Raw genomic sequence first — 102,207 nt, forward strand, 5'->3', positions numbered from 1 at the left:
CCCATGAGTTCTCCCATATCGCCCATGCATCCACCGCCGGCACCCCACCTGAATTCCCCTTCGCCAATGGGCTCGTCCCACCCGCACCACCACATGACTTCTCCATCTCCCATAACGCCGGCCTCGGTCCACCCAGCAATGGCTTCGCCCACAGCGATGGGGGGTACTACGATGCCTCATCAGCCGTACCCAAACGCCTTGCCCCCCCACGTTATAACTACTACCAACATCCCGGGCCTGCTGGAGTCTATCACCATCCAGCTAACTACTACTGGTAATGAGATGAACGAGTTATCGCTCTCGGGCCAATCTCAACACCAGCACGAGCAACACCAGCACGAGCAACACAATCAACAACAACAGTTGCAACAACAGCAACAACAGAATCATCATCATCACCAGCAGCAATCTCAGGATGTTTTACCCGGTTTCGGGACCTTTAGCAACCATCAAAGGCCCCTTCCGAGCTTCACTCAGTTCAACGTAGCCGGGTTTTTGATCGGCCAAAATCAAGCGCAGGCCGTTAACGTGGGGGGGCTGAATTCGGAGGAGAACGTCTCTCCTCAAGATCGATCGTTCGAATCGCCCGAATCGAACTTCGTCCCGTATAGAACTTCGACGCCTCGATACGAATCGTTGGCCAACATGGACCCGCAAGCGGTCGAAATGCAACCGAACACGGACGGCATGATCATCAAACAGTACCAATTTCAAACCCATCATCATTTGCCGCCGCACTCGATTCACCAGTCCAGCCGGGACCACCACGAGGCGAACAACAATCTGCCCAGCAATAATTCGATGATTCAAGGGAAGGAGGAGTTGAATCCGAACGTGGGCAGACAATTCGAGAAGAGTTCGTACAAATCGAAGAGCGGAACCGTGATCACCAAGGAACATCAGGTGACCAGTACGAACACCGGTTCGCACTACATTTCCCAGGACGGCTTTCACAAGTGCATCGAATGCGACAAGGTATTCAACAAGGCTTGCTACCTGACGCAACACAACAAGAGCTTCCACTCTGGCGACAAGCCGTTCAAATGCAATCAGTGTGGTAAGAGGTTCCCCCTCGAGTACCTGCACGCGGAGCACCTGCAGAAGCACGCCGGTGACAAGCCATACAAGTGCGAGATATGCCCCAAGCAGTTCAACCACAAAACTGACCTTAGGCGGCACTTGTGCCTCCACACCGGCGAAAAGCCGTACGCCTGTGATAATTGCGGCAAGGGATTCATCAGGAAGGACCACATGATGAAGCACCTCGAGACGCACAAAAAGAAAAACAATAACCACAACGTCCATCTTAGGGCGTGATTCGAGAGGAGTTCGAGCATCGTGGACGGAAGGGAACGACGGTGGACCCCGTTATCCGACCATCTTCGCCTCCGTGTTCGTCGTCGTCGTCGTCGTCGTCGTCGTCGTCGTAGTCGTAGTCGTCTTCGTCTTCGTTGTCGTCGTCGTCGTCGTCGTCGCCGCCGCTATCAATCGGAAAAAAAGAAAGGTGAGATCGGTTCCACAATCGTGTGTGATACAGCGAGATCGTTCCATCGTTGCGATTTCTCCATCGATCCTTCCATCGTGTTTAAATTCGATCGGAGACTCGACCCGGGACTCGAGTGCACATCCGTTCGATCGTGATCAAATTTTCTAATTTATCCTTATCGATCTTTTCGAGATCCATCTTTCCATTCTTTTTTTCTTTTTCTTTTTTTTCTTTCTTTTTCTTCTCCCGGGTAACGACCAAACAATCGTACATACTCGCGTGTTATTTGATTCGACGAGAGAAACAAGATCCGTTCGTGCCGTTGTTCCTCAACGTGTTGGTTAGTTTTTTTTTTTCCCCCCCTTCTTTTCTTTTTATCTTTTATTAATATCTTGTCGTTCGTACAGATAATGATATTGTCGGGTATAAGATAAGATCTCGCCGAGTCTTTTCATCAACGAGTGACAACGGTACTCGTCGAAAGGATATTGATTTTTCTTTTGCTCAACGATGTATTGATATTTATTTCATCTCGAATCGATATTTACCACGTTTCAACGCGATATATGGTATAACGGATTCGTACGAAACATAGATCGCGAAATTTTCATTCGCGTTTTTGCAACATCGAGATCGATTGAAAAAGATATCTGAAATTTAAAGAAAAAGAAAAAGAAAAAGAAAAGCATGGAGCGTTGCGATACACGGAGTCGATCGTGAAATGATCGGCGAGAGATCTGTTCTCTCACCGATTGCTCGACTCGGTGGATCGCTGCGCTTCCACCGAGTCTGACAAAATGGAGTCCGGTAAACATGTTCTCGAACCCACGATTCACTCGAGAAAATCGAATAATCGAGCGCTCTCGAATGATAATAATTTCGAAAGTGAAAAAAAAGAAAAAAAAAAAGAAGAAGAAGAAAAAAAAAGCAAAAAAAAAAATAGAAAAGAAACGCGCAATGGAGATTTCTGATGCGCCGTCGAACCTTCGAAGCTTATCAATTGTACAAAATATGTTAAATGTATAGTCGTATAATTAATCTATAATTATTAATTATTATCACTGTAATTATTGAATATCGTTTAGAAAGTGATTACAAAACTTATACATAATACTCGTATTTTATAGCGTATTATATTAGTATACTTTTATCGAGGGAGAGAAAAAAAATAAAATGATTGATAGATACGATATTCGCGAAAAGACGCGGCGATGAAAAACGTAAGCATATTTCACGAGTCCACCGTGAAAATCGTTCACCGATCGATATTTCTATTTTATCTATTTAATCGTTGTTAATAAGGATTTGCAATCCTTTTTACAAGAAATTTCTTTGTTTAGCTGAAAAGCGATCCAGAGAATGTAAAAGATTTTTTGTTTATCATTCTATGAGAAATCTCTGTGTTTAATTCTGCTTCTCGATGCATTCTTTTTTTTTTCCCCTCTGTTTTTTAACATTCCTTTATATTTTCGCATACATTCCAATTTGACGACGTGAACAACCGTCACTGGGGATTCGTTTTCGCGACACCATCGCGTCTTTTCAATTTTTCTAAAACGTTAAGATTAAACAATAAGTTTCAAATTGTACGTTGCCCGGAATGAATCTTGCTCGTGTCGTTTCGTTACAATGAGATGTAAATTGTTTTACTTGCAATTTTTACTAGATATTTTTGAATAATATTCGAACGAATTTTTTCGTTGTGTGTATATAAATTATAATAATATATATATTATTATAATACACGATATATATATATATATATTATTATACACCATATGCACGCACATATATATATATATATATATATATACGTATTATTTATAATATATATTATATATTGTATGTATTTTATATATTTATATATGAATATATATTATTTATAATATATCTCGCGAACAAAAGAGATATCCTCGTTGTTTTCTTTTTTTTTTTTTTTTTTTTCTTCGCAAAATTTAATAACAGAATAGCAAGATTTCTACGAATGACTCGACCACGGTATTTCGTGTTTCTTCGATTATTAAATCGTGGCAAAATTTTGTGGAGCGTGCCGCCTCTAATTGCGCGGTACCCGTCGCATACGATCAATTAATGCTCGATTAATTGCTCGTGAAGCGCAAAACGAGCCAATCACCGAGGATAGGATCGAGTCTCTCCTCTCTCGCGACACGAGCGAATTTCCCTTCGAGCTACGCACAGCTCGTTACACTTACACGTACACGTCACACAGATCATACATACGCATATCACGTGTGTATATTTACAATATATATATATATATGTATATATATACACGTACGACGAATAAATGACGACCTCGCCTCGTAACGAAATTTACGTCGTGTTTACGCGTAATTATTTCTGTTGATCATCGCTTAATCGATCGCCGGATCCGATCTTAGGCAACTCTAATAGTTGATCGTACACCGTTACGTATTTAAATTTCGTTGTCCTGTTCCCGATTGTTGTTGTTACGAGAACGATATTATTACATTTTCTATTTCCTTTTTCTCTCGCGTTTCTCTAGATCGTTGATAGAATCATTTCGTTCCACGATAATTTGTTTCTTCCCCCTGAAAACTGATCTATCTCGTTATTCGTATATATAGGACCAGGTCCGATAATTACGTGCGTTTTATTATTATTATTATTATTATTCGAAGATCAATTAGAAGGATCGAATAGAGAAATCGATATTTTCGTATATCAGTTGAATATTTGAGAATTTCGTAGCGTTTAAGTATACAGTATTATTTTATTATTGTTGTTACTTTAATTCGTCAGAATTTCGAGTATTCTCGCGTCGATTGTATTCGCGCAGTATACGATTTATTCCGTGTAGAAATTAAATTTTGTTCGCTCGGAGACTCGATCGCTGTCATATAATACACGTACATAATACACGTACACAGAATACGTATCATAAATATACACGTATGACGTCCTTTCGCCAATTTTCGTTTTTGTAGTTATCTCGTATCTTTAATGAAAAAGAAAAGAAAAAGAAAAAAAAAAATTGACGAGAAGAAATAATAAAGTGGAAGCGAGAGAAAAAAAAAAAGACGATAAATTATATAGCACTCTTGCCATTTTTACTACGTAATATGACACCCAGAACAGACTACCTCAGAGTTCAGGAATTTAACGATGAATGAAAGAAAGAAAGAAAGAAAAGATGAAAGAGCCAATGCAATAATAATAATGTTATTAAAGAAATGAAATGTAGCTGAGCGCGCCATCCGTGCGGGCGGAACGACGTACTACTTCTTACCTTTCTCTCACGTTTTTCACGTTGAATTTAAAATAAATAATTTCCAATTGGTTATTAAATTAATAATAGTAAATTAATAGAAAATTCGTGATTTATTACAATAATTATATATATATATATATATATTTTTTTTTTCATCCGTTTCTCGAATTGGCCAGTATAATAATATGTATATAACAACGACGGAACAAATTGCAGAAGAATCTCTCTTTCTTCTTTACTTTTGCCGCAAAGTTCCTCGAGTCGCCCGCCGGTCGTATGAGCGTGTTAATAGAGCATTATACATATAGATTCTAATATAAACGAGATAAAGGGGAGAGAGAAGAGAGATAGGGGCAAAAAAGTGGGAGACGATTACGAAGGGGAAGATTTGTAGAGATCGATGTACGTTTTTAGAGACATATCAAACAGTATTACTGTACACTCAGTTTTATTATAAATATAAAGTTGAAAGAAAAGGGAGAAGGGAGAATGGGAAGGGAGGAATGAAGTCGAGAGAGATGGGATACGATGAGAACGCGTTGGTGAAATTATTAGATCGTCAATGATCGAGTTTTATTACTATACATATTTCCGATGTCATATCATTGTCCCCGTATATATTCGTATTGCGAATGTGTTTCAGCGAAATGATAATTAATTAAATAAATACGTTTAAATACAGGCGTGATATAAAGGATAAGAGAGATTAACGACGAGGAATAAGAAAGATGAAATAATTTTCCAATTTTCGTTTTTTTCCTTTTTTTTTTTTTTTTTGTCTAAATAAGAAGCGATGAAGAGAAAGAATAAAATAAATCGCGTAACGAAATCTAACATAATGGGCATTTATGAATAAAATACGAATATAATATGACGATTTTTTGAGGCGACGACGAAATGGTGAAGTAAATTTTTGTAAATTTGTTTTCAAATGAAACGCGTTTCTCTTTTCTTTTTATTATTATTATTATTATTATTATTATTATATTATTATTATTAATATTATATTACTATTATTATTAATATTATATTACTATTATTATTATTATTATTATTATTATTATTATTATTATTATTATTATTATTATTATTATTGAAAAACAATGCGCATCGTTTGTATTTTACGTTCGATCCGCGAATTTAGGTACGTTTTTTAAACATATTTGTAATTGTAAAATAATTGTTCCGGCACGCAAAGTGCAAAATTATTATATCTATATTATATATAAATATATATATATATATATGCACACATATATATATATAAATATTATATATATATATGTGTGTGTATATACATATACATACAGTACCAAAATGTCGTTGGTTGTGCCAAAAAAAAAAAAAAAAAAAAATGGAAAAAAGGAAGAAAGACGAAATGTAGATCCTTGTGTGCTTCCCCTCACGTGTGATTCTAATTTTGCGGGCATTTCACTGAAGAAGAAGAAGAAGAAGAAGAAGAGAAAAAAAAAGACAAATTAAAGAAAGGAAAGAAAATTTAAAAAAAAAAAAAGAAAGAGTTATATGAAGTAATAAAGAAAAAAAAAAAGAGAGAAAAAAAGAAGATTATAAATAGGAATTCACCAGCGAGAATGGGAGCGCGTGTAAGTGATGAACAGCGGGAAAGATATAGCAGGATGCGTGTGCGTGCGTGAGAGACGATGATCAAATGAAAGAGAGGAAACGGAGTATAGAGAAAGGAAGAAAGGGAAAGCGAAAAGAATTCTCTTATCCGATATAATAACCAGGCATTTCCGTACATACCTATTCCTCGTTTTGTGCCATAATAAACGTACTTCAATAAAAATTGTAAGCGGTTAAAATAGCGGTGAAAGAAAAAAAAAGGAGAAAGAAAGAGAGAAGAATGTTGCGTACGGGTACTGTGTATTAACGCGTGTATACGTGTGTGTACTCGTGTGTCTTGCTCGCTCGTATGCAAAGTGTACGTATATAAAAGAGAGAAAGGGAGAGAGAGAGAGAGAGAGATAAAGAGTGAGTGAGCGAGCGAGCGAGCGAGCGAGGTTTTTAACGCTCTATACATATATATATATATACATATATATATATATATATATACATACATATGTATGTATAGAAATATTACGGTAACGTGCGATGGATAGAGCGAGAAAGAGAGAGGAAAAACCGAGAATGGGAATAATCGTGCGACGATGCATGGCCGTTCGAAAAGGATTGCGAGCAAAAAGTACGACGTGAAAGCGAAAATATCGAGGCATAGGATAGTAGTAGGTGTACGACGCGCCTCGAACGTGTGACGGAACGCGATTTCTGTTCCTCCTTTTTTTTTCTTTTATTTTCTACACGCTTTTCTTTCTCCTATTTTGCGATAACAACCAATGTCTAAGACGTAAGACAAGAATATAGTTAGACAGAAATGTTAGGAAAATAAAATACAGAGATAGAAAGAGAGAGAAAGAGAGAGCGAGAGAGCGAACATGTGAAAACGAAGAAAAATATAATATTAACGACTTGTATTATTTTATACGCGTTTAATTTTGTTTTTATAAATATATTTTATTTCTGAACATACACGCACAAGATTCTTTATTTTTTTTTAATCTCGTTTCATCAATTTCCATTATCCTGATTTTTCTTTTTTTTTTTTTTTTTCTACTCGTCGTTCTCGACGAGCGGACCGTTTTTTTTCGGTACCGAAATTCGCGCTCGCGTAAGGATCAATCGATTTTGCGTCCACGTTCGCGATGGTCTTTGCGCGATGTCTATCCTCGATTCTGTTATCGGTCAATTTTCGTTAATGGTAGAGAGTTGCACGGGCGTGCGTGATTCCGCGAAATATACCGTTCACGCATCATCACTCTGTTTCGCCCGCGCGTCCACGCCCCCAACCCCCTCGTGTAATATTCCTCCCCCGACCTGCCAGCCTCTCGTCGCGCACTGGCAACCTTGGGCATTCTGTAATTTAGTAAATTGTTGCGGACTCGGCGCAAGGAAACGCTCGATTCGCGAACGCCTGCTCGAGATATCCTCCTTCCATCGATCGAGGGCATCGAGGGCCACGATTTTACCAAATTTCGCTTCTTCCAATTCCCTCGAGGCTTCTCCTTTCGAGGGAAGAATCGAAAGAGAGGAGGGGCATATCCGCGCACAGCACACATAGCTCAACTTTGGATTTCAACACCGGTCGAAAATGTGGAGAGGGCGAGCGAGATCGCGAATCGAAAGTTACGCGGATCTGCTACGAGATCGATCACGATACAATGCCAGCGATTCGATTTCGATTGGGCGTGTTCCTGTTCCATGTTCTTCGTGTGGACGAATGGGATTTTAATCGAAAGGTGTCGTATCGATCGAAAATTTGTTCCGCGTTGTACGTGGCGAGTCCCATCATTGTTAGATTTAGGCAACATCTACCTGATGACGAAGCAATATATCGAATGCGATCTATCTACGATTTATTAAGATGGCGGGGATGAAAGTGAGAGCGAGCGAGTGAACGAGAGAGAGAGAGAGAGAGAGAGAGAGAGAGAGAGAGAAGGAAAAAGAGTACGGCGAAAGGAAGGATGGAGGGAAGGAAGGGAAGGAAGTTTTTTTTAATAGGTGAAGGAATAGGCTCGGAAAGGAAGATAAATCGGAAATAAAAAAAAAAAAAATGATGTTAGGTGTAGTCCACTATATTGTACTATGCGTCTTCTAGCTAAATTTTTATGTTTTCTAATTCGTTGTGAACGAATGTTTTTTTGGTATAAATATATAAATAAATGAATCTATGATGAATGAATGAAAAACAAAAAAAAAATATATATATATATATATTATATATATATTTAAATTTTAGGATAATTTTAATTGTAAGTGGTAAGCTGATCAACGAGCTGCGTGGCGGCCGCGATTTATTATCTCGCGCCCACGTATCGATTTTACTCGGTTACCTTTTCAACGTTGGCGCGCAATCGATCAGACAATCGAGATCATACATACATACGTATCCAGAGAAATGCATTTTCAAACTTGTACGCCAGCTTCTCCGATCATCGGCGCGTCAAGCACGAATCTAACATTCACTTTCGTTTTATCGATTTACAAAAATTACCGATATTTAGAAAAGAAGAAAGGACAAACGTCGCGTCCTCGCGACATAGAGATCTCAATTTCGAGGCGAGATATTTTACACGCACGATAATCGGAGTTTCGCGTGGAATTAATGAAACGTAGAAAGCGATGCGATGCTACGACACCGATAAGATATATACATAATAGCTCGTTAAACGGAGAACATCACCGAAACCCATCCAATCCCGATTCAAAAAAGAAATCGGTCCGTGTGCATGGGAGAGAGAGAGAGAGAGAGAGAGAGAGAGAGAGAGAGAGAGAGAGAGAGAGAGTAAAAAAAAAAAGAAAAAAAGAAATTTTAAAAAATAGGCGAAACGAAGTGCTTACCCCGATTCTACCGTCGGTTTATTTATATAATACGTATAATTGTCGTTCCAGTAAGGAGCTCACTGCCGCCACGAAAGAAGGGAAATAATAATAAACGATGATACAGAGGAAACGATAGAAAAGAACGAAAAAAAAAAAAAAAAAAAAAAACGATCGACTTATGTAGGCGCGCGTAAAGATTCGTACACAGACATTTTATTATTTCTGTGTACGCGTCCGATACCGTGTTATTTACGTATTCGACGAATGCCATACACAAGTACCTCATGATACAAAACACATGTACAAATGTTCATACGTTTTCAAAATATTAGCTAATTAATAAATAATAATTAATATCCAGACTAGGATTATCTCGCTTTCTTCATTATTCGAATCTTCTATCTATCTATCTATCTATCTATCGTCCTATCCTGTTTATTCCGTCAAGATATTTGTTCTCTAAACGTATATATAATCACAAGAGATAAAGATTAAAATTCGTTTCAGAGAGAGTGAGAGAGAATTGAAAATTGGTCAGAATAAAATTGATGGAAGGATCGCGAGTTCCAAAGACATTCGTTCTAAAATCGTGTCCGCGTGAGAAAATAATTTCCCCCGACAAATTACGGGAAACGGCAATCTCCGCGATTTAATACGGAAACTTTATTCATTGTGCGGTAAGTAGTAGGATATGTGCTCCCCCCCACACAGGCTAGCTACATACACGGCCGATTGTTCTCGTGGAGAAGGATGGTAGAAGCGACGGTGGTAAGTACGTAATTTACACGAACGAGATCGAGAACGCACCTGTTCTTACGTATCTCTCCAACTCTTTCCACTCCTTTTTTCTTGCTCTCTCTCTCTCTCTCTCTCTCTCTCTCTCTCTCTCTCTCTCTCTCTCCGCGACACATGGAAAATCGCGATCGTTTTCAGCCCTCCCTTATTACCTGCAAATTGCATAATCACACATAATCGTGGACGATAAAGGAATCTCGTTCGTTTTCCCGTAATGCGCGTAACTCTCTCGATGGAAAAAAAAAAAAAAGAAAAAAGAAAGGAGGAAAGAAAAAAGAAGGAGAGGAGCGAGGAGTAGGGGGGAGGGGGAGAGAAAAAGAAGAGAAAAAAAGAAGGAATAAGTTTCTCCCCTCTCGCATCCTGTGATAAATAGCAAGATTACGAGTCTACGTGTCGGCCAATGAACGATGCCCTCGGTCCGTGGACCATATGTTCCTCCAAGGTTGTGAGACCCTCGACCTGAACTTGGGCCACGCTTCGCGCGCCTAACCCCCGACTCGGCCTTTAACAATTCGCCTGATTATCCGGTGAAATATATAAAACACATTTTTCACGCGGAACGAGATTAAAAGGTGAAATGGCGAAAGATTGCCGTTCATATTTCAGTATCATTCACGGGAATGTTGCATACATTTGTGTTTATTAACCCGGCGACGCAACGTGGACGAAGAGAGAGAGAGAGGGGGATAACGATTATGAAAGAATACGAGCATTGTGCGAGGCCGCGCCGCGTAATTTTATTACGGTGTTTCAAGCTCGCGGCGATCCACCCCTTTGCCACGACTACCACGAGAAGGGGAAATTCACCAAGGTTCCGTGTACCGGTGAGTTATTTTTAAATTACCGCCTTGCGCGCGACCAAAGGGGATAAAATCTTCGTTGGATGGATTAACGAAGTGGTACGATATATCGCGTGCGAATTTCACAGCTAATTTTTCCTAATAAAACAAACATCGTAAACGTTGTTTCTTTCGCGCTACATTTCTCCGAGAAATGTCCGACATCGATGACATTCGATTCTATTTTTGGAACGAAGATGAGGCGATAGATAAAAGGACAAATGAACGATGCTAATTCGAAAATATGGAATCAACTATGGGCGAAAGATATCGATTGGAAACGAGTGGTGGATTCGTATCCTCGTTGATGCGTATCCCAGGATTTTTCCCACAGCGAAGACAGCTGTCGTAATGAGTTGCATCCTCACGTCTGTTTTCCTCGCCATCCTCGCTTCTATCTACCCATTCAGCTTCCTCCGCGCGGTCGCTGCATTTTTTTCAGAACACGATGCATATACCCTCACGTGACAATGCACCTTCTCCCTTCTTCCTTTATCTCGAAAGAGGCAAGCAAGAGGGACGAAATTTGAGAAACGAGCCGTAGGAAGGCATAAATCGTCCCGATAACGAAGATAATAGGTAGCTCGATCGGCACCCGCGATTTCAACCGTGGAATCGCTCGCTACCCGCGACCCTCTCCTTCTAACTCGAACCGACTTCTTTTGTCCGTGGAAGAATAGAAATACTCCTGTAATACCTGATCGCCCGATCCACGAGCTTTCTCCGGTAATTTCGTGTAGCGCAAACGCTTCCATCCTTTTTTTTTTTTTTTTTTTTAACAAAACGCGAAGATAGCTTCGAAAAGCTCGAGGACGAGTTTCTCCAAGGATTGGATTATCCGAAAAGATGAGACGTTCGTTCAAAGTTATTCGCTTCCAGCATTTTAAGAAGGTCGTTTTAAAATTTTGACGATTTCAAAAAATACTCGTCGATCGTCGACGTGGTGGACCGTGGAACATCGAGAAAGTTTTCGATGAATCACCGAGCGATTATAAGTTGACCCAAGGTTGAGGTAGGTCCCGCACAAAGAAACTTTCGACGCGAACAACTTAGCGAAATTCTCCGCCGATACTTACGGAGCAAAGACGAAATTAAGGTTACCCCTGCTGCTGTTATTGTATCCCGTCTTCGATCCGATCGCCTTATGCCATCCTCATCTCGAGACGACTTATGACGAGAGGAAAGGAAACTTCCTTTGCCTTCGTTTGCCCACGATTCTTTCCGAAAATTCGATCGATAAATCTGTCACGCGTTCATTTTTTTTTTTTTTTTTTTTTTTCCCCTTAAATAATCGTGCAGCCAAGAAACAACCGCCTCGACGAAAGGTGTTCCAGAATTCGAACGTTTTATTTACATTTACAAATTTATCGCGCTTTAAATCCAGATAAAAAACTTTTTATATCGCTTTTTCTCGCTATTTACACGGAAATTTATTGCAGTTCAAACACAATAAAATTCCTATTACGATCTCACCTCGCTTGGTTATCTATGATATAAGCGAACCAATTTTACGTTCCAGTCATTTGTTCGACACAATTTCGTTTATTATCGAAGGAAAGAAAATATTGGCGTTATATGCATATGCGTGCGTCAAAATGGAATCCCAGTCGGAACGATCAGGATTAAAACGGTAGACGCGATGTGTGAATGGAATACACCGAGAAACTCTCCGTCAATAAATCGTCATCTCGGAGAATAAATGAGAACGTCGAAAAAAAATTCCTTCGAAAGGAGAAGGAGGAGGAGGAGGAGGAGATGAATTTTTCCACTCGAAAACCTCGCGATTCCAAACACCTCGCGAGAAATTTATCTGCTCTATGCGGCCAAGGTCGAGGAACTCTGCCGCAAGAAAAGGCAACGACGATCGATCGCGCCTTATCACGCCGAGCGTATTTATTATCACCGTTACTTAATCTTATCTCGAGGCGGGGCTAGGCCGATCGCTCGTAAATCATTCCGTTTTTCGTGATTCGTCATCGTTCCATTCTACGTGGAACGGATACCAACGACGTGGTGCACATGTCGCTCTCGATTTCCCGGCGAGGCTGGGAAAGCCTTTCCAATTTCCACGGCTGGCCGTGAGTCAGATGGCCGGCCCGTGAAAGGATTTTTAGCGGCCGTTTGCGTAACGCTTACACAGTACAAATAATACAGCGATTATCGTTCGATTGTTCGTGGAGAGAAGGCCGGTGAAAGCGGTGGAGAAAGTTGGAGATAAGTGGCCGTTTGTAACGTTTCGTCGGCCGCTTTTGATTTCTTCGGGATCCTCGGCCGAGGATCGCCGAGTTTACAAGGTCATCGGTCGAGCGATAGAAATACGATTTTCTTAAATACGATTTTCACGTTTTCTTTCTGTACACGTTTTCTACAGAAGAATCGACGATATTTGAAAAACCGTTCTCTTCGCGTTCTATTCAGTTTTTGCAGCGAATGTGGAATTTTATCGATGAAATCATTGAACATTAAAATGCACTACTTCGATAAAAATATTGAATTTTTATTTGATCCAAGTATAATTAACGAAGCGATAATTACGACATAATTTGTTATTCATAAAATTTAACAAAAAATTAATCTTTGGAATATATTGTTGAATTAATTATAAATTTATCCTTGGGTTTATGAATGAAACATTAATTGCGCAATTGCGTGTATTAACGAACGAATTAAATATAATTGGATCCGATCGAATACGTAATTGTAAAATCGATCCAAACGTAAAATTACGAAATGTAGGTAGAAAAAACTTTTCGACAAACGATATTCAATCCGATAATTTTAGAAAACACACACGACTCGTCGTTACTATAAATATACTCGTGTAGTTACGTCATGCGTTCCTCGGCATATATCAAACCAATCGTTCGTTTCTCGTAATCAATTATTGATACGTATACGTATAAAACTTTCTAAAATCGCGATTTAACACGAGAAACGATGAAAATCCTTTTACGTCGATTCGAATTGCGGACGATTCGTTGGTCGATCGGCTCGAAAAATTTAAAAAGCAAATCTCATTAACAATCTTTACTCGATTCTTGTCGAGGAACCGCGCTCTGCAAAGAAATGGCGCGAGATCGCAGCGAGTTTCGCAAGGTCCTTGAACAATGCGGGTGCATCGCCGTGGTCCCGCAGAGAGATTGGGAGAGAGCGATGGTCGCGCTGTTCGTGAGCAAACAAAGTCTCGGCCGTGGACGTCGGCGTCTGTGCACATAGACGCCGAATACGAAGGGCCCAAGCCGGTAGTAGCATCTGCCTGTCCGCGTAGCTCCGTAGTTTGCGCTTCCCAGGCTCCATCGGATGCACCTGGTCCTCTCCCTGGTGCCGGTGCATTTGCCTTCTCCCCACCCCTCCTCACGCCGAACAGGGACATGCTCTCGTGAACCTGAATAGCGCGATCCTGCTACGGCCCTGCTAGCCGGCTCAATGCCGACCAGCCGAGTTCTACAGGCCCTGCCCATCCAAATTTATCTGCTCGCTCGTCAACCAAATGCTTCCACGTTTTGTCCATCAAATGGAATGGCAACCAACCGATCGAACATTCCAAGGATTTCGATGATCGATCGAATTTCCTTGGAGAACCGTTTAATGGTTTCTTATTTTTTTTTTTTTTTTCTCTCATCTAGAAACTATTTGCCAAGGGATGGAACAACGTAGAGGAGAAAATTATCAGATGAGCGAATTTTTTTTTTTCCCCCCCCTTTGTTTAAATCGTAAAGATTTATTCCCGATAGCAGAGGAGTAGCCTGTTTCATGGAAGTTTCGAAACGTTTCATTTTCGAAGGAGAAAATGCGAGATATTGTACAAGTACGCGCGGCTGGGCAACACATGGTCGAAAAATGTTAGCGTCGCGAGTTCCTCGAATTCTGACTTTAATGAGCGTTCTTTTGGCAAGAACGGAAGCCGACGAAACACGAGATGTCGAAATTTCACAATGACGTAACGTAAAACGTACTTTCAAAAAAAATCTAGTCGTATTTCAACCTTACACTCTCCTTTGCTGCTTAAAATCTCTAGATTAAACGTTTACGTGATCGATAACGATATTAAATAATACGTAATAATAAAAGGAGAAAAGGTTGGCGAAGATCGATTAGATCCACGATGAGTTGTGAGCGTGTCACTCGGTTACCCCGAAGGATCCAACAAAAGAGGGAGAGAAATCACCCCGGATCGTCAGATTTATTTAATACAGCGGCGAGTGGAGGTGGCGTGTGGGGTGGCACAGCGGTGCAAGTGTTGGGGCTCGGGATGGCTGCAACCTGTTGAGTCAGACAATATCGCGTTTTTACTAATGCCACATTGCCGTCCCAGCCCGAGAACTCGAGCGGGTGGCTACATTTTTCCCGTTCCCCGAAACGAAATCGTTATTATCATCGAGATTATTAAATCTCGAATCCTTGCATTTTCTCCCACCCGTCCTATACCGAGATAGATCGCGGTGGGACGAAAATCGAGAATTTCACAGCGCGACTCTTTCGCAAATCGTCTCCCTCGAGGGCGTCACCGAGATGCTCTCTCTCTCGAACGAGGTCGAACCGCCCTCAAACAATTCTTTTTTCTTCTTCTTGTCTCTTGCTCGCGCAAATACGACATCGGTGTCGTTACGAAAGCGGCGTGCCATGTGTAATCCACAAGACCTGACGAGAGCGAAAATCCCAATCAGCTGCTCGCCAGATCCTCGAGCAAACAAGGGATACCTTCGACAATGGAATTGTGTGTCGGTCGTGCGTGTGCGCGTTGTACATCGTTGTAATGCGACACACGTGTGTTCTTCCCCGTATGGTACACACATCTCTTATTTTTCGCGCGGTTTCCGGAAATAATTATCTTCCTAGAATTAACATTTTTTTTTTTTTATTCTCTTTTCTTTTCGTTTCGTTTCTTTTCTTTTCCATCTCCGTATCTTCGTATCTTTTCTCACGTAAAGCAAACACCGAACGTTGCATTTTTCGATATACCCTTATTTTTAAAATTCGTTACAGTTTTCGATAATCGATAACGGTTTTTCCCTACTTTATTAGAACCCTCTAAAGCGTCTATTATTGCCCGAAGACGAAGAATCTAGAATTCAACGACAATAAATTTTATATATAAACCCTTTCCTGTAAAAATCTTACAAGATTACACGTTAAAAAGCCTATTCGTTTCACCCTTTTCTCGAGAGCACAAATCGTGCGAAAAAGAGGGCCATTTACCGCAAAGCTTGCTCTCTTTTCCACGAAAATTTACCCTATCGATCCTCGCGACCCTCGCCGATTTAACCTTGATATTGCGCACCTATCGCTTCTCTCCCTTAAGAAGGGTTTCAACCCTTTCCTAGATTGATCGACACCAAGGATCGAAACCCTCTCGATATTTCACGTGTTCCTTTTCCACGATAATTCGCCTTCTAACGAAATCATTATTATACGTATCAAAAGGTAGTGGAAATTTCCCTCTTTCAACCGAAATCTCGGATCTCGTGACACAGTTTTCATTGAGAAACGGGGAGGGGAAATAATAACGATCGTTGTCGCAATAAATTTTATCGCAATTTTTTTTAATTATCGAAAAAATTAACGCAATAATAACTCTTGGATTTCTCCACGGAAGATAAAGAAAAAAGAAGAAAAAAAAAATCGTGCGTTTCTCCCTTAATATCCCCCATCCCTCTCGTCCCCCTCGTCACAAATAGGTGGGTACACAGAGAAGCGGGAGAATCGTTTTTCCTCTCCTTTAGGAAATCCAACTCTTGCCTACGTCTGCCAACGAGTTCCCACGGAATCCTTTCTAGCGTTTTCACGTTAAAATACGTTTCGAGCGTGATGTGTCGCGCGCGCACACGTGTTCCCGGTGCAGGGGCCTGGTTAAAGGAATCCGTTTCAACGGGAAGCCACGGAAAAAAGGCTTGCACGCATTGTGACGATAGGGGTTGGACAAGAGGAGATCCATTTTGCGGGCAAATCTTGACGGACGTGGAAACGGCGGGTTCGTGTTTGACGATTCCTGTTTCCACATCAATTTCCAAAGGGTTTCTGGAAAAACATGGGATACGTTGATCGCGATGATCGTTGCCTTCTTATCCTCCGTGTGCGATGCTGTTGAACGTATTTTGTGACTATAGAAATATGAATTGAAATATTGCAATTGAATTTCTCGATAATTATTTTTAAGGATGATTAAAATTCGATTCTTTTCTTACGTTCATTCGGCGTGTACGTAAAACGAAACGCGTTATATTTTCAGACGATCTCATCGCGATATTAAAGCGAATTCTTATTTAGGACATGTACGAGTAATTTGTAAGTCGATCAAGATTCTTCGAGAGACTTCCTGGATAAGATACGATCATCACAAGTTTTTATATAGTAATGAAACGTTATTTTGTCAAATTGCTTTTGTAAAATTTATTTCTCGCATCTGCTGCTTCTATTTAATTTTTATTTCTTTCGTAATCTTATACATCTCTCGTATATTTTCTCGGTTACATTTTTCCTTCTATACATTCTATTCGTGTTTCCATAAGAACGCGAACTGGACATTCGTGGAACGTTAAATTCCGTCAACGAATTTTTTTCGTTCTCATTGTAAAAGCTGGGAGCAAAGCGACAAAGGTAAATCTCGCCGCCCTCGAAAATTTAAGGTGACAGTTGCTGCGGCATACGGTGTTCGCAACCCCCTGAAATCATCGAACCGGAAGGGGGTGTCTCCAAGGGCGGAGGCAGGACGCAAGTGCACAGAATCCCGAGGTCAGGTCCTCGGGATTCCTCATTCATAAACGCACTTCATGCTTCTTCCTCCTCTCTTCTGTCCCTTTTGCCGATCTATGGACAGGATATCCTCCGTTCGCTTGAATCGATGACCTACATCCCACGAAAATGCTCTCTTCTATTTTCCTTTCTCATGGGAACGAGGAACAACTTAATCGAAATTTCTTTTTGATCGATGCTCTTTATTGCTTGACTTAACAGATCCGGGAAACTTTTCATTTATCAATCAAATATTTTTAAACGATTGTGCTTCGCACTTTCGAAAATATTAGATATGTAACATCGATATTAATATTATGTGCTTAATGCTTAAATATTGAAATATTTTTATGCGTTTACAGGTGTTTTCAAAACCTGAATATTTGAAACAAGAAATACAATACAACAGTTTGATTATTGCCTTTTTATCATTCATAATTTACGTAATAATACAATCATTTTTAAAAATCAATTGATACACGAACGAATCAACGTTAAAAAGAACCATATTTTTATTATCAAATTATATTTGAATATATATATTAAATATTAAACATCTTTACATTCAATAGAATTGTAAAACAATTTTCAAAATCTATTTTACACTTTGTAATCCGATTCAAATATACCGCGTGAAAGAATGAGAGGTTACGTGAACATGGCCGCGAAAGCGAGGCGTGAACGTAGCTGTGTAACGAGATCGAGAAAATTCAGTTGGATAATGCGTAATAAGTGTTGACGAGTGACGAGTGGTGTTTATTAAATATTTCACGCCTATATATTAAAGATATTTTCGTTGGAAAGTTTCTGTTCGAATAACCTACAGAACGATGTCAACATTTGCGAACGAGAAACAAATTTAACCGCGTCGCGTCTTTCCACGGACGATAATAAATTGAACGAAGGATGACGCAATTCGCGTCGTACGGTCGAGAGGAGAAGAACGCTTATGGCGAACGCGTCGCGATACAAAGTGTCCATCGACATGACTGGTGCAGTGGCCGTGGTTTATCGACAAGCTGTCGGTCCAACCCCAAGACAACGTCGAAAGTGCAAACCTCCTTTCCGTTCCACGTGGCCTGACGAACTTGTTCTACGCGGTAATACGGGTGAGTAGAAGTTTTGTTCTCAAGTTTGCACGTCGACATCGATAATATCGTTCGATGTTCCATGGCGTCGTATCATATCGTCCATGGTGTGTTATTTATTTGACGCGAGCCACTAGATTAACAATCGAATCGAGTAATTATACGTTTAATCCAAAAAAGTTTTATACCGTAAGAAAGATTTTATTTATAAATTCTCGTATAAATGTATTTCACGAGTTGATTCTGTTTATACAAATCGAACGTTCGAGACAGCTGTCTTCGACAAACAAAATTTTATCTCGGTGGCGATCAAATAAAATGCAAAATATATTTGTTTACTCCGTATACTCGTATCCTACAAAATGCAACTAAAAATTTGAAAGAATAAACATAATAATCTATGTATAAGACTATGTTTGTTCTCGAACGTTTTATTCTTTATTACGAATTATATGCTACGTATTATACGTATTATTATTCTAACGGTATATAATGGTATATATAACGGAACTTGCCATGAAAAGTGCATTTTCGCAAACATTTGAACAAATATAATATTATATAATAATCCGAAATAAACATGTCAAGTTCAGCCAGATGCGTATTACGGTATTATCAGATATACTATTCGGCTTGTCTTTGTTCTCGAATGGAACGAGAGAAAATATTTCGAAACGATACAATATAAATTTTTTACTTTTTTTAACTGTATTTACATAAACTTAATTGCGCAGCATTTTTGAAGAAAAATCAGGTAAGAAAAAAATCGTTGGTAAATTATTTTTCGATAACAAAATTCATATTTACTCGTTTACATTCTGAAATATATATATCCACGTTTAATTATATCTCGTACCATCGATATCACATTGCATATATCGATTATAATTTTTCTTACTTTGGAATGGAATGAAACAAAAAATGTAAAATATTAGTTAATAATATTTAAATTCAATCAACGAGAAAATTTACGCAAACGTGTGCGTTTCTAGCAGATTGTGCACCGTCTTCGTTTTTTATCCGTTCATGCATGAAAAATTTATCTTACGAGCAGTCGATTCTACTCTTTCCGTCAAAGGGATAGTATCGCGACAGCTTTCTCGTTTATTCTCGTCGATTAACCGACGCTGTTCTCGTAACGCGCCATGATCCGCGGAATATTTGGGACGTCGTTGCTTATCGACAAGCTGTCTATCCGACACGACCGACCAGAAGCAAGGAAGTCGTTCCAATTGATCAACGTTAACGGAAGGAAGGTCCGAGGTTTATGTTAAGGAGGCGAACCGATCTCGTTCAAGCTCACCGACCCAAAGGAGGCGCATACACCGTACGGGCGTGTGTGACGACTAACGTCGACCGACCTTTTTGTCATCGTGCTTCTGGTCGCGTGCCGGACCGGAATTCGTCTCTGTTGCACCACCAGACCTTCCCCCTTTTTTCCTGCAACAAGATGGACAGGTCGAACCTGCGTGCAAAGGAGGGTCAATCGTGGATTAACCTGGTTACCAACCAAGCTGGGGACAATGAAGGAAATGACGACAGGTACAGGTGTTTTCTGGGTTTTTGTAAAAACCATTTGGACGCGGACCTGTCAAGCGGATGGCATTCATTCTTTTTTTTTTTTTTTTTTTTTTAAATAATTCGTACTTATTATAATATTTCACGATATACATTTTTGAAACTGTGTATGACCGGAAACATTTTGCATTCGAATCAAGAATATTCGGGCAATTTATTCCCATCAATGGAACGAAACGAACGATAATCTTCGGATAGATATGTTAAACTTCTTCCATCCACATTTTTTCTTTATATTTTCATCCACTTTATCACTCGATAAATCGTTGAACGGACGAAAGAGAAAATAAAGTGGGAGAATCAATCATTTCGATCGAGGCGAGCTCCGCGTATTCTCGCAGGTGTCGCGCGAAATTGCGAGGCAGGAAGAATTTCCAGGTGCAAACAGACGTTTCTATTTAATTCGAGAAATAACATTCCGAGTGTACGCTCGGTCATCGACAATATCTAAATTACAAGTGTAATTTCTAAGAGATAACGATCTCAACCTCGTTAACCACTCTTGGTAATTGCTCCCGCTTGTCTCCTTTTTCAGCCTAAACCATCGAGAGTAAACCTCGATCTTGTACACGTAGCTTCTCTCGCGAATATTCATCGGATTATTAAGGAAGAAAAAGAGAAGGGGGAGGGGGGAAAGGAGGATTGAGGATCGGGGTAAACAGAAGGAGAATCGTTAACCGTTTTTTTTTTTTTTTTTTTTTTTTTTTTTATTATTCTTTTATTTTCTTCGGCTTCGCTTCGCCATTTTCATCGCCATTCTTCGTTTCCGGGAAATCGTTCGAACTTTTCGTGAAAAGTTGGCGTTATTATATGCTGTGCCGGCATAAAATTTACGAGCGCCTGGTAAAATCAGTTTTATTGGCGTGCTTCTCGAAAATTCTTGGGCAATAAAGCAATTAAAATCCCTGCAACCCCCTCTCTGCCGCGTTTATGCCTTTGTATTGTGCACTTACTTACCGGAAAAATGACGAGGACGCAATTGAACATTCACTACACAGAGATGGGCCTGGAGAGGATTGTAAAAGTACACGAATCGATGACCGTAACTGTTTTGGTTTACCTAACGGAACATTATACGACTAATTGTCATAAGATGATTTATTAAATATTCTTCCTTTGAATGGGAATAAAGTAACATTCGAACAAATTTGTTTAGAAAGTTTGTCAAAGGGACGAGGACGAGGCTTAAGATGATTTATCGAAGACTGATTTACCAAAATTGTAAGGTATGACTAAATTTTCATTATCGGAGACACTGGAATTTTAGAAGATTAGTAATTTGTAAGAAAGTATCGAGTTTAGAATTTTTATTGTTGTTGTTACGATTTGAATAGGATAACAATAAATTAAATGTCGATGAGAGTACATTTGAACCTGTCTCCTTTCAAGCTGTAAGATAAATCAAAAGACAATTACGTTTGAAAATTTCGTTGGGATGAGTAATCGCGTTGACGAATGCGATGAGTAATTCGTTGCAGGTCATTATATCGTATCATCGGGCAACGTATAAAATTTAAAATAACACACTCCCCTGGAGACGGAAGGAATAATCCGAAAAGAGCAGGCGTATATTTCATTCGAACGGAATGAAAAACCGGTCGTTACCGATTTTCGTGGCATAAAAAGGGAATCTTTAATCCCGGCTCTGCGACCGATTTATTTTCATCAGGAAATCGTATCGTCTCGTATCGTCGCGAAATACGAATAAGGGAGGGAAACGTTACGCTAACAAACGTTAATTCGTGCCCTCACGGTCGACGTATCGAATTATTGTGGCTTTCAAGAGATTCCCCCTCCCCTCTCCCCCCGTGCCCCGTACACTTAGGCCAATCGTGAATCAAATCGCATTAGCCTCGCAGATGCATATTCATGGGAAACGTATGGCAGATTACACAGGTTTCGTTGCACCCCGCCTATCGAAGAAGGGTGTTTTGCATCCCTCGAAAAGGGGTTCCGAGCATATTTATCCGAGGCGAAACGACGTCGTAAACGCTCACGATATTCGTTACTTTCGACCTTCCTCCTCTTTGTTCATCCCGTCTTACGATTTTCACGTTCGCGCCTCTCTCTCTCTCTCTCTCTCTCTCTCGTTCATCCATTCGCCGTACTTTGTCATCGTTCGCGTTCCAACGGATGGAATTCGATCGACTTGCGAGCCCCTCGAGCGTTCCACAAGCGACGAGACCGACAAGCTTTTTCGTTTCTTCTGTGATGGGACGGTAACGGTTTCATGGGATTCTCGTGTTTCGTACGAAATTTGACAACGCGATAATCGAGTGTTATCACCCGAATCGAAGCTACGAAGGGAGGAATGTTTGGAATGATCTCGAGGAAGGAAGCGTTGCTTTCGTAATTGGATCGTTTATAAGCGGTTTCCTTCGATCCCTAACTTTTCCATAATTTTTATAACCCGTGTTCGCAAATAGTCGAGAATTCAATCACGAGATCCGGTTGAAAAAAGTCGAATCGTCTCGAAGGAGACGAAAAGAATCTCGCGGGAGAGGGAATGGAGCGGAGGGAATAAAAGGGACGGAGGGGGTCGGATGATTATCCGAAGTTCATCGGTCCTCTTCACGAACTCGTGAGCCTGCTAAGCCACGCATTAGAAACATCGAGGCGGAGTTATTCAGGTCGTGCGACTCGTTTTCTCTTGGTTCGCGCGCGCCGATTTCTCCTCCAGCGCACGCGTGCGTGTATTCAGGAGCTGTAGGTGTTTGTAGCCGGGTGTACACGTGTGCGAGCGCCTCGTCTGATCGTGAATGCCGGCCGAGGATTATAGGGTGCGAGTGTGACGAGTTCCTCGAGGACTATCCTCCTCCTCCTCCTCCTCCTTCTTCTTCCTCCTCGCGCATCCAGTCCTTACGACCGTCGGTTACGCGAACATTGTGTCACCGATGGGATTATCCCTGCTCCCTTTTTCCGGGATGGGGACGTGTTACACGAAGGTCGGCCGCGCGAATCGTTCAGGAAGAGGTTAAAGATCCTGGCAGTTAACGATCGATCGATTTTTTCTTTTTTTTTTTTTTTTCTATATATTCTGACAGGAATCGAGATGATATCGAGATTCGAGAAGAGAATCTTCTCGTGTATTATACTTTACGAATTACGTCGAAGAGAATTTTTTTCTGCTAGGGCATAATATTCGAGGAATAACGCGAATCCATAAGGGGTGAAAAGAAGAAAAAAAAAGAAGAAGAAGAAGAAGAAGAAGAAGAAGGAAAATTTTACGGGGATAGACCGAGTGGAATCTTTGAACAGCGCCTGAAATAATATTTCCGCTAAAACAATAAAGATTTGGAAGGGCCGTACGAACAATGGACACGGCCGTCTACCTGCGGGATTTTCGTGAGGATTTCTCGCGTCCGAAACGAGGCACGAGCTTTCAGGGAAACGGTAATGCGATTAGTCGTGGAGCTGCAAAGTGAGGTGTGCCAGACAACCATTTGTTCTTCGACATAATTGTTAATTCCCTGCGAATGTTATTTGTTCGCTCGAAGGGGAGAGGGGGAAGAGTTTTCGATGTTTTACAGCCAGGGTATTAATGTCATTTGTTGGATTAAGTCCAGCCGATCGATCGGACGTTTGGGAGTAAACCGCTTTCCCGGTTATCCCGCCCCGTTAATTACGTGTCTCGGATACAATGTATACGAGATTATCGCTCGCGAAATTGGTGTCTCTCGACAATCCCTTTGGGAAAAAACGTTTCAATATTTTCGATACTCTCTCTGTCGATAGAACGGAAGTAATTGATACTTTCCTCGAGATTCGAACGTTCGGAATCGAATCGAAACGTCCGTAGAACGTTACGAATTTCGTTCGTAAATTTTGAATAGAAGCCAATAGGTCGCGCGTATTCGAAGTCATATCGGGAACGGAATATTTCGTTGCGTCGGAGTGTGACTCGAACCGAAGAGGGTTTTTTTTTTCTTTTTTTTTTTTAAAAATTCCGTGCACGTGGTCGAGATTGGTGTTGGGTGAAGGGCGTTCGGAGAAACGCGAGCTCATGGCTGGCGACGGACGATCTAGGATAAACTAGCGAAAAAGGGAACGACCTCCCGCGGCGCGTGGAACAATGGTGCAGAGGTTGGCCGGTGGATCGAAGATCTTGAAGTATTTACGATGTCGAGCCCGGACGACTCGAGCGCGACACGAGATTATCGATGCTTCGAGCCGAAAGTGAAGATCGGGTGGAGCGCGAGAGAAATCGCGGTGGTTGAAAACGAAGTGACGCGGAGAAAACGGTTAAAAATGGAGTTGGAACTTGGAGATTGAATTTCCGCCGCGGGCGGAAAGATTAATAGTTGGATAGTCGGTTGGCAAATTTTCTCTCTCGAGGAATTTAGAATTATATATCGCCGTTGGAGAATTTATTAAAGAGGAGCGACAAGTTGGACGAGAAATAGATAGAAATTTTCGCACGGAGGAATAGACGGCGAAAAAGATCTACGTGGAAATAAGGATTGGTCGTCAAGGAGAAACGTGGTGAGGATTTAGCGGGGAATTAACGGTGTTGGAAGAGGGGAGAGGTTGAAAGAAACGCTTATGTACAAAGAAGAATCTCTCTCTGGGATACTAATGAAGCCAGCCCTTAATGAATCCATACCACCGGGTTCTTGAAGATTTCGAGATAACGGTGATGGATACTCTCGCGCCAGGAACTCTTGCACAAACGGAGATTACCTTCCTCCCGCCAGGACTTTCTCCGCTGTCGGCGTGTTGGGACAGTGTCGCTTTGAGAGGAGCCTCGAGGATTCTCGAGGAAACTTTGCGCGCATCTTTTTGCATACCGAAGCACGCGTCGATAGATTTACGACGGACTCTGGTCCGGCAATTATCACTTGTCACGAATTAACCGGGGGGGAAATCTCTCCCGTAGCGAGAACAGATCTCTTCTTTCCCGGCGAAACAATTTGACCCCTAATTAAGTCACGAGCTTTGAACAATCAGGGAACAAAAGAACTCGAGGATGGTTAATTATTTCGCGTATTGACTCGTTCCGCATGAAACTTTGCCGAATTACGCGAATTTTTAGACCCCGAAACGTGACCGTTTTATTATCGCGAGCGAAGGCCGCGTAATGAAGTTTCCAAGGGTATTCCTGAACGAGAGGGGGGGGGGGGGAAAGAAAAATAATTACGATACGAATGCGGGGAAACAAGCTCGTCAAGATCTCGTTTACGAAGTGTTCGTTGCAAAGAGTATTTCAAGTTTAGAAAAAAAAAAAAGAAAAAAAAAGTAGACTTTTTTCCGACTCGAGTGAGAAACAACAATCTCACTTAACTTACTTAAACGATCGTCCTTTTTATCGCTCCCCTTTTTCCCCGAAATTAAAAGTAAGGAAACGGCGGTTAAGAATAGGCGAGCACCGGTTTAATCGATCGAGGTATACGAATCGATACGAAGAGGGGAGATTCGTGTAAATTGGATGACGCGGTTCGTACGAAAGGCGAATTCGGTTCCAATTACGCGATCGAGGACGATCGACGTGGAACGATCGACGACCGGGGATGAACGTCAAACGAGGAGAGGAGAGGAGAAGTCTACCGGCGCAACTCTTGCCATCCGCCTCGCCGACCGTCTCTCTGTTATTTGCCGAGCTATCATCGGGAGAAGTTTCGCGGAGGCAGCCCTCTTCTCCGCCTGGCTATACGAGATTGCTAGCCTTCCGCGCGGCGTAATTACCAAAAATCAAGCAAAACGACCGAAAAGCCATCACCGTGCTTCGACGCTGTTTCTGCAATTTTGGCGCGGGGCCATTGACACGCACGCGGGGCCTCTCTTCGCCCGTTTGTCTTCCAGGCGCTCCTCCTCCTCCTCCTCCCCCCCTCCCTCTCTCTCTTTCTGTCTCTTGCTCGTACGCTGTCTCGATTCCTCCACGGAGATCCCGAGCGGAAAATACGTGGGAAGGAAAGGAATTCTCGGTGGTTGGATTCGTTCGTTCACTCCGTTAACCTGTTGACTGGCGAAATTCTTTCGTATACGGAATTTATAAATTGGCACGGAGGAGTGTCAGTTTCGATTATAGATTACGTTTTAATGGGTTAACTCGAATTGCAGTTTCATCCGTGACGTTTTTTTCTTTTTTTTTTTGGATAAAAATCGTATCGGTGCGCAAATATTCGCACGTATTTGGAAATTCTCGTCTCGTAAGAATTTTTCGAAAAATTGGACGGAGCTGTTCGATCGGAATCGTCGTGTTACCGTCCGGCTGGCAAAAATTCGCCACAGCTCGGTAGAGATGGTGGCCATTCTCGAATCCGAAAGAAATTACCCTGTCACCCTGCGAAGCGCCATAAATCGGCTGGAAGGAGCCAATTAAGCGGGAGAACGAGTCGGGGGGGAACAGGTCTCGCGGAAGGCGAAAGTGAGGCTCGCGCGATCGCCGAGCGGCGGAGAAAAACGCGCGGCAGAGTAAACAACGGAAAAGTGGAATGGCCCGAGACAAAGAGGAAGGCGCGAGCGTGCCCCCCCCTCCTCCCCTCCTTGGTCCAGCCACAAAGCGGTGCAACATGGACAAAGAAGAGGTTCGCTACGGAAATGTACGTGTATATACATATACATGTACATAATATATATATATATATATATATATATATATATATATACTTGTTTCTTTTGGGCGCGAAAGATGGAGAAAGATAGGTGAGCAGCAGCTATGCAAGTGTTGTCGTGGAAGGAAGGAAGGAGGGAGAGAAAGAGGAAGGAAGACAAAAAGCAAAAGGGAGAGAAAGAAGCGGAAAGAGCGCGAAGGAAGAAGAGGAACGACAACGGTTTTCATCGTTGAAAAAGGTTTCGGCTTAGCCTTTTGCCACCCCCTCCTGACCTCGGTGCAGCCCTTCTCCGGCAAATTTTCTAACGTTTGCCACCCGCTGCGTCCCTTCTTGCTTCACGGACAATGCTTGTCCGACCGTTCACCACGACAATCGCACGGGAATCGTGACGGTTTTACCGTCGCTGGAAATCCATGCCGAATCTACCGGCTGCATTCATCCGGCTACGTTTTCCTCTATCTGCCTTTTCGCATCTCTCTCTGCAACCAGAGGGTGCGCTTTCACGGACAACCGCGTGTACTTCTTCTCTTTCGCCTCTGCTCGTTTCGTGTTGCCAAGACATTTTTTTTTTCTTTTTTTTTTCTTTTCTTCTTCTTCCGGAGGAATTTTCAAACGAGAAAAGCGAAAACTTTCTCATCTCTAAACTCGAACGAATAGCCGTAATCCATTTTTGCTTGATTCGAGGTTGGAGCCGAATTGGGCAGCGTACACCGTTCTCGTTTCAAAAATCGCTACGAGCAACTCCTCGGGGTCCGTGCGTCGTTCGTAAATATTAATTCGAATCCTGACCATATTCGGCGGGACACAAAACGCGAATCCTCCGCGTTTCCCCATCGGAATTGACTCCGTTACACGAAAGCACGTTTGTGGGGGTAGGTGGTGGCAAACAAATCCCGGGATCGTGGCACTCTTGGGACACTGTCCCCTATTCTCGTCCGTATACGCGACGATTCCGGTCCCCTTGATTTTATCCCTTTTTCCTTTTTTTTTTTTTTTTCCCCTCCTCTCTTTCCTCCGGAATACTACAAGCCTCGTTGATCCTGGACACGGTATAAATAATTCTTCGAACGAGATCACCGATGAATCACCTTGAAAGGAATTTCGTCGTGACAGCGTCGAAATAAACTTGAAATTTGCCAGTACTCGTAATTTTCCTTCCACCTTATTTTGTTCTTTTCTTTTTTCTTCTTTATAGAATGATATTCGTCGTATCGACAAGTTCGTACGATCGATCGATCGGATCGATGTTGAAAATCATTAATGACTTTTAACTAGTACATATATAATAACGCAGCGGTGATAATGCGAAAGGAAGCATCTCCTGGTGGCGAGATAAGGTAATAAGAATAAATCACGTGGCTGCGGAGAGTGGTGGTTGGTAATCGCGATTTCGGGAAAACCGCAATTGCGGCCAGTTTTCCCCGCAATAAAAGCGAAACGGGAGAGCGAAAGGGAAAACTGGAAGAGAGAGAGAGAGAGAGAGAGAGAGAATAAGCAGAAGGAAGAGTAGCGATGAGGTGCACGCGTTGGTCGAAGAGAAGTGTTGTGCGAGAGTGGCAGAGAGCACAATGCACACGGGCCTATACACGCGTAGTGAAAAAAGAACGGGGAGGGTTGGTCGAGGGATGGGTAAAGGTGGCAGTCGCCATTTTTCTTGGCCGAGAGCAGAAATATGTGTGCACGGTCGCAATTAGTTGCGCCCCACGAAAAAGGAGAAGGTCGAATCGCCGGCGGACGAGCAGGAAGCCGCTGTTAATCTTTGCGCCTCGTAATGGTGGCAAGTAACGCCTCTCCACGCGGGAAAAGTGCACTTACTTGCACCGCTTCCGCGGCTCTGTTCACCTAAAAAATTTCGGACGCTCGTATCAGGCTCAGACGATTAATCCTGCCCGCTCTCCTTTTCTCCATTTTCGATTCGAGCCCTGTTTAAATCCCGAGAATTTACGGATCAATCCAACGGAAGCTTGGATTCGATGCGTTTCATCCACGTTATTCGTCAAAAAATTTGTCCGGTTTCGATCGTAGGAAAATAATGGATGCTGATTTCGGAAAGGTCGCAGCGGAGAATGGAAAATCTGGATCGGAACTCGATGAACTGAACTCTAATCCCTGCCTCTACCACCTGAACAAACACCGGTCACCGTGGTTCTCCTTTGTCAAAGAAGAGTAATGATTCGATGGAATTTCTCTTTGGTCGTGGCGTAAAACTAACTAATTCGAGAGAAAGCGAAGAAACTCGAGGAGGGCGGGAAAAAGTAATCGCGCACCTTGGACGCATCGACGCCCGTTAAATTCGTGCCAAAATTAATCGTCCATCTTGGATGAATTTTTCGAAACGAATCGACGATTTGAGAATTTCGTCGAACCGATAGGAAACACGCTATTTATATTCGACGAGAGTTTTCGAAAATGTAAATTCGGAGCGGAGCGACGCTTTCGTAGATTGGAGTAGCTCGCCGAGTTATTCGACGTAGAGGAAGAGTCCAGGCTTCGAAGGCGGACGTAGCGTGTGGCTATCGATCACCGGTCCACCCCTGTGGGCGATGGTCTCTCCTCCTAGCAAATTCTCTCTTCGTCTCTCGTTCTTCTTCCTCCCTCTCGCCTCTTAACACCGACCTCCTCCTCTCTCTCTCTCTCCCTCTCCCTCTTTCTCTCTCTTATCCTCATCCCCTCGAGTTACACCGAATTTACCTAACATAGGCGCGGTAGATCGCCCCTCTTCCTCTTGTTCCTCTGTCCGTCTCGCCTCGATGCTCGTCTCTTCCGTTCTCTGCCCTTCTCTGCTTCGCTCCCCTGGTGCCAACGTCTCCATAGCCCTGGACCCTTTGAGAGCTCTCCTCGAGGAGGCCTAGAGAGAGGCCTGGGTACGAGGGAATAAAGAGAGAGAGAGAGAGAGAGGGAGAGAGGGAGCTTGTTATGGACGTGATGGACCCTTGGCTCGTCGTACATCTGGGCAAGTAGAGCGGGTAGAAAGGGGGGAGAGAAGCTTTTAGAGCTTGGAATATTCACGAGGCCGTGGCTTGGACAAGCGAAACACATCTCTCGATATCTGCTCCTTCTTTCGTCGTCACGCCCTGAAATCAAATCGGCCGAAGACACGGCCAACTTGATTCCTGGCGTCCCCGAATCGTTCCCGTTCCGTGGACGCGTATAATGGAACCCGATGATAGACCGCCGGAATCTATCGGAAGCGACGAAATATTGTTTCTGGTCGTTCAACCTTGGCGAGGATAGTCGACGGCCAGTTTGGCGAGGGGCACGTCAGGGTTGGGAGGATGCGTAGATGATTATAGCTTTACCCTAGGCCGGCTTTCGTTTGTCCGTGCTGGATCGAGTCTGGATCGAATTCGATACGATCTCCTTACCGTTTAGAGTTATCGATAATCGTCCACGCTAAATTTAAAAAACGAACTTCTTCTTCTTTTAGGTTTCGATCAACGGAGGTAAAAACGAAAGTGTACAATTACCCACGATTTTATATCGTTACATAATTAGGAGGATACATAGGAAATACTGGTACTGTAGGAAGCACAATTTATTTCGAATTTCGATGAATTCTTAATTCATAATTCGCCGCGAGATTTAAAGGACGCGCGTTTAATTATAATTGCGAGATCACCGTTAAACTTCACAACTTGTACAGTTGTGCCTCGTCCGATCGAATGTTTGAATTTGGAGGAGGAAGGGGGAAGGCAGAATTTGCGCGGACGCCTTTTGATTTCGTATTCAGGGTACGTTGTCCTCCATGGCGCGGAGCACATCGCCTACCAGCAGGAATAGCAAGGTCCTGGAAGGACTTCCTCGGCAATCAGCGATGGTCCGACGTCGGTGTTTGTCTTCGCGCGTGATTGGCGCCTTGCTTTGCCGCTTCTGTTTGGTCCAACGTTAAGGTGCCGTCGTTTCGCTCTACGCGACTGTTTATTGACATTTAACTTCGGTAACGAGCGTACGCAGAGAGCTGACATCGTTACGAGATTGCTCGGGGAACGCTCGCTCGAGACATTTCTACCACCGTTATTCGATCTTCGAGGAAAAAAGAAACGCGTTTATATATACGAATCGCACAAATATCTAAACTCGAAAAAACTCAGCAGTCTTACGATCGATTCGAGCGAAATCGTCGTCACGTTCCCAAGATTCGAAAGCGATTTGGAGAGCGATAATTTCTTCGTGGTTTCCTCATTGCTTTGGATTTTACAACTTTTTCGATTCACGACTTGGACCTCGTCGTACGTGGAACACGCATCACACGATAAATAGTCGAGCGAATCGCGAAGAACTCTTTATACCACGGTTTCGAAAAATTGGATGGAATTCGTTCGAAACGAATTCAGAAGAATTTTTGTTTGCCATCTCTCGCGTGTTGCGAGTCCGCATTTTATCCACGAGTGTGTTTGCCTGCGTGCGATACGACGAGGTCCTGTAGGAATTCACTGGGCGGGCGTAAATTCTCTGCCTTCCTCACCCCTGCCCATCCGCTCTCTGCCTGCTCCCCTTGGATCGACTCTAAAGTCCACCCCCTTAGCTGCCCACCCCATATCTCTCGCTCTTTTTCCTCCGTCTCTGCCCTTCTCTTCCTCTGCTCTCCACGTTTTCTCTGACCATCGTCGCTGCCGCCTCCAGCGACAACATTCTGCAGCCGGACAAGGGTGGCCGCCACCCCTTCGAGAGAACGGACGCGCGGAGGACAGTGACGCTCAAGCTCGAGTAACCGATCGTTCTCCCGCGGATAAGGAACGTTTCTTTTTTTATCGTCCACTCCTCTTTTCCTTTTTTTTGCCGCGTTACCCTGCACGCGACATTACTTCGGCTTTATCGCTTTTAATCGGTCGGCGAGCGGGGAGAAAGCCACGAGGTTGTTGTGTGGCGGCGGTTGTGCGTGCGCGGGTCGAAGAAACCTCGCCTCGGAGGGATTGCTTTCACGGGGAACTGGGTGGAAGTGTTACGCGGCTATCTTCCTCCGTGTTTCCTAATCGATATATATATATATATATATATATACACGCGAATAAGCTAAGTTATTAATTTTTTACGTCGAGGAGGGTGGAATTTATGGGTGGATGGCGTGGAATAAAGGAATATTACTTTGAAATTTAACGCGAGGTGGGAACGTAATATCTCTAAAGATAGAGGATGTTGCGTATCATTGCGAACGAACGAGAATTCGAATCTCTCGTCGCTCGATAACTGTCGTTCGAGAAATAGGTACGAATGATAAGCGAGGGATAAATATCTTCTCGCAAAATTATATAGGAGAAATATTTATTTTCAATATTCATTTCTATTTCAATTTCCCCGCGTTCTTTTCGCTTCGAGGAAAGATCGGGAAAATTAGAATCTTGATAGTAATAAACGGAGGACGGTAATCTCGTCGTCTTATCGGTGGTGCTTACGGATTCCACGCGCGTACGCGCGGAGAACATCCTGAACCCGTGGTAAGTGGCGTATGGAGATATCCAAAGGGGGTTGGAAAGCTCGAATGGTTTGCGAGGGTGGTTGTGAAGGGTGGTAGTGTGTCAGAGAAGGGTGAAGCAGGTGGATGGATACGGCGGTGGTGAAGGAGGACGGAAGACGACGCGGAAAAACTGGAAGGAAGGGGGGAGGGAGGGAGGGGGGGAGGAGGAAGAAAAGAGGGTCGAGCGAGAGGAGGAAGTAGAAAAGGATCGGAGTCAGGGAAGATAAAAGCAAAGAGTGAGAGTGAAGGACGGGAAAGAGGGAGGGAAAAGGAGGGTAAATTAGATGGGGTTGAGAAACGTGGACTTGGAAGATGCTTCTCCATCCCCTCCTCCCCCTGTTTTCACTCGCCTCTATTCTCTCGATGCTTTTCCTTTTTCTCCCGTCATATATTCAAAATACGTCGATATCGCGAGGGATTTTTCGAGTCGTGAAAAAAGAAAAGGAAAAACGCGCAAACAAAAGTCGTTGGAACAAATTTCCAAGAAAAATCTCTTGAAAATTAACTCTCGTTTTCGATACGATTCTTCTCGAAAGAGATCAGAGATTTCCAATCAGCGTCGATGACGATCTAAAAATCTTCCAAACGATAGATGCTCTCTCTCTCTCTCTCTTTCTCTTTTTTCTCCCTCTCTCGTTATATCTGGTTGGAAGGAAGGAATGGGCAGCATTGGTTTCGAAGGACGCCTCTGCTCGCGGGCTAATTCCACGGTTGAGCGACAGCCGGCTAATTTTTGCTCGGGGCCAATTCCGGCCGCGTCCTTGGTCGCGTTGTTGGCCGCTTTAATAATGCAGCGCGTCACTGTGTCAGTGTGCCAATCCCTCCCCTCCGCCCGTTCGTGACAACTGACAGCGCCTTTCCGCTTTGCAAGATTTTTATTTGGGGGGCGCGGCGCGATATTATTCCGGCCGGCTCCGTTACTCATTTTCATCGACGAAACGGTGGCCTGTGGAACGCGAGGGGAAGGGGAGGGGGGAGGGAGCGTCATTCAGAGGCCTCTCGCCACCCCGTGAATTATTCCTAAGGTGACTTTGGCCTGCACCCACGTCTACTCGCTTTATCGCGCCGACGTTGGCGATTTTTAATTGCTTCGCCCATTTTGAAATCCTCGCGAAACGAATCGTGGAAACGTGCTCGTCGTTTTCTTCCAGTGTATATTATTTCTTTCTTTTTTTTTTTTTTTTTTTTTTTTTTTCCGCTTCTAAATTTTTCCCAACAATTTGGGAAATTGGTGATTTAAGAAATGTAGGGGTAGAGGTAAAATTACGGATTTTTTTTAAACGCGCCAAGTTAATTGTTGGCGGGGCACGTAAATTAAATCTTTTATAATATTTTTTTCTCTTTCTTTCTTTTGTAGCGACTAACGTATTATAATAGAGCCGCAATTAACACGCTATCCCTTCCCCCGCTATGCCTTCCTAGCTGCGAAAATTCTGAATTTATTTATCTCACGACTAAGCTCCGAAGTAAGACAGGCTCAGCGGTCCGTTGTTTGGTCAAGACAAAGGAAACGTTCATTAAGAAAACGCCATTAGGAGTGAACTTCTTTGTCCTTGTCCTCCTCTTCTTCTCCTTCTAGTTCTTTATCTTTCGTTCCCCGTTCGTTCGACTATTCTCCGAGCTAATCTGTCAGATGAAAACGAAAATGCCTCCATACTAATTAAACGAAATTCTACAGTGATTCCCCGCCAAGATATATCGCGCTCTCCTACTCGTCCTTTTTCCTAACCAACCTTTCCTCCTCCTCCTCTTCTTCGATCCGACCTTTCTTTCTCTTCCCAACCGTGAAAATCATTACCGGCCAATCGTCGAAAATAATGGAAATATTCCGAGGAGGAGGAAGCGTTGCGGAAAACGCGGATAAAGAGACGCGAAGGAGGTTGTTGCACGATCCGTCTCGAGGATGGAGGAAGGATCCTCCGCAGATATTCGCGTTCGAAGAAGAAAGCGAGTTGCCGCGGCAAACTCGATCGAGCCATAATTTACAACGTGGACGTACCGGCCGGAACGTTATCGCGCGATTCTGATCACCGACTTCGACCCCGCGATACAAAAAACCGTTCCGAGATCTCGTCGAGCCGAGTAATGAGGGCCTATCGAAAGCGAACGGAGCAAAGACGCGAGATTCGTTGCGCGTGTTTTCTGATCACTTTAGTTAGTCAGCGGCCGTGGTTTTCGAGCCGAGAGAGAGAGAGAGATGTTAATGGAATCGATTCGATCGTTTAGCTTGAGAAACTTATACGGAGAGTTATGCGATATTTTCTTCTCACCCACGCGAAATAAAGAGTAAAAATCAATTGCCAAACTCGATTTGAACGGCAACAAGCCCCGGTGGAAAGTCGGTGTTGACGGGTTTGAAACTCGCGTCCCTCTCGTTGTTTGTCGCCTCCCTTCGAACTCCCTTCTCTCCTTTCTCGATATCAAAAATCGCTTGGAAACGCTCGCTTCGATTTTCGCTTCGCCGGCAAACTTGCAAAACTTTGCCTGTCACGCTGTGTTTGTCGTGTTCCCCGAGCAGAAATTTAGAGATCATTCGTTAGCGTTCAGCGTTCTCCCCTCTGTGTGTTGTTGTTGTTGTTCGGTGATCGATCATCCGTCCATCCGACGGACGGAAGAGAGAGAGGGGAAGAATGGAGGACAGGTGAGAGTTTCCTCCTCGCCGTTTCTACCTGGACCGTCGTTTCTACCTCTTTGGAGCAAGTGCACGAGCCAGCCGCGTTTTTCGAAAAACTATTTGGCGAAAACCCCGACGTGGTAATGTTCCCAGCGGGAGATACTCTCTCTCTCTCTTCTTCGCTGTTTCGGGGAGTAGAAGCGAGAAGAAACGGACCACGCCTCTTTCCCTCTTTAACAGATCTCGCTCCAAGATACCCCGACCTGGTTAAATTCATTTTCAGGGGACGACCTCGCGTAATTAACGTCTTCTTCCATTTGTCTTCTCTCTCCGCTCGTAGTTGGATACGTTGAGAGGAAAACAGCTTTCCAACAGTTCGCTGCGATTCCTTCGGAATCAATTTTCTTTTTTTCGACCTTTCGTTCGATCTTTCTGCAATCGTTGAATCGTTTATTTCATATTTTCATAGGGTTTACGTTTTCATCCTGAACCCTCGAATCCTTTGTTAGAAGATAAAAGTAGTTCGCCGATCGATCGGCATTCTTTCGTTTCATCGGCAATTTCGATTATGTTCGTGTGACGTTCGTTAATTACAGGGATAAAATAAATCATCCCTTTTTTTTTTTTTTCGAACAAAGGAATCGTAGTAAAACTCGTAGTAAAACGTTGAGTGACACGGATTCTTAGAATCGACAAAGTTTCGAACCGAAATAGTAATAAGAATGAATGAAAGGAGGGGAAATAATTTGCCGTTCGTGCGCGAAATCGCGAAACAACTTTGGATCGTGTTTTTTTAATATAATTACAGACCGAATGAAACTCATATTCGAGGTAAAAGGCCGACGGTGTTTCGTTATTTATCGACGGGCAACGTGTCGTCCGACAGCACGGTGTAATTAACGTTCCAGACTAATTCGGCTCCCATTGTCGGAGCGAGGCAGCGTCGGCCAAAGATAGATAATTTCCGTGTTTTGTTGTGCCTTTTTTTTCTTCTTCTTCGTCTTTTTTTTCAACCGTCTATGGGGGTGGAGCACCGTGGACTGACGTTGACTGACGTTCAACAGACGTTTCCCATTATTTTGAATAGTAGAAAATCGACGAATCTTGGGAGCAACACGTCGCCGATGAATACACACCGCCGCTTCCACGAAACGTTTCCAGTCTGTGAAACGTAAGACTCTCGTCATTGTGCGCTAATATTTTCTCGGAAATTCGTAAGGAGAGATCGAATGAAATGATCCGAGAAAGAGGCACGGAACTTCGAATCGAGAATAAGAAGATCTCTCTCTCTCTCTCTCTCTCGTTGTATTATTTTAAATCGTATACGAGATATTTTCGGGACGAAAAATTTATCGAGATGGATAACGATTTAACATTCAATTGGGATGGATGAAAAGAGCCAAAAATATTCGAGCACCTCGTTTCGTCGAGACACCTTGCTTAAAATGTCCTTCTGTCCTTAACGACAGCCGAATTTCTTTTGAGAGAGTCAGAGTGGCAAAGAAAGAAAATCAAGGCTGCCATTTATTTTTCAGTAGTGTTTGACCAACAGTTCGCAATCTCGAGAGCGAATCTAGCAGGACACCGTCGCCGACTCCGGCTCTTTCGTCCCGTTTCGTGGGTCGTGTAGAAGAGAAGCAGAAGCGGGTGAATTGGCCCGCTTCTTTTTCACCCCTTCGGCCCCTGCCAACACCGACGCCCTCTTTTTTTCCCTCAAAATAAACTCGAAGCCGCGCTTCCGTCTACGCTGGAACAGGACTCTCTACGCGGTACATATATTTCTTCTATTGTCTAGCCCCGGAGTTTCCTATTGTTTCTAGAAATTTATCGCTTCACGGGAAGTTTGGCCACGCAGAAGCGGGTGCTTTCATCTTGAGCTAACGACCGAAGGAGAGAGAGAGAGAGAGAGAGAGTGTGTGTGCGCGCGCGCGAATGTATTGGACGATGAAGAGGGGAAGAGATATAGATTCAAAGCGGAGGCGATAATTAGTACTTCTACGAAATTATTTATGCCTGAAATAAATCAAGGGAAAGCTTAATTGCTTCCCTCTTTGCGCGTTCTCTCTCTCTCTCTCTCTCTCTCTCTCTCTCTCTCTCTCTCTCTCTCTCCTTCTACCTCGCCCCTTTTCTTTTCGTTTCTTTGTTCTCGCCTTTTTTTTCTTCTTCTTCTTTTCCCCAATACCCTCAATTTAAAGTTCGAAAAATTTATCGAATTATCTTGCTTCTCGTTCTTTCTTTCAATTTCTTTCGGCAGTCAAGCTGGAGAGAAATTTTTTTAATCAGAAACTCGAATTAATGGTAAATAATTCGTCGTAGATTCTTGTTTCATTCCTCTTCACACGAGAATAATGAAACGAAGGAAAAGAAGAAGAAGAAGAAGAAGAAGAAGAAAAATGTTCTCGCATCAATCGTAAAAATTCATCGAAAGGAAGAGGAAGAAGATATAATAGGAGAGGGGTGGAGGAACGGTCAATTTACGTTGCACGTTGGAACGATTTTATTCCGAAAACCGTACGGAAGATCAGGGTTTCTCGTGGCCCGGTCCATTCGTGGAGGAGCAGTGACGGAAGAGAATTTGAAAAGCGTTCGCCGTGGGTCGAGGAGCGGGGATTGGGGGGCGGGGGAGGGTGGAGAGCGGATAAGAAGCCGTGGAAGCTTAGAACGTGGAACGCCGTGGGGCGGCGGGGAGAGAGGATCGAAGGCTTTGGCAACAGGTTTCACCCCCGTGGAAAGCCGCCATCTTTCGGTTCGTACGTGCTTTTCGAAAAACGTTCGCTTTTCTACCGAGAAGAGGAACGTCGTAAGGCCTCGCTCTTTTTCTCCTTCCCCCTCCCCTTACCTCCCCTCCATTCCTCCTCTTTTCCTCTCCTCACGTCTCACCCGTCTTTTTCTCGTACCCGTTCCTTATTCTTCTCTCCCTTTCTCTCCTTCTTCTTCTTCCTCTCCCTCTTCTCTTGGTCTCTCTGTCTCTCTCTCACTCTCCCTCTCTCCCTCTCTCCCTCCTTGGCTCCGCGTGGATGAACGAGAAGAGGATTCGTTTCTGTGTTTTGCGGGAAACCGGTTTCTTTCCTACGTTAAATTACAAGACGGCTCTTCAACTTTTCTTCCCCGGGGCTCGTTATTTCTCCTTCTTCCGAAGTTTATAGGAGGCAACGTTTTATTTACATTGTAGCCGGGTTACTTCGAAATCGAAAGTCGTCGGTGGAAACAGGATCGTAAACACGCGCGCGCGAGCGCGCGCTTCTTTTTTAATATTATCGTTTCGACATTTCTTACTGAAATGTAATTGTCTTATTTCTCACCCCCTTCGTTCATTCCCTCTCGGAATGGAATGAAAGGGATAAGCGCGCGAGACGCAGCTTTTTCTTTTTTCTTCTTCTTCTTCTTCTTCTTTCTTCTTCTTCTTCTTCTTCTTCTTCTTCTTCCTCTTTTTTTTTATTCCCCATTTCGATGGATAATACGCCGTGGAGGGATTTCACGGGGCACCGCGACGGAGGAATGTAGCGTTTCGAGGGGCGAGAACGATCGTCGAATCGTTTAAGGAACGATTTAAAGAATTCCGCCTCGTTCGTTCCCCGATATCGTTTTCGAATGTGGAAAAAAGCAAAACGGACGATCTTATTATCGACGATATAATAACGAACTGGTCAAAATCTTGTGTAGAGGGGGGAGAGGGAGGATCGTTATCGGCTCTATCTTCTTTCTTCAATTAACGAAAATTGAGAAAGTGTGAAATCCGGACGGATAACATTAAACGGCAAAAGAGATAACGATTTTCTTCTTTCTTCTCTTTCTTTCTTTTTGCCGTCCAGTAATGCTTTTACCAAGCGAGAAGACCACCCGGTCCCGCTCTTTTTTTTTTTTTTTTCTCTTTTCGCAGCCAGCAGGATAAGCACCCCTTTAAAGCGAATTTTCGGAAAAACCGAAAGAAGAGAGAGAGAGGCAGAAGGGAAGGAAGGGAGCGCGAGGGAGAAGGATGGCGAAAAGTGAATCGATGCCGACATTATGGAAGCCTCGGTTACAAGATCGTAACTCAGCCACTTTAGAGTTTCTCGGTTCGTGGCACGCCATTAGGCGTCCTCTTCAGAAAAATAAATCTTCCCTTCTAGGAATTCCACGTAGACTCGAGGAAACCTAGGTCCGGGGCCTAGGCGAGTCGACACCCCCGCGTCGAGGAAAATGGACTCGTCTGTGGTGGGGGTGGCCACTGCTATCCCCTCCTCCTCGCATTTTTCCCTCGATACACCGCTTGTGGCCTTGCACGCCCCTGAAATCGTTCGGAACGCCGTTCATCAACGCGTGTTCGAGAATTCGAATTTCTCGAGACGAAGAAAAGAATCAATGTTCAGAAGAAACGTTTCGAGCAAAATTCCGCGAAACGACGCGAAGGAAATGGCGAAGAAAACAAACGCGTGGATGAAACGCGATCCGGATGGAGAGGAGCGGAAAGAAAAAAAAAGAAAGAAAAGAATTGGGATCCGGGTGCGTGGCTGTCATCGAAAGATATCCCGTCACGATTGCGAGTCACGAGGAGAGAGGAGAAGGAATCCGCGTTTTAAAAGGAGAGATGAGCGGAGCCGATACGAACGAATGAAGAAAAGCGGTGGTGGTGGTGGTGGTTGTGAATCGTGGTCCTCCGTTTGGACCGTTTCCGCGAGGAGGAGAATTCGAACGGACGTCCCGACAAAACCTCTCCTCTCTCCATCTCTCTTCGCTTTTCGTAATGGAAAATTTGAAAAATAGCCTGCTCCCCTCTCACCGTTTAGAACTTGTGTGCAGGTTCGCCGCTCGTTTCACCTTGGACGGTGTGTTGTATCGTGTTGGAGCGAATTTTCGAGCGATCCACGCGAGGCCTCGTCGTACCGGTGAATGGACGTGGCGGCGGAGCTCGCACAATCGACGCATTGTAGCGTGTTGCTGGGAGAAAAGAGAGAGAGAGAGAGAGAGAGAGAGAGAGCTCGATGCATCTACGGGAATAATATTTACTTCCGGCCGCCGCACACATCCGCTCGGTTTGCCTCGCAAACGCTTCCCTCTCGAATCCGGGTAACTCGAAACCTGACGATTTTTCCTTCCTCGTTTCGCGACGGGGTGTCCCAGGAAGGCGGTGAAGGTGGTGAAGAGGAAAAAGAAGAAAAAAAGAAATTGTTGCTCTCGCATCATCGACGTGGCCACCTTCGATGAGGAACCGAATAAGGGAGAAGAAATTACACGTTACGCGTTTAATCGAATTGGAAGAATCGAAAGGGTAGCGACATGTGCCGCAAATTACGGCGGCGATCAGAGTTCCTTTTCCTTTCATTCTTTCTTTTTCTCGAACGAACCCTTTTCCTCGAAACCTGTGCGCGGCAACGTCGACGAGGGGGGAGGGGTGCCCGCCAATTGTCGGCTTTTCTTTTGTGGTTCGACAAACCGACGTCCGTTTCGTTGGGGAAAACGCGAATCGAATTCGAACCGTAATTTAGAGTTGAAATTTAATCGCGATGCCGGAGGAGACTTGAACGATGGCGCAGGCGATGAAAGAACTCGGCCGTTCCTCCCGACTCGAATCTCGTCGGTGGTACGCGATTCGACCATTTCGAAATTTATTATTTCTCTTCTTTCGATAAAATCCGTGAGATTTATCCAACGTTTTGCTTCTTCTAGAGGAGAGAGACAGACAAGAGAGAGAGAGAGAGAGAGAGAGAGAGAGAGAGAGAGAGAGAAGAAATAATCGTTTCACGGAATGCGTAGAAACGTTGGCGAACGTTTTCACGAGAAGTGGATATCGATTTCGCAACGGTAGGATAATTAGGCGACCTTGATCGAAGGGGGGAGGGGTAGAGGAAGGAAGGAGGAGGGAGAAGAAAAGGAGAAACGAAGATACGTTTTCACAGTAAGGCTCATTTACCGTTGGCCTGTTGCAAAAAGCATTGATGATCCCTCGAGGCACAAGGAGCAATGATAGAGAGCAACGGATAAGTGCAATCCGAGTTGCAAAACGTTGCGGTGCATGAAGAGGCATTACCAACCGCTCGCAAATTACTACGCGGGGGGGTAATCATAATGCGATCGTAATGCAACGTCGATGACTTGATCTCGAGCGTGAGCCCGAATCTCCGTTGCGAGATAAACCGTGACCATTACGCGAAATTAACGATTATCGAAGGTTGATTCGCAATTATCGTTCGCGGTAATACGAATAAATTTTTCGAGTCGACGATGGATGGATGAATGGATGGATGGGACGCCAATGGGAATTTGAACGAGGAAATAAGCGAGATTCGCGTATTAGGATTATTTCCTCGCATCTAAATCCGAAACAACCGTGTACAACGAAACACTCGTGGATACTTTTATCGATCGAGTCGAGGAATTTCGCGATATCGCGATATTTTTATACGGATAAAGAATAACGCGTGTTCTTTCTTAGGCAATAAGTTTCTTAGAAATTAGTACTCGCAATTTATCTTCCACGGTTTCTACTCCGAGTTTTCTTTTTTTCTTGGAAATTTGTACAGCCACGAAAACTGGATGGTTTCGGGAAGCATGGAAAATAACAATGGCCGGGAAGCTCGAGGAGAACATAAATTGTAGTCACCACGTGTTGTTTGTGGGCGAACGTTTTCAGGATGGTTAGTAAGGCTGGCCGAAGCGAGGAAAAGGAGACGAAAGATCTCGTGGAAGGAAACGAGAGGGCGAAAGAATTGAAAGAAAGAAGCGGAGACCTTGGAAGGCCCGCGTGCACCTATACAAACAGGCCCTGCTGAAAAGCAAATATTTTGTTGTGATGCAAGAATTCACAACATTAATAGAGGGCCCTCGCGGTGCAGGCCCGATTACACCGTACAGGAAATGAACTTTTTTTTTCGCGCGTTTCTTTCCAATAATATCGATAGCGATAGATTGAAAGAAAAAAAAAAAATAAATAAATTCAATTCTTACCAGACGAATCTTCCACCACGAATCGTTGATTTCTTCTAATTCTATTCTATAAAGAAATAGAAAAAAAAATTTACAGATTTGAAATATTCTTTTTACTTATTTTTTTCTTTTTTCTTTTTTACGTTCGACCGTTTCGTGTTCGAACGTGTTTGATCATTCTGCTCGATGGAACGAAACGCCTCAAATTCTTGCAGCATTATGCCAGAAACGACGACAATGGAGAGGATTGTTGCAGCGCTTGCAACATTCAACAATAGGTCAACTATCCTAGTCACCCGCGACGAGGCGCCAGAATTCGGTTCGAAATCGTTCAACGTTCCTCGTTGAATGTTCCTTGGAAAATTGTACCTTTCAGGTAGCTAGGAAAAACGATAAATTTCTTCTCCAGCCTTTCTTAAATTTTTTCCTCTTCGTGGAGGAACGTGCAGCAAGAAGACTTAACTTTCTTTGGAAATTTTTCAAGGAAATACGCGCCGATAATTTCCCCGTTTGGCTTCCCCGTGTAATAATAGTTTTCCGGGGAATGGTGAAAGATGACAAAGCTCGATAGAGGTTAATCAGCCAAGGAATACAGGTACGAACAGGTTTCCGAATATTCATTAGACGGTCCAACTGATTTGAAGGCGATTTAATTAGGGGGCCTCCGTAGGTTTAATTAATTTAGTCGATGCCTCGACCACGATTAAACCTGCATCGCATGTTTCGTAACACGCGTTTCCAAACGATTTGATCTGCAATGTTTTGACGCAATTCTAATTTTCGACCTTCTCTTTCTTCTTCTTCTTCTTCTTCTTAGCAATAATTTTTCACCCGACGTCGATGTTTTTGAATTGGAAAGGTAATCGCGGGTTATCACTAATCAAACGTTAAACGAATAGAAATAAATAACCCAATATCCAGCATTAGTGAAAACGGTTTCCTCGCGTCGGTCCCAACAACACGACGGTCGAAAAACTTTTTTCTAACGAGTCGCGTCCACGTCTTAATTAAATAAAACAATAGAAGATAATCTAGCATGTACGTTCCAAAAGGTTCGCGAGAGAGATATAATAATCAAGCACAACAAACTAAAATAACGTTTCAACGAGCGTATCAAATTTTGATCGAAGATAGAATCGGAATGTCATCGACTGGATTCCTCGAAAGCAATCGAACGGAAAGAGGGAGACAGAGGAGGGAGAAAAGAGAAAAAGAGGAGAAACGCGCGACGTGATAAAGAAAAAAAAGAAAACGCGATAAATTTCTCTCATCCCGAAAGCTCGGTTAACACCGCACGATGATGAAGGAGGGAAAAAAAAGAGAGAAAGAGAGAAAAAAGAAGGTGGAAAGTGGAAAAGCGAATTATTCCGTGGTATCGCGGAACGCGTGGAGGAGCAGCCTCGCTAATTTCCCCGGCAGCTGTTAATTAAATAAAACGGTGGAGAATAGCGGGCGCGTAGCAAAGCGGAGACTAACTTGCCGAAATGATTCTGTTCCCATGGGGAAGCCGGCTCGTTTAACAAAGCAGGACTTATTCGGTTTACTGCATGCGTAGTAAATGCACCGGGGGTGCCGGTGCAACCTGTTGCGGGCACCGGTGTAAAGATGTCGTAAATGCGCGGTAATAACGCGAAATACGCGTGGTGGAGTGTCGTTAGCAGTTTGGAGCACGCCGTGCTACAGCCTCGCCGACCTACACACATTTTTATCCCGCCGTTTTACAGGCGTCACGTTCGGGCGTCGATTACGCTTATTACGAATTGCCACGAATCTCTCCAGCCCCAATGGAGTTATCCACAAACGCTCTTCTTATTTTTTTCCTTCTCTTCTTTTTCTCTCTCTCTTTCTCTCTCTCTCTTTGTCCTCGCTCGCGCGTACAGATTGATCATCATCGAAATGACATACACCGAAAAATACGTCGTATTTTTTTCTTTTTTTTTGTGTGTGTGTGTGTGCGTGTATTTCTTGTAAAAATTCGTGTAGCCGCGGCAAGATTTTAATCGCTCGCTCGACTGACTCGGTGAGATCGGAACCCCGAGTGGAACGTGAGAAGACCCCGTGAAACTACACGCTCGCGTTCCGAAAATTCGTCGTGGGATATTCCCAGTCGGAGAGGCCCGTCGAGATTTCGACCGACAATTAAGACGCATCTGTGACGATTGTTCCATAAAAGATCCCTCAGATAATCCCCCCTCCTTTCGTTTAATTTAAACGCAACAGATAAATTTATTTATACTTTTACGACGATGTATTTGAGAGAAGCAAAAAAGCGAAAGCGTACGCATCTGCGTGTGCGTAGAAATAATTCGAGATAGGATTGGAGGTTTAATTAGTCTCGCGAAACGATCAGCATGTTTTCCACGATAGTTGAATTCCGCTCCGAGACACGCTTCTCCCATTCCTCTCGTTTCCGCTCGTCTTCGATCGACAAACGTTTTAAAAATTAACCGATATTAACGCGCGCACGAGAGACGATTTCCTTCTTTCTTTTCTTCTTCTTTTTCTTCTTCTTCTTCTTCTTCTTTCACGAGTCATAAAGTAAAATTTAAGGCTTGGATAAAAGCCGAGACAGGAATAATGGAGCGTCACCATAGGCTGGTGGCCTCGGAAACAAGCCGGTCGATGGTGGAAGTTGATCGAGGCGGTGATCAATGTACGAATTGTTGTCAATTCTGTGAATAGGCGCGTGAGGGAGGAGGGAGAGAGGTGTACGCTCGAGGAAAAAGATGAAGCAAACGAGGCAGAAGAAGATTTTTTGAAGATAAAACTGTGGGGGAGTAACAAGGGGAACAAGGGAAGAAAAATAAAAAGAGGAAGAAAAGAATAAGAGGAGGGGGAGAGAGGGAGAGAGAGAGATCTGAAAAGGGTGCCGCGTGCACGCGGAGAACGCATTATATATGCGATCAAAGAGGGCAAGAGACGCGAGTACACGAGAACATGTGGGACAATGGCTGTCACCTCATTCACGTCAAGTGAGCTCGAGGACTACCAACTTCAGCCCCGTCGTTCGTAGTAGGCAGAAGAAGAAGAAGAAGAAGAAGAAGAAGAAGAAGAAGAAGAAGAAGAAGAAGAAGAAGAAGAACCTGGCCACGGATCAAATTGCATCTCGATTCGTGCATCGACTTTTCTTTTTTTAACGCTCGCCTCGTCTTCTTTCTTCTTCTTCCTCTCCTTCGTTCCTCCTTTTCGGCCATCCTCTTTCTCTCTAATCGTGCCCTCCTCTCCCTTCCCCTTCCCTCTACACACTGTACTCGAGGCATCGCGAGAAGATCCGGTCAGCCGTAGAAATGAAACGGGTTCCGCGCGAGAGGAAGCAAAAGATTGCGCCGGGGGCGTCGAGTCGATTCCGTGGCGATTTCGCGCGGAGGTTGCATCTTCGTTTCCGGTAGAACGGGCATGATCGAGGCAGGATCGAGGCAGGATCACGACGTCCCTTGGCGAGAACGATCAAGTTGGAGGCGATAGCGAGAAAACGTGGCTCGCATAAACGATCCACGCTCGATACACGGAAAATTAGGAATTACGGGGAATCGGGAGGGATGTTGTACGGTTAGATTGAATACGGTTAGAGTCCATTCTTGCTTTCGAATCTTTAATACTCGTAATAATTGTCGATGATTGTTATTAAGTTTGTATCGAAGTCGTTGGATACGTTTCAAAAATGATTCGGATCGATCGAAACACGCGATGTATGTATGCATTAACGTGCATATGTTTGTTTGATTTTTTTTGGGGGGAGGGGAAGGGATATAAAAAGAAAAAGATGAAACACGTTCGTGGATACGTTTGCAACGCGCGTTGTAATATAATACCGCGAGAAAATTAATTTCTTGTCGTGCATAGCAGTTTAGAAGCGCAATTAGAAGGAATACATTTCCATGATCGTGATCGCAGAATCGATTAAGCGGATGATCCGTTATCGGGAAAGGAGTGTGTCAGTCATCTTGATGCGGTCAATAAATATGCAAAGCGAGGGTTAATTTAAAACCTAGGTACGCTGCCGCGTGTTACGGTATGATTAACGACGCAATAAAACTCAATTTATCCAAATTTAGGGGTAAAGAGAAGGTTCATCCTCTCTATCCCATCTATATAATTTCTCGTTCCCGCAAACCACGATGCAAATTGACAAAATTGTAAAACGGGTTTGACATGGTAGTATCCATTCGTTTCTAAACTAAACTAATTCGCTCAAGATTTTCGATTTTAATGGCGATTTATCGCGGTGGTATCTTTGAAAATATTGGGGGATAAAACGAAAAAGGAAAAAATTGAAGGAAGGAATTTGAACGCGATCGACGAGAACGAAAGAAATCTCGCGGCTGCATTAGATTTCGATTATCCGTTGGTCAAGCTCGTCCACCTTGCACTTTTTCTTCTTCTGCGGGCCACGACGCCGCGAGTCGGAACACGTTCCTGGAACGCCTATTCATCGTGCCGGATTTTTCAACGGTCCAAAAGCAAACAAGAACGCGAATCCCCTCAATCAGTCCCGATTCAGATTTCCAGTTCCAGGCGGCGGCGGCCTTCTTGCTTTTCCATCTTGCTTATTTCTAAACGGCTCGATCCTTGATAAAGACATCGTGGTGGTGCGATTTAAACGAATGTACGAGTGAATCGAGAATCCTCTTCTCTTTGATTTTAAAATTCATCGTCGAAGAAATTTGAGAATTTTTAAATGCATATATAAAACGCGATAAATCGAGCGATAAAACAAAATTCGATCGAGATAAAATTGACTTTCGACGAAAGTATGGAGAATTATCCGATGATCCGGTGCAAAAGTTATTTCGTGGGGATAATTGTTCGTAGACGGAGGAATGTGAAAGCTCGTTTTAACCCCTTGACTTATACTGCCATCTTCAGCGCAAGCGTCCCAACTAACGCTTCAAAACTTTCACGGAGTAACGAATTTTTATTTTCTCTCTCTCTCTCTCTCTCTCTCTCTCTCTCGAAACATCGTGTTTAATGTCGTGTTCGTAATTTCTACAAAAAAAAAAAAAAAAAAAAAAAAAGAAAGAGAGATAGAAGCGAGTGTACGCGTAACAGCGTATAAAATTAGATTGCGAGCATGGAAAGTTGAGATGGAAGATGTTCAACATTTAACTCGATGTAGGCGAGATAAAATTAACATTTGATCAAGAAGCGTATTCGTTTTTAACTTTACTTTACTTTGTTAATTCCTCGCTTTTCCAACAACCGGTAATTAAACATCTGTCCATGAATTTATTTTCTGAGAAGATATTTTCATTTCGATCAATTTTCAATTATTCTTTGAGAGCGATTCTTTCTCGTTTCTTCCAATCTTCGTATATAAAATGGCGACTCGCGAAAGGAACATGGAAAGAAATTTTCACGCGAGGAGAAGAGAAGAGAAGAGAAGAGAAGCGGAGGTGGCGTCCGCCGAATTCCATCGGATCTCAGCTGCGATCGGTAACTCTCTGTATAACGTCATATACCGCGTGGCGCAAAAAAGGAAGCGCACAAGCGACGAAAACTGGTTTCGCTCTCTGAGTCACCGTCTATAATGACGAGCCTCCTGAAACTCGCAGCAGATTCACTCGTTGGTCTTCGAAAAGTTTTCGTAGTGGATTAGAAGGGCCGTCGTGGTGGATGGTGAGCAAGAAGGAGACAGTAGAAAAGAAGACGCGGGGAAACACGGCTAATAAACGCGGCCACGTTTTCTGTCTTTAACCCGTCGAACCTTGTCAGCTTGTCCGACCGATATACGTATATTTCAATATCGAAACCATCTCCGCCGATTTTTTTCTTCCTCTTCTCTCTCTTTCTCTCTCTCTCTCTCTCTTCTTCTCTCCCGATGAGATCAGAGAACGAGTATGTGGGAATATCGTGACACTGCTCCTTCCATTTGCCTCCTCTTGTTACAAAATGTTTCGTCCGTAGAGTAAAGTTGTGTTATACCGTGATATAATTCGAATAAATTATAGATAATAAAATAAGACTCGCACGAGGCAGCGTATGCACGAAACCATCCTGATAATTATACGTTCGATCAACGATACTTTTAACTGCACACAATTTTTTAAGATTTTAATATCGAAAGAAGGTAGTAAAGATACCTTTCTTATACCGGGTATTATATCATTATTATTATCTTATCCCAAGGATAGTCCCGCAAACGTCCTCCCCTTATTATTACCAAAACGAAGCTTGAAAAAACTAGCTTTCACATTTCAGCTTCGAACAAACCGTGGCGCGCACAATTCGTTTCAATGCGCCCATTGACGTTTATTCAACAAATTCTCCTCTCTTAGAAGAAGGATATCTCCTCGCCCCGAAGGACGAGCTTCCTCCAATGTATCTCGAACAGAGGGTGTACAAGATCCTTGAAAATCACGATCTCGATTAGCCGAACGGGGAAATTGCCGCGAGAAATTTCTATTCGGGTGGAGAATATTCATTTGGTGAAAGGAGAGGGGGGGGGAGGGGGGTAACGGTGAATCATGGCGATGTCAGATCAGGCGGACCGGTAACTGGATACTGGATACGAGAATTCGTTCGAATTACTCTGGGAAATGAGCGACTCGTCGAATGGAGAGGATCTTTCCACGAAGCCAGTTCGAATTTCGTGTCTATTGGCCGAGCGCGTTCAACCGCCTTCCGATCCGTCGACTTTTCTTTTATAAAGCGTTCACCATTCTCTGAATGGCGCCCGTTATGCCTCGGATCACGGGTCCCACATCCCGTGCGAGTCCCGCGGACCGAAAGGTCCCGTTATCCCTTTCCACATCATCCCTTTCTTCGTCCCTTTCCACCCCTCCTCCGACATTCCTCCACCGTTCTCGAAAGATCTCGATGCTCTCTTCTTCCCCGATGGATTACCGGCGAGCCAATTTAAATAAACCGTGCCGTGGGGGGAAAGTATGTGGAGGATATATAAGATTCGATTTTAAAGATTTCGAGTTGGTGGCAATAGTTGGTGCGGTCGATGCTTTGCATAGAGAATGTTCTGAGAAAAATAATGGTAAAAGGAAAAAAAATTTCTCCGTCTTATTTATTTTTTTTTTTGGGAGGGGGGGAGGAGAAAATCCGGTTCAATTCTCGTTGGATATCTTTGAAAGGATCTCGATTTATGTATTAATTTTACGATTGTAAACGCGTGTTCCGAGCCGAGCTGTGGAACCTATAAAATTAAGCGCAAGATCGTTTAAAAGCCTGTACACGGCCATTACTACAAACTTTCAGTTGAAATAACGTCGCGGTCTCATTAATGGGATTGCGACTAATTGAAAGGAAAACCAGTTTTAGATTTCAGATCGTCGTTTTAATCACGATTCGGGCTACGTTCAAGTATCGTGTTCCATTCCTCTTTGCCCCGAGCCTTGTCAAAAATAATTTTCGTTTAAATTAATAAATATTAATAAAGGTACGTGTACCTTTTCCTTTACGTTCCTTGACGCGAATCAATTACGATCGATCCTTGAATAAAAAAAGAAAATAAAATAAAATAAAGGGAATAAAATAAACCGCTTTTTATCAAAAACACAGCTACCGCTATTAACTTGAACGTTGGAGCACGCAAACTCGAAACGAAATTTCATATTCAAATAGATTCAAAGTATCGTCGATTATTCATCGTCGAGGATCCGTCGATCGATCGTGGTCGTCGAACGTTGTCGCGTGATCGAAGAAACCTTCCTCCTTCTCCTCCTCCTCGGCCCACCTACGATTTATCCAAGGAAGAAAGGAAGGAAGGAAGGAAGGAATATATTCAGAAGGATAGCTAGCACGCCGCGAGGTTGGCCATGCGATAATTTCATTTTCGAGACGTGGTCGGAGGGGCCGGATATTAGAAAACCGCCTAAGCAGGGACATTAAGGGTACGATGCACCCGAGAGAAAATTATCGATAATGGGTCGCTCGTTTTCTCTCATTCGTTACATGTTATCGTGAGGATAATAACAGTACCGTGGTTGGTAATAGCAATAGCAGGACGTCAGGATGTTTACCTTATCCTTGGAACTGGCTTCGCAACGGATATACCATTTCGATGGTATAGCAACAATTAATACGCGTACCCTTGTCGTTACGTTGTTACCGAATATTAATCATTGTTATTCTCACTTGCTTCGTAAACCCGTGCACGTCACTTACCTTGTCACGGGTTAATAATAACGAAATATTGGCCGACACGCGTAATTTCAACGTTCAGCAGAAGATGCATCATCGGCGTGGATGGTCGTTAGAAACTTGGACTCGAAACGATACGTGTATCGACGCGCGGATTTCTTCCGTTCCGCGTGTGCGTTGTTACGGGGGAAAGGAATGCCTCGATTAGAAGTTTCTCTCCTCTCTTTCTTTCGCGTGTCCACGGACAATTGCGCTCCCCTGTTAATTATTATCATTATACACGGTTAGAAATATTTAAGGAATATCGGAATAATGGATAATGGATCCGCAACTTTCCTCCGCAATTTTGATCACGATCACGAACCGTGAACCAGAAGAAATTCATCGAACGAATTCACGTCGAATTTTTACGGAGAATGTAAAAAAGAATGTGGGGAGAGGAACGAGTTGACTTTTCAAAAAACGCCGCACGCTAGAATAATCATCGTTTCGGTGTTATACTCCGAACCTTTTTAAATTCGATCTTATCTCGTCCATCGTGAAAGATAGAGACGAGAGAGAGAGAGAGAGAGATGTTTTCCCGAGAAATCGTGCGAAAGTTTAACCGGCTATGGCATAAACACGTCGTTACGGATTACAAGGAGGAACCGATTTCACGAGTATATCCTGCCTAATCGTGGGGTGTTGCTCGTGATTCATGAATAAAATATACGGGCACCGGCCACTCGAGTACGAGTATCCGGGCTAAGTGCCCTTCTAGGAGAACACTATTAACCGATACATCATAAACTGTCGTTTATGGCGTCATCGGCGCATTATTCACGAGAGAGAGAGAGAGAGAGAGCAACGGAGGCCAAGACAATGGCACGATACTTAACAGGTGTAATGAATCGCTTTAATGAATCCTTCGTTGCGATATTTATGAAGGAAAACGTGAGGTGTATAACGATAACGATAACGATGAGACACGACGTATGGAAAATTAACGATCATAAACTTGGAAATTGTTAATTTAATGGGAGGAACAGTGGACGATCTTGGACGACAGCGTTAACACTCGCGAGCGTTATTTCAATGACAACTGTATTAAGAAACTATCGATTACGATGCGACTCGGTTGTTTCGATTCGATGTTTCGCAAACATTTATACAAGAGAGGAGATGGCAGATTGGGATGCATAAGTGTCCGGTTTACGATGTTGCGAGGAGGAAAACGTTGTTACCGTAATGACCGTAATATTATGACACCGAGGTATGGCGAGATCGTGTTTATCGTGGGATCTGCAGTTGTACACTGTTAAACGAGCGAGCACAATCTCGCCAACGATCGTGGTGTGCGTGGTGTATACGGACGACGATCGCGATTAAATCGCGCACAATGTAAACCGTTTTAGATCACTTTTTCTCTCGGTGATTAAAAGTAATCAGAAGCTTCGTCGTGACGATAGAATTTTCTCTCTCTTCCTCTCTCCGTCCTCCGAACCAGTCCATTATCCCGATCTTTTTATCTCATTTTCCTTCTTTCCCTTCCCACTTTCTCCCCTATCTGTTTTTTCTCCTCTTTTTTTTTTTTTCTTTTCCTTTATCTGTTTCAGGAATTTGCTCGTCGAGCGAATCTAATCTATCCGTCGACGCGTGTTTGCATAGATAAACTTGCTTAGATAATCGTTTCATTATCGTTGCTTATCCGTCGATAGGCAACCTCGTTCGTTTACCAACCGAATTATCCCGACCACCATTGCGCGTTACTTTTCACACTTTCATAATTTTACCGAGTATTCGATAATTAAACGTCGTCGGGCAGAAAAAGGAAAGCAGATCTCGTAGAAGCGGATAAAAGGAATAACGAAAGAAAAAAGGGATAGAAGGGGTACCTCGGGCAAAGTGGCGAGTTGCACACCTGTGCGCCGCATCACGATTTTCGCGTGCAAAAATCCCTCCCTCGTCCCTGTGGGTCGAAGCTGCGGCGAAGGAGAAGAGGAGGCCCGTCGCCCCGTGGCACGTGGCTGCGGCCACGTATTTCAATAATAGCAGGAATTAAAGTCGAGTGGGGCTGGTGTTGGTGGGGGAGGAGGAGGGAGGGTTCGTTTGGCCGACCACCCGTTTCGTTTTCTTCCATCCTACCCTTTTTCCCGTCTTCGTCTCGTCGAGCCGCATCCCCCTCCTTTCTTCCCTCTCCCTTTCCTTCCTCCTCCTCCTCTTCTTCTTCCTCCTCTTCTTCCGGGACACAATCGGATTCTCTAACGCGTGCCCATCGCGACACGCTTTTACCTCGCTTTCTTGCGGACATCAGCCATCGTCCCTCCTCCTCCTTTCAGCCCCCTGCCATCACGGGGGATCCAGGTAACAGTGTTCGTGCTTCCTCCATCCTGATTATGCCACGGACGATCTCGAACACGATGGTTAAACCGCCACCTACCCCGTTTCCTTGCTTTGCTTTCAGGTAGCCGTGAGATTTTTATTGCGACAGGTTCACCCATTGATCCACGACCGTTCCTCTTTTCTCTCTCTCTCTTCCTTTTCTCGGTGGGATCGTTTTTCATTCATCCCACCCTTCTTTTTTCCCCTCTTTTTTTTCTTTTTCTTTTTTTTTCTTCTTTTTTTTTTTTTTTTTTTTTCGTTTCCCGAGATTAGTCGTCGTCCGTGTCAGGGGACGGACGTCATACGAGGGAATCGCGTTCCCTCGACGACTTTATTCCTCACCCCGGCCGCGACTCCCGTCCAACTTTCTTGTTCGACCCGAAACGGAGCAAGTTTATCGCAACAGGTTGCATCGGTCTATCGACCCTGGTAATTCGAACTCCAATCCGAGAGCAATAACGCGAAACTCGGATCACCCCCCCCCAAACCTTTGTTCTGGACACGGTCGAGTTAATGCGAAATTCGGATCGAAACGGCCGGGATCTTTCGTGTCTCGTCAAATACGAACGACAATTTCGTATATTTTGGAAACGAATCGGTGGAATTTCCCAAGAGGCGTTGATTGACGGCGGGAAAGAAAGGAAGGAAGAAGGGATCGAAAAAGATTTATCGTCATATTCTCGTCGCACTCGTGTAATGACTCGGGATCCGACGCGTCGTGATACGCGTAAGATCGGGCCGGTTCGTGAGTGAAAGTATGAGGAAGGGGGGCGGGGGGGATGCTCTGTTGGCGGAAGAAAAATTGAACGGGCGCCTCGGAGCTTGTTCCTGGAATTGAATCAAACAAGTGTTACCACCCTCCTCGAGTATAATATATCTTCCAACATTTCTGCGGAGGGAGCGAGACGGATAGCTTCTGCCCTGTTCCAGGATATATACCTGATCCCACTTGGAGATCCACCACGTCCGTTTCGAGATTTTCTTCTTCTTCTTTTTTCTTTTTTGCGTTGCCTTGCGTCGCCCTCCCCCTCGACGAATCGACGCTCGTGGATGGACCTCGCTCTCAATGACGCCACACGGCCCCGTGTTAACTCGCTCCGTGCTGGGAGAAGAACGTGTTGGAACCGTGTTCTCGAATCCCCGTTGTTGCTCGCTGCGAGTAAGATCACGCGTCGCGTTTCGCGTTCTCTCGAGAAAAGAAAAGCACCGAGCGGTGTCGCGGTCCGTTGACAAGCATTACCCTTTCACGCGATCATCTTTGACTGACAAACCAATTATTCGCCACTCACCGGTGACGAGTGGCCAACTATTTTATCAATCACCGCCGCGGGACCTCCTCGTGGGCAGAAGAAACGATGCGGCGAAGAGGGAAGAAGCGAGCGCGGGTGTTCTTCTCTCGGCCGAGAGAGAAGCTATAATAGCACGAAACATAATCCCCGGGTGAATCTAACGAGTCCCTGTGCGAGAGAGAGAGAGAGAGAGTGACAGAGAGGGCGAGGTGGAGGGACGGACGCGTGTAGAGGCGAGAGTCGGCCGAGAGAAAGACAGGGCGAGAAAGAAGGGGGAAGGAGAGGTTGAACGGAGAGAAAGAGTGAGATGGTTTTTCAGGTGTGAGAGATGATGAGGGACGGAAGAAGGATAGTTGATGGAGCGAAAGATCGAAAGCGGGGGAGGAAGGGGAGGGGGAAGCGGTTCGGCGCCTCTCCGATCATTCTTCAGTCTAGCGCAACGACTCATCGGCTTTTTTTGCCGCCGTGGCTCCGAGGAGGAGACGTTCAAATTGCTCTAATGGCGGACCAAAGAGGAAAGTTATGCCCGACAGGTACACTTATCTTTTTCCCGAGTTGGTGTGTCTTTCGGTGCCAACCCCCTCCCCCTCCACCTTTCGCTCTCGTGTCTCGGCCGTGTCTTGGTTCGACCAAGAAACGACGACGAAGACCACGCTCTCTTATCGATGGAATCGTGGGGGCTAACGTGGATCGTGCGATCCTCGAGAGATACGTCTCTTCACGGAGAGAACTTTGTTTACCGCTTCGTACACACAGCCCTACGCTTCTCCTAGACACAAGAGAGGAAGTTGTCCGCTACTACGGGAAGGAGAAAAGAAGAAACCTAGACAGAGAGAGAGAGAGAGAGCTGAACCATGGTTGAAACGAGGAATGGAATTTCTGTTATTCCAAATATTTGATTCGTTCGAGAAGTTGGAGTTGGAAAGAAGGAACCACCGTATTTTAAGAATACGGCGTTTGTCGTTATCGTTGTTCGCTGTCCGAAAGGCGAAGGATTCGCGACACGATGGAATGATTTTCGGATCCGGGGGATGATGGAATCGAAGCAGCGCGTAACTGAAAATTGAGATAACAAAAGAAGAGGGGAGTAGTGGTGGGCCGGGTTGTGTAATTACGGAGCTGGTTGTGGTGGTCGTGGAGCGCGCTTATTATATTTGCCGTAATTGCCGAGGTCCCGATTCAATTTGATCGCAGTCGTAATCTCGCTAGACGGACTAATTGCCTTTGCCGCGTATCTGAATTCGTGTATCTCTGGCAAACGCGCGAAATTGCCCCCAAGGGGGAGGGGGGGAGGACCCCCTTTCTCAAGCCGTGTGGAGCAGCGCGTCCCCCTTCTTTCGAGAGAGAGAGAGAGAGAGAGAGAAAAAAAAAACTCCACGCTGCTCCACGACGATGTTGTCGAACGACGGTTGTTCGTGGGTAGTAGAGAGAGCAAGAGGGGAGAGGTTGAGAGTTGCTGCCCCCTCCCCCCTCAACTTATAATCCCATAGCCCGGCGTCGTCATTATGTCTACATCGTGGGTATGCGAGCGGAGCTCCATTATCTCGTTTACGTCACGAAGACATTGCTCGCGTTCGTGGCCAGCGCAATTCAGAAAATCACTAAGAAATAATAAGTCAGCCCCGGATCCCTGGCCTCGGTGGTGGTGGTGGTGGTGGTGGTGGTGGTGCACGCCCGCTCCTACGTATCTTCCTATCCTTGCCGATAGTAATTACCCCGAGACGTGTACGCGGATCCATCCATCTCTCCATCATCGTCGTGGATCACGACGAGTCTTCTTCTTCTTCTTCCACCATCCTCGAGATACAGAGACTCTTCATCCTTCGGTTTCTAGAAATTCGGGCGAATTGGCGCTCGATCGAGATAAACGTGATAAAGAATGCACGCCGCCGATTCGATTTCGATCGTTGGAGCGTTACGGTAGCTAGACACGGTAGCGTCGATGGTGGTGGTAGATTCTTATTGCGGTTTCGGAGAAATCGACTCCACTTGTGGCTTTGCTGACCAGACAGAGAGAGAGAGAGAGAGAGAGAGAGAGAGAGAGAATGGTAAGATTCACAGTTGCGTTTCGTTCGAATTTCGTTTTAGGATCTTTCTCTTCCTAATCTTTGCCCGAGCGTAAAAAAAAAGAAAAGAAAAAAGCACCTCGGATAAATGCAATTAATCGTGGTATTGCATCAAGACGTAAAAAAAGTCTAGGCTTGACCAGTTTAGAAAACGGTACGTATCGGTTGCAACAGCGATTATTAATTTTTTTATAGGAATTATAAACGAAGGTTTCAAAATTTGGGTTTCCAATTATTCAGCGGCCGACCTACTTTTCCGTCATTGCGTCATTCCTGCTTCGTTTCGCAAAACGTTTCCCGTTCCATTTCGATTCTTCTTGGCTTCTTGCAAATTTTTCGATTCCAAGATTCCTCTCTCCCGTAAAAGAAAAATCTTGGAAAGGAGGAATAATGGTCGTTGGATGGACGTTTCTTTCTTTTTTTCTCTTTTCTTTTTTCCCCTTTCTTTTCCCCCTTTCTTTTTCTTTTTCGTCACGTCCGGCATCGCGAGATGAAGAAAAAGAATCTGTGGCATAGGTGGGGCGTATAAATGGGTCACTGTCGCTTTCAATTAGCCGCAAAACGTCGCGAGAAGACGACGGCTTCTTCGCACGTTTGCCGACGACATCTCAGACGGGCAAAAAGCAAACGACCCTCCGCAAAATCTTGTCTTCTTACTTCCATCTCTTCCTTCCGTCTTTCTCTCTTCCCGTCCCCATTAAAAGACCTTTGCCCTCCTTCCTCAATGGATCTCCTCAAGTTTGAGAAAGGTCGGTCAAACTCGTGGCTTCGGTTTCCTCCCTCCTTGCTTAACGATATCTCGACGTTAACCCGTCGTACTTGTTCCACGATCGATATCGCTTCCTTCTTTAATTGTCATTTTGGCATTTTTCTTTTTTTTTTTTTTTTAACTTGTAAAATTTTACGAACTTCGAGAACGAAGGTAAAAGCGTTAGAAACGAGAGAGGACTAGAATCTTCTTGAAATGTAAAGGCCAAATGACTTTTTCCTCTCGCGATTTCCTATCGTATTCCTTTCGATCGTTCTTTCGCGGTTCCGTTGACCCGACATGTCGAAACGTTTACCTTTCGAGAATACGCGAAACACACGTATCGAGGCTGGGAAGAAATTGTTGGATCGTTGATTGATCGGGACTTTGTTGGAAGTCTCGAGTATTTCTATTTCTCATTAATAATCTTCAACTTCTTTCTCCTCTAGGTTTAAATCAATTAAATACAAATTTGAGACGACTTCTCGAGAATTATAAATCGGTAAAGATAAAACGTGTGTTTTACGATAGAACGAAATAATAACCGTAATTAACTATTCGGATGTGTCTATTCACGAGTAAACGATTCTAATTTATCATTATATGCAAATGTTTCACGAGAGTTCGCTTCGAGAGTAATTCATGACTCGTTCCTTTCGAAAGAAACGGATGGATGAACGAATCAAGGACGGGTTAAGATTGACGAAGCGCCACGAATATAATCCCACGGCTCGAGCCTCCGGTAGAAACCGACCTGGGTCAACGGGTTTCAATAGTATCTCGGCCTACGCTCCAATCGTTATTTTTCTTCTCGCGCTTCTACCTCCAACCCGCTCCACCCGTAAGTAATTTCTTTATCCCTCTTTAATCCGTAGTCCTTTCGACGTTTGCTCTTCCCTTTCGTCCCCTCCTGTCAACGTCGATTCACTTATTATACGTTCGTTACCGCCCTAGTCTATGTCCCAAAATTGAAGCAAAGAAATGAAGCGGAGAGGAAACGAGCCACGGAAAGAACCATCACGTAATACCCGACTGAAACTGAGAAACTGGAGGAATTTTGTTCGTTTCCTGCCAACTGAAATCGTCAACGAACGATCGAACCGAAGAGAATGATCGGTTTGTTTCTCGAAACAAGTAAGATCTCTCTCTCTCTCTCTCTCTCTTTCTCAATCGTTTCCTAAACGTAACGATTTAACAACACCCCAATTACTATCCCCCCGTGGGGTGAGTAAAGAGGGCAAAAAAGGTAGGCTCTCCTCTACGCCACTGATATATACGCGCCATCGTTGCTCGAACAGAGAGAGAGAGAGAGAGAGAGAGATACAGTTTTTGTGGGTTTCTAGGCCGGTAAGGAGCGAATGAATGAACACGGCTCTTCGTAATCCATTCATGCTTCAAGAGGGTACACTCCTTCTCCTCCTCCTCCTCCTCCTCCTCCATCTTGAAGGAGATCGGCGAGGAGAACGGGAAGAGGAGAAAGAGAGAGAGAGAGAGACGAAGAGATATAGTCGGAGACCCTTCATCTCCTCGGGATCCTTCCTTGTAACTCTCGCTGTTATATTTTGTTTGTCTGCTTCCGAAGAACCCTCCGGACCTCCTTCCTCCACCTCTTTCTTACTCCACCTCCGCCTCCGTCCCCCCTCCTTTTCTCCCCTCGTGTCAGACCTCACTTAGACCCCGGGATCTGGGTCAGATTACATGTATACAACTTGTTGAGGCATCAACGACCGAGTGGTGGGCCGTCGTTGGGTACAGGGGACGAGAACGAGCAATTGGCAAATCGAATTACCCGTTCATCGCCACCCCGAAACCACTTTTTCCTTTCTCGCGAGCCGAGTCGAGGGAGAGAGAGGAAAGGGAGAGAGAGATCGTTCGATCGAGACTCTCTTCTCCTTCCTGTCTCTCCTCCCTGTACGTACGTAACCGTGTGGGACCCGTTTTGGAATAGTTTGGACGGGTGTAAGTGTGAGCCTCTTTTTTCCTGATCGATGAAAGAGAGGAGGTTTATATTCACGATATGTTATTTTTTTGAGATACTCGACTCGTGTCGTGTCGCGTTTAATGGTTCCGTTGTGGTGAATCGATGGGTGGTTGATGATGATGGCTCGTTGATTTTTTTGGAGTTTGGAAAAAAAATTATCGCTTCGCTCTACCACTTCGAAAAGATCGAAGAAGAATCGTCGACGGATATTTTCCCTTCCGTCGAGAGGGAAACGAGAAGGGAATAAAAAAATTCGAGAAGGAAGATTTCAAGAAGATATTCGTAATACCCTTGCTTCGTTCTCGTTCTTCGAAAATGTCGATAGACGATTAATCTCTTTCTTTCTTTCTTTCTTTCTTTCGGATTGTTGAACGCGACGAGAAAGAAAGAAAGAAAGAAAGAAAGAAAAAAAAAAAGGAAGAAAAACGATGGCGCGTAAAGTTTCGAAGAATCGTTATTATTATAGCGGCGGCGTGCATTTGTCTCGGTACATTTGTCTTCATATTTCCTCGCGTAAATTTCCTCGAGCTTTCTCGTTCTCGAGCTGTTTTAACGAATAACAGTATATCAATGGACGCGACTCGTTTATCAAATCAATTAATTTGGAATATTCCCGAGAGGGCCGCAGTTTCGACCGGTCGTCGTTATCTTATAATAAAACATCTCGCATTTTGCGGTGAAATATTTCCCGGCCCGCGGTGATTAATTTAGTGCGAATAAAAAAAATGACAAAGGTTTATTTTAGCCACCGCAGCGACGTGCTTTATCGGTACGTTGATCGGGCTGGGTTACCAGCCGAGTTCTGGTGCAACTTGGAGAACGGCATTCCATCGATTTCGTTGCAGCTGCTCGATCGTGAATGTCCCCTAAACCGAATAACCGAACGATAGATGGATTTGTCGAAAAATTCCCTTCCAACTTTTAACCTTGCGATTCCTTTGTTAATTCAATAATCGCGTTGCTTTCGCGTTTTTTTTTTTTTTTTTTTTATATACACGTATATTTTTACAACGCGACGACGATCATTCGTTGATTATTCTCGGTTGTTTCTTTTTTTCTTCTTTTTTTTTTTTTTTAACCAAGCGGGATAAAAACGAGTTTACACAAATATCTCATCCCAGGAAAATTATAGTATTCGCTTCTAAAACACGTTTACACAAATTTAATTCTGGGACACGCCACGATCAAGATTAAATTATACAGCTGCCGGCTGACTTAACCAACTCTACGTCTTACAGATACAATATTCGTAACGGAGTTTCTTAGAAGCGATGACTGTTACTTTACAGCGGACGAGAAGTTGTCGGTTGGCTTATGCAACAGGCCGTTTATTATATATATATATCGAGCTCTTACGCTTTGAAACGATGTAATGGAAAAATGGAAAAATCGGACGTATCGAATCGCGGGATCGAGTGATGAATGGACGAGATTCTAATGAAATCTAACGTTGTAATTTAAAAGGCGGAAACGCGCGTGGCACGGTTCCCAGACTCGTCCAATTAATATTCGGGCAATTAGCGAAATTATTAATAAAAATCGTAATGAAGCTAAATCAGCGGTGATAGAAGCCTTCCTGTGCGGTCGTCGGTGGGCCATTGTGCGACCGTGATGCACCGTTTAATAATCGGCAACGTCTTTCGAATTGTATGTCAATTGGCTACAATAATAAAATTCGTCGATGGCGTCGAGACGTCGTCGTTTGCCACGCCGCGTTCATCCTCCAAAGTCGATTAAACTACCGTCTTAATTAAAGATCGTCGATCGACCGTCCATCCGTTTCCAACAAACTTTCATTCGCTCGCGAATCAATATACCGATCGTACGCAAATCTTGTGCGATCGAGAGACAGAGATCGATTATTTCTTCGATCGAAAAAATTCGACGAGTTTGCTTCGAAAAAAAAAAAAAAAAGAAAAAAAAAATGGGAGGATCGGCAGGAAAGGAAAAGGCAGGAAAAAAGGTGGAAAAACGTGGTAATCGTAGGAATCGGTGGACGAGTATATATATATATATATATATGAAGGAGGATAATTTGGGGCGACGACGTCGGGACGGAGAGTAATTGGCGGAAGGAAGGAAGGACCGGATGCAGAGCAGAGGGAAGAAGGACGCGGAATGCAAAATGGGAAAGAGTATTGGGTGCACGGAACGAACGAGACCACGCACAACTAAGATTATATTCTCATTAACTCGATCTCGGCGGGGAAATCATCGGGACGGAATGGAAATTGCTCATGGGATTGAATATTCGACGGTCTTCTTTCGTATCGAACGAGCAGAAGGATCCTTGGATATTCCATTCCTCGGATGTCGATCCTCTCAATTTCCTCGAATAAGACGGATGAGACTGTTTTTTCTCCACGAGAATTGGCGAAAGCTGAGGAAGGGCGAGGGGTGGGGATCATTTTTATTCCACGTTCCGGGATAATATTTTCTTCCATATAATATATATACACACACACACACACACACGTTCGTCGCTAGGCTATTACAATTATGGAGATAATATTCCGGATGAAGAGATTTTTAACGAAGGGAGGAAAAAAAAAAAGAAAAAATTCCACCATTTGATCAAACGTGTGGTAAACATACAACATATACAACGTATACGTTTCGTTCGATCGATTGAAAGATACGAAAAATACGGGAAATTTTTAAGGAAAAATATTTATCTCGAAACGAATCGAATTGATTTACTCCCTCGAGGGAGTAGAATTATTTAAAGTTTAATAACAATTCCAAGTAGGATTCATTTTTTAAACGATGGAGTTTTTCTGTTCGAAGGTATCGAATATAGTCTCACAAAAGAAGTCGGTAACTCGTAGAAACGCCTTCTCTTACCGGGAAGTCATCGAGTTCGTTTTCCACTTGGATGCCACGGTTCTCGAGATTGATGGAACGGGACTCGGTGACAGGAAAATTGAAATCCTTCTCCTTCCTCTCTCCGCCTTAAAAGAATATATATATATATGTATGTATACGAATATAAAAACGGTGTCTGAAGTTGCAGAAATTCTTCCAAGTGGTCGGATCTGGTCGAGATAAATGATACTCCGAAAAGTATCATACTCATTTCGAGAGTGGACGCATTTCTTTGGAAGCGAATCACGCATAGTTAAATATCACGCGTTTTCTCTTTCTCTTCTCTCCTCGTGAAAAATTATTCGATCGAACAAGAATCTTCCTGTGAAATGGACGACATGTCCATCGTACGATTCTTTCGACGATATTCTTTCGAAACACGTGCCTCTCGTCGCGCGAGATAAACTGGCGGAAACCAACTGCGAATCGGAATTCCTCTTAAAAGAGCGACGAGTGTATATATATATATACACCAAAGTTAACGAGATTTCGAAAGAGTTAAGAGAAAAATGAAGCGAGTGGAAGAAGAAGAAGAAGAAGAAGAAGAAGAGGAGGAGGAGGAGGAGGACGAGACAAAACTCGATGGACTATGGACGGATGAGAAACGGATATATAGAGGGAGGAGGGAAGAGGGAAGGAGGAGGAGAAGAAGAAGACGGTGGAGGGGGAGGAAGCGAGAAGGCGCCGCGAAATTGGCAGTCTAATAAAAGAAGCCCAGGGACGAATCGACTGCAGTGGATCGATCCCGAGACTGCATTTTCATCGTGATAACGATCGCTCATCAAGGATATACCTACTACTTCTTTTATCTCCTCTATTCCACCCCCTATTCCGCCCATTCTCCGATCCTTTAAAGCGATGATCATTTTAAAGTATCGCGCTAACGTCGTCCCATCTTTCCTCTTCCTCTCCTTCTTCCTCCCCTCCTTTTTTCCTTCGAAATACTTTGTACTTTTATTCTCGTCCTCGTTCCGACCGAGCTCGTTTTTTTAACGATAGACGGACTCTCTTTTTTTTTTTTCGTTTTTCTTTTTGTCGATTTTGTATCGGACCGATAATTAAACGACCTTCGCGAAAAGGATCGCACGCGAGGATCCAATTTTGTCACGCGCCTCTAGTTTCTCTTTGTCGGAGGAGCGATTTTAAAGAAAAAAAAAGAAGACACGTTCGTTGCGATCGATCCGATCGACGAAAAACGACGCACGAATTATCCGCGTCCGCGTGATATCGCGCGTGAATCCGGGATGAATCATATTATTGGTGGCGGGAGGCGTTGCCGAGCAAAAGGTTGTTCGCATCGGGCAGTTTGAAAAGTTCGAGCGAATCGTCGAAAATTAATCCAATCCAATGTCTGTCAAGCTAGAGGTAATCGAGCGAGGGAAGGAGGGGAGGGGGGCTTAGCCACTTAAGGGAGCGGGATACCGCGGGCCGATATCTTAATTTGGAACGGTGTCGTCGCGTTTGGTTCGGTCGAAGGCGAGAGAGTTGCACGCTGGTTGGAACCGGTTGAATACGCGACACGCTGAAAACTTTGATCTTTAATTTCGACGTATCGAGGTAATGAACGGCGGAGCGCGGAACTCGGGCCCGTTTCTCCCGATCGTCCGCGGAACCCGTGAGACCAATCTCGTCCAGTTTTATCGGAGCTCGGAGCGATTCTAATGGCCCGTAAAGGAAAAGAGTTCGATACCGAGACGGGGAGAGATCCGGATGGGGGAGGGAGAGAGAGAGAAAAGAGAAAGAGATAGGGAATCTAGGGGAGGAGATACTTTATATACGATGGAGGAGGAGGAGGAGGAGGAATCGCGGCGATCGTTGCGGTCGAATTAAAACCGATCGAGAAAACGTCGTTAGCTTTCTAATAACGAGACGGATAAAGTCTCTCGATTTCTCGTTTTATTTAGGGATAAGGAATGGGCGGAACGTGACTTGGATTATTCGTTGGGTAGCAGCGAGCCTCGTGCACTCAGTTTATGTTAAATCCCTCGGTTCGACAACTTTTATCTATTTTTTCTTCTTCTTTTTTTTTCTTTTTTTTTTTTCTTTCTTTTTCTTCCCAAGTCGAAGCGAGAACGACGGTAATTCCTTACGTTTCTTACGTGGTTGAAAGGCCGATCATTCAGAATTTAATAAATGGGTCCGATATTACAGTTTAATACGATAAACGGACCATTATTTTCATGCTTATGAAGTTCTTGGAAATATTCACGACTCGTGATACGAGAGAGAGAGAGAGAGAGAGAGAGGAGGAGGAGGAGAGATTGGTCGGATCCAAGAAAGCGAGATAATGGAAGGAAACCGTACTGATAAAAGTGTCAGCGTTTGAATCGAGACTTATCACTTGGCTTTTTTAATTGGCCCGTTATCTTGGTTAACAGTGTCCTTTGTTGGTCTTCGATTCTTTGGCAACTCGCGCGATACAACTGCTTTCGTTGTCCGCGTTATTGATGGAGACTTAATTTGTCCCTCGTAAACTCTTGTTCTCGGATTAAAATATTTCCTCTATTGCCTGTCACGAACAAAATCATCCGAGATATCGATAATCTATCTATCGACTCGTTTCTTCGTCTTTTTAACGAAATTTTTAACAATTTTTCGATTATTCTGAAATAAAAATTAAAATTCAAAGAGAGAATATATACTCTCTCTTTTTCTTCTCAATTCGCCAATCGAATTAAACAAGCAAGCGCTATCGAATTTTACCACGTGCTCCACGACCATAATGATGATTCGATTGAACGAACTGGCTTCGATAATTTCCAAGGAATCGAAGAAATCTGCCGCGCTATAAAACGCATAACACGCGAAATATCTTTTTTCCCATTCTCTTTCTCTTTAACGCGCGCGCGGCATCCGACACGCCGATTTCCTCTCTCCGTTCTTCCTCCTTTTATTCGCTCTTCCACACTCTCTTCCACTCTTCTAATCGTAGAACGGACGAAGAAGGGAAGGGGAGAAGGAGGAAAAAAGAGAAAAAAGAGAAAGAAGAAGAAGAAGGAGAAGAAGAAAGGAGGAGGCGTCACGATCTCATCAGCGACCAACAAAGTCCTCTTTGTCTTTTCAGACTCGCGCGATTGGACGTGGCCGATGTTCTCGCGTTATCCGGTCGCGTCTCGATCGAGTAAACACGCTAATCGATTTCAAGGATGAGGTAAAGAGAGTGGAAACGAGCTGGAGAAAAGGAAAAAAAAAAGAAAAATGTTCCAGATCGTTTCTGGAGGAAAGAACGTGAGAGAAAGAATGAAACTCGTTCGAGGAGCAAAAGATGCGAGTGTATTTTGAAGCGAGTTTTGTTTCGAATTATCACCATTATTATTATTATTATTATTATTATTATTATTATTATTATTATTATTATTATTACTACGGCTGTGAAAGATGGAAATTTGGCAGGCAAAATAATTTTTCGTGTTTGAATCCGTTTGAAAAAGAAGAGATAAAGAGAGGTAGAGAGAAAAATTCACGATCTTCTTAATAGACGATGATTTCACATCGCATTGAATCGCGGAGAGAAGAAGAATAATAGACACTTTTATACCCTTGTTGTTACCCGCTCCTTTCTCCGTTCGAATCGCGGAAGTAAAAAGACGGTCGAGAACTAGAAATTCGCTTAATCATTGTATTCGCGTAATTACTGTGTCATAAGCGAGTGTTCCCCCGCGTCATTATTTTCCCCTTTCGAGAACGACGTCCCTTCTTTTTCTTGATCCTCGTGTCCGGTTACTTCATCGAGTCGTTACCTTTTCTCTCTCTCTCTCTCTCCCTCTCTCTCTCTCTTTTCTTTTTTCACTCGGTTATGAACGGAGCAAAGTACTCCGCTAAAATACCCACTTAACTCGATCGCTCGTCTTCGGAATCGTTACCTATTACAATACCCCGATCTATTCTTCTTCGTTATTCTCCTACACGCGCGGTGAATTCTTTCGGCTGTGAAACTCTATCTTCTTCTTCTTCTCGGGGGGAGGGGGGGGGGGATACGAGGAGGATATATACTACTCGGCTCGGTCAAAATTGTCGTAGTCGAAGCGAGGATCGTCGAAGGAAGCAAGGAGAGAAGAAGAAGAAGAAGAAGTGGAGGAGGAGAGGTCGATTCGCCGTTGCGGCGAGGATGTCCGCGACGAAATCGGCGGTTAGGAACGGCCATGAACCATTTTCGCCCTACGAAGGAGCAGCGCACACAGCACAGACAAAATAAAAATGCGAGGAGAGGAGCAGGGAGCAGGCGTTGAAGAGGAAAGGTGGGGGAGGGGGAAGATACTAGAGAGGGAAAGGAAGAGAGAAGGAAGGAGGGACGAGGAGAGAGGAGAGAAGCTGGCCAACTTCTCTCACCCGGTTTGGGCTGGCTTGGCCTTCCAAGGGGCCAGCCTAGATTCGAGATTCTCATCTCTTGTGCTCGGTCCACCGCGAGACGAAACTCGTACGCTTCTTCTTCTTCTTCGTGCGCGTGTTTTGGTTCTTCTTCTTCTTCTTCTTTCTTTCGACGACGGAGTCGGAGAGAGAGAGAGAGAGAGAGAGAGAAGTTTGGGCTGAACTGTTCTCTCTGTCTCGTTGCCGGGGGGGCCAGTCGCGATTTATTAGGCGAGCTAATTAATAGGCTAACTGGGCGCGGTCGCGATAGTGTGCGTACACGTTGGTGTGCGTTTCGTGGAAATGAAGGGAACGATTCGCGATTTATTACAGCGCGAGAGATTCATGGTTTCGGCCGGCCCCCAAAACTTTCCTCCGCCGCGATCATCTTCCCGTCTTTTTTTTCACCGTGGAAGAAATAGAGGAAGCCTTTGGTCTAATGGCATCGACGCGATCGTAGCGCAGGAATTCCTTTAATTCGGATCTTCCCGCGATGAGGGATCGATCCTTCTTTTCACGGCCGGATTCCTTTCTGCTTGGACGCCGCGCTCCTCGGCCTCCATAATTCCACGTTTCGTCACGATCGTATTTTTTCATCGAAAAAAATCGAAAAATTTCACAATTTTGATACGAGCGTTGTCCACGAATATCGTCGAATTCGCCTTCCCTTTCTTTCTTTCTCACTTATTCATCTATTCAATTTGCGCGATCAACATTCGAAAATATTTAATACGCGCCGTGGTTCGCGGTATCTGGGAAAATCACTCGGAATATCTCGAAAATCTAACGAGAAGCCGAGACTTCGAATTGAAATTCCTACGCTTATTGAAATATCGTATTTTAAATCGTTCCGTAAACACGGTAGACTGGGGAGGGGGGCTATATATAATAATTTTCTTTCTTTTTTTTTTCCTCGATTAACTTTCCATCCAAGTTTTTCATTACGACGACGACGACGACACGCCCCCTTTTGAAACAGAAACATTTTTCATTCGAAAGAACAATTAAACGACCTCCATTGTCCAGCGACGAATTTCGAACGATTCCCGAACAAAGCTCGCGCAGATTAATTCCGTGTTTCCGCTCTCTGTCGCCTTTCACCCCAGCTTGCCCCGTGCCTCGGGTCGCGATACATCAGTCGCACGCTGCTGCAATTCAACGTGAAATCCAACCCGTCGTTCGCAACTCCGTCTTCTTCCTCCTCGGCCCTCGGCTCCTTCCTCGCCGTCTCGACTACGTTTCTCCCGCAATCCGTTTCCGCCCTCGATCTTTCCTTTCCTCCCGTTTCCTCCCCGTTCTCCATCCTCCACCTATCCCGCCTCATCGCGATCCGTATGGTGTCGCGAGTCGTCGTCGGGCTGGAGCCTCGCGATTCCTCTCCGACCCCAACCTCGCCACGGATGGATCTCGTCGCCACGTCTCGATGGAGCTTCGATGATCGCGCGCGTCTCGCAGCTGGAAAAAAAGAAGAAGAAGAGGATCGATCAGACGATTGGAATTTCCTTCGAATTTAATTCGATAACGTTCTTTTCCACTCGATCATTTTCTACCGATCGTATAAATCGTGCTGGTTCGAGCTACCAGTAGCAAGCGACACCTTAACACCTCGTTACGAACGAGTGGTTGTATCGAGGAAAACGGATTCCTTTTTACGCATTCGCGAATACCAGGAATGCCGATGAATAAACGTTGGACTTTGAATTGACCTTCGACAACGTTCTTCGAGCTGCATTCTTCGAGGGTTGGTCGAGCTCCTTTCGCGCATTCCGACAACCCCTCCCCCCTTGCTCGCCTTCCACCACGCTCCCTCCTCCTTCCACCGCGCTCCAACTCCTCCGACGAGCCGACCACTCTCCTCTCCTCGACGCCGGGGGTTTCCGCGCCCCTGGATCGCGCGCTCGCCTGCTCGATCAGGGGGATCGGGGATTCCGGCAGCTGCAGAGAGACGATCGTCAAGAACGGCGCCCTCTCCCTTCCGATCCTCCTCTCCAACCACCACCTGTAACTGTTTCGTTCGATCATGTTACGACGATTATACGTCATCGTGGAGGGAATTGGACGGGTTTCCGGGCTGGAAAATTGAATTTCATTTTCAAGGGACGGGATCGACCTGATTAATAACCTGACGACCAGTCTCTCTCTCTCTCTCTCTCTCTCTCTCTCTCTCTCTCTCTCTCTCTCTCTCTCTCTCTCTCTCTCTCTCTCTCTCTCCTTGCACGATACGATATCGGGCGCGAGATTCGTAACTTTTCCACGATAGTTGGAACAAGAAGAAGAGAAGAAGAAGAAGAAGAAGAAGAAGGGAAGATTAAAATTTCGATCGATTAAAAATCAGCGAGGAGGAGGAGGAGCGAAGTTAACGAGTTTGAAATTATCTCGGAAAATATCCCCGGTTTAATCGAATAACGGAGGAAAAGATGGAAGGGAATATCGATGGCGGTGGTGGCGTGCACGGACAGGCGTGGTTCGGCGAAAACAGCGGCCGATAAATGGGCCACGATAACGAGAGAGCGGCGCGTAAGCAGCGACGAGGAGGAAGAAGAAAGAATTGTTGTTTCGGAGGAGGAGGAGGAGGAGGTCGGTCGGTCGCCTGGATTCACGGGAAACGAGAGCACGTTCTAAACTCGCAATAAACTCGGGCTAACCTTGCCCGGACCTCGAGAGCTGGGGTCAGCCCGTCGAAATATAATACCACGCTCGTTCGCCCGTTTTCTCGAAGCGAAAAAAACACCGATTCCCGCTGGCCGGAGCGTTTGGAACAATGAGAGAGGGACGCGTCCACCTAGGCTTTTATGGACGAGAACGAGAAGGAAGGAGGGAGGGAGAGACAGAACGTCCAAAGATAATGACGTTCGGATAGACGTTCGTGCTTTCGATGCGATAGCTGGTTTAATAACGTTATAATGCCGGTTGGTGAGGCTACGATCGCCTTCGAGGCTTTATTAAGTCGCGCGCCACCGTCGATCCTTCCTTCCTTCCTTCCTTCCTTCCTTCTGTCCCGACAGTTAAATTTTAGTGCGTTTAATTACGGGTTCCTACGTCACGTTAACGGGTTCCCGCGCGGTTCTTCCTCGGGATATATCCTCGAGTGGAGGAGGAGATGGAGGAGGAGAGCTCAGTGAGTCGAAGTTTCGGTTAATCGCCTAGGAAATCCTGTCTCTCCTCGTCGAACGTATTCTATATCGTCCTCTCTCTCTCTCCCTCTCTCCTCCGAAACGCGTTGTTTCGGGAACGACGATTTGCCTGGAAAATCGTCGAGTATCGATAAAATAGTGTGGTAGAAAAGTTTTCGAGCACAACTCGTCTCGAGGTTGTTGTTTGCCTTTGCCAGGGGAAAGGGGGGGGGAGGGAGGGAGGGAGGAGCGGAAATTGCAGCAGAGACGCGCAAGAGAAAATACCTGGAGGATCTTCTGGAGGAGGAGGGCGCGTAACCGGCGGTGGTAGGATGACAGATATGGCGTGGCGGAGACTGCGACCTTGAACTCGAGGCCTCCCTCGCGCTCCTGGGGTCCTCGAGAGTGAGGCGCCGAATGTACAGTCCCGGCACCTCCTCCGCGAGCTGATGTCTTCTCCTGTACGAAGCCACGGTGACTGGTCCGTCCGATTCTCACCATCGATCATCCATCCGACGTCCTTCTCCTCTCTCTCTCTCTCTCTCTCTCTCTCCCCTCCCCTCCCACCTTTTTCTTTCCCTTTTTTACCTCTCCACAGCGAGAAGCATCGAGGCTGAACTCGAATATCGACCTTGAACCATGATCTCGTGCCGCGTCTCGACGCGCGATCGCGAAGTGGTGGTGGTGAGTCGTCGGTGAGTTTGGAGCAGCGTCGTTGCAACGACGAAACGCTCCAAATGGGACGTTCGTCTTCTCTGGACTCTCGCCTCGTGCGACGAGATTTCGTTTACCGGCCTCGCTGGATCCGGCGACGACGGATCGAAGGATTATCGATCGTTGGGGCGACGTGGTGGCACCAATCGAAGGCAGCAATCGACGGGGGAACCTACGGGCAGCAATTGCGAGCGCGGTTGCGATTAAATTGTCGTGTAGCGGGTTGCGAAAGAAAGGCCTGAGCGAACGCAAGCGGAGATCGGAGATCGTGCGAGCTTGTTTCGCGCAACGATCAACGCTCGCCGCTTTTGCGCCGAGATCCGCGATAGACCCGCTCGAGCAGAAATTATACCACGGGCTCGCTACCACCGAATAAGGCAGAACCGAATTCGAGAGCGAGTTATTGGCGAGATAATGGCGAGATGATTGCTTTACTCGACTTCGCGAAAGTCAAACGCTCGGTTAACGACGCCTTAACCATCGAAATACAATTTTAACCGAGCACACGCGATTTCCCACGCGACGATCCATCAACGAAATCGGGAATCGTGGACTCAATCGCAGGGACTCGAACGTAGGAAACGAACGTCGGTACGTATCGGTTTTCGGGGTAATTGGCGATCAGCAGGTGGTCCGATTTCGAGAGGAGGAGGAGAGAGACGTAGGTGGCCGGGGCCCCGAGATGGCGAACAACGCATTAAAAGCGTTGTTCGGCAAGCTATTTCCGAGCGTGGCTCTCTCTCCTCCCGCTGGCTGCTGGCCAACGCTTCGGATAAATTAGCTCTCTCGATTATAACCCGGTGTCAGCCACTTGCCACCAGGGATCTGTCCGACCGTCTGACGTCCCGTCCCGATTTTCGAAGGGGGATTCCTTTTTTCTCCTCCTCCTCCTCGTTCGTGATTCTCGAAATTCGTAGCATTGATTCGTGAGGATGTTTGGCGCGCGCGCATTCCGGTTAATCGGCGGAGGAACGTTAATGGCGATAAAATTGGTGATTAACGGGAGCTCGGCGAGCTATGTTAATGGGTCCCCCGGAGGGAATTTCGTTGTTCGGTAGCCGGACGATATCGGAACCGCGTTCAGCTTTTAATTACCGCGCGCTGCTCGTGAACGCGATTATCGGCCTGTGCTGCTGCCCCGTTTATTTGCTCGTTCTTGCTCGCGTCCTCTTCCACTCGTTGCTGGAATTCCTTCGCTCGAATCGGGGCCGGCGAAATTCGAACGATCGATCGGGAAAAAGTGGAAGAAGAAATTTTGGAAAAATTTTTCCTAATAATAGTCGCGATCCATCGATCCATATCCCGTCCAGATACGAAGAATCAGAGAAAAAGCAAAGATCCGAGATTCGTGGTAAAACAATGTATTGCGAAAAGCGAAAGGAACGGGATGGAGAACGCGATGGAGAAACGTGTAGTAACGGTTCGGGGCCCGATGGAGATTAAGAGGCGATTAAAATTCATGGCGTGTCAGCCCGGGTATAATTCGATTTCGTAGGTGTTGGTGCAGATCGAGTTACCCTGAGACTGAGATTTCTTTCTCGAGAAGAAACGCGCGAAACTGGAAAAGAAAGAGGAGGAGAGCGAGAGAGACAAATCCCCGCGCGACGTCGATTAAAATTGAAACGCGGCTCATTATCGATTCGTCACGAGGTAACCGAGCGTGAGGAGGAGGAGCAGCAGCAGCGCGACTCACGGATTCCGCTTGGATCGTGTTACGCGCGATCCGATCGTTTCCTTGGCCCCCAAGGACGCCCCGCGGACGATGATAATGCGAGATGATCGTTCCGTCGAGGCAGACTTCGTGCTGCTACTTGGTTCGGCTCGGCAACGTTTGAAAGGGGATTCCGATCGCCGCGCCGATGAAACGAACGGAGGCGAACATTTGGTCGCCGCCACCGATTTCGTTTCGTCGAAACGTGGGATGAGAAATCTGGGTCTGCACGGAAATAATATTTGCTCGTTTTGTCGTAAAATTTTTAGAAATCGATCGCCAACGTCTTCGACGAGTGTTGAACGAGATGACTATGCTATTATCTCTCGTCCCGATCGATAAACGAATCGAATACGTTGTCGACGAGAGAGAGAGAGAGAGAGAGAGAGCGAGAAACGAAGTTTCGGCGAAAAAGATGGGCCGACTCGATCGAGAGATGGGTGGACCTTCTAAGGGCCAAACGCCGCGCAACGCTGATTCGCAAAAAGGACGAAGAGGACGAGCGTGAAACGAAACGCTGGCTCGTCGCGAGTGTGGAGGAGGAACGAGGATCGCCACGAATCGTTGAACACACCGGCGGATAAGAAACGGAGGGGGATACCTCGATCTCTTGGCGGAATATGTTTACGTTAAAGGTGCGGCTTGGGAAAAAGAAAGGCCGGCAAACTGCTTAACGAGTCCCTCCACTTTTTCTCCCCTTGCTACTATACCTGTATACGCGAAGTTGCACACCCATATACTTCGAGTTCGATAGCGATAGACTCGAGTCGTAAAAAAGGTAAAAAAGGCGAAGCGAGCCGAAAAATCGTTCGATCGTCTCCAATCCGATTCGTTTTCTATCCGTGCGTGGTGGAAAAAAATTATTGGCGACTCGAACGAGGAGACAAGCATATGGTTGGCGGGGTAGCAGCCGATCTTTTTCGCGTGGACGAGTTAAACGTGTGTCGCAACGTGTGTGGGTGCGATCCTCGCCACCGCTTCGGGGCGAATTTTAATTTTCACGAGCGGGGGGCTGCCCTTCCTGTGTATTGTCATTAGAGAGAGGGCAACGACGGCCGGCAAGGGGGAAAAGTCAGGCCACGAATTATGGGCGAGTGAGGGTGGAGAGGAAGAGAGAGTGAGAGAGAGAGAGACATCCACGGTGTTATTAGATTTCTTGCAAATTACTCGCACGTCCCATTAACGAGTCCCATCTGTCTGGATTACGAGAGGCGAGCACGGCCGAGCTCTCGTCGTCCTCCCCTCCTCCCCGCCGGCCGATTTAAAGCGTTACTCCCCCGTCGCTGCTCCTCCACTCGTTTCGTGCTCCCTCCTTCTTTCGTCTCCTTTTTCCTTCACCGCCCACGAGATATCGCAAGCTGCTGCTGTGAAATGGTACGAATGGATCGAACCATCTCCACCGACGGTGTGTCGTTAATTTTTCCTCCACCTTCTTTCTCTCTTCTTTCTTTTTAAATCCGTGTTCGAGATTCGTCACGGATAAGGGATAGATTTGCACGCAGCGGATCGTTGTACAAATTGGATTTATTTGTACACCATTCCTTCGTAATACACGGTAACGAGTTCGAGTTAGAGATTACTTCGAGGGGAGATCAACTTTTGACCGATTTTAATTTTAACACAGGGGTATGCAAAAGCGAGAATTGTGAAGAATAATTCGCGTTACTATGTATCGGGCTACTACGAAATTTGCAAAAGATAAAATTGAGAGAGGGAGTAAATTGATAAATTAATCTGTACGTACACTACGTGATGTATACGTAGACTCGAAAGAAAAGAAGAAGAAGGAGAAGAAAAAAGCGCAGCACCAGTGTCTCGTTGAGGGGGCGCGAATTAAGGCGGATTCGCAGAGAGCGTGGTCACTCTTAGGGGACCACCCAGAGCGCGACGGTTCAAGGTATCGCGATATCGTATCGATCTTTCCCCCGTGGCCTGAAACACACACACACACACACACGCACAAACACTTACATTTACACTTACACGGCGCGGGGTGTAGAAAAAAACAAGGCAATTTCCGAAAGGAAACACGTGAAATCGATAGCCGCGGCGTGGGTTCGAGCGTGTGGCCGAGACTTTACCATTCTCTCCCTCTCTCTGTATGTGTCGAAGAGAGCTGCGTGGAAAAGTCACGAGCGGATCAGGCCGTGGTGGAAGAATTGGAAAAGTGGAAATAGCCTCGATGAAATTGCTAAGTCGAAATGGCCTTCCTTGAAAAAGTTTCGCAGACGGCCATTGTCGTGGACTCTTCGATTTTATCGGGCCGTGGCGAATGGTTGTGGTAACGGCCTCGAGGTGAACGTCGAGGGAAAATTTCGGAAAACAAATACGTTATCGACACTCCACTCCTCCTCCTTCTCCTCCTTCTCTTCCTTTGTTCAACGTATCAACGTTAAACAGGATTATTTGACCGAAACCGAAAGATTCGTCTTTCGCCGAGAATAGAAATATATATAGTTTGCTAAACTCTATCTCCTCTCCCCGTAATTACGTAACTCGTACGTGGTCGATTTGTTCCTCGTGATAAATATTTCCCCGGATCGACGCCCTTCTCGGCCTCGAATCGGAGATTTTATTCCCGATCCGGGCCGATACTTTTCGTGGCCGCCCCGACTATGTAATTTTGATTCGTTATTCCGCGAAACTCGAGGAACTCGACGGTAATTGGCCAAATTGCCAATCCTGCCAATCAATCGTTAAATATCAAGGATAGAGCCTGGCCTCGCTTTTGTCTTTTTTTTTCGTGTACTCTCTCTCTCTCTCTCTCACTCTCTCTCTCTCTCTCTCTCTCTCTCTCTCTCTCTCTGTGTGTGTGTGTACGTGTGTACGTGAGCGCGAATGCACGCCACGCTTTATACTATATACGTATTGCACGCGCGTGTATAATGAATTTGGAGTAGATAGACCTGTTAGTTCTCGCATGCTTTAAACGATTGTGATAAATCGGTTTCGCGATCACAGCTGCAAATTTCGTGGAAACGGATTTCTTCGTGACAGGTGATGACGGGGAATATCGGTGAATAGAGGTGCAACGGGTGCACGTTTGATGGCTCCTGCTAGCTTTTGAACGATGGTGTTTCTGCGAGATCGGGCGAAAAAAAAAATTGATCGATGGCTCGACGCTTTTTCTCGTGTAGCGCGAGCAATTTGCCGAGTTGTAACGATAAAACACGATGATGAAAGGACAACTTGCCTCGGTTTATTTAAATGTTTTTATGGTTTTTTAGAAACTTTTTTTTTTTCTCTCTCTCTCTCTCTCCCCATTGTTATCTAATCTGCGAGGCGTGACGATTTAATCCTGGACAGGATTTCTAGGGAAGGCGAATTTCGTGGAACGAAGTGTATTTATTAAATTTTACATAAAGGAGAATAGTATTTGATATTCCTCCTAGTTACTTTAAATTTATCCCCCCGATATTTATATGATTTTGGGCGATTTACAAGGCCCATATTTCCGCGGCGCGCAGCTGTGGCGGAACGTAAAACGAATGCAAAATTTCAACGCCTCCGATTTGCTCTCTCGCGTACCACTCTCTGCTCTCTGGACCTTCCTTACACATAAGGAAACAAAGTTATATCTTTAATAGGCGGAGAGAGAGAGATAGAGAATAGTTTGTGATACGTTGTACGAGCCACCTTGCGTATGAATTAAACGAAAATTCGGAGGAGCGAGGAAAGAAGGATGCGGGAGGCAATACTGAAAAATAAACTTCCGCTAGACTTTCCTCCGTGTTTTACGGAACGAATTTTGAAATCATAAGTTAGCCGCCTACACCTTACGTTAAAATGAAATCGTATCCACGAACGATATTACGCCATTCGATAAGTAAGAGCATTGGTACAAAGGATTGCCCCAGTAAATTTTTCTACGTTTTTGAAATAGAAAGATTTTCGACGAGACCGTCATCGTATCACGAAACCAAAAAAAAGAAAAAAAAAAAAAAATTGGATAAAAACGCTTAAAAAAATGGCCACCGGAGTCGTGGTCTGTGCCCATCGAATCGTGTTTCTACGTTCTCTTCGACCGTAGCTCGAGCGCGACGAATAAATATGCGGACGAAATTTCCGGGAAATAAAAAGGAGGCGGCGGTCGATGCGAAACGCCGACGACGCCAGTCAGCTTACGCAACGCGATTTGTCCCGATATTTCTGCGTCGCTCCGGCTCGGCCCGTTCTTTGTTCCGAGCGTCGCGCACACAGACGCGCGCGTTCGCTATACACTGATAGAGAGAAAGAGAGAGAGAGAGAGAGGGGCCGACTTCGTCGACTTTTAATTTATATATATATATATATATATAGTAGAGAGAGGTCACGATTCCTCCTCACGTTCCCGTTTCTCGGTCCGCGGCAAAATTTCGCGGTGAAATCGAATCGAATCGGGTTGCGAGATTTCGTCGCAATTTCGTCGGAATCCACAGACACTGTTGAAATGATAAATCGCCCGATCGAAAACCCGGCCAGGCCATCGAAACGATCGAAAAATTTTACGCGGCTAGCCACGATTATTATACCCTTTGCCGAGTCTAATTGTCGGTCGTGATCGAAATCTCGTTTCCAATTTTTCTCACGCGCTATAATTTTAAAACGATGATCGACCGTTTTTTTTCTTTTCCCTTTTCTCTCTCTCTCTCTCTCTCTCTCTCTCTTCCTACGAGCTGCCAACGTGTTATCCTCACAATGTTGCGTGGAGGAACACACAAGCGTCGTAAATAAAATTACGGATCGGATACGTTGTTATAGGGCGGAAAAAATAGGTAACGGGATTTCGAGAATATATAAGAGCAGAAGTTTGCGTACCTGACTTTGGGCTGACTGTGTGTATATCCGATGCTCGGGAGTTTAGCGAAACGTGATAAGAAACAATCTGTGGAGCAGATAAAAAATGGGGTTGCGTCTCGAGTCACGTCTGAGCACGAACTGGCGTGTTCCACCTTTAGCGCTCGGCCAACCCTCGCGGGGGTTGCTATCGTAGATAGTGTGTTCCTTGTGTGCACACCTCTCTCAGCAGCATTTCGATATATCCGTGCATTTTCGCGTGCACGACTACGCACGCGTTGACGCTATTTATGCTTCCGCGATATCGTTCGGAAAATAGGGTCGAACTTTTGCGAATATTTTCCTCTCTAAAATGTAGTATATGTATTTCTACTCCTTCTTGCTGCTGAGAGATGTTGGATCGAACGTTTCGGGAATTTCACGCTAATATTTTTCGATTAAAATATTTCATAGTCAGGACGGAAGAAGAAGGGAAGGGACGTGAGAGCATCGATCGCGGTGAACGCGATTCAACCCCATCGCGTACTTTTCCAGACGAAGAAATCGTGGCATGGGGGGTTATGGTCTTACACGAGAACTTTTACCGTGTCGTCGACCGTAAAGCGTCCAGGAGACGTCGCGGAACTTGAAACAGAGAGAGAGAGAGAGCGACTTTTCCCCCCTGCCGAAACGATAATAATTAGCGCAATTAGGGGTGCACCGACCGCGCACGCGCGATGCCGTGTCACTCGATCCCTAAACTCGCAGCAATAATTTACACAGCTCTTTCACAGACTCGGCTAATCTATAAAGGATCCTCTCGCTTGGCAGAGAAATAGCCGCGAGGAATTTCGTTAATTGCCTCGCGGTATTATTCGTGCCGTACGAGTTTTTAAGAGGAGTTTTAAGAGATTTCCGCGCAGAGATCGACGGATTGAATGCAATCCTTCTGAATTTCTCTTCTCTTCGAGATTGCTCGAAATGCTCGAAACCGCGCGTCGACTTCTCTCGACGAGATGTTAAAAAAAAAAAAAAAAAGGAAGGAAAGAAAGAAAGAAAGAAAAGAGAGAGAAATTGGAGATGGATAAAGTACACGTTTTCGCGCACACCTGTGTTGCAACGTTGCGCGAATCCCTGCCTATGGAAATGCAACTTAATTGCGAGGTATTTTTTTTTTTTTTTTTTTTTCTTTTTCGGGACAAGGACGGCCATGACTACGACGACGTCGACGACGACGATGACGAAACCGGAAGAAGAAGGAGAAAAGCGGGAAAAAAAAGCGGGTCCATCAGCGCGATGGGGTTGGTTGGTTTTCGAAGCGGGCCGCGCCTCTCGTTAAGATTTCATCCGGCGAGTTGGCGGCCAAGTATACGGTATTGTGCGAGCGGGGGTCGTGTGCTCGCGGGGTCGAGTGAAGGTCCTTGTACGGCTGTCGGCCAGGGTATTATATATGTATGTATATGTATATGTATGTACATACGATATTATGATACCCCCGACCCGGTAGAGACGTTGTAATTTCGAAACTGGAGGGTAACTATTGTCCCTCCACCGTCTGTTTGTAAAGTTAAGATGAACCGGCGGCGGCGAAACGAGAGTCACGTTACGTACTAAAGTACGTTTTTACCTTGAAGCTTATTCGTTAGAAAGGACGACGGGGTTAATTACGATTATGACGTTGCTGCGCGGGATCCTCCGAATTATTCGCGCAATTTTAAGGATACTCGTTGGGGACACGGCTGCGCCCCGGAACAAGAACACTCCACCAGCCAACCAGCGAGGAGGAAGGGGGAAGGCTCTGAAAGGAAATAAGCTCCGCGGAAAGGTGGATCATCGATAATTTTCTTCGGTGGTGGGGGATAAAAAATGGACGTGACAAATAAATGAATAAATGAATGGATAAATAAATTGATTTTCGCGAAAAGAAGAAAAAAGGAGAAAAAAAAAAAACGATAATCGAGGCGAAAAAGTGTATGGAAGCAAAATAACACGATTTTCCCAGAAGATCGAACGGATTCGTAGCCGTCGATCTCCCGGCGGCTATTAAATTCGTGGCGAGGAGGAGGAAAAGTATATCGGAGATACAGCGTTATCATCGATCGTGGCACGGCGAAGTTTAACTCGGCTTAAATTACCGAACGAGATCGATATAAGCGACGCGAGCCAATTTACGTGGCTGGCAAGTGGCGCGATTTCGCGCGCGATAATTGCTCGCGAACTGGCAAACGTTCTGCTCCTCCCCCCTCTCTCTCTCTCTCTCTCTCTCTTCCATCCTATCCATCTCTCTATCCACGTTCACCGGATACACGTGCTTTCTCTCAGCCGTGCGAGCTTTTTCCTCGTCCATCGCTCACGTGCCTTGTTTCACCGATTGCTCATTCTGCTCACAATAACAGGCCTCAAAAACTGGAGCCTGGCACGAGAAGCTCCGTAACCCGAATTACGTTGTTTCGAAAGCTGATTTCTAGGAGGGGATAGGAATAAAATAGGCGGTATAGCGATCTCGGAATCCTACGTTTTTTTTCTTTTACTATCCCCGTAATCCCGATAATCGATATAATGGCACGTACGAGAGGGGGGGGGGGAGACGAAAAAAAATTTCCAGAAGCGTGTTCTCGAAACACGACCCACCGCGACGATTTCGATAAAACCGATAAAACGCTACCGTAATAAATAATACATTCCGCTTTTTACAATAGCCGGTTTCGGTTTCGGTTCTTTCAAAACGGCAAAAAAAAAAGAAAAAAAAAAAAAAAGAAAAAAAGAAAGGAAAAAGAAAAAGAACGGCTGACGAAAAATCACCTGCCATCGAATCGGCGATAAATAAAACGAGTCGTCGTGTCGGGAGGAAGAATCGTAAATTAAATCTCGCCAAACTTTACGATCCGTCTTTTGTTTATGATAAGATTAATAACAATGGCCCCGATCCCCGGTGTGATTCTAAACGGCGTGATTAGAACGTCGGTCGCTTATCTGGCGAGCAACCGTTCCGATTGCTCGTAAATCACGCGAAAACGGCGTCTCGCGACGGTCGAGAGTGTTGTTGGCAACAAATTCGAGCCTGCGGTTCGAATCGCGTGCCCGTGCACCGTAACGAAAGGAAGAGCGAAAAATTCGATCGCGACGCGAAACTCACGAGTTCTCGGCCTTTAACCTCCGATTCAGACGGTCGTTTAATAAAGCGTCGTCACGGATGTCGAGTGTCTCCACTTCGAGACAGAAGATGGAGAAAGAAGCGAAGATGCGCATCGCTTTCGATCGGGGACGGTGTTCACGTAATCAGTTTGGTCGTTTGTTCGATGTAAACTTGTCGATGAAATTGTTCCGTGACTCGTGTACACTGACTCGAGATCGAAAGCGGTCGTCCTTGCTCGATTTGCTCGATCTTAATCTCGTATTAGCTTATCTTTCGCTTCGCTTTCCGTTCTTATTGCGCGCGATTGATTTTTTAATCCCTTCTTTTTATTTCTTTATCTAATCTCGATCGATATTTCGTCGAGCCTTACTTCGAATCGAAAATTTTAATCGAAATTCCTGCTTGTATTCGTATTGTGTACTACTATTGATTCGAGAAATTATTCCGTGATGCGCGCGTAACCAAAAATAATTTTATACTTATGAAATCGAAAACAATTTAAATGCTTCGCGACTAATGCGGCCAATTCGTATGCACGGGCTGACGTTCGCGAGACTCTGAAAGAAGAAAAAAGAACGAAGAGAAAGAGAGAGAGAGAGAAACAAAAGATCCCACACAGCGAAGTCGTACAAAACGTTTCGTTTTTCGGTATATCCTCCGACGTATAAACTTTATATCGGTTCGAAAAATCGATTCGAGATTCAGATTTTGAAAGTGTTGGCCGCGGGAGGAGGAGAAGGCGAGGAGAAAAAATGGGAGAAGAGGAGAGCGCTTGTGTGTGTGTGCGCGCGCGTGTGGGAAGGGTGAATTGCGTCACCTGCTACGGGATGGCAACTGATTTACATGTACGCGGCAACATTTGCTGTCACATCAATTTTAATTATTCGGCCGAGTCTCTTAAGCAGTTCGGAACCATTCCTCTTGTTTGTCCCGGTACGGCACCGAAAGGCTCGAACGAGCAGTCGTAAAAATCGTTGTGTTGGCCGGCTGGCCGAGCGTTTCACGTGAAACTACGCGCCTATTAAAATCGGATTCTCGGAACGCGTTCTACTAACGAACGCCTCGGCTGATCTCTGTGGCATAAACTGTTTTTAATAACGCCGGCAATTATCGCGTACGAGAGAGAGGGAGAGAGAAACGAGCCGATCGTGGATACAACCAGAGCCGAAAAGAACGTTTCCTTAAGCGGTTGAATCATTCGCCGGAACGAACGAATTCTTTCTTTTACTTTCCACGTATCCTCTTCTTCTTCTTTTTTTTTCTTCTTTTCCTCCTCCTCCTCCTCCTCCTCTTCCTCTTCCTCTTCTTCACCACGGTGTCCCCTTTATTTTCCTTTCTTTTTCTCTCCCCCCTGCCCCCGTCCCTTTTTCCTTTTCATCTCGGATGTAAAATAAAATAAATAATCGTTTCTCTCGATATACTCGGTTTCGACGAGTCGCGCGAGAAAGAAAGCGGCATTAAGACGTCGAGAAGTTACGTATATAAATCGGTGTGTTGCGAGCGTTTGTGTTTGGCCGAGCGTTGTTTCTCGTTTTATATATTATATATACGTCCCCCTAGGCTTGTCAATGCGCAACCAGTCGAAAGAGAGAAATACGATTATTAAATATGACGATAATGACGCTCGATGTGGTTCGTTTTTTCTGAGACTGGTTTTCTGAAATGGCATTAAAGATAGAGAAAGATTATGCAGATATAGGAGCCATGTAGGAATCTTTTCGTTCCTCGTATTATTGGATACGTACGTATAAATTAGATTGCTCTTGAGCAATATTCGATATTGTTGGTTCGCAAAAAAAAAAAAAAAAAAAAAAATAAAATAAAATAAAATAAAATCCGACCACACTCGTTCGCCTTATCGATACACTTTATTTACGAGAAATTAGATATCGATAAAGGGATCGATATATGTATATATTCCGATCGGAATATTGTAAATAAAAAGTAAATATAAACGCGTTAGCGAAATAAATTTTCGCTACGTCGGAAGGCACAACTTTTACGAGCAATTATGCGTAAACTTGTAATTAAACTTGGGAAATTTTATCGCGAAATAAAATTTTATTTGCACGTATAACGTGCCGTCACCCGGTTCGGAATTAATTGAAGTATTCTTTTTCTTCGAAAGAAACGCATGTATGACTCTTCTTCTTCTTCTTCTCTCTCTCTCTCTCTCTCTTTTATAGATGAAATTATTTTTACGCGTATTTATCTATCCCGTTTAATTTTCCTCTCTCGTTTCTAGTCGAACGAGTTTGAACGGGGGAACGAGAAAATTATTTCGTTTCCGAGGAAATAGAAGAAAAAAGGAGGAATGAGGAAAGAACAATTCGAGACGCGTACAACTATTTTCCCGCAATTGAGAAGCGTGCCCGCGTATCGTCGATACCTTTTTCACAGCCTCTGTATTGAAGTCACGTGGTGAACACAGTCTTGTTATCAGCGAACCACTCCCCTTTTCCCTTCCCTGCTACGATATTCCTTCTTCCAATAACGCAGCCTTCCAATCCCCTGACCTTGTGCACACATTCGCATACAGTTGAGCGCGTGTGCCAAGGCTGGCAACGACACGAGGAAGATTTTGGACCCTTCGGGAAACAATTATTCTTGCTTTCGCGCTTCGGATTGGAAATTTTTTTTCACCGGATTATTTTTATCGTCCTTCCTTCCTTCCTTCCTTCCTTCCTTCCTCCCTCTCTCCCTCTCCCTATTTTCATTTTTCTTTTCTTCTAAATTAAAACAAATCCATCCGCGCTCGATCGCACTTTTTCACCACGTTTTTCAACGAAAAAATTGCCCTACAAATTCGGCGAAAGAAGGGAAAAGTTGCGGTTAATCACGCACGATCGGATTAAAATAAACTCGTTGGGGGCGGCACGACGTTGCGTTTTAAACGAATCGACAAAGATCTTCGGGGGAAGGGAGGGAGTAGAGGGCTGTATCGAATGGAATGGCGTATAGAAAGAAATACACGTAGAATGTATTGTACGTATAATCGGGGATGAATTATACGTAGGGGCGGGGCATTTATTAGAAGGGCGAGGAGGGTGTTCGGGAATTACGGGCTTCCGGCCGTGGGAGCCGTCTAGCTTTTTCATTTATACGCCGGTAAACGAGCGGCCGTTATCGGCCGACACCTTGGCGGTGGACGCCTCTCAAGAATTTACTGCGTGCCGAAGGGGATGACGCGCGCCTCGTGTAAACGATTACTCGGGATAATTTCCTACACGATTCTTCTCTTGGGGATGAAAACGGAATTTCCGAATCCGCCCTCGTTATCGCCGGATTTTCGCGATTAAGCAAGTTTCTTTGCAGGCTTGTTTATATATCGTCGTCGCGTATCGCACGTTTCAATAATCGTGGAAGATACTCTTCCCCAAGATGTGTTTCGAGTCTCGCGAAAAAGAACAGAAGGAGAGGCGTGTGGTGTTTGGAGAGAAAGAAAAGAATAAGGCAATATCGGAATAGGGTGTGGAGGGCAACGTGACTCCTCCACGTCTCCCTTTAATTTACCTCTGCTCGATCGAGACCGGGGTCTCTCTCTCTCTCTCTCCTCTCCCTAGCCTCCGAAAGTTAGCCAAGCAAACAGACCTACCCCAATTTATAAAACAAATCAATTCGCTTTGTGGCGCGCGACAAAGCGGGCGCTCGCCGCGTGATTATTAAAACCCTCGCACGGGAATTTCACGTGCCAGCGAACGAGAGTTCGAAAAAGTTTTCGCGCTAGCTATAACAGAAAACGCCCCGTCCCGAACGGCCAGTCCCGAACCACACGACCACGTTCCACTTGACCACGTGTGGAACGGAAAGAGGAGGGAGATGGTCGCTCGGTGGACGCTTTTGATCTATCGAGAATTCGAAAAGGGCGAAGGGAGAGAGAGACCCGTTAAAACGTATCACAAAGGCCGCTCCCCCTTTTTCTCTCGCGGGGTATATACCCCGGCCTCTCCGCGAACCATCCGCAAAAAGAGAAAAGAGCGGAAGCACGAGCCGGCAATATACTCGATCGGATTGGCTCATTGAATTTTAAAATCTCAAATAGAGTTAACGCAGACATCGGAGACCGCCGCTCTTCTATCTCGAGGCGACTGCCTCGAGAGAGAAAGAGAGGGGGGAGGGGGCTGGTTCTCTCAACCTCGCGTCCTCCACGATTGCCGCCGTCGCTCGCTCGCGCGTTTTTTCGTCCTTTGAGCGAGGTAAATTCCTCGAACGAGAAATTGGCGGCAGTTAGAAACCTCGACTCGGTGTCGTCCACCACGGTTGGCCGGCGTTCGCGCAAATTACGCCTCCGTTTGATCCGCGGTTTGGTGTTTGCCAATTTTCTTCGTTTTTTACGACCACCCCGCCCCCTAACTTTTTCACTACAAAAGTAGTTAAGCCGGGTTAATTAATTTAGCCCGGTCGAGCGATCGCCGATATTCAAGCCAAGCTATAGGCCATCGTAATTTCCGCGTTCGTAACGGGGCGGGCGGCTCGTTTGTGCCGTTTATCGATTAACCGGCCGCCTGCGATTATTATTAGGTCATCTCGACGATCTTGTTGGATTAAAGTGTGCAATCGAACGATTTGTAATATCGACGCGGCCACGGATTTTAATTAATCGAAACGCATCGTCGTGTTATTCCCTGTTTCGTTTGTTGATGGAAAGCGGTTCGGGATCGTTGTCCCGTTTTCACGCGGCGACCGCCCGCCGTTTATCGCCTCCTCTTCGAGAGAACTTGCCAAACCGTGGCGAAAAGTCGATAGCTTTATGGAGATACGGATTATCCCGCGACCCTTTTTCCGCGGAGGCGGTAAACCTAGGGAGGGCAAGTTTCCCGATCCAAAGTTTGCTCGCCGTCTTATCGAGGAGAATTTCTTCCGAATCGATCGCTCAAACCATCACTCCCCATACGTGGCCGCCTGGTAATCGTCTTTGCAACTAATTTCTATTTGCCTTAGCAGAGACAATGTTCAAAGTTTCAGACAACTCTCGACATTTCCCTCCCCGACGAGATTCTCGATTAAATTATTAAATCGCGAATATTCTTCGTCTTCTCGATCTTGATATATGTAAAAAAATTGAATCGAAGTCTCGAATATTTATCTCGAGACTAGCTTGATCGTTCGATAGATAGCGCAAATCTTCTTATGCTTATGTCTCGAACATCGCGTCATCCTCGAAACGCAGTTAACGTAACGATCCACGTTAAACGCGATTCGTTACGAGCAGAATCTCGCGCATTGCGAAAACGCGTTTATCCTTGGGGTAGGTCCCTTCTTCTTCCGCAAGTTTCTTCCTTCAAGGACGAACGAGCCTAGGGTTGCCCTAATTCGTCATAATTCGTTTCTTTCTTTTCTCCCTTTTTTCCCCCCCTCTCGTTATCTGGCCTAGCGAACGCGAACAGCTTTATCGGCTGTTAAACAGTCGTTTCCTTGAGAACTGGAGAGCAGCGGGCGACAGAAAGCGAGCCATTCACCGGAGAAAGATAAAATGGATAGAAAAAAAGGAGGAAGGGAGAGGGAGAGAGAGAGAGAGAGAGAGAGAGAGAGAGAGAGAGAGAGAGAGAGAGAGAGAGAGAGGCTAGACGCGTAAAGAACGCGTACGCCGGGTTTTTACGAGGCGATTAAACGCGTCGACCGCTAATTGCTTTTTTTTTCTTTCTTCTTTCTTTTTTTTTTTTTTTTCTTTTACGATCGTCTGGCTCGATCGTGACGATTTAGTAGGATTTCGTGTGTCACGATCGTAAAAAAAAAAAAGAAAACCCGTGACGGAAGCTCGGACCTGTATCGAATATGGAGGCGTTCCTCGATACACGTAATATATTTTATACGTATGGAAATGGAATAGAAAGAAGGGTAGAGAAACGAAAGGAGACGGGCGGATCGGTTACTTTGTGGCTAACGTTCGATCGTGGAAAGGGAACAAAAAAAAAAAAGGCGATCGCGTAACTTACGTAAGCGGCACGTTGGAAAAAGATTACTCTCGGTTCACGATCGGTTTTATGCGTTCGTTAGGGACGTCGTTAGCCGCCTTTCATTAGGAATCACGAAAGTAGGAGGAAATGATCGAACACCGGTTCCGAGATTACATTGTACGCTTTTACGACCGACACAGTGGAATATCATTAGACGTTATTCTTTCAGCACGAGCCTCTGCCAAGTTTTATCTCCTCGATATAATTGGAAATCGGTCCTTCGTTCCTCCTTTCTTCCAAGACTATACCGAATCTCTTTGTGCCAGCTCGAGATTCAGTCGCTTTCGAGATCGAAAGATGAAACCTTATTTTTTTTTTTGGAAAGTTTTTCCTTCCCCACGTTGCGTCGCATTGTCTCTCTTAATCCGTTGTTTGTTTCCGAGGAGGAGCAACGATGATACGGATTAAGGGATAGGAAGGGAGATCCAATAGGTTTCTAGGTGAAGAAAAATAGGAAGAGGAAATAATTGAGAAATCGTTGCGAGGAGGGAGTAATAAGCAAGTATAGTGGGGATCGGTCGAAAAGTATCGTGGAATTTTTGCTTCGAATCGCAATCCACCGGTGGAAACAACGATTCTCCATCGTGTTTCCCGCTGGAAGAATCGCTTCTTTGAAAGTTGCAACCATCTCTCGAAGCGTAACAAGCGACTCGAGGCCTGGGGACAATGTCCCCGATGTCTTTAACTTCCGCCCTTCGGGAAAACTTTCTCGGGAAGGGACGTCGACGACGACGACGACGACGATGCAACGCCGACCTCTTCCTTCCGTGGCTATTCACCACCGATACCGCGACTCTTCAACTTTCTATAAATCGTCCATTCAAACTTCATCACTCGGGAGAAAGAAATTTAAAGAGGAAGAGGATACGCGCAACTTTTACTTTTCTCTCCCAAAACCCGCGTCACCCCCCTTCCCCCCCCCTCTCCCTCCCTATTGGAACCGAACGAAACCGAATATTTCGAAATTTTTTTTCTCTTCGAACTCTATTGCTTCCGCGTAACACACGGGGACGCACAAATTGGAAATGGGCGAAAATTGCGATTTTTCGGGGAGGGGGAATTTTGCGAGGGGACAGGTGAGAGAGTGGCGCTCTCTGGCGTGGCTCTCGCCAATCGATACGAGGGTTCGAGGGGGTATCTTGGAGATGGGGGATTAGGGTGCGGCGACGTGCAGAGGCCAGAGAAAAGCCCGAGAAACGTGGCGACGAGGGAGGAAGTGGAGGAAGAAGGTGGAAGAAGGAAGGTTGGATCATTGGAATCGTTGGCGGGGGTTGCGCGAGGGGGGGGGGAGGTGGGGCGGGGGGGGAGGGGGTTGGACGCGAAGAGGGTCGATTCAGCGCTGCTGGACCAAGGTCCACTCTCACTTGTCAGGAGGGAGAGAAGACGCGGATACGGGGCGGGGGTGGGGCCGGGTGAAGGGTGTGAGAGATGAAGAGGGCCGGTTGCGGAGGACACGAGTGAGAGCGAATCGAGAGCGAGAGTGAGACTGGGTTGACGGGTAGTCGAAGGGGTGAGACGCCAAAGGGTTCTCCTTCTCTCTCTTCCCCTCGGCCCTCCACCCTTGCCTCCTTTCTCTCTCGGCGCTCTCCTACACGGAGAAAGTGAACAGTGGTAGCCAACCTGTGCGATGGTTCCTGCTCCAAGATAGGAAGACGGAGGAAGAAGGATTCGGTCGACGATTCGTGATACTTGGAGTATTTGGTGTGCGCTTTCGTAGTAGGCTCGCTTTGTCTCGAAACGGCAAACCAAAACCAATTTGAAATTCGATCGATGGGGAGGGGGACGAAGAGAAGGGAATTTGGGACGAATCGGCCAGGGTGACAACTGACCTAGTTTATTCGGTTTCGAGCTGTCTTTCCTTCGAGCTTTGTCGTCGAGCTAAGCGAGTTATCAAGGGGATCTCATTGTTTCGCAAACTCGATGCCACCAAGTTTATCGCTTCGAGGTTTAAGCGGCTGAACATCGATCCGTTAAGGAAGCGTTAAAACGGGATTCTTGCAAGCCTCTTTGTACGAGCCTCGAATATCCCCGCTATGTTCGCCAACGCTGTTTCTCTCGACGTTACGCTGTTACGACTTTACGAAAATACGACAGGAAATTTTCAAGATTCCGACGAATTGCGAAATATTCGATAAAAGGGGAGAAGCGTTTACAAAGATCGTTTTTCAAAGGTCTACTACTATCCCCCGAAGGGATAGGATTCTTATTCAGAATCAAAATTTTACAAATTTTGTCGAAGACGCGGTAATTTTCGCTCTCTCGAAACTTGTCGTTCGAGAATCTTGGAGCGAGAAAGAAAAAAAGTTTCGAGTTTAGAAACGGCGAGATTTAACGGTGGACGGCGCGTTAATTCGCCATTAATCTTCGTTACACGGCTAGTCGGAAGGTTAAATATCGCGGAACAAGCGGTTAATTAAATTTGTACGTGTCATCCGCGTGTAATTAAGTTTGCATGCGTTTAAGAGCTTCGTGGCGTTAATTTCGCGCGAGATCTCGATTACAAACGAAAAATACTATCATTAACCGATTGTCGATATTTCCTTCCTTTTTCTTTTCTTTTTTTCCCCTCTCTCTTTCTCTCTCCGTCCATTTAATTATTTCCAACACGCCAGCGAATTCCGGCTCTCGATCGAGGCCTCGCATATGGAAATCACCGCAGTTTCTTCGGTCCACTCGGTTTCCGGTTCGCTCGCGTTTTAAAAATTCCACGAACAGGAGAATACGCAATTACCATCCTCTCGCGTCGGACATGCGAACGTCCCGTTCGTTCTTCGCGTTATCCAGATTTTCCTTTCTCCTTTTTTTTTTTTTTTCCCTTCCCCCCCCCCCTCCCCCTCCCCCCTTTTCTCTTCTTATAGCTTGTAATGGCACATCGAAAAACTGGATATTATTTGCTCGGCGAAGAAAATAACGTATCTCGTAATTTTTTTCCCACGAATAATTACCCGTTCGTATTCATATTTTTATCGAGAGCCCTCTCGCTTCTCGCGGACGATTTGGAACGCGATCGAAGCGGTGTGTTTCACGAACGATTTCGGTTCCAGTCTACGCCGCGGTTAATTGGATATCTCGGCTCGGCCGATCGGCCGGTAATGCTTGGGTATCTGGCCCGGTAGTTTGCAAACGGTAATTCTTATTACAATGTGTACACATCGTGTTGCCGCGAGGATAATTAGGGCGGCGTTAAATCATTACTTTTCCACACACGCCTGTATGTAAATGTATATTTCCATTTCCCTCTCCTTTTTTTTTCTTTTTTTTTCTTTTCGTTCGAACCACGCCGAATTAATAAAATAATAACACGATTTTACTTTCGGTTTACTTGCTCGACCGTGAAAAATTCCGTAATTCGGCTCTAATCTTCGAGAATCCGTGAAATCGAATACGCGTGCGTTTGTAACGCGGCGCATGGGAAAAAAGATTGGATTAGATTTCTTTCTTTTTTTTTTTTTTTTTTTTTTTTTTTCATTCCACGAATTCGCGGAACAAAATCGAGGAGCGAAACCCTACCACGTTTCCCACGTTACGTTACGCGACCATTGTCAAAATATGTACTTAGGAGCCGGTAAAATTAACAAAACGCGATGAAGCGACGCGATATATATTTTCGTTTCCGAAAATTATCCTAGATAAGTTGAGGATAAAAGGGAGCAGGGGATGATGGGGGAGCGAGAAGACGTTTCCATCGCGAGAATGGCCGGTTGAAATTCCGGAATAGAAGCGGCAACGAAGGGCGATAGATGTAGAGGTTGCTGGGAGGAAGGCGACCCCTATATAGAGTTGCAAGAAAAACAAAGTGGACCAGGGTGGGTGGTTTCTTCTTTAAGGAAGAAGGAAACGCGAGGAAAACTGTCGCCCCCTCGGAAGTATCGTCTATCTACGGCGATAGGTAAAACGGGTCGGAATGATAATTAAACTCGCGACCGGATCGAATTCAATGGAGATCGAGAAACATGGCGAGGAGAAGGAGAGAAGACCCCCTAGCTCGGTGTCGAGATGAATTTTAAATCGAAGTCGAGAGTTCGATCCTCGAAGCACCATCGAGCGGAGAGGACCATTATTACTTCACCACGTGGAGTGTAGTAGTACAATTCAGAATCGAATATCGATCTTCTTCAACTTTCACTCTCTCCCTTTCTCCGCACTACTGGATCCACACACTATTCTTACTTCTCGATCAAATCGTCCCGTAAAAATATTCGATTCGAATTATTTAAAGAAAAAAAAAAAGAGAGAAAGAAAGTACCATTTTACAAAATTCAAAGGAGGATGGACAAGAAGAAGCCGTTCGACCGAATGGTGTTCCAGGATGGTTTGGAGGGGAGGACGGGGGTGAACAAAGAAAATTCCTCCCCGGTTATCATAGTAACGCGTCGTTGGTCGTGAATCCGAAAGGAGGGAGCGTTCGAGGGATCGGAAAAAGACGAGCATGCAAATGAACCGACCGGTTGAATTTTCTCGGCGGCCCGCTACCGCTACGTGCCGCTTCCCTCCCTCCCTCCCCCGAGCGCGTGTGCTTTCCTGCTACGTGTATTTGTAAATACAGGGTGTGCGAGCACGTTTCTCTTTCTCGGCGTGCTCGTTTACGGCCACGTATCCACCACGAAGGATGGAGGGAGAGAGAGAGGGGGGACACGGGTCCATCCTTCTTCCAGCGCGAGACGAAACTAAGGGGAAATTGACCAGTGCACAGTGGTTCTCCCTTCTTTCGCGCAACTGTTTTTCCAAGTTCGTTTCGTATCGGTGGAAGAGGACAGAGGTGGAGCTTTCTTCTTTCTTTTCTTTTTTTCTTTTTTTTTCAACGAAAGAAAGGAGGAGGGGAAAGGAAAAGGAGAAGGAAGCGCAAATTCGTTTTTTCCAAACCGAGTTCCACTTAAGTTGGATTACGACGAAAGAATTTCAATTTGGTGGCCTCTCGCATCGGGAGATTCGAACGAGTTCGAACGTCGAGGAGCAGCACTTCCTTTTTGGATTTCGTGTAAAACGAAACAACATTCCATCCCCCACCCATCCTCGATTGTACGTACGAACGTTGCACGTTTATTATTATTAGGTTTAATTAGGTTAGAACAACCTAGAGCGTTAATCGCGGCGTGGTTTTTAATTCTCGTTTCGGGGAAAATAGAAGTTAACAGGAGAGCGCGGCACGAGCCGTTTCATATTTTCCCACCACGAATCGCGCACCTCCTCACCTTACCCTTGTCATCACCGCCCCTTTATTGTTCTTCGAAACAAAGGATGAATTGTAAATTAGCACGCACTGCCGCTCGTTTCCTATGTTTTCGCACGCACGGATCGCGACCGGGTGTTGTTGTTTAAATTAATCGAATCAAAATATTTTTCCACACCCCGTCGCTTTAACCATCCATCCGACGAACGTCGTTCGTCGATTCGAAAATCGTTGCTCGATCTATCTCGAGCCGCGGGAAAGAAAGAAAGAAAGAGATTACAATTACGTTGATCGTCGTTTATTCGTTGGAATGCAAAAAAAAAAAAAAAGGAGGGGTGGAAGCGAGAGAAGAAAATTCTATGAAACCGCGTCGTTCGCCACTTCTACTCTCCAATTAAGGTAATGGAAGCGGGGATATTTTTATTGTCCCGCGTGCACGCAGGCATTTCCACGCTCATCGAGCAGAGGGATGGTATGAGCGTATAAGGAGGGAAGGTTTGGGGTGGTCGGATTGAATCGTTCCCGTCCCACCGTTTACACGGTGCTGCACGGAAGTCATAATCGTTATTCTCGCGGGTTTGTCGCGGCCAACCGAGCGGAATGCACGTCTTTCCCCTCCCCGCTCCCCCTTCTTCGCGCCTTTCGTAACGCGTGAAACGAACGCGTGCCAACGGCGCTTTTCAACGCTGGAAGATGATCCTCTTCGTTACTTTCCTCCTTCTGTCCGCACGACACGAACGAGCCAAGCGAGATTCTACGTATCGTCCTCGTCGTTGTATATAAACGGGCGAAAGAGAGGGAAAGGATTCGACTCGGAATGAACGAGTCCTCGTTCTCCCTCACTTTCGATTTCGATATCGTGCAAAAAAAAAAAAAAAAGAGAAAGAGAAGAGAGAGATTCGTCTCCATGAATCGTCGCTTAAAAAAGAAAAAGAAAAAAAGGAATAACAGGTGGACGCCAGCACATTTTCGAAGAGTATAAACAGGGAGACGCGACGTGGGAGGGGGAAAAAATGGTTTTCGAGCGAAAAACCTTCGCCTGCAGACAAGCGGATGCAAATGGAAGAGAGGGGGAGAGAAGGTGGGACGGTAGCTGGGAGAGTTGGCCGGCCAAGAGGTCGTGGAAGAGGGGTTGAAAGGAGGAGAAAAGAGGTGGAGCAGCGGAGAGGGGGAGCGAGGGTGGCAGGAGGAGGGAAAGGGATGCCGTAGGAGGGTTGATATCGGCTAGAAGGTGAGCTTCGGAACGCAATGTCCGGCCTGGTCCAGCCGGCAGAGATGCGAGTATTGATCTAGGCTCAGACCTAACCCACCCTCCTCGGCCACCTCCAACCGCCTCCTTTCGCCTCCACCATCTCCGAGCTCGTCGTGAAGCCAGCCCTGTTCCGTTCCTAGGGGTCGTCGCCGAGAGAAAAAGGGATGGCGAAGCGCGGGGCGAAGTCTGAACGCTGGAGGAGGAGGAGGAGGAGGAGGAGGAGGATGGCGGAGAGGGTATACGGAGGGGGGAGGGGGGCTGGAGGCTCGAAGGAGGACCTCCAAGTCCGGCTTGCCGAGCTGGCTGCCTGCCTGCCTGCCTGCCTGCTTGCTCGCTGCCCCTTCAGCTACGCACGTTCACTCTCACCTCCTCCACCTCCTCCGATCTCTTCCTCTTACATTAGACACGCTGCAGTGGTGCTCAGTTTTTGGGGATTGGAGAGAGACCCGCGGTCGAGGAAACGTTTTGCAAACGTTTTTTTTCTTCGCTTCCTATGAGGATAGAGAGGATAGATTTGGATATGTTTCGGAGAAAGATTTGGGGCGCTTCTTCGCTTCGAACCTTCGATTCCTCGTCGAAGGGGGAAGGATGGAAGATGCGTTCCTCGCGGAAAAAAAAAGGCAAGGGTTGAGCGAATCTTAAAGAGAAATAAAATACACGTTTCGCGTGTATAACGGAGATTGCGTTTGAAACAATAGGAGGAAAGAATGAAAGGAATAGCGTGTAAAGGGAATGAATAATGGGGATTTGAAATATGGCGTGGATTTCCACGTACAACTGTGTATGTGTACAAGACTCTTAACTGGTATATCTGGTTACTACGCTCTTTTCGTATAATTGTACGAAACGATTAAAATTTCAATCGCCATCGAGCGGATAATAAAAAATAATTTTTTCGAAAATTTCGAACAATGATATTCCGAGGCTAAATATAATAATGATCGTTTTTTAAATTTATAATAAAATTCGTCATCTCTCGAGTCGCGATGGTAGGAATTTAATTTAAGAAAGGGGGAGAGGGAAAGAGAAGAAGGAGGTAGTGGAGAGACAGAGAGAGAGAGAGAGAGAGAGAGAGAGAGAGAAGTAAGAAGGAAAAACGGGTCATATCGGAATTGAAAATCGGAGGTTCTTGGTCGATTCTCACGGCCGTTCGTGCCATTTAATGAATAAATGGCGAGTTTCCTTGGAGGTGGAAAGGGGTGAAAATCGAAGGCAGCCACGCCCTGGCCTGGAAGAAAGAGGAACAAAAGGAAAAATCGCGCTGCTCTCGCCGGCCGATTGCTTCGCGACCCATTCAATCCGGAAGTCGCCACTCGAAAGGGAAGAGAGAGAGAGAGAGAGAGAAACGCTCGCGTTTCGAGGCGTATCAAGGCCAAGGTTTATTAGCGTCGGATCAGTTTCAGAAGCCAGGCTTAGGTGTCAAGTGGTCGCAAGTGGTCTGAAGTGGTGCTCGTAAAACGCGAATATAAACGACGGACGGACGGCCGGTCGAAAGTGTTGCCGTCTGCTTGCGGCGGCCCCGCTTTTGCCTCACTTTGTCCTTTCCTCTTTTACTCGCGCTGCTCCGTTCCCGCCAACTTTTTCCCACCACCACCACCACCACCACCATTAACCGCCCGCTATATTTAGTCTGTCAACACGTAGATAGATCGAAGATGCGCGAGAGCGAAGAAGAACGCGTAATGTTTCCCTTCTTCTCCTTCTCTTCCTTCTTTCCGAATCTTTGCTTTACCAGTTTTAAGTTTTTTTTTTTTTTTTTTTTTTTTTTTTTTTATCCAACGAATCGCGACAATGAGAATATATTTTCGTATTTAGGTCAAACGCGTGGAAGCCTGTGAAATATCAGCGTGTGAGAGGAAATTAATCGATAGTACAGTTTCCGTCATCACCGTCATCATCGCGAGCAACGCTGTCTCAAATCGATATAACGTGCGAGCGGTCCAATAGCTAGCACGCGGTCGGATAGAAAGTACGGTGGACGCTTAGAAAGCGATGGAAAATTCATGGACGATGTACGATGTTGGAATACGGTTTTCACGGAATACGGCCGTTTATTATCGGGGGTGGAAGAGGAAGAAGCCGCTTCTGCTCGAGCGATTCGGTAGCGGAGTGGACGCCACGACCGATGCCGCCACGATTTTCGCAATAATTTCAACAGTTGCGGGGAGAGAGAGAGAGAGAGAGAGAGAGAGAGAGAGAGAGAGAGAGAGAACTCGCATCCGAGCTTGGAACTTGAAGAGGTCAGTGGCAAGGGTTGTGGCGTGGAGGAACGCCGGCACGATAACGTCGCACGGAGTTACTCGAATCCCAATAAATCCAAACGCCCCCTCCCCCCCCCCCCGTCTACCGAGCCCAACCCCACGCATCCACCCCGGTGCCCGAGGAGGCCTGCACAACGCCTCTCCCCGAGATTAGTATTAATTTATAGCGTTGGAAGATAGGATAGAGCAGTGGCTGGCGCGGGTGGTCGGACGCTGGTGGAGGAGGGTGGAAAGTGAAATTTCGGTGGCTACGGGGAACGTTTGGGTGGTGGTGGATGCCGTGCCATTTCCATTTTCCACGCTGATAATTGGAAACCGGCCGGCCAACTTTCGTCAGTATGTAAATTCGCCTTGTTGTCCTATCTATTCTGATCTCGAGAGGGAGGGGGAGGAGGACCGGCTAATGAGCCGACCTTCCTACCCTTCTTCTCTTCTCTCCTACGATTTTTCTTTCTATTGCACGCTTTGGAATTGATCGAGCATACGCGTTTATTTTTACGAATTCCTGTTTTATTTAACGCTCGACGTGTTAGTACCTTTTTCTTGATCGAAAGATACGCGAAAAGATTAAGATCCGTCGAAGGGGGAGGGGGAACCAACTTTATCGTTTTTCTTACGGCGTTATCTCATTATTACGGGGAGGATGGTTAGTAACACGCAGCGAGGGTGAAAAATGAAGAAGAAGAAGAAGAAGAAGAAAGAAGACGAGAATCTACCTTATGGAGGATCATCGACCAAAAATCCTCCCTTCTTTCTTTTCGCGATATCGGACCCGCAATGAATCTGTCGCGTGTCCAAGGGATTTCATTCCCCGGCTCGTGAGTGATTTTTACGAAATTTACGCCTACTCTTTTGCTTCCTTTTTTTCTTCTTTTTCTTTGCGAAAAACCGATAAGAAGAGAGAAAACGATTATCCCGCGAGTTTCACAGTGTTCCCCCGCCGGCCAACGAAATTATTCACGCCAACCATTCCAACTTTCAACAGGGGGATTATCGAACAATTTACCCCGTTAAATTTTCATCTCTTTTTTTTCTCTCGCGCGCCATCTCCTTTTTTTTTCTTTTTTTTTTTCAATAACGATCTCTCGTAAAAATCACCCGCTCGAAAATTCAGCGGGCGCGATAAAATCCCTTATACATACACGATACACGTGGACGAGGTATCGAGTGGGCGACGTTACGGGAATTGAAATCAACCCCGACCTTCCTCCACTCCTCTCGTCTCTCGGCGACGACCCGAGAAGAAGCAGCTCGCGAGGGACGGCCTGCTCTCGAGGAGGAAGGAAGGAAGGAAGGAAGGAAGGAAGGAAGGAAGGAGTCGAACGCCGGCGTCGACCCAGTCCCAAAGAATTTGACCCACATCATATCGCTCGTTTTTGCCTTCACCTTCCTCCGCTTCCTTCCCTCTCGGGACTATTATCTTAATCCCATACATCCTCTTTAAGAGGCGTTTCGAGCAGCCAACCTGCCGCCACCTCGCGCTCTTCTTACTTCCGCGTTTCCCCGACCAACGCCGTTTCCTTCCGATTAATTTTCCCCTTCGTTTCAATAGTAAAGGATAAACCTTTCTTTCTCCGCCAATTCCGCCATTGTTAATCTTTTCTTTCTGTTTCCCCCACAGATTGTTGCTCTTGTTCCGTTGTTCGCCGAGTACGAAATCCAGCCACGATGTTGCGAAATTCCAGAAAGAAACGTTGCTCTCGAAAACGAAGAGAAATGGAGGAGAAAACCCCTTCCCCCGATGTAGAAATCCCATTAACATAAAGGCTACGAAATTGGAACCCGTTGGTTTGGAAAGGAAGGAAGAGAATAGCGCGGGAACAAAGATCGCGTTCCGATCTGGAACACGGGTTGTGTCCTACTTGAAGAATATTCTTAAACTTGGGTGGGCGCACGTGCTACGAACTCTCATAAATTAGAGATGCTCGATCGGTCAATTAATACGATGTTTCCAGTGGCGTGCGATCGGCCGATTTTGGAAGGAGAGAAAGCTTCGAATGGGAGAGGAAGGGAGGAGGAGGAGGATAGATTGAAATCGAGGGAGGGTGGTGGGGCCTGGCGATTGGCAGGAGAGGACGAAAATTATTGGTCAAATACTGAGAAAGCGCGACGCTTGCATAAATTAAATTAGCATAATTTCGAGCAACGAGGTAAAAAGTCGCGCGACGCGTGGGAACAACCTGGGATAAGATTTCGACTACCTTTCAATTACTGGCAAATTATCCAGGGACACGTGAAATTGGCGGATCGATCCTGTCTTTTCGATGCGCGCGATGCGTCTTCGTATCGAGAGAAATTACGATCAATCGTGTGTGGAATGGATCTGGGATGTTGGTCGCAGATGCTTGGACGAACCCGTGATGCTTCCTCCGCGCATTGCTGCTGCATCTTCACTGCGAGAAAGGGAGTTTTGCCAGGGAAGATTCCGAGGAAACGGAATGAATGCGCGCGTTGAAAGGGATGTGTGCGATTAATAACGAAGATGGAAAGAATATTCTTGTTAAAGAACGATGTAACAGAATTATTGTGTATTATACGTGTAATAATTTGTAAATCTTTTACTTAATGAATAAATATTTCGTATAAATATATTTTGTAATTTTGTAAGTTTACAGATTATGTATCGGGCATTCTGATAATGTTAATCTTTTCTGGGACACGAAGCTTAAATACTTTTTAAATTGTCACTTTTAAACGGAATTATATAACATTTCTCAATGCAGCATGTAATAATACCTTGTAAAAAAATTGTTAAATCATTTACAAGAGAAACGTCAGTTCGAAAGATATGTAAAGATATTTTTTTAATATCTTCCAAGCTAATCGTTTTGTGCTTTTATCGAATGATAAATTGAAAAATGTGATGGTTCCATGTAAAAAAACAAATTTGACTCTCACAAATCTTTTTACACGTGTGCGTATGAAAAAATTAATGATATCAGAACATATTCCTCCTTCCTCGAAATCGTGTGAATTCTCTTCAAAATATTTTTTAATTTTTTAATTGAAAAAATCACTCGAATAAAAAAATTCGATGGAAAAAAATGGAAGCAGCAAAGGTAGTAAGTATACTTAGAATTAAGGAAAATGTTTAAAAAAATGCAGTATTGCAAAAAAAAAAAAAATAGAAGCTGTAAAATATAAGGTAAGTATAAGGTAAGTATATGGTAAGTAAAAAAAGGTAAGTATACTTAGAATTAAGGAAAATGTTTAAAAAAATGCAGTATTGCAAAAAAAAAAAAAAAATAGAAGCTGTAAAATACAAGGTAAGTATAAGGTAAGTATATGGTAAGTATACGTAGAAATAAGGAAACGGTTAAAACGATCGAATTTCAACGAAAAATTTCAGAAATTTGACGTTACTTCCAAGAATTTTGAGAATTCTAGGAATTTGACGTCATTTCCAAGAATTGTCGCGAAAAAAATGTAAATAAACATTGAAAATGTAAATAAACAGACCAATGTTTGTAAACAAACGAGAAATTTCGTGCCTGGCAGAAAAATTTTCAAAATTTTTCGAAAATTTTTGTAAATAAACATTGAAAATGTAAATAAACAAACCAATGTTTGTAAACAAAGGAAAATTCCGAGAATTTGACGTCATTTCCAAGAATTTCGAAAATTCCAGGAATTTGACGTCATTTCCGAGAATTGTCGAAAATTCCAGGAATTTGACGTCATTTCCGAGAATTGTCGAAAATTCCAGGAATTTGACGTCATTTCCAAGAATTGTCGAAATTTTTTTTTTTTAAATTTAAACGTACTTACCTCTTTCATTTTACCTTTTATACTTACCTTTTTCAATTTATCTTCTATACTTACCTTTTTGCCAGACTTCCAAAAAGAACATTTTTTCATCATTTTACTTAATACTAATTATACTTACCTGTTTCGTACTTACCTTTTATATCTTAGTCTATTCTTAATTATCATATGTTTTAAGAATATTGGAAAAAAAAAATATCAATAAAAAATAAATGTATTTTATATTATTTATATAATATAAATCGTGAATAATAATGTTCATTTTTTGCTCTATTATTCCTTTTTACTCTATCTTACATTCCTGCTTTAATAATTTTTATATTATAATTGATCTATTGCGTTTCGTTTTCAAATTCTATCCGAATTGTTAACTAAACGCGTATTTTGCATTGCCGATAAGTTAGAGAGCGATTAAAAAGTTTCCGCGGTCAACGCCATCTCGCGTTTGGATCACCGAAGCTTCGACTCGTTACTAGCATAGCAGAATATGCAAGGAGGTATGCGGAGTCGTAGACGAGGAAAGCACTATTGTGCGAGAAGGATAGACAGCATCCCCCACCACTACGGAAACGATACATGGAATATTAATTAATTACTCGTTTTCTACGCAAAATTTCTATACTTTTACGATCGCATCTTAAAGCTAAAACTCCAAACAACTTTCCAGTATCAATTTTAATGTAAAATTCCTTGTCATTAATTAATTATTAATGATTAATGCGTCATACGTTCTAATCAATCGAAGTCGCCATATTGAAAATTCATTAATTACGCGCTTTCTATACAAAATTTCGGCACTTTTGAGATCGCGTCTTGAAGCTAAAACTTCAAACAAGTTTCTCGTATCAATTTTAATCTAAAATCGTTTGTATTTATTTATTTATTAACGAACATTCTGCAGATTTCACAGATTTTCTCACTCCGTAACCAAATTATAAACAATTAATTTATTCAATTGAACAATAGTAAAATTATAAATAAAATTTATACGTGAAAGTAGAGAAGAAAGCAACGTTTCAAATATTCATATATAATCGTATTTAGGAATAAACCTTATATTAATAAATAATTAATGAAAAATCCGTTACGTATTAATAACGTTGATACGATATAACGCGTTAATCGTTAATAAATAATTAACAAAGACGAATTTTGCATTAAATTTGATATGAGAAACTTGTTTGAAGTTCTAACTTGTAGATTCAAGCTTAAAAGTGTACAAATTTTAAATAAAAAACGAGTAATTAATAAATTTTCTGTATTACGTCTTCGATGTATTAGAACGTATAACGCGTAAATTGTTAATCGTTAATAATTAATTAATGACAAAAAAATTTATGTTTAAATTGATTAAAGAAAGTTGTCTGAAGTTCTAGCTTCAAGATGCAAGCTTAAAAGTTTAGAAATTTTGTGTAGAAAACGACTAATTAATGAATTTTCAATATGGCCGCCTTCGATATATTATAACATATGACGCAATAATCGATAATCGTTAATAAATTAAAATTAAGAAAGAAATTTATGTTTAAATTGATTAAAGAAAGTTGTTTGAAGTTCTAGCTTCAAGATGCAAGCTTAAAAGTATAGAAATTTTGCCTATAAAACGTGTAATTAATGAATTTTCAATATGGATGTGTTCGATATATTTACAATATATGACGCAATAATCGATAATCGTTAATAAATTAAAATTAAGAAAGAAATTTATGTTTAAATTGATTAAAGAAAGTTGTTTGAAGTTCTAGCTTCAAAATGCAAGCTTAAAAGTATAGAAATTTTGCCTGTAAAACGAGTAATTAATGAATTTTCAATATGGATGTGTTCGATATATTTACAATATATGACGCAATGATCTTTAATCGTTAATAAATTAAAATTAAGGAAGAAATTTATATTCAAATCGATAAAAGAAAGTTGCCTGAACCTCTAGCTTCAAGATACAAGCTCAAAAGTACAGAAATTTTGACTAGAAAACGAATAATTAATGATTTTTCCATGTATTGTTTTTCGTAGTGGTGGGAGACGCTCTCTATCCTTCTCGCGCAATAGCGCTTTCCTCGTCTACGACTCCGCATACCTCCTTGCATATTCTGCTATGCTAGTAACGAGTCGAAGCTTCGGCGATCCAAACGCGAGATGGCGCTGACCGCGGAAACTTTTAAATCGCTGTCTAACTTATCGGCAATACGTATTTCGTTAACAATTGGTACAAAATTCGAAAAAGAAACGCGATATATTAATTATAGTTTAAAAGTTATTAACATACACGAGCAATATACGGAATAATAAAGAAAAGATGGAATATTCGGTTATATATATTTTACAAAAACATATTTGTAAGAACACGTATTGTTTAAATTACTTTTTATTATTACTTTTAAATTATTTTCTCTTCGATTTACGATCTCTTAAAAAAATTAATACAATCTTGATGAAGAAACAATCCATACATTGTTGTCTGTAATGGAATATAATTACCGTAAGATTTTCATATAATTAACGTGTTCAAATTATACGTATACAAATTCGCGCAAAGATTATTTTTTAAAAATTCTTCTGAATCTCACGATTTTCCATCCGCAAGGTAGAAAGAAACACGTCAATTGCTATTATCTACGAGGCACGTATAAAACGCGATGCGTATAAAATAACCGGTACCCGCGAGGATGATCCCTTTAGTGCAGCACAGCCTTCCCTCCGAATCTTAATTTCGAACGTCTGGTATCGAGCGATCGTAAAACCGATCCCAGTCCCAGAAGAGAGCGCGACGAGCGATTGGCCCTGCAGGAATATCGGAGGGGGGGCTTCCCTCCACGCAAACTTATGCTTATTTCCCGTCGACGGAACTCTCGACGATCAAACTTAATTGACTGGCCGTCGGATAGACAAACTCGTTGGTGAAGTCGATAAAATGGGCCGAAACGGGGAGAAGAAGTCTTGGTGGTCGCGTCTTCGAGCTTCCTTCTCCTTTCAACTTCCAGTTTTCCTCGCCTTTAATGGGGACACACATTCCGAATGAATTTCTCGAAGTTGTCTGTTCGATCAGAAAGATTCGAGGATTATTTTAAACGTTTTATCGAAGGATTAATTCCGTATAATTCCGTGAACAAGTTTCTTTTTCTTTCTTTAGACCGATATTCGTTCGGTGCTCGTGGAACGATAGTTTCGAAGCGAATATGGCTGAAATGAACAGAATCGGTGAAATAATTTATAACATAAAACGATCGAAGGAGATTCGCGTGAATTCGCGAAGTATTTTCGAGGATGTCCTCGAAACTGGTTAGGAACGTTAATTCTATCCTTCTAAACTATCGATCGATTTTCTTTTTTTTTTTTTTTCTATTTTTTTTCACAATTGAAAGTGTTTGCACGAAAATCCACTTCGATATGAACGAATTCGACGAAACGATCGAAAACTAAAGTTCGAGCTCGAGTTGAAAGATAAAAAAAAAAAAAAAAAAAAAAAACAGTTGGATCAGCGAGACTTGTTAAAAAAAATGTCGTGGAAGATGGAAACAGTTCTACTACTTGCCAAAGTAACTTCCTTCTGCCATTCCTTCTCTCCTCCTCCTCCTCCTCCTCCTCGTTCTTCTAATTCGCTAACGATTTCGCGGCCGAGGGCATCACCGGGACAAGCGATTACGAGTTTAAGGTAGCCGACAACTGGAGGAGCGTTGGCGGCGGCGGCGGCGAGCTCCGCTCCTCGTAAAATTATCCGTAATAAAATCGTGATTTACGCCCGTGTTCCTGGAAACCAGACCGCTCTCGGTTCCTCTACCCGTGCTCTCGCCTCGTTTTATCTGTCCGCGCTCGTGCTCCTGCCTCGGGATACCTTGCACCATCTCCATTCCCCCCCCTCATTTCTCTCGCAACACACTTTGACCTTTCCGTGCTTCGCCTTATTTTCCACCATCCCGAAATCCCGTCTCGACCGGATGGATCCGATCTCCTCGACTTTCTTCTTTCATTCTGAACGAACATTCCTCTCTCTTACGTTCGATCACGATACAACTCGATTTTTACATATACTCTCTGCGAAAATGTAATGAAAATTGTGGAATATAATTCCATCGGTGTATGTAGGAAAGAAAAGTGGAGAGAGAGGAAAATTTGATAAGGACGAGAAGATAGAAAACTTTTCCAACGCGCATCAAATTCGAAATGCGTTGACGACGATAAAGGTTGGCGACGGTTTCTCGTATCGCGATGCTTGTAAAAGGCGGAGGGGTGAAGAAGAATTGGAAAGGGAAGAGAAATTGGAGAGAGAAATTTTAGAGGGAAGAAGAGGAGCAGGGTGGCGTGAACGCAAAGTAGAACGCACGACTCCCATAAGTCGTAAAAGGAGGCTATAAAATTGTGGACCCCGCGCCCACGGGCGGCCACTCGCCAATTTCATATATATTTACGTCAATCTTCTCGAGTTATGAAACGGCGAGGGTAACGTATGGGCCAATGCTTGCGAAACCGTGAAACTCTGAAAAAGGAAATTACTTACTTATGCCTGTAATCGCCGCGATTCCTTTGTAAACGCGTCGCGATCCTGCAACGTCTTTTTCAACCGAACGACGGGTTTTGAAACGACGATCATTACCGTCGTCCCCCATCTTCCAATTATATTAAGCTATCGATACCGTCCCGCGAGAACGATGTGTGCACACGATATATTTTATTTATACAGCCGCCACTTTCCAATTTCGTTTCGTCGCGATTTCGAAAATATTTTATATATTCGAGCGATTACGAGTTTTCCTCGCTTTTTACGTAATTTTTCAAACTCTCGATATGCAATGTAACATCCTTCTTTACACGTAATTCGCGATAATAACTCGACTATCGCACGAGGGGGATGAAATTTTTTCCCTACAAAATTTCACCCACCCAAGATAAACCGATTTCGCGGGGCGAGATTGAAAATACGAAACGTGGAAAA

At 44.5% G+C, this 102,207-nt stretch overlaps 3 protein-coding genes across 4 annotated transcripts in view; 2 read left to right on the forward strand and 1 right to left on the reverse strand.

Moving 5' to 3' along the window:
* The window catches only part of LOC105736565 (uncharacterized), a 5,318-nt gene extending 3,832 nt beyond the window's left edge, over positions 1-1,486 (forward strand). For both annotated transcript variants that reach the window (XM_086907784.1, XM_086907785.1), the window contains one exon: positions 1-1,486. This exon is cut by the window's left edge. In XM_086907784.1, coding sequence (XP_086763910.1) covers positions 1-1,317 — 1,317 coding nt within the window. In that variant the 3' untranslated portion in view covers positions 1,318-1,486.
* Positions 1,487-18,222: 16,736 nt separating this feature from the next.
* On the forward strand, positions 18,223-96,103 carry LOC147657699 (uncharacterized). Its single transcript, XM_086907783.1, has 2 exons — positions 18,223-18,615; positions 95,134-96,103. The coding sequence occupies exons 1-2, from the start codon at positions 18,456-18,458 to the stop codon at positions 95,274-95,276; spliced, it is 303 nt and encodes a 100-aa protein (XP_086763909.1). The 5' UTR covers positions 18,223-18,455; the 3' UTR covers positions 95,277-96,103.
* LOC116414277 (uncharacterized) lies at positions 65,103-69,197 on the reverse strand. The gene is made up of 4 exons (XM_086907510.1): positions 69,176-69,197; positions 68,842-69,034; positions 67,150-67,448; positions 65,103-66,898 (listed from the first exon to the last, which is right to left on the reverse strand). The coding sequence occupies exons 1-4, from the start codon at positions 69,195-69,197 to the stop codon at positions 66,510-66,512; spliced, it is 903 nt and encodes a 300-aa protein (XP_086763636.1). The 3' UTR covers positions 65,103-66,509.
* Positions 96,104-102,207: the final 6,104 nt, after the last annotated feature.

The sequence above is a fragment of the Apis florea genome, unplaced genomic scaffold, assembly GCF_048593485.1.
Source record: "Apis florea isolate Af1SG1 unplaced genomic scaffold, ASM4859348v1 contig_2897_pilon, whole genome shotgun sequence".
Classification (NCBI taxonomy): domain Eukaryota; kingdom Metazoa; phylum Arthropoda; class Insecta; order Hymenoptera; family Apidae; genus Apis; species Apis florea.

What these genes read in the sequence shown, in the direction of transcription:
- LOC147657699 (XM_086907783.1), top strand. Translation starts at nt 18,456, where the DNA reads ATGGCGAACGCGTCGCGATACAAAGTGTCCATCGACATGACTGGTGCA. An exon ending in TGTTCTACGCGGTAATACGG is followed by an intron (nt 18,616 to 95,133) that starts GTGAGTAGAAGT and finishes TTTCCCCCACAG; the next exon opens with ATTGTTGCTCTTGTTCCGTT.
- LOC116414277 (XM_086907510.1), bottom strand. Translation starts at nt 69,197, where the DNA reads ATGGTTCAAGGTCGATATTCGA. An exon ending in TCCTCCAGAAGATCCTCCAG is followed by an intron (nt 67,449 to 68,841) that starts GTATTTTCTCTT and finishes CGAACGAAACAG; the next exon opens with TTACAGGTGGTGGTTGGAGA. An exon ending in CTCGAAGAACGTTGTCGAAG is followed by an intron (nt 66,899 to 67,149) that starts GTCAATTCAAAG and finishes CTTTTTTTCCAG; the next exon opens with CTGCGAGACGCGCGCGATCA.